Genomic DNA, 138,459 nt, shown 5'->3' with positions numbered 1-138,459 from the left:
CATATTTGTCAACTCAGATGTGTATTTACCTATAGAAACAAAGATTTGTCTGTCCTTTAAGTAGGATTCAAACCAATTTAGAACTGTTGATGAAAGTCCCACCCATTTTTCCAGTTAGTAATATGTTGTGGTCAACAGTGTCAAACGCAGCACTGAGATCTAATAATACTAACACTGAAGTTCTGCCACTGTCTGTGTTTAAGTGGATGTCATTGAAGACCTTTATAAAAGCAGTCTCAGTGCTGTGGTTTGGACGAAATCCTGAAAACAGTTCGAAACAGTTATTTAAATGCAAGAAATTACTCAACTGTTGAAAAACTACTTTTTCAATGATTTTACCTATGGTGACTAAACTTTGATTAACCATCTAATCATTTTACTATTTTAATGTCCTCCATTAAAGGTGGGGTAGGTAAGTTTCAGAAACCGGCTCGAGATACACTTTTTGTTATATTCCATGGAATGCTCTTAACATCCCGATAGCAATGAATATCTGAAGTGCTTTGACAAAAAATCCATAAAAAAATGTCATCTGTGGAAGCCGTAATACTGTAAAAAGCACAACCAATCCGTTATGCCGGGCCGGCTAAACGGATTGGATTGCCGCCCTGTCTGTCAGCCTTCCATCTCGTGCACGCACAAATGTATCTCGTGCCCTCATTGGGCGTGCCGTAATTGGGAGTGCATTGCGCGTTCATGTGTGTTGGAGGAGGTGCTCTGTAAGGAAGTCTGAAGGAAGGGGCGGATTCTTTTCGGCTGTGTACTTTCAAATTTTAGTGCACTCGAGCCGGTTTCTGAAACTTACCTACCCCACCTTTAAGTCGTTGGGTTAAAATATTTCCTCATTAGGAGTTTCTTCTTCTCACATTAGCATCAAACCTACATAGAAATTCCTGACTCATTCACAAAGTGCTTATGGTTTGATGCAAATGACCGCAATAAATAGATGACCCTGTGCCAACTTTATACCAGCGCGCAGACTTTTGAGATCCCTCGTGCTTTTAATAACCTCACTGGTACCGAGCTGATGCAGCTTCTCACGTTACCAACAGAAAGAGGAAACATGCAAATGGGGGGTTAAACTGCACCATTTAAATTCAAAATTGGTAAGCTGTATTTTTTTCAGCTGTATGCTAAGCTGCTGGATATCTCCATTCCATTTTGTGCATTAAATAGTTAAGTATTCATTTTAGAGAGAATGCAGTAAAATGTCATGCTGTTATGCAGCTTTATATAATGAATACCTGATTACAAGTTGCTGTTAAATGCTGATGTGTACATTAGACTGAATGAGAAACTGTTTGTCACACATTTATCCGTGTAAATGTTTTTTAATACCATAAGCTTAAGCTGAGTCACAGTACGCATTTGTGCAGCTACTGGGGTAATCATATTTCCCTTAATAACAACAAAGGGAGCACATTTACTGTATTTTAAAAGGATTTTCTAAAACAAGTCCAATAAAGTGATGTAATCCTGTTCATATCTGATACCATCTCTGTGGAGATATCCTCTCAAAAAGTTATTTGCTATTGTATCAACAAGTCACAATTTCAATCAAATAGGCAGGTGTTCAGTGGAGGGAGAAGATCCACAGTGCCCGGTTTACTTTGGGTTATAAAGACAATGATTTGCTTCTAGGCTTGCTTGAAAAGAAAAATCAATTTAATTTTTAAGGTAGCCGGAGGAGCCATAGCAGCCGTGAAGCTCTGTGGTGCGCTGGTGCTTCCCAGAGGGATCCAGCCCATAATGCCTCTATCTAACCTCCTGGGCTGAAAAACAATCATGTGTGAGGTGGAGGTCTCTCTGAGTGTCTGCCTCCAATAATAGAACGTGCCTGTTTCTGCTGTAGGCGTGTGAGGGGCGGCCATGTTGGAAGGGCTTTACAGGAGCACCTTTTGTCATCTTCAGTACAAAAATAAAATGCTCGAATGGAGCCCCGAGCTCAGGCGGAGTTACAGTCTGAGGCTATGAAAAATATATGTCAGCTGTTAAAAACAATATTAAATTAGAAGATGTATGTAGAACAAAGACAGAAAATTACAAGTTTTTAAGTGTTGATTCAAATACTCCCACAATGTTATTGCTTTCCAACTTTGCAGGCAAATGTTCTCAGTGGAGAAGCTCTAAAAATGAACCCACTTTACCTGTCTAGCTGTTGAAATAAGTTGAGCATTTAGCTAGAGCCCATTATTAGCCTCAGGAGGTGGAGGAGACCAAAACAGAGCTACAAGAAGATCTGCTTGGTATTTTAATGGGTGAGGTGTAACTTTGCCACTATACTTGAACTGTGGACGTGGATGTTTTGTATATCATATAATCTCTATCAAGGTATGGTCCAAACATATTTCCATAAGCCTTTATCACAGTTTCTCTTTTTCAATAAGGCAACATTTTCCCTACAGCCAAGCTAAACAACTGCATTGTTCAATACAAATAAAATGTGAATTAAGACAGGTCAAATGGAAATGTTTGTTCTTCAGTCTTCTGCACCAGCAAAGCGTGCTGTCTAGGTATACATGTAAACCTTTTTTCTTTGTTTTTGAGGCATGTATAAGAATGTAATGCAACATGTCTAACCAGGTTCCCAAAAAACAGTGCTGAGGGGCATCTTGTGTTCATTGAAGCTGAGAGCCAACATCTAAAGAATAAGAAATAAGGGCTTGGGCTATTGATTGAAATTCTCAAAACCGCAATGAGAACATTTCAGCTGCATCATTAATCAAATAAATTGGTTTGATAAAGGATTTCAGGTGAGGAGTGCAACGTTGATAGATGATAGCTTTTTAAAGGTCCAAGATGAGCATTCCCAAGTGTGATATTTAGCTATAAATGGAACCCAAGGGATTAACCGCAATTATGAATGCATCCTCATGAATATTCATGAGCAGAGGTTGCAAGTGTAGCACAATCTGGCTCTTTATCAGCTCTATGCAGATACTTACCTGAGGCTTTATGAAAGCTTCTTTTGATCCTCTTTGGTATCGCTTTAGTCAATTTTCTCAAACTTTTACTTTGATAAAGATTCCTTTGGCTGATTATTTCATATGGATCAAGTGAAGACGAAGTCAAGTAAACAAACTTGAACATCCTTTAGATCCTTGCATGCCTCACGAGCAATCCTTAGGGGACTTATTAAAGCATTCACTTCTTTCAAAGCATGTAGAAATGTAACAATTAACATATATTGGCAAGGAGATAATGATATTATCAAGAGATGCACCAATCACCTTTTTGTACTAATACCGATAGCCAATGGTTGGTGAGAAATATCGGCAAATTATTCTTTGTTGTTTGTTGTTTATTCAATTTCCTCTCTATAACCACATTTCTCAGGATTACATTTGAACACGTCATTAGAGTGTTGATGAAGTGTGAAATAAGCTTGATTGCATGATAATGTAAACTAATGTCATCTCTTTTTGCGTTAGCTGTTAGCAGTATTTGCTAACTAGAAAGCATTAATGCCATCTCCAGATTACATATTTTTACTTAATGTTGGCCAACAATGGTTGATGCCAGATCAATCATCGGCGTCCCTAAACTCTGCCACCATAACATTTTAAATACTGTGTATGTGACAGCTGACAACTCCTCAGTACATATTTCCAAAACTGTGCTGATGTTTTCCACCAGTGCTGGAGTCTTTTGGTCCAACAATGTGTCTCCTCCTTTACTGCTTCATATGGCACATCCAACTATTTTGTTTTTCAACATTTCTGAGTTACAGCTGCAAAACACAACACTGACCTTTAAAGCAGGAAACTCTGCGTGGATGTTTGGAGACATTCTGTACCCACTGCTAAATAAAAACCTGGCGACCTAAGAGGGCATCAGAGCTGACCAGAGAGTCGTTTCCACTGCAGTGTGGCCTTCATACTTTCCACATTAAAACAACTTTTTTTCAAATACACATCTTCTTAAAGTATAAATCGCACTGCCAGGCAAGAAAGTCTCTCACAGGTTTCTATGTGGTCCTGTACGCTTGAGATCATATTTCCATTAACACACCATAACGGGCCAATGCAGCACAGCTGCAAATGCTCATCGATCCCACACTCTGATGTTCTCCATCAAGGAATGAAAGCCATCAAACTGCGTGTAATTACTTATAGTTGCCTCACCAACAGCTTATACATTTCTAAAAAGAAAGCAACTTTCCTGAAAACCAATACCCTCTGTTTGAAGTGTCAAATCCAGGTGGTAAAAATAAAAGTTGCAGTCTTGTAAAGTACTTGCTGTTTTGTTCAAGGGTCCTCTCAATGCAGTTCTTTTATCAAAATGTAAAGGACTTTGAGCTGCATTTCCAGTGTGAAAGTTGCCGTTTAAATACATGTTAAATAGAACATTTGACATGCTGTAATACAATCTTGTGGTTATTTAACAGCTGCGAGTGATGTTATTTCAAGTAGCTTGTATTGTAATAATCACTGATCCTTGAAGAAGGCATTAGCCAACATTTCAGGAATGTCGGGAATAAAAATGATCCTATGACATATTGGGTACGAGTCACAAAGATAAGAGAAGAAAAAGTCTGCAGAAGTTTTCTTTCTCTCAACTAGTTTGACATTTAATAAGTGCTCTGTGTCGACAAACAAAGTAATAGTTATTTAATGCACAAATAACATGGAGTACCATTGCACGTCATGCTAATATTACAATTATAATTAAATATAGCAATTAAAAACCTTTACCTTTTTGTCAGTTTGCTTGCATTTTGCAACCCGTTAAGAATGTATGCTTGGACAGCTTAACTAATTAAATAATTATTTATTTTACATGTACCTTTCAAGGTGTCCCTGGATGCAGAATGGCACATGCTTGTACTATATCTCTCATCTAAACAAAATGTAGGATATTACTCCTGCAGACTGTGTGATGTGACTGCTTATCTTTTACAACTGCAGTTTTGGTTGCAGGTTAATTTACAGCGTCCCCTCTGTACTTGTAAACAAAAATGAATTACTCCCCAGCAGCAGCTACTGTATAAGCGTCAGGATAAAAATCTCAGACAGATAGACCGTTGAGCACACGGCGGAAATGAAATCGAAACCCATGTTAAGTTATAAACAGCAGAAAACAAAGAGGGTAGCGGCGCAGGACAAGTAACAGATATGGTTTTGGTTTATAGTGCAATTCATCAGATTTAATTCAAGTAATATCGGTAGAAGAATATTGACCCCGCTTCGAACCACCGAAGTGCTGACAAACAGCTTTAATGAAAACTGAGTCACTCTTGCATGGAAAATGTGAGGTAGTTGTGGGGAGTTTAGGCCAGCATTGTGGGACACAGAGCTGAGCCCACTTTGAACTTTATGCCCCAGTTTCTCACAGTCAGACACAGCAGGCATCATCCCACTGTTACCCCATGAAAGCTGCAATAAAGCCTTTGGCTACACTGTATGGTGGCCAAAACCCCGGGGGATGAGATAAGACGTGAGGGAGGATTTGGCTCTTAAAGCTGTACATCTTTTTTACATGCCCTCCTCCCAGCTCATGTTGGAGGCTGTTGCTGTCTGCGCTAATTGGTTGAAAGGACTCTCCCGGCTCAAAGCTATGAAAAAAAAATGAGCGGCAAAATCTGTTTGGCTTCGTCTACAAGAGTTTGGAAAATGACAAAAGGATGAAACAAAGACGGATAAATAAAAGGGGAAGATCAATAACCGGGATGTAACAATATATAAGTAACGTGTTACACTTTTGTACTTTTGTCGGTAACGGAGTGTAACGCGCCTTTTATAATTCAGTAATCACACTACAGTTACTAACATTGCCCCGACACGCGTTACTTTGTTACTTTTATAAAATCAGTCAAAATCACACTGACAGACAAGAGGGGTTTCCGCTGCAGGTTTATATGTATGTGATCTGCGCGATTTGCACGTCCACATCTCCACGTGCAGTGCTGTATAAACATGGCTGAGTCAGCGATAACTTTCGAGGGGTGGAGGTATGCCCATTATTTTGAGTTCGTCCGAAGAATAGACAGGAATGTGACGGTGAGGTGCAAACTGTGTCCAGGCCAGAAGCTGTTATCCACTGCTGGAAACACCACGTCAAACCTCAACAAGCACCTGCAAAGAACACATGCTAAGGTGAAGCTAATAGCTAAGGTTTATACAGTTAGTTTTATACAGGCTATTTATTTGTAAAGTATTTGTTTATTTTGCCAGTGTCACATCACATTGATATGGCCCACTTGTTCCGTTATTTATTACAATTACAAATATGCTCCTTACGTTTCACAGACTGTTAGCTTGTTGTGGTAGGCTGGTAGCCTATTTTATTAAAGAGCATATAAAAAGAAAGACTTCCTTATTGCAATAGTAATTGGGGGTGCAAGTGGAGTCTCGCAGTCAGAGGCAAAACTGTGGCGCGCTACTGTAGGTGCGCCGCAGTCTGCGTGTTCTGCCTGTAGGGAGGGGCGGGCCGGCCCTGCGAGTAAAGTAACGAATTACTTTATGTAGAGAGTAACGAAGTAGTGTAATATATTACTTTTTTTTTAATGTAACATGTAATACTTTTGTTTAGTAACGACCCCATCTCTGCTTAACAGTTAGCACAAATTCTGAGAAATGTAAAATGTTTTGACTGTTCACACTGCGTATCCATAAATACATGTATGTAAATGTTAATTATGTGTTGTACATTAAGAATCACTTGTGTGTGTAAGAGATATTTTTTGTCAATTGTGTAAATACCAAAAATAAGTATAGGGAAGTATATCATGGAAAAACCTTGAATCAGAGCAGGAAGTGTGCGAGACCCTGTGTTTTGGAAACAGCAGCTTGGGGAGGAGTAATGACCTTGGACATGTGCCCATGTCTGTTCCAGTCAGCAGACTGTGTGGTGCTGCAACACCTGAATGAGTGTGAAACAGCAAGCCATCATAATAATGCCCAGCAGAGATGAGGTGTGTGTGTGTGTGTGTTCAGTATGGCAACATTTATCTGAGGGTTGCAGCCAGTTCTATATTAATATACATCTTATCTCTGCAATACACGCTCTGATTTGAAATGAGCCAATACGTCAGAATCAAATGTGACAAGTCGTTTGTGATGATGAGAAGCCCAAGTAACCCCCTGCGGCGGTTTCTAATTCGAACTGGTTTTTAATTATCATCCCCTGACGTGATTTTGCATTTCAACCCAAACAAAGGGATCTAAATGGACATGATGTATTAGTGTGCAACGTATACTTGGCTATGTGTTTTTTCTGGTCCTGAAATGATGAGGACAATTAAGGTTTTAGCAAATAACAAGACAACCTTATTGATTAACCATTTAAAAGATTAACTGAGTAAAAAGTACTATAATGGATTTTTATCATGTAAGTATTTCCAAATATCCCTGAACTTTGATCAAATGTCATATTTTTTTAGATGTATTCTTAGGCTCTGGGCATTTGTGACATTCATTTTTCACTATTTCGTCCTAAATTATTAATCAAATGTTAGCAAAATTGCCTGGAACATTATTAACATCATTGGACCTACTCTTGTTAACTCATCGTCGGTAGACTCTTGCCTAACCAATTTTTTCCAGTTTACAGGTTCAAGTGAGCACAATACGTATTTTTGCCAATATTTTGTTATGAAAACTCTGTGTCCACTGCACATTTCTTTCCCCTTGTTTTTTTCTCAACACTTGCCCGGTCCCCCCCTCCCTCCTGCTTCATATATTCTCCCAGTTGTGAGTGAATAGGACTCAGTGTTATTGGAGGATGTGAAGTCACCCCCTTGGCAGAGGAACACAGGTTGGCACCTGGACGGGGCAGCTGTCTCTCGCTCTTTGACAGACAGATTACAGCTTGGGAACCCGGACAAGCAGCCACACAGTCGGGCAGACAGCTACCTGGATACCCGCCATTCAATTAATCTCAACCACCATCAGCCTCACAGCCATTTTGCCTCAGCCTCTGCTCCGGTGCACATTCACTCACCTGTGTTCCCACTGCAGACCAGTGGAGTGGAGCCCAGTAACACAATACCCAACTTTTCCATTTCGACAACCAAGGAGAAGCACAGACACTTCCAAATAGTTCCACAATTCAGCAGGAATTCTGAGTGAAACACAGAGCTGTGTGTCCTTCTAATTCAATAGATCAACATTTGACAGGCCTCATAACTTAAATCCAGCAAAAATGTATTTCTAATGTAATTTGATCACTTGATCTGTTGCACAGAGGTTGATTTTGGCCCTTGTATGATTATGAATGGCTGCATTTACTGTCTGTTTATAGTCTGAAGTTACAGTGCACGGCTCCATGAATGCATTACTGTCCGTCACCCTGCTGACCAAAGTCATTTCTCATTTGTCATGGCATATTTGATTCAAATACCAAATGTAAAGGTTATGTGTTCTTGGTTTCAGAGAGCTGCAATGATTAATCGATTAGTTGTCAACTGTCAAATACGTCGCCAACAATATTGATAATTAATGTATTTGTTTGAGCAATTTCTTGGGAAAAAGTCAAAATGATTCCAGCTTTTTAAAATGTAAATATTTTACTTTTATTACTACTTTTAGTTGGAAAAAACCTTTAAAATGTCCACTCAATTTATGACATAAACACTCAATAAACCCATTAAATAGTAATGAAACTGAACACTACTTAAAAGCTCAGTTTTTTTATCAGCTCATATATTGAAACTATCATTATATATATCCTTTATTTAACCAGGTAAAAGACTCATTGAGATTAAAATCTCTTTTCCAAGAGTGACCTGGCGAAGAAGGGCAGCATGTACAAAGTTACAACAGATAAAACACAGACATGACAGGCAGACAAATACAGCTGTAAAACACAAATAAAATGGCAGTCAATATGCGAAGTAAAACTATTAAAATCATTCAAAAACTGGCAAAATGTAAAACGATTTTAGGATATACGAGCACTCACATCATTGGATATATATTTTATTTTGTAGTTAATTAACTTCTTTACTTTATTACACTATTAACACCTTAGGCAATGTAATGCCTTCAGGACCGTTCAGTTGACTTATTATCTAGAGATGTAATGGCTCACTGTGCTCTAAGTCAACACAGACCTGTAGTGGAAGTCTCTTCATGATCAATCTGCCTATTGCATTTTCCCTGAAAATGTCGTGGGGCTTTATGACCTTATACTCTTTAAAAAATCTTAGCAGAACTAAATAGATTTGATGAAATGGTTGCTCTTTGCCACTCTGCTGGGGTATCTCTGTTCAGAGAGGCACCCCTCAGTATGTTAACCCAGAACAATGGCAATTGCTCCATGGTTAAATGTGGAGGCCGAGCAGTCATCATGCTGCTGTAAAACCCACAATGCTTTGTGCAAATCTTCTGCGTTAAACCAATTATCTACGTTTGATCTGTGACCAGAAGACTGAGGAGGTCTTGTGCCTGTGAAATCCGCTTTAATCACACTTATTTGCATGGAAATGGCTATTGATTGGCGGAAATAGCCACACAGTTAAGCCACTGCTTTGCCGCTGAAAACATTCCTCATTTACTCCTTATTCTGTTCTGTCAGGGAACACAACTATCGCAAGATGAAAACGCAACTTTGAAGCTAAAACTGTACCAGAAAAGTGTGCATGAATCCCACCAGCAGAAAAGGAGGATACAGTACAAAGGTGAGGATATCAAAACCGGATGCACCATCAATCGGTTTCATATGAAGCAGAGGAAATGTGAACCCCCGTGGAGCGCACCCTGAAACACAAAGCACAACATTTGAAGTAAGCTGAATGAAAAAATAACGTGCATCCACGCTCTGGCACACAGCAACGCAGTGCAGAATTCACAACTCGGCTTCACTTCAAAAGCATCGATGTGGTCTCCCTCACTTCAAATATAAACATCACCAAAAATATATTCCTCAAGCTGCATCTGTGGCGACTCGACCAACAGCACAGCCCGACAAACGAGCAAAGAAATACTTGCTGAAAATAATACAGAATTGACAGACAGGTTTTCATTACTCTGTAATAATTACTTTATTATAACCCTCTAAGAGTCCACAGTTTAGTTACATGACCGTGCCATATACAAATCTTATTTAATCACCACAGAACGCAAACCGGAGCAAATAATAGGCACTTCTGTTTACCTCCAGCTATCTTTCAGTTGGCGTTTGGGTCTCGTTGCAATTTGAATTCCTTTAGCGGCTCATTAAAACGTTCAGTCCCAAACCAATGAGGTTAGTTTCCTGGCGTTTGGCATGTTTAACATTTTCCTCAGGAAGACACTGGGATTTTCTTGTCCACTTAAATAGTGTTTTTCTCATTATATGGCTTATCTTAGCCTGGTTTAAAGGTTTAAGGAAATGTGAACATTTCCTGTGAAAACATGTTTCTTTAATATATTCTGGGAATAACCAAACATTGGCAATTACATTATCCTGCCAATGCCAACTATTGTAGGATATGACAATAACAGATATATATGAAAACATGTGACACTTACAGAAAATAAATGTATTTGTAACCAAGGTAACAGCCTCTTCAATAATATGTGTGAAGTAAGACATTATCATTAACAAGTTAAACATCCATTCAAACTCTCATACTGAGTACAGGCTGTACTATCTGTACATTGGAAACTCAAATGTTCCTTTTCCCGAAATGCTTTCAGCAAACACAATTCAAGTCTTTAAAGAGAGTGATCTTCAAGGCTTAAAACGCTGACAATTACTGTAGAGCGTGTCTATTCACTGAGGTTCTAATGCTAGTAAAATGCATTAGTCTGTGGGGGGCCTTGGGTTTCTGTGCAGTGCTTTAGCAACAAAGCCTCTTCACTTCTTCATTATAAAGCACAATAAAAGCTGAAGATGTAGTAGGGGTGAAGGTGTGTACGAGACATTGAAAAAGGATGTACTTACTTGCGATTAATATTGCAACTATGCAATTTTCATTTAGTGTAAAAAAAGTCATACAATCGTAATGTCCCTCACGATTTATTCTCGAATTCTTCAAATGTTTCAACCCCAAAGATATTTAATTTACAACTCACATTTGAGGTGCTAGAACCAACACATAGTTAGCATTTGTGTTTGATAAAGTTCATAGAATTCCAATTCCCTTGTTGACATTTAGCAAATGGTGAAAATTAGGTTTACATCTTGAATATAAACTAGTAATCAATTTGAACTGTTTGTTAATATTCTGTCATCTAGGGCTGTATCTAAGGATTATGTTTTACTTTCAATAAATCTATGAGGCAACGCCTTTAATATTGTTGTTTTGTGCAACGTTTGGAAAAGCAGAATCCAAAGAAAAAAGTTGAATTGCTAGAAAATGTTTTAAAAAATTACTGAAAATCTCCAATTTATTTGTAAAGAAGCTTTTAATCAACTAATACATGAATCCACCAGTTGTCTTTGAACCTGTGTTTTTCTTTCAGCCTGCATGCATGCATTATTTGTAAATGTCCTGTTGTTACATTATATTGTGTTGCACCCTTAAGGAGATATACTGTACATGTATGTGAAACTGTCATATGTGTACTGCTATGGGAAAATGGGGGGTGACCCTGCCAACAGTAGCACACTGATGCATAACATCCTGTCCAGGATCGTGCTCTATTGGCTTTCTCCAGAGACAGGACCTCTTCAAGAAAAAGCTTTTCCATAAGAAACAGCTACAAACACAAGCAGGCCCTCATAAATCAAAAGTGTAATTCAAGGGGGAAAAAAACTCTCCAGTTTCCCCTCCGATGACTCTTTGAGAGCTCAGCTTACTCGACGCGTGACGCAGTTTATTCATTCTATTGAGTATTGCAACAGAAACTTTCAATTTTTCCATTCATCCACTGATGTGAAAAAGAGCAGAGAGGAATGACAAAGACGATGAAGTGTGGCAGCTTCGATCGAAAGTCCCTGTTGGCTGAAATGCTGAGGCAGCACTGTTCTCTGTGGAGCCAGGTGCTGATGTCTCCCTCTGACTGTTGAGTAAAATATCTTCAAGAGATTACAGCAGATTAACACTTATAATAATGTTTCCCCTTCTGATCTGGGCTCAGGACGCAGATCAGCTTCCGTCATCTGAAGAAGGAGAAACCTCTTGTAGTCAAAGAAAAACCGTCACTGATGGAGGTACATTTAGCCTGCTCTATGTCAAGCCATAGGGGGATTTAGCATTATTTATTTACATGATGTTAGTCCATATCAAACCACACTTGAAAAAATGATGATTTGCTAACGCCATGTGTCTTCCACTCGAGCTGAAAATGTCATAAAGTGAAAACTTCCATACTCAAGATTTGTAGATTTTTGTATCAAATTAACCCAAAAGGGTTGTTAACATTTAAAAACTCTCACTTTAAAACGCTTAAAAAGCATCCTGTTAGTTATCGTATGTTGCATGGAAAAACAAAACCTACATAAAGAGAACCATTTCACAAGTATTGTCTCTTAATATGGTAATTCGTTCTGCAACATATATTTTGAATATTTTGTTTAACACATAAGCATATTCTAATAGAACCTGCTATATCTTTGTACTGTGTTAAAGTCATAGGGAGAGGGTGGGGGTGCATGTTGTGCATGACTGAGTCTCACATTTGTTTAGGTTGAGCCAACAAAATAACTTTTGGTTAAATGAGTGCTCCATTGAATTTGCATTGCTCCCATATCACATTGTTAGACTCACATTGGACAGCTTTATTAAAGCAATCGAAATTGATACAGAAAAAATAAGCAGAACTAGAGAGATTTTATTTTTTATGCCAGGCAGAAGTCTTCAAGGCTAAATTACAAACAATGCAACTTGAACGCCAACAGTTTGATTGGAGATGTGTGGGTGCTATGCCAGTACTGTATGTAACCTAGGTGAAAGATGAAAGGTAAAAAGTCCAAGCCTCCAGCAGCTTAATTTAGGGCTGGTTGAAGCCTGAGCCAGCCCTAACTATAAGCTTTGTCAAAAAGGGAAAGAATTAGGTCTGCTCAGAAATGTGGCGAGAGTGTCTGCCTCCCAAACGCAAACTGGGAGCAGTGAGTTTGGAGAAACAAACAGGAGTAACAGCACAGCAGCAAAATACGTATTAGCCACCTAAACAAAAGCCCAGCGCATTGGCACTACATTTTCTCAACGCTATCACTTCTGTATTCCTACACTTAGGCACTGTATTACACTGACGATCTTATGTTCAGAATCAGAATCAGATACAGGTTTATTATCAGGTAGGTTTACACTTACGAGGAATTTGACTAGGTGTTGTGGTGCATACATAAAAGTAGAACAACAATTAAAACACAGATAGAGAACTAGAAAAAATATTAAAAATAATAAGAAATATAGTAAAATATAAATATAACAGTATTTACATTGCAATGGAATAGAATACAATATGGAATACAAATACAAATCGGCAACGTTGGGTTATGGAAATTAATTTTGAAATCAGACTGAAATCGGATATAACACATATAATGTACACTTCATCGGATAACAACAATGGCTCTGGCTAAGGTGGGCTGGCTTTTAAGCTGGACCAGCTTTTCTCGTGTAGTAACAAGCCGCTCCTCTGAGTTCATATGTTAGCAGTTAATGAAGAATAAATAATTGTATCTATCTGAATTGCGTTGCACCATCTTATATTGGTGCCGAATAGCTTTTCCAAATATGATTAGGGTCAGGCTGTAATCAGCGCTCAGCCTTGAGATTCTCAACACGGAATGAAAGAGATGAGTAATACTCTGGCTGGAAAGAACCACATGGCAGCAGCTTCTCTTGGGAGTTAAACCAGACAGCAACAAACACACAGAGGACAAATAAAGACATCTCATCCCTTTTTCATGACCAAAACTACCGGAAACATACTGCATTCAATGGAATCTGTGAATCATCCAAACATGAGGTCAGCATTGACTCTTCCCTTAGAAATCCACACTGTGATTTTATCTGACATCTTTTCCACCCCCTTCACTAACAAGCATGTGTAAAATAAATGGTGTCTAATCTCATTTGACTGTCCTGCTGAGTTCTTTTCAACATTGTTAAAAAACACTTTTCCATTATGGAGACACAACACACTCGAAGAGACAAGCTCCAGTGGTGTGCAGTTCTTACTTCCAACTTAAGGAGCCATGGGGGGTCTCCACTCTGCTAAGACACTGTGGGCATAGAGTTTCTTTCTCGTAATTTAAAAATCAGGATGGATGCCTCATGCTTCCTTGTCTCAATTCAGGGTCAGATAGAAACTGAAAATAATCCCAAATCCCAGGCATAGCTGTTTCTCTCATGGGCACAAATGAGTTTATTACAGGGAATCAGACCGTCACTACAAAGTCTTGAATCAACTACAAAGTAAAAGCTTTTCAATTTGAATCATTTGTGGCCTCTTTTTCAAAAGACATATGAAACCTGACAAAACCAACTTCCTAGGTTATTCACATTTGGACGTTTCAAAAACCCAGTAGATCGGTGGAAAACTGCCACACTATGAATTGGATTTGCTGGTCACCAAACTGTGCACTAATGCTAGTTTACAATAATGCATAAGGGAATTAAAAACGTCATGCTTGCTGCCAAATGTTAGCACTTTGATCTGCCGATTTTGAGAAAGAAATATTAGAATGTGTGCACGGATTCAATCAACTGAATGTCACGTCCAAACTGAATTAGCTGCGGTTATGGTGCTAATATCGTGTAATTATTTGTTGTGGAATCGGCTTGTTGGTGAACAAAGGCCTCAGGAGCAAGCACACATTCACACTCACATATTTCCTCATGTCATCTTCCTAATGTTACAAAACAAACAAGAACAGGGACTTTTTCTTGCATTTGTTTCCTTTCCAGTAATTTCGACCAGGCTTTAATAAAGACTGAGGCTAGCCGTTGCTGAGAGGCATGTCTGACTGTAGACGTGGGGGACACTGCAGGAATTGTGACTCATAGAAGAGAAAATCATTGTGCTTCATCACCATCATCATCATCATCATAAGTGTGGTGTTTACCATCAGAAGCTTCAAAGATAAATACTTACAAACCAACTTAAGCTTGAGATCATCCTCCAGTGGGATATACAGCAGGCAGTCAAAAATAAAAACTCATTTTGAGAGGATATGAAATTCTTGAAAATCTATAACCTCCCCTTGGGGAATTTGTTTATTGCAATAAAGGGAAGGGCATATCCTGGCAATAATAAATGTTGGAGGCTTTGAATGATATCACCTGAAGGCTTAATGGTAGCCATGATGATGTTTGTGATGATTCTTATGATGATAATGATGATTGACTCAGCGCCAGCAGTAACCGACCCGTGGCGGTGGTCCTGAAACATGATAGGGGAACAAATATTTCCCCAGCTGAGCGTGCTTTTTAGGATCCACCTCACGCAGAGAGAGTTTGCGGCCACATGTGTCATCGCCGCGGTCAAACGGCTGAATCTATCCAGATGCGTCACGATGAATCATCACCCCCCACATCTCTGGTCCAAATGCACCAATGTCCCTGTTGGACTCCATCAGCCTGCCAGCTGCAGATAAACACACACACATTCTCATATGAATGTGAAATGATTGGATTTTGTTTTTCCAGGTAATTGCACTGCTTTCTGTTATATTTATTTGTCTCGGGGGCAGAAACCTTGTTATTTTTTTTAATTCGTTAAAATTGAGCTCTAGCAGTCATAGACCGCCCTCACCACAGAGCTTAAGTAGAGCAAAGGAAACCTAACAAACATAAAGACATAATGTGGCCTCCTATAAATCTTTCTTTGCCTTAATGGTCTGAATAACCAACCGGTGAGCAGCAGCTGTCTTGGTGGGCGCGGCCCCCTCCCCCAACACTATACACCCTATTAGGAGCCAGCACCACAACAATACATAGATGGTCCAAAAGAAACAATTAGGTTTATGCTGCTTTTGTATTTATTTAGTGGCTACACAGATCTGTAGTGTTGATTGCAGATCTGAATGAGCTTAAAGGGCCAGTTCCCAATCATTAAAAAAGCCATATTTACCCTTTTTCTGTACCATCCACGTCCATCCACCACCGTTTCTGCCTCAACAAAATGATATCAATGAAAAATGTCTAGCGCGATGGTCTTTGACGAATACCATTCAATGGTAAGATTGGCATACTGTAACTGTACCCTTATACAATATTTGTGTTTTCAACAAATCCTTCAAAGAGATCAAACACAATGTAAAACACACTATTATGTTTGCCTTTTCAGTGGATTTATTGACAATAAATTAACATATAGAACTTTCATCAAAATCGAATCGTAACCCTTCTCTCAAGAAACAATGGTAACTCTGAATAAGCCACCGTAAAAACTGGGTATTAAAATGACCTTTTAATACATGTATATCATGTCATGCCTTTCTCTATTTTTCTATGTTTTATTTGTGAGGTTATGTGAGTTGGTATCAATATAGTATATAATCTGGCTCCAAACATAAAGTGTGTATATGTAAAGGAAGTAGTAAAGTAAATTATGATTTGATCAAGTAGCCTATACTTTCAGCCAGGACTACATAATGATGGGACACTGTTTGTGGCTGTTAATGTTGATTTACTTATCTATTTTTAATTAGTAATATGACATGCAACAAAGCTCCATGGCAGGAATCCAACCGGGAATACTGCAGATACTACAACAAACCACCATAAGCCACTGGGAAGTTTTTCAAGGTTTTTTTCATGCAACCTTTAAATACTGAGAACCACAATGAGCACCGTTTTGAGCTCACGCATAGGAAATGCCAATTAAAATGAATAATATTGGGGTGAAAATCTGAATGGGGAAAGAAAACCAAAACTTAGAGTAAGTAAAACAAATGTGCTTTTGAAAATGCAGGTGAAGTGACCCTTTAATGTGTTATTTATTATGTTTATTACAATTAAATTCTAGTAGAGGTGCATTTCCTGCTTGTAAAGAAATTATAGTCTGATGTTGCTCTTTAGTAAGGGTCCCCTGCTCCCTCCCCCTTTTGCTGCCCCTCACCTCCCCACCATTAGAGAGACATAGACACAGAGAGAGAGACAGATAGAGAGACGAGCGAGAGGAGAGAGAGAGAGAGAAGAGAGAGAGAGAGAGAGAGAGAGAGAGAGGAGAGAGAGAAGAGAGAGAGAGAGAGAGAGAGAGAGAGAGAGAGAGAGAGAGAGAGAGAGAGAGAAGAGAGAGAGAGAGAGAGAGAGAGAGAGAGAGAGAGAGAGAGGAGAGAGAGAGAGAGGCTGACTCCCACCGTCCATATCGGGAGCTTGAGAGAGAAGCAGAAGAGAAAGAGAGGCTGTCACAGCGCGCAGAGTCTACAACTTGTTCACATGTAACCGCCAGCGGATTGGAAACAAAAAAATAATTACACGGATTTACAAAATGCCATTAATCCCGTGACCGGAATGGAAATATACTAGCCGGCAATGAGAAGTTGTTCGATCCGGGTGGTCGCGTAAAGAAGAAAACTAATGGTAGGGTTTTATTTATTTCACACAGTATCATTTCTCCACGATGTTTAGCCATGTGTGTTTTGCATCTCATCAATGCATCTGCAGTTCTTGTTATTGTCTCCATCAGTTCCGAGGAAGTTCGTGCCCTCGGTGCAGAAATGGAAAAGTTTTTTGAGGATTTGACTGTGGGTGCCCTGTAACGACTGAGACATCGCCAATATAACGGGCTCCTTTCAGCGGACAGGCGCCCGCTGGCCGTATAGAATGAATGGGTCACTATGTATTCTAATCTGACTCGGGAGTGGACTCGGTTTAAAGTGGAAGAAGGAGCTGCTGCTTGAGTTAACAGCATGTCCAGAAAGATAATTAGGCAGATGTATCAATTATAATCGGAAACATCAAATCACAGTCACGAACTGTTGCAAAGGGAGTTATTTTATTCTACAAAAAACACATTTTCTCACATGTTCTATCAGCAATAGTGAGGCTTCCATTCATGAGATGCGTTGTTACCGTAAGAGCCAAAACAAAAGGATCTCCCGCTGACCAATGGGAGGCAAGGGAAGCCTCAGGAGGGACGGGAGTGGTCCTCTCTTCCCTTTGTCCTGTACCTGAGACACCCAGCAGACCACAGACTGCCCGGAGGCAAATGTGGGATGGCTTGGGAACGCTGGCCAGATGGATCACCATGCGTTAAAGAGACACATTGTTTTTTAACCAGTTCCAGGTGCCTGAAGCAGATTCATCTTATAGTTCTCATTCAGATCATTACATGTGATGAAGTGTGTTCAGGATCTGAGGAGCCATCACCTGCTCATTAAGCTTCCCTCAGCTCACACCACAACAGCCTTAATTGACATTTATAAACAGTTAACAGATCTCTGCCAGACTCATTTAAATGCATCTCAGGACATGCTGGGAACATCTATACAGCACGTGGTTATAATGTGGATTCATGTGAGGGCTTAATGGGTTAATGGTTAAGACATGCCCTCGGGTTGCATCACATCACCTTAACCTCTTCCTTCTTCCCCTCATTACTTCCAAGTTGAAGGAGTTAATGTGCAGAGTAACACAGAGTGTGTTAATTACTGTACTTGAGCCTTGTGCACGTAAAGCTGCTTGCCAGGACATAACGGTTTTATACAGAAAGTGTTCAGACTAAACTAAACTAAATCAGAGGCTGAGGGGGTAAATAGATAATTCCAATGAGAGAAATTTGATCAACTATTAAAGAGGCTGGTCGTTTATTAAGGACATTTCTATTATTTGGGTCTGAAATTGTCACAATATGCTTATCTAAATCACTGTAAACTGAATATTTAGGATTTTTCAGACTTTAAATTAGACACACAATCAGATCATTTTGAGGTTTGACATTTAATGGGCATTTTCTTTTTTGTGTGTGACCTTTTACAGACTAAACTAATAATTTAATATGATATTACTTGCTAAATAGCACTTGGCTCTTTAAAGCACACATGTCATAATGATACATACTAAACCTACTATGTGAACATGTGATGCACAGTGTGTGTGTGTAACAGTTTGCTTACAAGTTGACAGAGTCTGAGTGGGAAGCTGCGATGTAGGCGTCGTAAATGTCGTGGGGGATTCTCTTTCTCGCTGCGATATATTATTACACCGTGAGTGGGATGGATGATTAGAATGATTTAAATGCCAGCACTGGGTGTATAGTGGAGTGTGCGTGGCCTCCAGCAGGCACTCTGTTTTGTTTGAGCTCATTGCATCTCTCCCGCCGCAGATTTCCGTGTGTTTAGTGACTGAATTACTCCAAGATAAGTTGAGCTGCGTTATCTCCAGCTGATCGTTCTTGATTTAGATGCAGCGTAAACTTCCGTGTCTGTATCGGGGCTGATGAAGTATTCATTCAAAAGGAACTTAAAGTAAATAAACAATGAATCACGCTGCCATCAATGACAAATCTGCATGTGAAGCAGGGCTTTGTGCAACATGATAAAGAGCATGCAAGAAGAGACAATGAATATTTATGTCATAACTCGTCTATTAAATATGAAAAAGCAAGATGTTACGGCCTTTCAAACAGACATGTCAAGGATGAATTTTGCCTCTTTGGTTTTCATTAGAAATACCAGTGATTCTTCTTTCAGAGACAGACCAGCTGTACACTCTTAATTATGGCAACACAGACAAAGAGGGAATGCCTTTGTTATTGAAATCCGTATTGGATATTTCCCAAAGGGAAGTCAATTCAATTGAAAGGGCTGAGGGAATCTCACAGAATTCAATCAGAAAGCACTTCATCATGTGAACTGAGAAGAATGTGGCGGAAAACATGCAGAGCTGTTGCCCTTTTCAGATGTACAGAGGTCATTAGACACTGACAGTGATAATGCATCCTGTTTGGACCAATCCAGAAGCGCAGACTGCATTAGTTTCAGTCCAGAAGATAAAACAACAAGTGATACTTCAAAGCTGTCATTTGTGTGTGTGTGTGTGTGGGGGGGGGGTGCTTCCGGGAATTGGCTGGCATTAGTTGACTGCCTCATGTTGTCACAGTATTGTGCCTTTGTGTCATTTGCTAAACATGCGCAGTGAATGTTTGTGCAGCGGAGCGGCTTTTATTAGCGGAGACATGTGGGTTCCAATTGAAGACTTTCATGTGAATTGTTCTGCCATCATGCATTTAACGTCGCACAGATTTAACACGCTGGTGCTCCTGTGTGTTTGCACAGATTTCATTTTCTAAAAAGTGGAGAGCTCTCTTTAACACTAGTACTAATACATCTGAGAAAAATATGCATATTTGGAAATATATGCATATTTTGTCAAAGCCCCGGCTTGTGTTATGATTCATAAAAAGACACTAGAACTCAGAACACTTTGCTGCCTGACATCCTGCCAACGTTCTCTTGCTCCACTTTGTCTTTTGTGAGGCTTTTGTGAGACATTTTGCACCAGACTGGGTAACCGACCGTCCTAAAGCCTCACTGTCTCACGTTTGAACAGCCCTTCAGATGCCCTGCGCTCACACGTTTTCCCAGTGACTCACGCATTCTGGCCCTGCTCAGACACCTTTTTTTCTCCCCTTCTGTGGGATACATGCAGCCTGAGAGCCTGAAACAGCACTCTGTGTTTCTCAAATGAAGCATTTGACCTCTCTTTTAGGGGTTATTTCAGTCACTGCTGCGGGAAGGTTAGTGTCAAGTGTTCATCGGTGTGCAACACTAACACACAACAGGGTCAGCTGACTGCCCTTCAGACAGTATGCAATGTTCTTATGGATTGAAGCTTTTGCTTGACCAGAGTTGGCCTTTTCTCATTAAAAAAGAACATAAATAATCCTAACACAATGGTGGATCAGAAAGTAATTGTAAAATGTTTCTGATAACCAATTAACTTTTTCAACCAAAATGGCAAACCATTTATTGGATCGATTGTGATAATTTGCTATTTTTTGTTATCATTATAAATTGAATAATTGGTGGTCACCTTGGGTTTTGGGAAATTGGACCATTTTTCATTATTTCTTGAAATTCAAAAGACTAAATGATTAAATAAAAAATTAAACAAAAACTTCTCTTCAGCAACGTTGGTTCGTCCCCCAATTATAAGAGCTATAGCATTAAATAGCGTATTAACACAGCACATCCTGAAATTATAATGGATGCATACATATTTCTCATCAGTATGCAGATTGAGTTTTTGCATCAACATAAACAAACCACCGACTGTCAGATGCTGTTTTGTTTTGTGTCTCTATTTAAAGTCCAGTCCTGCTGTTCAGCGGCTGATCAAAACATGTCAGCTTTTAAGATGCCGTCTCTGGCTCCACTCCTGTCACCAGTAACCCCTTTGTTGCATAAATGTTTCATAGACAGACTGCTGTGTTTGTGAGCTGGCAGCCAAATGACAGCGGGCTCCAGTTTTATTCTGAATGATCTGTACTGGGAGACAGTATCTGACTGAGCTCAAGTGCAGGAGTTGGACTTTGAAAATAATGGTGCATGCAGGAGCCCAGTGATGGATGGATCCTCCAATGAAGTTATGTTATGTATTCCTGATGAGAGTAGTGGATCAGCAGCAGGATTTATGCGGCTGTAGAGCAACGACCACTCCAGAAGATGTCGTCTGATTGAAGCAGCGGTCCGAGGCTATTTGTCACCGTGATGGATGAGCTTCCGGTGATTAAGCCAACATGCTGACGGACATTAATCTGTAAACGTCTTGCGTGGAAGTTTTTTTTTCTCGGGTGTTATTGGCTCTAGTAAACACGGATGAAGCCTGGCAGGATCTTGCATGCTTAAATCTTGTCATAGCCTGTAAGGGTTACACTTGTTAAGTGTACATTTCACTGGTCTTACTGTCATTAACTACAGTACAGAATATATCCCTTTAAAAAATGTCCCACATTAACATGTAACCGCACACGCTTTATGGACACGTTGGTTTTTCAGATGCAAACTTGCTATATTTTCGCCCCCATAGTGATATATGACCTGTAATTTGTCTCTATGCATGGATGTATTAAGATAATTGGATATAGTGTTGGAAGCAGACCTCCGTTCATTCCTATACAAATTGCTCAGTGGCCCATGAAGCCAACATGGCCTGAAAGAAAAACCTTTGCCGATCTTCTGCATCCATGGGCCCCATATGTAAAAGTGCTATGTTGCTTTTCGTTAAAACCCCGCATACCGTCACGTAGCACTCGACTGTCTCTTGGCTATTAGCGCTATTCACAACTCTTAGGGTCCTGATGATTTGAATGAGGGCTATTCAAGTGTTTGTACTGGCAAGATATCAGCTGAACATTTTTTTTAACTCTGATTTACGGACATATCTTTCCCAATGTAAATCAACAGTAAAAAACGATTTCTGTGCTAAAAAGCTTCACGTGAAGACACAGAACTTTTACATTTTCCAAAAAAACATTTACTTCAACGCCTACGCACTTCCTGGGGACTCACCTCTATGTAAGTCAGAGTTAAAAAGGAAGTGAGATCATTATCACTGTACAGTATATGAAGCTATACTAGCAACACATGAGGTGAGAACTCAACATGTTTTCAGAAAGCGTGAGGTTGTTCACATGCGTGTGACTTGTTATTGACATATCTGTATGACACCTTTCTGCAGTTAGGCTTGGAGGTGCTGAGAAGGTATGTCTGACGTCTCAGAGTTGCTGTGTGCCGCTGCCAGGTTCAGGGGTCATTGCTTGTATTAATGACGCATGCGAAAATAAACTGGCTTTTATTTCCCTCACCATCTGTACCCGGGCCAGTTGTGCTGTATGGATGGAGTCTGGCGCCTGACAACTGCCCCCTTTTGTTGCTACTTTGATTTATGAGACAGTGTGGGGTGAGTGGATACAATTACTTATGCAGAGAAAACACACATTTTCACAATTATGTAAATATTCCTTCATTTTAAATACAAATAAAGACGTACAATATTAGTTAAGGTTTATTCCTATGGACATTCAGTACATTTTCTCGAAAAATATCTGCATTTATTCTCTGGCTGGCTTTAAAGGTAAACACTGTGCTTGAGGTGAAGGGAAATGAAAGTACTTGGCACCCAAGCACTGCAATTTGTGTCAAAGCATATACTCCTCCTCAGAGTTATAACTCTAAATCTTAATGTGTCAGCCTTTGAAAACCCCTAGTTAAAGCAGATTTACACCTGGATTGGATGTCCCCATATGCCCAAAAGGCGTTTTCTGCTAGACGGTCGGCCGTAAAAAGTGAAATGTTCACATCACGTCTCCAACAGTGAACATCAGTTTCTTTCAACCATAATGTTTATTTGTCCTTAACCAAGTAGTTTTAGAAGTGGCAGCTCAGAAAAGGCTCTTATAATTAGGTTACTGTCCTCCTGAGTTACATGCATACATCCAGAAGAGAAATTCAATTGAAAAACAATAATTCTGGTGTAACACACATTACTTCTAAAATCTATATGCACACACTGCCACTACATCATGATGCGTTCAGGTACTGCCATGGAATCCCTTAGGTTAGCAAAAAGAGCCAGCATTAGTGTGTGTTCCTGTGTGTGTGTAGACAGTATCTGTCTTCCAGATGTCACTCTAATGGGCCTCCACACAGACCTGTGGGGATCTGAACAACAGTGCTGAGGAGAGATGTGCTAATTCTCCAATTACCTCCGGCTACTTCCTTTAAATGAGCAACCGTGAAACCTTACAATGCAACAGTCATTTCTCGCTAACACTTTCTGTGTTTTTTTAATGACCTATAAACCACTTAGATTGTTCCTCATGATTAAATCTCATCACTGAACTGCAGACAGGTTCAATTTCTACACAATCCTCCAAGTAATGTAAAATAACGTATATGGTGGTGACAGTTGCCTCCAGGGCTAATTCAACCACAGCAAGATGCAGCTCTTAACTATCTCAGACTGGTAAACAACAAAAAACGTGCATGCACTTGTCACCTACAGTAGCTGCATGTCAGTCTGAGTTCAAAGGTCAACATCGGGTTCCGTTTACCAGACAGCCTCAAAATGTCCAGCTGAGGCGTCAGACGCACCTGCGGGGCTGTTGGCATTTTGCAGGCTCTTTGGGAGCGAGGAGACACACTCCGACCTGGCCTCGGGTCACAAGGAATTTGTACAAATGTTATGTTCATCGCTGCAGCTATCACTTTGTGGGATTATCCCTGCCAAGTTAATTTGGAGCTGGAGTTTCATATCTGTGCAGGCAGCCACTGCCAGAATGAACCTTTGGCGACATTTTTACACTTTGCAAGATGGATGTGCTGTTGTAGTTACGTTTCTCCCCCTCACTCCATTTATCACAACGTGGCCAAGCAGGTAGATTCAAATGCTTCTTTGTTGCTGCAATTTACTTCCAGAGCATACTAAACAGCACAGATGTATTATTGTGATTTATGCTAAACCTCACAGTCAAATGACAGTGCAACTGATGCTTCCGCGAGAGAGAGGTGGAACATATTGGCAACCTTAAGAAATTAAATTAATCCTCCGTATTAAAAAGGAGCGCTCTTTATGCTCACCCTTAATTTGGAGAATTAACCTGCCTGCCCGTCTGTTAAGCCTGGAGAATGTGTCCAAGCCTTCATTATTGTAGAGTCACATGTATAATGTAGAAGATAAAGTTGAAAATCCGCAAGCCAAGTTAATATTATGGATCTACTGGGATGCCCTGGAGTAGCCTTCGTAAAACCGTTTCCATCAGGCCAACCCGAAGCCGCAGCAGAGCAGCAGTAAGCCAGCAGACTCCGTAATAGCCCACGCTTTGTTAATTCATACGTTTTTCTTGGCAGTCATAGGCTAACAGTCAATCCGTGCACACATCCCTATCTGGCAGGAGGCTCAGCGCAGTTAGAGATGAAACTGACTGTTAACTAGGTGTGAAACGCTACTGCACAGGATTACTATACGTCTCCTGCAGAATTAAAAAAAGAAACAGGAAGGTGCATGCCCTGAAAACATCACAGGCCTGTGGTGCTTTTCATCATCACATGTAGTCAAAGATAGAAATAGTCTTTAATAACTTGGCTGACTTTTTTTTAAATTACTGGGCGTCAACAGCTGATGCATCTGCAGAAAAAAGCATTAATTTTTCCACTTGTGCCGGGTAACTCTTGGAATCCTCACACATGCAGGATTTTACGAAGACTGTGGTTGGATTTTTGGGAGAAACTCAAGTTTTCCTCCAGCTTTACTTATACTGTAAGTAAACACGTTTGAAGGAGGTTGAGAAAAAGTAGACGAGCAGCTCATCAAAAGGAAAGTTCTAGCCATCTTTCATTTAATAAATGAGCTCCTTTTAGTTGTCTTTCGTGGCTTCTGTGAGTTCAGTTTATTTCAGTCCAGGGTACCATCACCATCATCATCTTCTAAAAGCTAGGCAACTACTTAAATGATATGCGCGTACTGAGAACAATGAATAGATAGATAAAACATCCCAAGTGTCCCTTTCATTACGATTTATGAGAGGTGCATTAGTCAAGGATAAATGAAAGTCTTTACACTTCTAGACATTACGAATTCATTGCACAACCAAAGTGTTGTACCCATGCGTTACAGTAGGTGTAGTGTAGTGACATGTACTTTCATAATTTCATATAATTGCAACGTTGGCAGCTAACAAGATGGAAACTGTTTGCTAATTAGGCTAAAGTGTGATAGATTTAAAACAATTAAGTCCTGATTTCATTGAATTATCCAAACAGAATAATAAGGTGCCATTGACAATAATGTCAGCAATGTCAAGTAAAAACCTCCCATCTCCACTCCGGATGGCTTACATCTTCCTCTTGGTGTTGCAAATATCCTACAAAACCTTTTGAAAAACTGAACACTTCAAGCTTTGTTTGTACTAAAACCGTTGTTTACAACCTGGGCTTTCAGAATAATCCAAATTGTTTCAAAAATGGAAACAGAATCGCAGGAACCTAAATATGCTCAACAAAATCATGTTTACTTTTTCCAGTATTCCTCAAACCTTTATGTTCACAACTTCTGTTAGGAACACACTTTCTCAACACTTAAACCCATGTCTCCAATTATTCAACTTTACTGGCTCTCATGATAGTCCCATTGAGTTTGAAAAATACACTCTGCTTTTATATGTTCGCACAGATGTGCAATGAAGGCACATTTCAGCAGTGGTTTACCAACTTAAAGTGCAGTCTGATTCCAGAGCAGAGAATAGTGTTTACAGATGTGTCCTCATGTCAATTGTGTCAATGTGCAACAACAAGTGGATGGAAAAGTACCCTGTAACTGCAATATTGTTTTAATTGTAAATATAGCTTTAAAGTCCTACCCGCAAAATGTTTTCTTCCTTTAATACAAGTTGTTATGTTAAATGTCCTTTAAGCCGATTTGGATTGGAGCCATTAATGCTGCACTGTGGGTTCTGAGGCATTCCACAAGAAACAGTAAACATTCCCATTGGATTAATTACCAACTGCTTTCCCCCCCGGCTCTGTCTGCTTCTTGTCAAAAAGGAACAGTAGATTGAACTTTAGTCCGCATGTAGAGAGACTGCCAGTCGGGTCTCAGACAGAGGAGGTGAGCGGGAGCAGGTGTTGGTGGAGTGATAAACAAGTGAGAAGGTGGTCGTCTAAAGGAACACGTCAGGTTAGGTAAAGGGTCAAATGTTACCATCTACCAGTAAAATGGTGTTCTTGCTTATATTCATAAGTAAAAAAACAGGTGTTAATGTGATCCCCAGATAATTCCACATTTAGCTGGACCGTCTGTGGGAAGCCAGGTTCTTTAAACACCATCTAGGAAAAAGGTTGTTGTGCTGAGTTGCTAGAATTAGTCAATTTAAATGTTTCATGCTGCATGCGCCACCCACATTTAAACAAGACTGAAGGGAATGAGGAACCCATTTCACAAATCTCCAAAACATTAAGGCCTCCTACGCAGTACTGAGCATCCATGAATCAAAGTGATTTCCTAACTTTTCGTTCACTTTGCTCACGTCTTACTTACAATGAGTTGTCTCTATCAGTAAGCATTCTGTGTCTCCTATGTCTATTATTTCAACACGCATCTCAAAATCTGCCATCAAGACAGCTTTATATTTGAAGAACAATGACACGGATCAAGAGGAAAAAACATCTGACCATTGACACAGAAAGATAAAAGCAGAAACAAAAGATAAAGTGGAGAAACTGATTTTAACTAAAAAAAATCACTGTTAGAAAGATCGTATCCAAAAATACATTAGCAGGAAGAATACTAAAATACACACAAGGCTGTCTTCCGAATTATTGGAATTCATCGGGGTATACATTTTCTAAAGTTATACAATAAGTTACAGACACATCCGAGTTCATCCTGATACATTATTCATCGGGAGCTGCTGTGCGAACGCATGTTTTGCATATGCCCCTCAAACTTGAAGCTCCTTCTCATTCAAAAGAGAAATCCTTGATTGTGTTAGAGATGCAGCTCTTCAAATAAAATGACCATTTTTATTCCAAATTTCATGTAAACTAAGCTCCCTTCCCAGATTAGACAAATGAACTCCCACCTTTCTTTTCATCTCTACATTATCATTTTCAGTCTGGATTTAGCCTCAGTGTAAGCGTTCTGCGTAGAGACAAGAGCACCCCATGCTCCTCATAACATATCCATTACCGCAATCAATAATTTAAATAGCAGCCATTGGTTTTTTTTATGCTTTTTAATGACACCATCATAAGCACTTATCCACCTCAGAAGGAGCCCAGGCTGACGGAGGCTGCCAGTGAAATTAAAATAATGAATAAAAGATAAGCTGGAAGAAAGTGCTGAACTGGGACTTTGAGTGAGATCCCAGCAGAGCAGCAGTTATGAATCCAGGGCAGCCACCCTCAAAGTGTTGATAATTTGACCCGGCGGCTCCTCGGTCAGGTCGCGGTCAGGTCCTCTGGTCTCCTGGGGGCGGGGGGGGGGAGGGCTGCTGCCTGACTTCCTGCAGATTAGATTCTGATCTTTGGTCAAGAGTATGTGTGATCTGGGGGAACGTGATGGCCGACTTCTCCCTGGGTGATATGATGAATGGAGCCACTCTGAGCCACGGTGAATACTGATATTTTCCTTCATTGTCTGTGTTACATGGTTGTGATTTATATGATTAGATTGGGCTACATACCCCGGGGGACGCTAAAGAAGGAAGTGTCGTATTAGACAGGTCATAGGGCTCCTGCTCGCTCCATCATCAATGGGCTTAATGGTTCTGTAGAGATGTAGCCCCATGCATGCAATCATATTTCCAGATGCTCTCTTGCACTCCCGAGCCTTTGTAAGGAGTCATTTCATGCTTCAGCGGCTCGCTTTGGTTCCCGCTTCATTTACTGTCTCCACTGATGCCTTTTCCAATTTATTTCATTTATCTAAATAAATGCTCGATAGTTAAGGCTCATCATTTTCATTTGTGTTATGTATTTATTGCGACACTTTTCTTTTTGAAGATTAAAATAGGATCCAAAACAATTAATAGTATGAAGATTTGGGTAAACAATGCAATACACTTGAGTTTAACCCTTTCTTTCCCTTCCTGGCTGCATGAGAAGCTCCCACTTTATGATTTCCCACAATTCTTATGCCTCAGAGGCATTAAAGACTGTCCTTTTTCTACCCTTCTATTTTTGTAAACTCGATATCTAAGGAACGGGAATTTATTCACTCGATCACAATAAGAATAGCATTTGGTGGTCAAATGTCACTGACATCACAAAGCGTGTTTTTGGCCATAGCTCGAGCATTCATATGACAATTTTACACAGATGTGTAGTAGGGAAACATGAAGGAGTCACAACATTTTGGACCGACACAGATGTAAACTGCAACTTCTCTGGTTGGCAGATAATACAATGAGAAAGTAATTCTGTCTCTTTATTTTTATAATATTTAGAGACGGCTTCGTCACAAGAAGACCACATTTACTGTAAACTGCAGTGAGCAATATATTTATGCAGCAGGAAACAACGTTTGTACTGTATGTGGGGTAAAATCTAGTAAGTGTTATTATCTTAGGAGTGGCAAAGTGACAAACTCCATTCAACATGTTACCCAACTTTACTTTGTACAGATTGTCTAATTGTACCATAAACAGATTGCTCACAGAGAATAGGCTAAAGATTTAAACGGGTTGTCGTCGTATCTAAAATCAGCAAGGATGTTAAGGATTTTTTGTCTTTATATTTGTTTAAAATCAATCTGCTCCACAAAAATAATCATGACTTGTTGCTGGAATTAAGTGAATACAACGTGACACCTATCCACAGTTTAAGGTGAGAGATCCTGTCCCTTTAAGATCCTCCTGGCAAATTAAAATAGCCTTGACACTGGAAGAGGCAGACCTCAGTGTCATCAGCAGCTATTTATCACCAGCCCACTTTAACCAATCACAAGGTTGCTTCAGTGTCACATGTCAGGCTCTGTCTCATAGCTGTATTACCCCTGCAGTGGCCTCACGCTGAACTTTAATTATTGTGAGTGGCCTGGTGGAAAAACATCTTTCCCCAGCTGACACAGCGATGACACCCTCTTTGTTCCTTCTTCCGACTGCTTCCATCGCGCTCTTGCCCGACAGTGCTTCCTGTGTTTTTCGTGGACGTTAACCAAAATCCACTTCCCTTCCCTGAGAATTGTTAAGAGGTCATGGCAGTGAGGGGATTTGAAGACTGTTTCTCACAAGAGCCCACGTGTTAAATGAATGTTTACAGCCCTGTGGCCAGTATTGGCTTTAACAGTCAGCTCATCATCTATTTGTGTAGAAAAAGCCATACCGGGAACCTGCCCGAGCCTGAAGCCATGTACTGTTATTCTGCTTACATTCTGAAGTCATTAGCAGTTTACTCCTCAGTTGTCTTGCTTATTTGCTTAGGAGGATCTGTTACTGGTCCTAGATGGGAAATGGCTTTGCAGAAGAGCTTGTTCCAGAATGACTAACAGCTTTTTCCAGTATGACAGTGAATGGTTGAAATCGGTATATTAGAGTAGGTCGAGAGTCCTCCTGGGCAGCTGCACACGAGGACTCTGTGGACAGAATGTGCTATTCTATCCTCAAGGTCTCCCAAATCTCTTCATCATGGGGTTTTTCATCGTCATTGTGTCCTCATTCCTCCACACCTTGAATGTAGCAAAACAAAGCGCTTGCTGGCTTTATCTATTTTCTGTGGCTCTGTGGTTGTGAAGGCAAGCTGGCAGCAGATTATTCTTGATGCTGTGCACATTCCTCTGGTAATAATCTGTTTTCTCCAGCCGTCACACAGTGTCTATAGGAAAATTCCACCTTTCTGTTTTTTGTCTTTAGGGAGAAAGAAACACTGCAACACACCTGCACAATGAATCGCGGATAATCACCCGTTTACATTGCCTTCTCTTGTTTATCAGTCAGTATTCTATGACATTATCTGCTTGGTACACTGTTTGTAGTGTCTGTAATGCATACTGACAATGACATCTTGATTGGCTTCATAATCCTATCTCTGATTTAACTTGCGATAGTAAATTAGGTATCCGGAGATTAATTAGTCTTTGGGGATTTAAGCATTTTTCCGTTGACTCCTTTTTGCAATACGGATCAGGTTCACTTTTACGTATGAAAACCTCATGTCGTTTTCTCACTGCGCCCCAGTCTCCAACACAACCTCTAATCTTCCTGTTGCTCTGGCAGATAAGTCAAGTTTAAGCTGTCATGCTCTGTAAACAACACTGAATAATAAAATGAACTCTTCCACACTAGAAGAACTTCCTCTTTGGGTGCTCTGAGGACTGACCCATAAAACTGAGGAAAATTGTCTTTCAGAGTATCTTTAAGAGTTCCCTGCACTAAAGAGAAAACAAGCCGGAAACATCTCATTTCCACTGTAAATGGGTTAGTGATATATACCCAATAGAAAAAACAACATCTTTTAATCTTCTCCAGGAGTTGAAAATAAAGACAATAACAAAGGGAAGTCTATGGGGATGTCTTGGATACTTGAACAATATTCTGTTATGTGGAGCAGTGAGTTCTGCCTAGCCATAGAATTAGCTGGCACTTCGAATTAGACTAAAAAGGGCATTTCAGGGGCATGTCAGCAGACCATGCAATTACATTCTTCTATTTGAGATTCAAGAAATTGAGGAAGTAAGACAGCGTGCTCTCGACTGAACAGGCAGACTCTAGGTCATTGCTAGGTAAAATCATTAGCCTTTGCTGTGGTTTCAGGGATGAATAAAGCGCTGAAAAGGGTTTTTGTCATTCTTTTTGTGTGAACAGTAAGACCACAACTCATGGTCAGCATAGGACAAATTCAAAGATATTCCTACCCTGCAAATGAAGCCTTGTCTGGTTTGTTTCCAGTCACCACTCTTCATAATCAATGAAAAAAAAGCACATTTTCACTTGAGAAAAAGCTGTAAAATAAGCAATTTGAAATGTGGTTTTCTACAACTTTTTAGTGGTTGACAACAAAAGATTCCCAGTGGTGCTTTTATAAAGTACAAAACAAGATAATGCATCCATTTACACGGCATCTTTTCACACAAATAATCAATCATAACACATTGACAGTGATAAACACAAAGAAAGGAATTGTTCAGCAAAGAATAAAGGTACACAAGGGAACAGCAATTAGCTGCCACTGTGTGAGATTGGTTGGTTTTTCTAGAGCAGAGATGGACAGCTATGAGCGGAGACGGCAGACTTTAAAACAAGTCTGCCTGATTGCCTGTTTCACCGATCCGCCTCTGAATGACAGGGTAGACAGCGTGGACAGGGCTTCCTCTGATGAGTTATTAGGGCCGTAGCGATTCCATTTGTTCCACACAGGGAGGGAACTATCAACACAGCATACAGGCCATTAACACTGTTGCCAATGTCTTTAAAGTTAATTACAATAATTATGATTTTCAGTTATCTGTATGGTTAATGGGTTTGATCTCTCCAGTCAGATGACTCTTACACTTGGAACTTTCTGACTCCCTAAGTGAGTGAAATGTTCCTTTCTTTGTAGCAGTTTGTAATAAAGCTTATCTTCTAAAAAGGTTGATATTTCTGCCCAACAGCTTTGTGCTGATAAAGATATTAATAGATGTTGCATAGTGTAGCTAAAATGCTTTTCACGCCAATGGCCCGATCTAAAAAGTATAAATGATTGTAAGTCGTAAGATTAGCAATTACATTTTTTGATGATTCAATATTAAAATATTAGTAACTGAATAACCACGTATATTGTTATTGACCAATTTTATTTTTGGTCAGCCTCAAGAACTAGTTATGATCGTTCAAAGGCACTTAATTTTGTTGGTGGTGCCAAGAAAAATGTGGTGAAATCCATATTTGTAACTATTTTTTGCAGACAAAGTAAATTATGCAACCTTGTGTCTTCTTTGTCCATTGCCCTCCAGCCATTTGTATGTTCTAGATAAGCTGTTTCATCATGTTTGATTGACAGGGGCAATGTATTTTCTTTATGAATAGAGGAGATCTGTCAAGCTGCCAGTCGCCCACTGCTACAGTTATCCGACTGATTTGATTTAGATGCCAGTTCCCTTGAGAGAGACATTCTCTCGTCAATGACAGTCTTTTTTCCTCTTTCACATCATCTCTTTTTGTCCCTACATGTCTCTAGTTTGAACCCTCAGGGCCTTTCTAACGTTCCTCTATTTTAAATAGCCTTGTGTTCGAGCTCCTCATTGTGTTCAGCCTTGATGAAGGACACAAACACTCAATAAGTGCTAATGGCACGAAGACTACAGATGAGCTCATCAATGGCAAACGGTGGGCTTGATACTAAAGTGAAATCCTGGAAATGTGCTCCTACATTTAGCGCTTTAATTTAACAGTGTTGTGTCAATCTCTGACCTGTTGCAATTACATTTCTGTTAAAAGCAAACCTCTTAGTGTCTAGAAAGGTTTCATCCCTTTGGAAAATGCCACAGATTGCTAAATGGGACCCAGACTACAGACTATATAAATAACAAGAAGCACATAACTATGTTATAGTGAACTTTATTCACTAATAAAAGCACTGATATACTATCCGTCAAAGCGCAAACAGTTAGTGAAGTAGATATTGTAACCCAAAACCCTTTGCTTTCTACAAATATACATGTTTTTTAGCTAGTGCTACATATAATCCTGCTCACACCAGATGAATATCTCAATGTAGTTTCATTTTCTTGCTTTGAACAATTTTGGTACAGCTCTCTTTTACACTGACAACTTCTTGAGGGCTGGAAATCAGTCTTTTCAGAGTGGGGCTAGTTATTTCTCCCCCCTGTCTCCCAGAGAGACAGTTGCTGTACGGTGACACTGAGGGCCCAGCTGGGGGTAAATGACATCGCTTGAGCAGGTATGCAGACAGGTGCTCTCCAGCCGTCTTCTTATCAGCCCTGCCGCAAGCTCAGTGAATACAGAGTCGTGCGAAGGGGGCTAGGCCATAGGCGGTGGTAGGGGGGCAGACAATATCAGCTGCCGTGAGGAGGAGCGATGACTCACTTCCATAGGGCCCTTATCTTATGATGTATGCAAGCAGGAAGCAGGTGTACCATATGTCAACCTGAAGTCTGTATCCATGCAGTTTCTAGGCTTCTGCCGTATTCTCAAGCATCACACACATCCTTTGAAAATTGTCCTAGACCCTGGGCTCTGTTGGCTTGTTGTCATTATGCTGTAGTGCGTGTGCCGCCATCATGTTGGCTCAGCTCCAGACACAAAGAAAGCCTCAAGGATAAAACTACACGTTGCTGCAGCAGGAGCATTATCATTAAAGATCCCCAATTCTTTTGCCCTTTAGACATTGGCCCTCCTTTTATCTGGGAGCGACTGTTGATCCATGTGACTTCACACGGAGGAATACCATTTTCTGATAATATAATAATCCCCTTCTCCGGTCCAGCCCGGGTATCTCTCATGTCGGTGTCTCTCCCCAGGAGAGTCTGACACGTAGCCTGGTAGTTTCTGGCCTGAATGCATCCCTCGTCCTTATCACTCCCTCCATATTGTGACTCTAATGCACAGGGAGGGGCTAGGATGGACTGTGAAGATGGGAAGGGTGTTGCTGTGCAGTCTGATTAAAACGGGAAGTGTAAGTCAGTGAAATTCGTTTATCCATGCAAAATGTGATTGTTTCCATTAGTCACAATCAAAGTGATGTTAGATTTTCAAAACCATATAGACATTTGACTTATTACTCACTTCCCAGTGGCATTTCATCTAGCCTAAGTCATCAATATTCAGAGCAGTTTTTCTCTGCTGTCAATTTATTTTATTTTGTTCAGCCCGAGGTTATATTGCTCAAACTGCAGAAGCACATGGTTTAAAGGAAATTGCCTTCAGCTATATAATCGTTTGTCTGCTTTCACAAAGCAGCATTATGTTGTAATTGGGATTTTCTGAGACAGAGGGATGTTATGACATGTACTTGAAGTATGAAATGTACAGTACATTGAAACAAAAATGGAAAAATTGCTAAATGTGCCTGGCCTTGGTTGCAAAAGAAATTGCAAAATTACCCAATGAAACAGATACACAAATGTGAGCATTTGAACAGGATGTGACTATGAGTCACAGTATAAATGAATGTGACGCTACTTTTAGTTGTAGGCGGAAACGGAGGGTTATCTCAAATCATTTTGTGGGTTCAAAAGTTGCTTCATAGTTAGTCAATGCAGTTGACTGTGTTTTTTCTTTCATAGGCAGGCGTCAGTGGATGAGGTGGGCTGTTCTCCACAACCCATCATGGATATCAACCGTCAGCCATTCCCCCAGCTCAAAACCTCCTGTCCTGCTGGCTCCTGCTCCATAACTCCCCCCGGTGTGTGAGCTGTGACACCTGGGACTCGCAGGCTGTTGACAGCACGACGCAGATGGACTACAAATACAGCCTGCTGGGCTCTGCAGTGGACGAGTACCGCAAGAGGCCGCTGCTCCTGCAGGTGGACGACACGCCCATGAACCTGTTTGCGGTCCTGGAGGTGAAACGGGAGCTGCCGAGGCGTTGGAGCACCTTGAGCTGCTTCCGTAAAATCCGGCTTTATAGTTTCCTGTTCGGCCTGGCCATTATGTTCCTCATCATGGCTTCGTACATCCTGACGGGGGACAAGAAGGGTCTCCTCCTCACCCCTTCCCCCTACCACTTCAGCAGCCTGGTCAGCCCGGGACCTTTTGACTTCAACCTGTCCTCAGTCAAGGACTACGCACATATCAAACAGGTGGTGAAGTCCATCACGTCCAAGGTGGAGTTTCGCAGTAGTCGGCAGCCCCCAGAGCTCAAGGCACTGGTTAACAGTGAGCCACATGTGAGTATAACATATATCTGTCCTAAAGTAATCAATGGGATAATAAGGACACAAATTGTATCAATATCGATTTTTTTTTATCAGATTCAAATGTCGTAATGAATACCTCAGTGTTTTATAGTGTAAATGTTATCTCTATAACTTAATCATATTACAAACACGGCCCAGAGTGATATTGATCTGTCTTTTAATTGACAATCACGGATGTGTCTTGCAGCGTAATTAATGCTAAGGGAAGAGGTGATTCAAATCAGTATTCCTACCTACCCCCCGTCTACACCGGGTTCAATACAGCTACACTGTTGCAATTCCCCACTGGTTGCAGTTTCTAATTGAATTTATAAAGAGATAACACTGTTCTGAAACACTTCATGTCACACCAGATAATTGCATATGTCTGTACCAATTTTTTTTATGAAGGGATTTAAAGCTTAAAGTCATCCAACAGCCTTCCGACACATTTGCCCCGTGGCTTTCTCGCCGTGTCCGTCTCACCTCAAAGCCTGGTTCAATTAATTGTTAATCCTAATGATAATGGCTAGGGCTATTTGCAACATAACTAATTTCTTATTGTACCAGCTAATGAATAGGAGAGTGTGGCCGTGGGGGAATCAATACAACGTCTGTGGATGGATCCGGCATTTATTGTCCTTAGGGTGTCTCACAGGCAGAGAACAAGTCATAGCAACATTTTCCTTTGTTGCGTTTGATCACTTAAAAACACTTGTATTGAAAGTGTGATCAAGAAGAGACAGTCGGTTGCATTGCCCTCGGCTTTACTTTTTATTTTGTAAAAATGTGCTTGAATTAAGCACATTGGATTTGAAATCAAACAATACAACTATTAAGTTGAAGTGTTCAGGGTGACCACATCCATACTTGGTAAAGAACTAAAAGCTCTTTTTAGCGCAGGACAATGATTCAAGTTTCTTATGGGCACACAGTGGAATGTTCCCGACTGGCCAAGTCAGTGGTTTGACCTCAATTCAACTGATCATGTTTCAACTGCTGAGGACCAGACAGAGAGCAAAACAAGGAAAAAGTGAAGTTGGCGGCAGTACATGCCAGACAGAGCATCATCAGTAAAGATAGCTGTCTATTAGCATATTGCGTTTAAACAGCCGTTTGACTTCAAGTTAACTTTCAATCCCATGTTGTCTCCTGGTGGAAGGTGTATAAACATGGCTACAACTTCCACATTGTTCTTAAGAGAACAATCTCAGATCAAATATGTGAACTTTCTCCAAAGTTCAGAGCCAACACAACAACAAAAAGGGACGGTTTCTAAATAATGTCTGACTATGATGTGCACCGTGTCAAATTGTCCATACATATAAAGCTAATTCACTGCCCCTATAGAGAGTGTATACTCCTGCATAAACTTGTCAAAAAAGACAATGTTTGCTTACACCTACCAAAACAGTTGCCTGTACCAGAAAGTTGTGTAAGTTGTTGAAACAAATCTCTTCCTTTAATGTGTCTGTCAAATGCCCAGAAGGTGTTTATCCTTCGTTACGCAGCCATAGCAATGTTTATTTCAGGGGTTTAAAGGCTTTGTTTGAACTTTGTTGGGAATCATTTGGAAAGTACAGTGAGTCAGAAAATTAACCAGGCTGCTTTATTTGACTTTACAGATGTTCTCTGTTATCCCCCGCAAATTCCTGCCTGGTGTCAAGAACCCCTGCTGGTATGAGGAATACAGTGGGAATATCACCTCGGACCCATACAGGACAAACTTATATGCACGCTATTCGAGGCGCTTTCGTACAGTTTTTCAGCACTTGAGGAACACTTTCCGAGAACACGTGTTTCACCACGATGGGAAACCCTACCGCATGCGGTGCCTTCCTTATTTCTATATCATCGGCCAACCAAAGTGTGGCACAACGGACCTGTACGACAGGCTGAGGCTGCACCCCGACGTCAAGTTCACCACATTCAAGGAGCCACACTGGTGGACCCGCAAGAGGTTTGGTGAGTAGCAACAACTGTATTTTTGCTGTGGCTGTGAGGAAAATTAAATAATTAAATTGGCAACCTACTATCATTGTATCGTTAAGATCCTGTGTTGTGATGAAATTCCTTAACTTTATTACACATTTCAATCGTTAATTTGGGGGGAAGGTTATTTGCAAATTGACTGACAACTTAACACTGTTTAGCCCAATAGTTCTACATAAAATTTGCCAGAAATTGCAACTGCAATTATCATAATAATGTCATAGTGTGAAACCTATCTGGATGCGATACCGGCATGATCTGACAATAATTAAGTATCTCTAATGTACTCCCCCAAGTATCTCGCAACATAATTAACCGAGCAATGAATATTCAAGATACATTTTGTGCTAGGCGTGAGCAAATGTTAAACTGTTTATTTTGTAACAGAGTTGTAAGCTCCACAGCTCTAATTGTGTATTTCATTTCTTTATTGCCTCCTACATTCAACATTTTGAATGCTAATCGTATTTCTGCTTACACCTACTGTGTGGTTTAGCACCATCATTTCACATCCTACAACTGCAACTTCCCCATCTTGATATGTGAGCTCATGCAGTGGCTGTGCTCATTAACCGCTCAACTAGGATGATACGCACACAAATCTAGACTAACTGCTTCCTCATCACTATCATCAGTGTGAGTGGATTTGCCTTCAAAAGAACAAGACGAAAACACAGCATGTGAAGCCTCCTCGCACACTTTGAACCCACACGTGTGGGTGCACCGTTTCCTGCACTTGTTCCTCACGACACAATTTTCCACCATGAACGTCTTTCAAGTTCTTGCTTTATGGCTGCTCCATTTCTACACTCTGTGGATTTTGTGCTTCTATTTAAAAGTTAAAAATGTATTTGATTCAACAGCAATCATTTGATTTTATAGAGGGAGCTGTGGCATGTTTTACTAGCTCCTAGAGGCATATTTAATTCTATGCCGTTTGAGGAAATATTTGCCAATTGAGCAGGAACAGATGCATTATCACATATTCAGTTTTTTCTAGACATATTCACAAACTACTGCCATAACCTTGTTTACGCAGTTTCTTCATGGAGTTTGAACAGGTGGTAATGTGTCATTTTCTCAAACAAAGAGATCAACCCTCAAACTGTGCGTCGTGAGGTAAAAGCTGCCTCGCTGTAGACATTTGGTAGTATGGCATCTTCTAAATGCGTTGATGCCATCGTGTGTTTGCTTCACCATGTGCGTCTGTGATGTTGAAAGAACCACCACACCACCACAGATGGGTTTAAAAGCCATGAGGGATCTGGAGTATATGCGGGTAAACTAAAAACCCTATTAAAACAAGTCCAACCCCCTTATTTAACTTGCAGATGCTTTGTTGAACTGCTCCTTTGGTTTGACAGGGTAACTGTTTTTGCTTCCAAATGAAGGCAAATCTTTATTCTTAATAAATACTATGCTTTTTGTTTTCTTTTATAACTGCCATTAAGACCCATGAATAATGGAGGATCTTCAACAGCTCAAGAAGCAGGCGTCAGGAGTGTGAGTCAGTGTGTGTGTACGTGTGTGTGACACCCATGTGTGTCTACATTTGTGAAGAGCAGCAGTTAAACTGTAGTTCACAAAACTGTTCAAAGTCAGCTCTGATTACGGAATCGGAAGCTGATTAGATAAGGACTTTAGAAGTTAAAGGAAGCGCACGTACAGGATTTAGATTATCTCACGATTCTCCTTTAAAAACCGCAGCCGCATTATCACATCAGTGCAGCATGAGAACTCCATTTTGTAATGCTACATTTTCACTGTGGAGGACTGCTCAGCAATGACTGATACATACATATTTGTTTTCCTGTAGTTATACGGCTAATAATTACTAAATGATTTTATTTCACCTAAGGGGTTTTGGCATATTACTTGTGAGGGAACTACGTACACAGTATTGGCCAAATTTCATCCAAATTCTTTCCGCAAATATCAGAAAGAGGCTTAAATGTTGCAGTCAAAATGGTGCTTTTGAAGTTTAGCCAGTTGCTGACTATGCCCTTAATCCCTCTGAGGCTCACACAACCTAAACGGGAGGATTGATCAGTGTGCATGCAAGACTTAATTTGATGTGTTGTGTTCAGTTTGAGTTGATAATTATTTGTAGCTTGTAAAGCGGCTGGATGTGGATGAGTTGTTTGCCTTAATTTGTCTGCTTGTGTTTTTGTGGATTTGGGGCAGCAAATGCAGCTGTATCCTAAGGACATAGGTCCCACTCAGCTACCCCATCCCCCACCTCCCCATCCCTTCATCTTGGCTGCCACTCTCCCTGTCCCTCCCTTGTAGTGTTTCACTTAAAGCTATGCACTGGTAATCAGCACTTTTCTCTTAAGGCATCCTTTGAGAACATTCTGAATTCAAATGGTCTTGTTTTGTATTTATTTATTTCGTTCCCCTCAAGGCTCTGCTCGTTCGAGGCAGTGAAAAGGTGATTTGATGCGATGCGCGTCACATAACTTTCCGAGAGGAGCAGTTTGAATCTTAAGCAGATGTGCCAGGACTGGAGTACACAGTGCCCATCAAGAAAAAACAATGATGACACGCACACAAGCACCGTCACACGTCCTACAAGTGTAAACCCTTCTGAAATTATAATGACGCATGCTGCGTGTTTGGAGAGTTTACTAGAGTTTTCCAATCATGTTTTCTTGGTAACTAAATAACTGTAAAACCAGCAAATCACACTTGAAAGACACAGAGGCCTGAGCATCCTTAATATTCTCATGTCTCATAGAGACTCCAAAGTCCCTGTATCCCAACAATCTCTTAGTAAGTAATGTATACTGAAATCCCACAATGGTTCCGATGGGAAACATATTTACTAAACCTGCATGTGAAGCATAAAGATGACATTGGTCCTTAACTGGAAACAGGGAAAAATAAGCAGGGTCAGCATTTCCTTCTAAATTTGGATTGGATTTAAACTTGGAATGTATAAGGCCACACGGATATATATTTTTCTTAAATCCTCTGGAGCAGAGAGAGGAGCTGTGGATTATTGTTATTGAATAATGCATCAGTGTTTCTTAGGGTCAAAAACACTAAACTCACAACTTAAAATTAAAGCGTTTAGTTTATTTAATAAAAGAGCACATGTTCAATGTGAAAAGTGATAGTAGATATAGATTAGTTGCAATTTGGTGCTATATATATATATATATATATATTATATATACATACAGTGGGGCAAAAAAGTATTTAGTCAGCCACCAATTGTGCAAGTTCTCCCACTTAAAAAGATGAGAGGCCTGTAATTTTCATCCTAGGTACACCTCAACTATGAGAGACAGAATGAGAAAAAAAATAATCCAGAAAATCACTGTCTGATTTTTAAAGAATTTATTTGCAAATTATGGTGGAAAATAAGTATTTGGTCAATAACAAAAGTTCATCTCAATACTTTGTTATATACCCTTTGTTGGCAATGACAGAGGTCAAATGTTTTCTGTAAGTCTTCACAAGGTTTTCACACACTGTTGCTGGTATTTTTGGCCCATTCCTCCATGCAGATCTCCTCTAGAGCAGTTATGTTTTGGGGCTGTCGCTGGGCAACACGGACTTTCAACTCCCTCCAAAGATTTTCTATGGGGTTGAGATCTGGAGACTGGCTAGGCCACTCCAGGACCTTGAAATGCTTCTTACGAAGCCACTCCTTCGTTGCCCGGGCGGTGTGTTTGGGATCATTGTCATGCTGAAAGACCCAGCCACGTTTCATCTTCAATGCCCTTGCTGATGGAAGGAGGTTGTCACTCCAAATCTCACGATACATGGCCCCATTCATTCTTTCCTTTACACGGATCAGTCGTCCTGGTCCCTTTGCAGAAAAACAGCCCCAAAGTATGATGTTTCCACCCCCATGTTTCACAGTAGGTATGGTGTTCTTTGGATGCAACTCAGCATTCTTTCTCCTCCAAACACGTCTAGTTGAGTTTTTACCAAAAAGTTCTATTTTGGTTTCATCTGACCATATGACATTCTCCCAATCCTCTTCTGGATCATCCAAATGCTCTCTAGCAAACTTCAGACGGGCCTGGACATGTACTGGCTTAAGCAGGGGGACACATCTGGCACTGCAGGATTTGAGTCCCTGGCGGCGTAGTGTGTTACTGATGGTAGCCTTGGTTACTTTGGTCCCAGCTCTCTGCAGGTCATTGACTAGGCCCCCCCGTGTGGTTCTGGGATTTTTGCTCACCGTTCTTGTGATCATTTTGACCCCACGGGGTGAGATCTTGCGTGGAGTCCCAGATCGAGGGAGATTATCAGTGGTCTTGTATGTCTTCCATTTTCTAATAATTGCTCCCACAGTTGATTTCTTCACACCAAGCTGCTAACCTATTGCAGATTCAGTCTTCCCAGCCTGGTGCAGGTCTACAATTTTGTTTCTGGTGTCCTTTGACAGCTCTTTGGTCTTGGCCATAGTGGAGTTTGGAGTGTGACTGTTTGAGGTTGTGGACAGGTGTCTTTTATACTGATAACGAGTTCAAACAAATGCCATTAATACAGTTAACAAGTGGAGGACAGAGGAGGCTCTTAAAGAAGAAGTTACAGGTCTGTGAGAGCCAGACATCTTGTTTGTATGTAGGTGACCAAATACTTTCCCCCCATTCTGTCTCTCATAGTTGAAGTGTACCTAGGATGAAAATTACAGGCCTCTCTCATCTTTTTAAGTGGGAGAACTTGCACAATTGGTGGCTGACTAAATACTTGTTTGCCCCACTGTATATATATATTAAAAAATATTATTTATTTTTATTTTTTTAAACACCTTCAATTTCAGGGGGGGCGTGGGGCTCCGTTGGCGGGATGCAGCGCCCCTCCAAGGCAATGGTAGGGGAAACACTGACATGTATACCCCACAAAGTGTATTTACCATGCCTGTCTTCTTCCTCCATCAGGTATCATCCGTCTGAGCGAGGGCTTTCATGACCGGTATCCAGTGGAGGACTATCTGGACTTGTTCGATCAGGCTGCAAACCAAATCCAGGGCAACCTCACAGCAAATGCCAGTGGAAGCCCCAGTCAACCTAACATCATCATAGGTAAGACACATGACTTTACATTGGTCGGTCAATACTAGGAGGTTCAATGTAGGAAAAGGTATTACAATAATTTGCAGTCAATTCCATTCAATCTGAATTGTTCCATACCAATGGATTTTTGTAACCAATTCACTTGTTTTCTTTGAGCATCAAATGGATGAACATTTCTTTCCATATGGTAATTAGTGGCAAGTGCAGAGTATAAACTTATAACATCACAATCATAAATGCAACTGAAAACAAGGCCCATGTGCAAAGCTCAAACCCACATGATGTGTAATCTGTAAAATATTTTGTTGATGTTTTATTTGGATTGAACATTAGTGGTAAAGTGCCAGAGTCACTGGTGACAAAAAGGGTTGAGTCACTATCCGTGGCGTCTTTATAGACTTAAAATACACAAGCTATCCACTTTATAAAGTACTGCCCTTGATATAAATGGGATGGAAAGTATCAACGTTTTAATCCAACTTTCAAACGCTAACACTCCAGAGATTTATTATAAAAGGTACTCCAATGTCCTGGGCATGTCCTGGGCATGTCCTGGTAAGGATCTGAATCAGGGCATATTTTGGATTGATGCACTAAAATAAAGCCAATCTAATTTGTGATATGTCTTTTCATTTACATAAACATTATCATAAACATTCACTCAAGTCATATACAAATAGTAACTTGAAAAGCATGGTGTGTCAGATTTAGTAGGTTACTTCGGCTAATATTGCGCCAAAAACATTGACGGTGCACCAGTTTTCAAGTGTTTATGTAGGACCCTGAATAAAGGCAAACCAAGACTGAACAAGCCCCTCGTAATATTTATTTTACAAACTAACCACTGACCTTTGTCCAACTCTTATCCAACCCCAAATCTGCTTCTTCTTTTTTTTCTAGAATTCAAAACATATTTGAAAAAAACAGCAACTGTGACCTAGACACTTATCAGCTTTGTACAATAAGCAAGAGAGACAATGCATCACTAGCAACCTTTGAGTGGCAAACTATTCTAGGAAGTTGCTCTAATGTCTCTTCCATTAAAGCACCTCTGCTCTATTTCAGAATGATTATCTAAAGAATAACACATTTAAGTAAAGGAACCAGTAACAAGTGAAAACAGTCTACCATCTCTCTAATCAGATCTCCAGGCAGTTTCAGTTCCACAAACATTTCCTGTTTAGTGTAATCTGTGCCTTCCTGTCAGTGTCACATCATGTCAGGACGGCCTAAGCTGCCTTCCCTGTTCTGCATCATATTAGCTATCAGGTCATGTATCAGTGCTTTGACCTGTGTGAGGAAGTTGGACTGACATAACTCTGTGCCCTGGTCCGGCTGCAGCCATAGCGTTTGGCTCGGGGAAAGCTGACACTTGCCTGGAACATCAAATGTAATATCCCCTGCAATATCACAAAGCTGCTGTTAAAGCAGCAGGTAGCGAGGCGGAGGCCCAGAGCTGCTCCGTAGCAGCCACTTTCACTCCGGCGAGTGATGGTGATTTTTTAAGAGAGCTGGTGACTCAGCCAGAGAGAGGCTCCAACAGCTTAATGATACTGGACTTCCTTCTGCTTCACTTAGCCACTTCATTGAAGTGCTGTATAAAAAAGGGAATCATTGTTTTTTGTGTGTCAGGGCAGCAATAATATCCGTGGAGGGGTGCAGAAGTCTTAAAATCTACCATCCTCTATCTGCATATCCTGCTCCCAGCGCCATCCATCTGCCTCTGTCTTTTCCCATCATGCAAACACAACCTGAAAGAACTGCTCAGCTGTAAAGAAAAACTGATTCAAGTTTGTAACAATAGCCTTTTCAGACCAGCCTGAGTTGCTGCATTGAGCGCAGCTTAGCATGCCGCCCTGCTTTGTTTCCCTCTTTAAATAAATAATCCATTTAAAAAGGGGGGGGGAGTGTGCCAGAGCCACGCTCAGTATTCAGATCATGCTCTGGGACAGCCCAGCAAGGTGCAGGCCTGTGGCCAGGTACTTCGGACTCTCTTCAACAGGAGGCCGACACCAGAGGCATGCTGGTCAGGATCCTCCATTTGTTTGTCCTATTACGGCCTCTCCCTATGGAGCCAAATAAGCCCCGTTAATGGACACCGAGACCTTTAAATATACTTGATCACAGCTTGCATAATTTCAAGCATAACAGCATTAGCAGCGATCCTGTTTCACTCTAACCGTCATCACAGAAAATAGGCCCTGGCTCTCATCCCTTCCTCTGAGGAAACGAGGCAGATAAGGCCAGTGTTGAGTTCCCTCCAAGTACATCACAGCTTCACTTCCCAGATAAGAGGATAATGAAGGAACAGACAGCCTAATGAATCCTGGATATCCTTTCTTAGCTCAGCCTGATAAAATTCCTGCTCTCAAAAATGTTTGAGAAACGACGTCCTCTGACTTGAGCACCAGGACTGATTGCAGTCCTTCCGCTACTTTACTCTCAGTTCCAGAAGTCATTGCTCTCCCTTCTTTTTGCACTTTCTTGTTATTAACTTGTTGCATGAGTGTTAGGATCATGCTGTGTCCTCCTCGAGTAATACCTTATGTACCTGCCCAATTTCCCTCACGTTTAAAAGGTATTCACCCTTCAATCGAGGGTGCAAAGAAAGGATGCTGTTGTGAATGTGAATGCCTGCAAGTTTCAATCATCAATGGCAAGAATCATCCAAAAATTGCCCTGTGAATTTTTTGGCAATGCGACAAAAAAGTGTGCAAACTAAATTGCAAGTGTCTTTTAAAAGCAGGAAACGTAACTTTGAAATGCATGAGGGCATAAAGAGTGCATAAATAGTGCATTTGTAAATTGGCTTTAACTTCATCTTCGTTGTCAAAATCCCATTGCCCATTATTTTCCTGATGGATCTATAAATCAGCTAATTTAGTCTAAAAAAGGTCATATAAATAAAAAAAATTGTCCATTACATTTTCCCAGAGCCTATGATTATGTAAGATGTTGTGCTTGGCTGGATATTAAGTCCATAACCCAAAGATATTCACATTCTTATAATAAAAGAAAAGAAAGCTTAACTTGAACTACAAATACTTTTTCATTTTTGGCTTCAGAAAGGACTTTTTTTCAAAGTAGTAGCTGAATAAATATTCTGAGTGAACTAATCAATTCATTAAAGAAAGTGCTGCTTTCGAAAGTCTGAAACAATGGGTCCTGCATATTTAACTACACATATCAAATGTAACTCCAAATGGAGATACAACTATAAACATGTATATCTGTGCATGTGTGTGTTCTTTGTCTCTGCACAAATAGATGTGTTCAATCCGTGCGCATCTTTTTATTTGAACCACTGTGGGTGTATTTTGCAGGAGAAGCCAGCGCGTCCACCATGTGGGATAACAACGCCTGGATGTATTTCTATGACAACACCACAAAGGGGGAGCCTCCCTTCCTTATCCAGGATTTCGTCCACGCCCTGCAGCCCGACGCCCGCTTCATCATCATGCTCAGGGACCCGGTGGAAAGGTAGAAGTAATCCTTGTTTTCACTGCCTCTCACTGCAGATCTGCTCTGCAATGCCAGCTACGATACCACTCTGACAAGCCTGCCTTTGTGCCTCCATCATACACTGCTACACAGACAGATACTTTCCCTGTGTAGGAAACAAAGGAGCTGCTGTCACAGAAGATTTGTTGCCTTTTAATCAGCCTGTCACATTCATTTCATTACGATGTCAGATCGTGTGGAGGTCTTTAATGCTGAATGCCTGCAAGACATTCTGTTTAAACTAGGATTACATTATGTTGTTAAAATGGATTTTTACTTCATAGAATGTCTGGACAAGTTCCTTTTCTTTGTTCTCCTTTTTTCAATTTATCCTATCAAAATGTCCTATTAAAATGCATTATTTATATTACTCCGTATTCTCATTAAACCACTCTTAAGTTTTGTATTCATAATGATTATGCATACTGCCATAAAAGTAATTCCCAGGATCAATAGCTTCTTCCATATCATGCAATTTGTATGCTCCAAAGTTCCCGGCTCTCAGATCCCCTATTCCCTTTTAGTTGCCCATCATTGATATCTTTGGCTGGAGATAAATGCACTCCATTCAAAACTGTCATGCTGGATTTGATGACCACCCTTTTTGAATATTGTTCATTGAATAAACTGACTCAAACCCATCCTGCATCAATGCAATGGCAATCAATTACAATGCAAAACACGTATATTTCTGTGATAGCTATCCTTTCCAGTCAAAGTCATCCAAGTCATGAAGTTCCAGTGACAGCCTTTGGCAATTGTTTACTTAACTTTGTACAACTGGAAACATTATCTTAATTGTAAACAGCTATAGCTGCAGGAACATTTCATTTAAGGTAAAACCTGCTTAATTTCAAATCTGTGTATCTTTAAATACTTCAAAGAATCAAATGTATGTGCATAATTGAAATTGTACTATTCAAATGTGTTCACGTACGTCTCTTTTGTCTCGCAGGCTCTACTCTGACTACCTTTACTTTGGTATTGCCAACAAGTCTGCAGAGGATTTCCACGAGAAGGTGTCGGAGTCGCTGCAGTTAATCGAGGGGTGCCTTCTGGAGTACACAATGCGCTCCTGTGTCTACAACACTACTGTCAACAACGCCATGCCAGTGAGTGTCCCCTCCCTCCAGCCTTTGTCCCGCAGAAAACCACACTTTAGCGACCGGCGTTTCTGCTGGTGGGAAGAAAGAAATAGAAAAAAGGAGTGGAAAGGACAGATGGAGTGAAATGCACACTTCATTACTAAAAGCTAAAGCTTGCAGGCCGGACTTTTTGAAAGGGATTGGCAACACAGAGCCGGGCAGAGCCGAGGGTCCCAGTGTTCGGCCCCTGGCCAACTTTTCCCAGAGTGCCTTGAGTCAGACTGGCTGAGAGAGGGAGGAGGAGACGGTCTTCTTTTGGTTCCCCGTTCAGGCTGCCTCATACTCGGAGGTCCTCCCCTCCTGACAAGCTTTACGACCCACAGGGAGCCCGCTATGTGCCGCTGGCCTAATTGTCCATCCGCTAATATCTCCTCAGAGTTATTAAACCATGAAAAGCTTTACAGCTGTCCATACATAGGTCTCATGCCTGTGGCTCCTCGATAAAAGTGGTTAAACTCAGATTAAAGTCCGGGCAGAAAAGAGGAATAAACGCCAGCATGAGAACACAATTGGCCGTCACTGTTGTACCAAATTGATTAAACAAAGGAAGAGTTGCTGGCCTGTAATCATTTGTTCTGAATGCCTTTTCAGTTTTGCAAAGGAGGCAAAAAGAAGACAAAACGATTCCTTTCCCAGTTACAAGGAATTGTGTTGATGCCTACTGTTTTGCAATGAACTGTCACAAGGGAATAACACAATCAATTTCATCAACAATTACCCTACCTGCAAACACTGCTGAAATCTCAGACAAATTATTTTTTGGAGTTGAAAATACATTTAAGATGTCAACAAAATGTACCCATCACAATAGTTTCATTCTTCAAATTGCTTTGTTCAACAACCAAAATATTCCTGTTACAGTGATATACAAAAGAGAAAAAGCAAAAAGGTATGATTCATAAGTCACAATAATGGGATGTGCAACAACATCATGCAGTGTTATAAAGTGAGTATCTGGTCTACTGGCAAGTGGTGATTTCTGAGGCCCCATTTATACGGGAACGCAAACGAAACGCAAACGAACCAAATTCGATATCAAAAAAGTATTTCGTTCACACGGATACGGCTCAATAAACGTGTCCCTTCACACGAGACCGCTCGACCCGCTGGAGACGCTGTAGTACATATGCCGGGCCTGTAAGTGGCGCTGTACTCCCGCCACAAAATACACCAAAAGCAGTGAAGAAGACCCCCGAGCATGGTTGCCATGGTTGCCCTTCTGTTTATTCTCCGCAGTGGATTTAGCAACATGTAGTTCATGTAGTTCTCCATATCCACTTGTTGCTGATGGTTGTGGTCGAGGAGCTGTAGATTTCACACTAACATCTGTAGCATGATCAGTAGCAGTAGCTACGGACAGTATTTGACCATGCTACAGCAGTGAGCAGCCGAGGTGGGGAGAGGCGGGGCTATGGCTTCATCGTTATCAGGAAAATGATCGTATAGGACGTACACACGGAGCCGTTTGGCCCCCCAGAGCGTTCCGTCTGCAGATCTATCCACCTTGGGACCCGTTATCGTTTTAGGGGTCCGTTTCCGCGGTTCCGTTACGGCCTTGTGTGAACGAACGGGCTATACGAAAGAGAAAAGTAGCGGATAACCCGTTTCGTTCCTGTGTAAACAGCACCTGATTCTCTTCATCTATCTCCAATCCCTCAACCACTCACACCACATGATAGCAGCACATGTCCTCATGCCCACATGGTGCCATTAGCAGCCGTACGCGAGGGGGAGATGAAAGAGAATGATGGTGGAATTCCCTCCCTCCTCCTGTTCATCTCCTCAAAGCAGTTTAACCATGCATAATACCCCTGTGTGTTTCCGCTGAGGAGGAAGTTTCTTGGACAGAGCTTAGTTATCTCACATTGATTGTTTCTGTGTTGTGTCCTTAGGTCAGATTGCAGGTTGGCCTGTACATTGTGTACCTGATGGACTGGCTGACTGTCTTCAACAGGGAACAGATTCTGGTCCTGAGGTTGGAAGACCACGCCTCCAACAGGAAATACACAATGCACAAAGTCTTTGACTTCCTAAGCTGGGTGAGTAAGAACCGCACCTGAACATGTGATCGTGGTCTACTATCCTCCCTCTGGGGACTCTGATCACTACAATGTAAAACAGATCACGAAAGACAAGTATGGATAACGTTAAATGCAATTGTTCCAGCCATGAATGTTTGTATGTAGAGTTAAAAGTACTCAAGGGAAGTAATTAGGGTTCTCTGCAAATGTACTATATGTTAACATTGATCATGTACTGCATTATAACATTATGTTGATTCAAAGCAGTTAAGTCTTGTCTAGCCTGTAGCTTAGAAAATAAATTACATTCCCCTCAGATACAGCTCTGGATTTTCTTAAACCTTTTTTCAGTATCAAAGACTCCAACCTTTCCTTGGGGTATACAGTAGATTGCAGTTAGTAAACTACAAGTGCGACAGTCAAATACAGTGTTGCCCTGTAGTTAACAAGCCCCCTCGTCTCACTGCATCCCACAGTAATTGCCCCAAAGCTCAGACTTTAAAGAGCTGCCAACATCAGCCCAGATGTGATTACCTCCCAGAGCTTCAAATCTCTTGCTCAGGAACACCGATGGTACACAGTGACATACAAGAGTCCTTTATCCACGTTTTGTTGCATTTCTTCAGAGCCGCGGTAAAATCAGAAGTGGTCCAAAGGGAAGGGATGTTGAACAAAGTGTTTGTGTGTTTTACAGGGCCGCTGACAAAAGAAATAGAGTCCGAGATCACAAGAAGTCCGGCGTCAAACACCAGGAGGCCGGCTGACAAAAACCTGGGACCCATGCTGCCCATCACTAAAGAGATCCTGCGGGCTTTCTACACGCCGTTCAACGAGAAATTGGCCAAAGTGCTGCGCAATGACTCCTTCCTTTGGGAGAACAACTCTAAACTCTGACGACCCCATCCCCAATTTTACTTCAGTAGAAGAAACCACTGATGTGTCAGCCAGCCCCTTCGTTTGAGCTTCATCTCTCTCAAGTGCCCATGAAAATCAATGTTTTTTTATTTAAATTATTTTCTAAGTTATCAAAGCAGAGATGAATCAAAGATATAAAAAAAAGCACAAGAGAGTGTGTGGATTTTGTGTGTGTGAGAGTGAGAAAGAGTGAGTGAATAAAAGAGAGTAAGAGATGGCAGATCTTGATGGTGTTTCCTTCAGATGTACAAATTAAATAGTGAATTCAAAACTATGCTCTCCTAGTCCTGTGTTGTCTTTCAAAAGTTTGGTTTTATTAATTAAAGAATAGCTCGTTAACAGAACTTAAAGGATGAGACATTCTTTTCATCGTCTTTGTACGACATAGCCGGAATATATCCGATAAAATAAAAGACTTCAGTATGCCATGATCATAATTCATCATCTTTTAAGTATATTTATAGTACAGGAACGAGCTGGATGAAGGTGTCTTTACTCAGAGCACAAGTTTAGTGAAACAACACCACCCTCTAGTGGAATTCACGCGTCAATGCAACTTTAAATGTGTCATCAATTTCTACCACTGTTAATACCAATTGTAGAAGAGCAAAGGATAAAACTAAAACATTACATTTAATAAATGACACATTCAAATGCAAACTGTGGACACTGGTGCTGTGTTTGCACATTAATTAAGTTTAAAGCTACTCTAACTGATGAAGAGTATTTTCATTAAGTTTAGTGAGTCAGGTAGTTGAAAGGCAGCATTGTAATAACTGGTATGAAAAACACTGAATCATTAGCAAGCCAAACTGAAATGTTTGTGATTGGATTGAGGCCATTAAGTTTTCAAATTAACTTGGCAATTTAGGACTTTTGAGCTAAATAGACAGAAACACAGAAACCAATGGGTGAAAAATAAAAGGATTATGTAAAAATAAATGTCATGTGTTTAAAAACAATGTCAAGCACCGCTGATTATTTAAATTAAAGAGATACTATTGAAATAATAAAATGGAAATATTAAAATTGGAACATGCAATGTCTATCCACCAGAGGGAAGACTTTGCTAAATAATATATAGTTGGACTTTGCATTGCAACATTATAAAAAATAACCTTTTCCTAAATTCAACAACATCTGGATGATTACGTTTGATGTAAACACAAAAAAAATGGCTCAATTTTAAAACGAGCAAAAGCATAGAGAACGCTTTCTCTAAAATGATTTAACAACATGACCTCTTGTACTTTTTGTTGCTTTTCTCAAAAATAGGGAATGGAGCTCTCTCATACAATTATATAATGTAGCGCTGACTACTTCATCCCTAGTGAATTCAAAACAATGTGACTAGGAAAAGTGACTACAAATTATTTGCATATTGTCTGCAGTTGCATCTGGCTGGCTGAAGAGGTTCTGCTTCAATGAAAGCCTCCAACCAACTTCAATTTCCTTGGAATTCACAAACATTATCCAAGCGTCTTTCATCCCTGTCAGTGCTGTATCAGAATAAAGTGACTGACAGGAAACTGGACAACTACTGTTGCTGAGAAAACTCCAGGGAATTGTCGATGTACAATTTAGCCTAAGATCCCACTCTCTGTCTTAGCAATGTCTCTGTGTTGAATATTGACTTCAGTACTCCAAAAGTACAAATGACAGAGAGATCTGTTAGATACCATAATCACTCAGTCAACCAACTCAAGTGGAACAGATTTATAATGAGATTCAGAGGTGATGACTTTTGTCATTTTGGTTTAGAATCTCATCACAACCCACAAGAACATCATAGATGATACTATAAGAGTAGTGATAATACACTGAACCAAGGGAACATCACACCAGAGCCTTCAGGTGGATGCTGTGTAGAAGGGAAGCTTATCAAATGAAATATGAAGAGCAAAAGCTGAAGCAGGTGAAACAGCATTGTTTGAAAAAGCTTTAGCAAATGGTACCCCAGACTATGAGAGAAATATGCTACACCTTCAGCCCCAAGAGGCTAAACACCTCCAACTAGTGTTAACTATCGAGTGATTTGAGATGGATGAATATAAACCCATCCGACATGTTGCAACATGAAGTAAGATGTGACATCTGTAGAAGGTAGGCTATCAACCTCTTCTTGTATGATTTCAAAATCAGATGTAGCCTACCTCATGGAAATGTGCTTTGATGAGTGTTGAATGCATAGTGTAGCAGCCGGGTAAACCATAAGACAGCAGCTCAGCAGATTGAATTAGGTTGTCATCAACAGTGAGGCAAATTTTCAGTAGTTGGTGGTAATTATGATCATCTGTGTGATGAAAAGCCACGTTGAGTTTCCCAGTCAATAATAATCATCATCACATAAATAGATTTTGTGCAAGACAGCAGCAATGTTTACATCTCTATTGAACAGCATGGAAAATTCACAATGCACGTTTCACAAAACTGCAACAACAAAAAAACAGCAAGCATTGAGATGCGTGGGGCAACAGTGTTTAAATAGCAGCCTTGCTCACTCTTATGTCTAACCAAGCACATCAACACCAACTGCACACAACCAAGACTCACTTAACTAAAAAAATGCATAGCAGCAACTTACCCTGCCGAAGTGAAGAAGTCATACCCGGTGTTATGTCGAAGCAGCAATAGGAGTAGAAGGAGATAATACATTCAGGCACGAGTTTATGTAGGGTTTGATGAATAGCTAGCTTAATCTCTGATAGCACCAACACCTGACAAGGTAAATTACTCATTGCCTGAATGAAGGCAGAAAACCATTATTCCTTCATCAAATGAAATATTATTGTTGGCAAAACTGTTAGCTGTGTATAAAAGGTTATGTGAGCATAGCAGCTAGCTTTTATTGTAAGCATATGAGCTGTTGCCATTAGTATGATAACTATTGCGGCTTTCACACCAGCGCTTTTCCCTTTCTAGCTCCAAGCTAGAGCTTTTCTGGTTCAGCTCCGGTTTCCATTTTCTGCTCCCGCTCTGTTCACACCGCCCAGCACCCGACTGGTGCTGCCGCTGCTGCGTCATGACGTCATCGTTTACATCGCTGATTTGCTCCCCAACGGCATTACGGCGCTCACAACAACAACTGCGTCGGGTCGATGATCGTGTTGCTTTTAATCACACGAAGCCAGATTAAATTGAATAACGACTTCTCCAACCTTATACTTTGCTCCAGAGTGCCGTGGTTCATTGTTTATTAATGTGTTTCTGCAGCATTTACCGACCGCTGCAGTGCTGGCTGCTCTTCCACGGGAGTTTATTCTCCTGTTAGCTCCCGGTTAGCTCACACTGCTGCGGCCGCTCTAAAGTATTCACTGTCCGACTCACACAAGCAGCTGATACATATCCCCAGTTCCCCTTAGCCTAAGTGAATGTGTGTCAGTCTGAATTGACGCTGTTTGGTATCACAACGCTGTTATGAAAGTTTCTCTGGTATAAAATGGGTGATGTTAGCATAGCAACCGAAGCTAAACTGACTACTTGCTATTGCTATCCTATTGTGGCATAAACCGTTTTCTACAGGCACATTTTACCGGCGTATTTTTATTATGATTCTACTTGTGATAATCAGACACGACAACCTGTGCAGCCCATGTATTGATTCCATCTGATAGCTGCTATAATACAAAACAACACGTCTGCCTCTCTCCACAATGATCAATAACAGTGAACGGATGGTCAAAGTAAGGTACAAATAAACAGAATCACACGAAGCCTGGTTAGTGTTGCCTGACTTTATAAAGTGTGTTTATAAGCACTACTGCTTGTAGGCAGGCATGACAGTCGACCCATGTTCAGGGGAGGAGGGTTTAGTTTCCTGCACGCCTCGACGTAAGTGAGACGTAAGCGACGCCACCTCTTAGCTCCGAAGCTCTTGCCTCTAGACCGACAATTTTTTGGAGCTGGAAGTGAACCCGATTCCGGAGCTAAGAGCCGGCGCCGCTGCGGTGTGAACAGGAAAAACCGGCACTTTTCCGGCTCCAGCTCCGACCCGGAGCTGAAAAAGCGCTGGTGTGAAAGGGGCATATATGAAAGCTTTAGCTCAAGTTCAATAAGGAAGACCTAACATGAGTCACTTACACGTCACTCTATTGCTCCCTTCCCCCCTCATTAAATACGAGGGCGTCACCCCTCAGCAGCCAATTGCTGCACAGGCTAAATTCCTTAAATACCTGCTCTTCCTCCCTGTCAGTTGTCATTTCAGGTGACTACACGCCGTGGTAGCACTACAATACTCCTTCTCGTGAGAAAAAACCGTAAGAAACAATTAGCTCAAGATGTCCAACTCGGACAATTCGGAACACGAACCTTCTCTGGAAGTCTCCGATCCCGGTTCGGCTCCCGACAGCGGCTTATCAACAGAGGCAGACTTCCTCATCGCCCGGCTCCTGCAGCAGGGCATTCCCACAGCCCCAGGCCTCACTCTCTCTCAACTCCGAGAGCTCTCGGACCAGGTCTCCAGCGTAGCCCCCCAGTCCGGGGCAGCAGCTCCAGTCAGCTCCCCAGCCACGGAGGTAAAAAAAAAAAGAAAAAGGGCAGGAAGTCGAGCCCTCCAGGATCCCGCCCGCCTCCAAAATCCACCCCTTCCCAGGCTCGCCAGTCCGGGAGCGTCACACCCCTTATGGAGAGTAGCGTGGCCGGCTCCCTGCAAACCCTGGCTAGCTCCATGATAGCTATCGATGCTCGCCTCCAGACCCTGGAAGACTCCGTCACAGGAGCTTCAACTTCCGTTGCACTCAGGTACTAGTTTTAACGAAAATGTTTGCACTCACCCTTACACAGGGTTGGGTCGTAACGGAATACATGTAACGGCGTTACGTAATCAGAATACAACAAATCAAGTATATTCAGCTGGCGTTAAATTTGAAAAACGAGTAATCTGAGTACAGTTACTTTCGTAAACCTGAAGTGAATACTTATTGGAATTATTGGTGGAAAAGTTTCCTCACAATATGTAATATTCATTACCGGCAGAACCGTGTGCACACTAAACAGCGCTGCAGTGTGTCTGTGAGCGAGAGATGCAGCGTGTCTGTGAGGCCCCGCCCCCGCACGCAGATGAGAGAGAGTTCTCTTTCAAAATATATTAAAACGGAGATGGTTAGATAAAACGTGGAAGATAACGTTTATGTAGCATTTATTTATTGTCGAAATGATGACATTTATAACGGGATCAAATCAAACTGAATGGCCTGCTGCTGCTGAATGCATGGGGCAAGTGACTGGGAAAAGTTTTAAAAGTTATTACATCGTTTCAGATAATAATGATAATTCATTCCATTTAGGGGCGCCTTTCAAAGCACCCAAGGACACCTTACAATGCATAACATATTCCAAGGAAAGGTTTTAAGACAGTACAAAGAATGCAGTCTGGGTGAGTTTTGTTATGTGTGGTGCAGATGAGAGAGCTGTCCAGAATGACACTAAGATGTTGTGTTTGTGCTCTTCATAAGCCATTAAAACAGTAAAATACGTGTCTCCCGTTCACCAAAACATACCCATCCATTATGGAAAGAAGTATTCCAAAGAAAAAGAAAAGAAAAAGAAAGAAAAGATAGAAAGAAAGAGAAAAAGAAAGAAGAGGAAGTATTCTAAAAGTAATCTGCCACCGGTACCGGCGGGGACTGTTGTTAGCTTCTGATGCGCAGAAGAAAAATCTGGCCCACCCTATATTTTTACAGGCCCACCCTAAAGTACATTTCTGCCTACGCTACTGGTCCGCACAGCAGCGTGCGTTGACGTTGGCGGTCGGCGTGTCTGAAGCAACAACCAATCACACGAATCTCTTGCCCCCGACATACAAAGCGATAGCAATGTTAAAACGAAGTAAACTGGAAAAAAATCCCCAACAGGCGAAAACTTACCAGTTTCACCCACTGTCTCTGCCACCTCCCTCCATGCCTCACTCCTCTGGTTTGTATCCCGGTAGATGAACAGAGACTGATCATACAGCACCGGGTGATTCACTAACGCTATAATGAATTTTCCCTCAAATGTTTGGAATATGTGGAAATGACCTGCGTAGTCTCTCCCAGCATACACGCGGTCTGATTGGCTAGCGCTTGTACTGGCAGATTTGCATAAACGGGATTTCATTGGCCGACGCTTCTGCCGAGGCGCCAAAAGTTGAACATTGCTCAACTTTTGAAGCGAGCAACGCCAGCAACGCTCCACGTCGCTTCCCAAAATACAGTTCTGCTAAAAGTGACGTCACCCCATTCAAAGTGAATGGGCAGAAGCGTTTGGAAACTTTAACGCACGCCACCGTGTGGACGGGCCGTCACAGTAGCTCTGCGCCAGAAACATCGTGAAAAAAATAAATAAAAATAAAACATTTTGGAATATCACCCCTCCACTCCCATTAACATCCCTCAGCTAGCAGCTGCGCTATCTACTCACCCAGATTCCGTGTTTGTTGACTATCTCCTGTCAGGGCTCTCCCAAGGCTTCAGGGTAGGGGTCCTCCCATCTCCCACAGTGACTTTCGTAGCAAGAAACTTACAGTCAGCCGCTAAAGAACCCAACATAGTTTCCCAGCTCATCGACAAAGAACTTCTCAAAGGATATATAATCGGTCCTTTTAGCTCCTCCCCCCTCTCAGTGTTCCGTTCAAATCCCATCGGAATAGCCACACGTAAAAAAAAAGGCTGATTTTCGATCTGTCCGCTCCCCGCTCCGGCCCATCCTGCAGCGTCAATAGCATCATCCCTCCAAATCACTTCTCCCTTCACCATGCTCAGTGGATAATGCAATAAAGATGATCAAGTTCACAGGGCACGGAGCTCGGCTCTCCAAAGCGGACATTACCGATGCCTTCAAAATCATCCCCATTCATCCGTCTCAGTGGAACTTGTTCGGTATTAAGTGGGAGTCCAAACTCTATTTTCGCCGTTCGTCTGACCTTCGGGTGCAGAAGCAGCCCCTGCATCTTCAATTCCTTCTCGGAAGCGCTCTGCTGGATCCTGCTGAACATCGTCAGAATCCCCTCCGTCCTTCACCTACCGGACGACTTCCTCCCCATAGACCCGCCACAGGACAGCTCAGGGATCTCACTGGCCAAGCTTAAACACTGCTTCAGGAGATAGGTGTCCCTCTCTCCAAAGAGAAAACGTTGGGTCCCGACACACGCTTAGAGTTCTTAGGCATCATCCTCGACTCCATAGACATGAAGGCGTCTCTCCCCTCTGTCAAATTGCAGCGCATCCGGGACATCACCAAGTCATACTGCGAGCAACAAGTTATCACAAAACAACAGTTGCTCTCCCTTCTCGGACACCTCAACTTCGCCATGCACGTCATCCCCCAGGGGTGCTCGTTCATCTCCCGCCTCCTGGACGCAGCATCAGCGGTCGACAACCTCCATGACTGCGTTTTCTTAGACGAAGGCTGCTGCTCAGACCTACGTTTCTGGTCCCTCCTGCTCGCCCACTGGAACGGAGTTACTTTCTTTTACGATGACCTCGTGCGTTCCTCTGACTCAATGAGGTTCTTCACGGATGCCGCCCCATCCGTGGGTTTTGGGGGTTTCTTCCAGGGAGAGTGGTTCGCAGGGTCATGGCCCCCGTCAATTTCTACCTCAAGCAAGTTCTCATTAAATCCGGCCTATCACCTATATCATACTCGGGACATTCCTTCAGGATAGGTGCAGCCACCTCTGCTGCTAATCAAGGTCTCTCTACCTCATCCCTACAACAACTAGGACAGTGGTCCTCCTCCGCCTTCACAACCTACCTTCGCCCGGACATCAGCGCCGTACTGGCTTCCCAAAGATCTCTCAGACCCTAACTATGGTATCTATGCATATAACTGGTGGTGGTTCATAACAAGTCTACACGTATACATGTCTCATTATGGTACCGGATTTCAAACTGCATTCCCGTCCGAGTCCGCGGGCCCCGCCCACAGGGAATAATGTCTCGTCTCACGCTGCACCTACATGTAACGGGCTTCATCTCATGCACGCAGGTATCCAAATCCCAGGCCCTTGCTCAAATGTGTCCATGTAAAATGTATATCCTGCGAAGTCAGGTGTGGACCGGGGGTCCCCGTAGACTTGGGCCACCGTACACTTCGGTGTTGTGGCTTCGGGCCACCGTACACTTCGGTGTCAGTTACAAAACAAGATCCCTGCTCCGGCAGGACGTTCGACCTTCGGGCGGCGTAGTCAAGCCCTGCTAGCCAGGCAGGCGACCCTCAGGTCGTTTTCAGATGAGACCGGCACTGATTTAGGCAGTCAGAAGCCGCTTTCACACCGCAGGACTTGCCGTACTTTAGTGCCGGCACTAAAGTACCACGGCACTGAAGCCGCCAGGGGGCAGTGTTGGGACTAACGGCCCGTCTACACTACAGGCGTCGAAAAAGCTTGAAGCTGGGCGTGTCTGAGGCTTGGCGCTTTCTCGCGCCCAAGGCGACCAACAACCAATCAGGAATCTCCCGCCCGCCCCCAGCATACAAAGCAAAAAAAAGCCCGGTTCTTCTACACTATTGCCAAAATGGATGCCGGTTTTGTAGCAACGGTAGCGTTGGTTTATGCAATGTCTCGCAGGAGGCCACGTATAGTGCGTCGCTGTTGGGTACATACAATACTCAGAAAACGTCTGCAACGGGAGGAATACCACGTTCTTGTCCAAGAGCTCCGCCTGGATGGTGTACTGTTTCAGCAGTACTTCAGGATGAGCAAAGACGCGTTCGACGAGTTGCTCGGAAAAGTCGGTCCACTGATTGCAAAGGCAGACACCCGTATGCGTTTGTCAATCGGACCTGCCGAGCGACTCGCCATCTGCCTACGGTACGTTTTGTGTATTTCTACTTCTTTAATATGACTCTGTATATAAAGAGAGAGAATGCATGCAATGGATGAATGAAGTCTGTGATGTAGTTCAGATGAATGACATTAATTAAGATAGCTAGGTAACCGCAGTATTGCTCCCCTGTGTGTGTGTGTGTGTGTGTGTCTGCCTGTGGTGTATGTGTGTGTCTGTGGTGTGTGTGTCTGTGGTGTGTTGGTGTGTGTGTGTCTGTGGTATGTTGGTGTGTGTGTGTCTGTGGTATGTTGGTGTGTCTGTGGTATGTTGGTGTGTCTGTGGTGTGTGTGTCTGTGGTGTGTGTGTCTGTGATGTGTGTGTCTGGTGTGTGTGTGTGTGTCTGTGATGTGTGTGTCTGGTGTGTGTGTGTCTGTGATGTGTGTGTCTGGTGTGTGTGTGTGTCTGGTGTGTGTGTGTCTGTGATATGTGTGTCTGGTGTGTGTGTGTCTGTGATGTGTGTGTCTGTGCTGTATGTGTGTGTATGTGATGTGTGTGTGTGTGTCTGTGATGTGTGTGCCTGTGGTGTGTGTCTGTGGTATGTTGGTGTGTCTGTGGTGTGTGTGTCTGTGGTATGTTGGTGTGTTTGTGGTGTGTGTCTGTGTGATGTGTGTGTCTGTAGTGTATGTGTGTGTCTGTGATGTGTGTGTGTGTCTGTGATGTGTGTGTCTGTGGTGTGTGTGTCTGCGTGGCGTATAACTTTTTTTTTTTAAATCTTGTATATTACTTTTTTCTCAGGTACCTGGCAACCGGTGACTCGTACAGGACCATAGCATTCAGCTATCGGGTCGGGCATGCAACAGTGGCTGTCATCGTCAAGGAGGTTGCGGGTGCCATCTGGACCGCGCTGGTCGAGGAGACCATGCCGGTACCACAGACGGAGGACTGGAGAGCCATCGCTGCTGGGTTCCAGGAGCGCTGGAACTTTCCAAATTGCGTTGGTGCCATTGATGGGAAGCACGTGGTGATCCAGGCTCCGGCAAATTCTGGGTCCCTCTACTTCAACTACAAGTCCAGCCACTCCTTGGTACTGCTGGCTGTCGTGGATGCTGGGTACCTCTTCAGGGTAGTGGATGTCGGAGGTTTTGGAAGGAGCAGCGACGGTGGGAGCCTGCGGAATTCCGCTTTTGGAGAGAGCCTCAGAGATGGCAGTCTGCAGCTACCACCTGATACCGTCATCCCAGGAGCAGAGCGGCTGGGCCTTCTTCCCCATGTGTTTGTTGGAGATGAGGCTTTTCCGCTGCTGGACAACCTGCTGCGTCCGTTCCCTGGACGTCAGCTCACGCGTGAAAGGAGGCTGTTCAACTACCGCCTCAGCCGGGCCAGGTTGGTGGTTGAATGTGCGTTTGGCATCCTCTCATCTCAGTGGAGAATGTTCCGGCGTGTCATCACCACCAGCCCGGAGGTAACAGAGTTGTGTGTGAAGGCCACCTGTGTGTTGCACAACTTCCTCCGCAGGAAGACAATAGGAAGGTCATCACGCACACCTGTCGTCGCAGAGTCGAGTGATGAAGCTCCAACCCTGCGCGATGCACCTATGATGGGCTCAAACAACGCCACACGCCGATCCATCCAACTGCGGGAGACCTTCTGCTCCTATTTGAATGAGGAGGGTGTAGTGTCATGGCAGCATAAAGTGGTGTAGGGTCACCATGGCTCCTCCAAACCAAAAGCTCTTTTAAGAGCTACCCATTTTCTTTAAAGAGCAAATATTCCAAATGAGCCATTTTAAAATCAAACATTCCTAATAAACATGTTTCTTGAATTGATATTATTATATCATGATATGACTAACAACCTTTTTCTTTCAGCCCTGTTTTTACTGATAAACCACTCATAATTTCAATAGGTTTTCACATGACCAATTACAGAAGAAAGCACATTATATATACTGACATACATGAAGCTTCTGGTATGTTGCAACTGACAAACCACATGAACAAGTGAAGATACAGTATAGCCATAACATACTTGAAATAATGTTTTATTTGGTGAATTTGAGTGAAGTGTGTGTTATGAGTGATGAGTGTAAACAAATGTAATGTGGATCAGTATGTGTGAAAAAATTATAAAATTATAAATTGTTCTGCTGGTCCACGTCAAAAATTATTTGGTGTACCCCGAGGCGGACTCTTGCCCTCTGTGCCCTTGTCATCTGCCTCATGGTGGGCAAGAGGCTCTTAAAAAATTGCAAGTCCTCGTCCTCCTCCACCACTGGTGGGGTTGGCTGGGCAATTGCTGGGTAATTGCTGACAGCAGACAGCAGACTTCTTTCAAACTGGGACATCTCCCTCCCCCTCCCCCGTGTTTTGCCCCGGACCTCAGCATTCTCCTCCTGGCTGACTGCTGCTGGCTGACTGGCGGACTGGCTGGCGGACTGGCTGGTGGACTGGCTGGTGGACTGGCTGGCTGACTCACTGTCTACCTGGCTCTCTTCCTCTGCCACCAGGGTGGATGGAGGCAGGGTCTGCCGGGGGACATTGCTGGACGTCTCACGGTCTATGATGAATGGGGTTAAAAACCCCATCACTGCCATGAAACGCCAGGGCTTGTACCCCCCTGCAGACCCTGCCCCGCTTCTTTTGGCCTCCTTCTCCATATTCTTTTCCTTGCAGAACCTGTCCCTCAGACTCTTCCATCTCTTCTTGCAGACATTATCTAATAAAATGAAATGAAATAATAAAGTTAATAAATAATAAAGTGAATTTCTTGAATTTACTAAATTATTCCTCCATTAATGAATGCTATTTTTATGCTACATTCCATGCTGGCTAAATATACTGTCTATGCTTGATAGCTCTGAATCAAATCAAGTTTGATTTATATAGCACATTTATAAACGATTTTTGGTCGAGCCAAAGTGCTGTACATATAATAAAATTAGCCTACAGTAGAGACACTTTACAGCAAATACAACAGCACAGATTGTTCAGAATATCAGTATGAGAAAAACGACACCCTCTGCATGTATTATATGTTATATATTATGCTTATACTTATTATATTATATATAATATTTTTGTATTAATATACATTATATGTTATGCTACATTACTAGCTGGCTAAATATACTGTCTATGCTTGATAGCTGTGCATGTATTATATGTTATGTTATATATTATGCTTATTATAATGTTTTTTATTATTATATTAATATATATTATGTTATTATGCTACATTACTAGCTGTCCATTCAATGCTAAAACGAAGTAAACTGGATATAAACTCCCCAAACAGTTGAAAACCTACCAGTTTCACCAACTGTCTCTGCCACCTCCCGCCATGCCTGGTTCCTCCGGTTTAGGTCCCGGTAGGTGAACAGAGTACAGTCATACAGGACTGGGACATTTGCCACAGCAATGATTAATTTGTCCTCCATTTTATGACATATGGAAAATAGTCAAGACCTGCGGGATCAGCATACACGCGGTTTGATTGGCTAGCGCTTGTACTGGCTGGAATTGCAAAAACGGGATTTGATTGGCTGACGCCAGCTTCGAGAAAGCATCGAGCCTCAAAAGTTGAACAATGTTCAACTTTTGAGGCTCGCGACGCTTGCAACGCCTTGCCAAGCTACCCACAATGCAGTTCGGTGAAGTTTGAAAATATCCTACGTCACCCCATTCAAATGAATGGGCGAAGCGTTGAAAGCTTTTTTTGACGCCTGTAGTGTAGACGGGCCGTAACTGGCAGTAACTAGTACTCTAATGCATTACTTTTTAAATTCAGTTACCGTTACTACATGGTGCGTTACTGCGTTAGTTTTTTTATATAGTCAACAGCCAGGCGAACAGAGATGAGAACTGTACTTAAGTACAGTACTTGAGTAAATGTACTTTGATACTTCCTGTGTCACATGCGGAGATGGGCTGTGTGTTTGTGTTGTTTACTAACAAGACTATCATGGTGGCGGCGGCGGAGCTCAAGTCTAGTTTCTCCACCTGGAGATATTCTCACTATTTCACTTTTGTCGAGCACAAAGAAAATAACGTTTTAGTTAAATGTAAGTTGTGTCTTGGCGGGTCAAAGATCCTATCTACTGCCCAAACCAGTCGTTCAAATCTCTTAAAACATCTTCAAAAACAACATGCTGGGACGAAGCTAGTAGCTAAGACCACAGAGACTCAGCCGACGCCACTCCACCTCCACCTAAGCAACAGCGGCTGGATTTTAACCAAGGGACTACTAGCCAGGGAAAAATCGATAAAGCCATTGCACGGTATGTTGTAGAACACATACAGGCTATTGCTAGAGTGGAGTCACCCGCTTTCAGGGAGCTAGTTAGCATGATAGCATGTCCGGGCGGCATATGGGACGGAAAACTTTTTCCAACTACCTGGAGAAAGAATACACAAAAATGGAAAGCCAGCTCATATCGATGCAATCCAGATTGCATATAATGCATGTCAAGTTGATCAACAGATTGTATTATTCTCCAATGCAATAACAGTACTGAAATGAAGGCTATAAGGGCATTAATGGGAGCCCTTTTTTCAAGTAACGAAAACGTTACTTTTCACAGTATTACTTTTGGGTGTAGGTAACTAGTAAAGTAACTGAGTTACTTTTGACATGAAGTAACTAGTAATGGTAACTAGTTACTGGTTTTCAGTAACTAGCACAACACTGCCAGGGGGCTAGTGCCAATCGCATTCACACCGCAGCACATGATGGAGTTCATAAGGGTAATTTACAAATAAAATACCCCATTATAACAATGGACTTTATCTTTATGTATTTATTATATATTACCCCCTCAGGCTGATTTTGGAAAAGAACATTAACCCTTGTTTGGTGTTTTTCCCTTATTTATCTAAAACAAATGACATGATAAATTACTTGTGTTTATGTGTGTAAGACTTGTGTTTCTGCCCCTGCCATTGCTGCACAAGGTTGCAACATTGTAGATACATTCAACCACCGACACCTGTCTGCTCTCACATTATTCTATTCTGCAAATTTGGGGTGGGACACAATAAATAAAGCTTCGCCAGTTTGTTTGTTTTATTGCACAGTCAAGACATAACAATAACGGCATCACGCTGTTCCAGGTGTGTCGTATGCATGTAAATTTAAGTTAAATAAAAGTGTGAAATGTAAAAAAGTGTAAGTAGTTTCAAAACAATGTAACGGTGGCAATATATATAGCAGCAGACACACCTTAGTGCAAGTTAGGTGTCAGTATTAAAAAAAACAGTGGCAATATATATATATATATATATATATATATATATAATAACAATAGAAAATCGTTACCACTCTTATTATTGTGGTCTTTAATTTTTTTTATAGTCCTGCCTGAGTTTCTTTATTTTTACCCGGCATCCGTGTGCACTGTGCACGATTCCCAGCTCAAGTAGCTTTTGCGAACATCGCTCAAAACATTTGGAGTTGGGAACTGCTTTCTGTAGAAGCTGCTGCATCCCGTCCTCGGAGTAAATTGCCAGAAGCACCGACACTTCCTCATCATTCCACCGCTCCGGTGTTGTAGTACGTGTGGTCATAACTGCTTTAAAGTACAACAAAACTACTCGCTCAGGTGTGGATGTGGTTTTGTAGCGAGGAAAAAAATGGCTGCCTAACAAAAAAAAATCAGAGTTTAACGGGGCGTTTTGATTGATTGATTGAAAAGTGTATTAACAGCTTGTATATTGGGTACAGTACAGCTCAAAACATACAATTGTTAAGGGGATGCAGACCAGAGAAAGACTTTCGTCTTGTTTACATCAGGGTCCCCCATTTCCAATTCATCATGTCATTTAAGACATATAAGACATATTTGACATACAGATGGCTTATTTACAATTTACATACAGGTGTTTTTTTTACATACAGATTGCTTGTTTACAATTTTCATTTTAGATTTCGTTCTAATACATCCTAACCGGACATTTAAGACATACCAAGTCTACAGATATACAGTTAGTAACAGAGTCTAAAATGCGAGTATATACATAGATGGGGGGGGGGGGAAGCTGTCCATTGAACGACAGGTTGAGATTTGTACCATTACCGGGGCCAGTTTTGCAATGCTCTCCCCCGAAGGTGCTCTTTAAGAGAGGTTTTGAAGGTACGTATAGTTTTACTTTCCTTTACAGTTGTGGGAAGAGCGTTCCACCTTGATGTGGCATAATTGCGAAACGTGTATTCCCCCTTTTTTGTGCCAAATCTGGGTTTCACATGATTTGTGGAGCTCCCTCTGGTGTTATGATCATGGTATTCCTTGACCTTTGGGAAGAATTTTGACATGTACATGGGTACCATAGAGGTGTAGTGGATCTTGTAGACCAGGCCCATTGCAAGTAGCTGTACTCTGTCGTCTACTCTAAGCCATCCTAGGTTGTCAAAGTGGGCAGAGGTGAGGTGGGTTCTAGATGAAAGGTCAAGCAGTAGTCTGACTAGTTTATTTTGCGATGTTTGAAGTTTTATTTTTAGCGCCTTGGAGGTGCTATGGTACCATGACGTGCAAGCATAGTCATAGTACCCTTGAATGAGTGCTCCTGCCAGAGTTTTCAGGGTGTTTTTGTTTACCAGAGAGGAGATCCGGTATAGGAATCTAGTTCTTTGATTGACTTTTTTTATTACATTGGATGCCATTTTGTCACAGGAGAGGTTTGCCTCAAGAATAGATCCTAGGTATGTAATTTCCTTCTTACTTGTGACAATAATGTCGCCCACTGCAACTGAGAAGTCGTCGGATTTGCTGAGATTATGTTTCGAACCGAAGAGAATGGACTCTGTTTTACCCAGGTGTAATGATAATTTATTATCGGCGAGCCAGGTGCAGATTCTGCCGAGCTCGGAGCTGAGGGTTTTTTCAACCTGCAACCTGTTCCTGCCAGAGACCAGCAGGGCTGAGTCGTCCGCGAACAGGAACAAGTTGCAGTCACATGCTGATGACATGTCATTTACATAAATTAGGAACAGTAACGGACCTAATATGCTTCCTTGTGGAACACCACAGCTCACTGGGAGGGGGGGGGGACAGAGTACCGTTTACCTCCACCATCTGTTCTCTCCCCTCCAGGTAGGATTGCATCCAGCTCACCAGCGTGGTTTGCAATTCGCCCAGCCAATAGAAATAGAATAGAAATTGGCACTCTTTTATCACCAGGTTCGTACCACCTCTCTCGCAGGGACTGAAAATGGCCAAAAGAGTTCCCGGCACTGAGTAGTCCCGGTGGTGTGAACGCAACATTATTGGTACTAACGGAACTAAAGAACCAAAGTACCAGGGAAAGTCCTGCGGTGTGAATGCGGCTAGAGTCTCAGCATGACCCGTAAGCTCCGGCAGTGATTCCGGCCCACTGCCGCATACATATGTTAATCTATTATTTCATCCCCAGATCACCACAGTCACCCCACAAGGTAAGAAACTCAGTTCATCTCAGTATTTCATACTTCACTGCAGTAGCGTAGGCAGAAATGTACTTTAGGGTGGGCCAGATTTTTCTTCTGCGCATCAGAAGCTAACAACAATCCCAGCCGTTACCGGTGACAGATTACTTTTAGAATACTTTTGGAATACTTTATTTTTCCATAACAGATGGGTATGTTTTGGTGAACAGGAGACACGTATTTTACTGTTTTAATGGCTTATCAAGAACTCAAACACAACATCTTGGTGTCATTCTGGACAGCTCTCTCATCTGCACCACACATAAAAAACATCACCCGGACTGCATTCTTTGTACTGTCTTAAAACCTTTCCTTGGAATATGTTATGAATTGTAAGGTGTCCTTGGGTGCTTTGAAAGGCGCCCCTAAATATAATGAATTATTATTATTATAATATAATAATAATAATAATATATTATAATAATAATCGGCAGTAAGTCGGACCCATTTCCGGTGAGGGTTGGCCTCCGCCAGGGCTGCGCTTTGTCACCAATCCTGTTTGTAATATACATGGATCGGATTTCGAGGCGTAGTCATGGGGGAGGGGGTCTGCAGTTCGGTGGACTAAGGATTGCACCACTGCTTTTTGCAGATGATGTGGTTCTAATGGCTTCATCGGTCTGCGACCTTCAGCACTCACTGGATCGGTTCGCAACCGAGTGTGAAGCGGCTGGGATGAGGATCAGCACCTCCAAATCTGAGGCCATGGTTCTCAGCAGGAAACCGATGGACTGTCCACTTCAAGTAGGGAATGAGTCCTTACCCCAAGTGAAGGAGTTCAAGTATCTCGGGGTCTTGTTCTCGAGTGAGGGAACAATGGAGCGTGAGATGGGCCGGAGAATCGGAGCAGCGGGAGCGGTACTGCAGTCGCTTTACCGCACCGTTGTGACGAAAAGGGAGCTGAGCCAGAAGGCAAAGCTCTCTGTCTACCGGGCCATTTTCGTTCCTACCCTCACCTATGGTCATGAAGGATGGGTCATGACCGAAAGAACGAGATCGCGGATACAAGCGGCCGAGATGGGTTTTCTCCGCAGGGTGGCTGGTGTCTCCCTTAGGGATAAGGTGAGAAGTTCGGTCATCAGGGAGGGACTCGGAGTTGAGCCGCTCCTCCTTCGCGTCGAAAGGAGCCAGTTGAGGTGGTTCGGGCACCTAGTTAGGATGCCACCTGGGCGCCTCCCTAGGGAGGTGTTCCAGGCACGTCCAGCTGGGAAGAGACCAAGGGGTAGACCTAGGACCAGGTGGAGGGATTATATCTCTTCGCTGGCCTGGGAGCGCCTTGGGATCCCCCAGTCAGAGCTGGTTGATGTCGCCAGGGAAAAGAAAGTTTGGGGCTCTCTGCTGGAACTGCTACCCCCGCGACCCGACCACGGATAAGCGGGAGAAGATGGATGGATGGATTATTATCTGAAACGATGTAATAACTTTTAAAACTTTTTCCAGTCACTTGCCCCATGCATTCAGCAGCAGCAGGCCATTCACTTTGATTTGATCCCGTTATAAATGTCATCATTTCGACAATAAAGAAATGCTACATAAACGTTATCTTGCACATTTTATCTAACCATCTCCGTTTCTAACTTTCAATATATTTTAAAAGAGATCTCTCTCTCTCATCTGCGTGCGGGGGCGGGGCCTCACAGACACGCTGCATCTCTCTCGCTCACAGACATGCTGCAGCGCTGTGCAGTGTGCACACAGTTCTGCCGGTAATGAATATTACATTTTGTGAGGAAACGTTTCCACCAATAATTCCAATAAGTATTCCAAAATGTATTCACTTCAGGTTTACGAAAGTAACTGTAATCAGATTACTCGTTTTTCAAATGTAACGCCAGCTGAATACACTTGATTTTTTAATTCTGATAACGTAACGCCGTTACATGTATTCCGTTACAACCCAACCCTGTGTATATCTCTCCGGACTGTCCATCAGCAGATGAAAAACACCCACCTCTCCGCCTCTTCCAAGGGACGAGGGAACCGTGCGGCAGAGTTTCCGTTAACATTATTTTCTTCTGACAGCCCAGCAGCAGGAGAGGTGGGGAGAGGGAGACGTGGGGAGAGGGAGGCGGGGCTATTTAATCGTTATCAGAGCATGATCGTATAGATCGCTGCTAGATGAGGGCAGTGGGGGCTCTTCTTGAAGTCTGGCTTTTACATTTAAAAAAAAAAAAAAGTTCATTAGTGAACTTTGAGCCATTTATTTTGCAGGCAGCGCTCTGCCTCTCTCACGTTATTATGGCGCGCGCCGGAACCAACAATCAGTTTTTACCGTAAATGAGTTTGGTTCAGAGGACAAAGCACATACAACATTAATTAAACTCGATATTTGTACACTTGAATTTCACTTTGAGTTCTTGGATATTCTCAATGGGTGAATACATTTTTTTATAATAATAATAAAATAATTTAAAACATTTTTTAAATTAAATGACACTGAAGCTTTCTCAGGGTGGGCCAATGAGTAAACTGGGTGGACCTGGGCCCACCCTGGCCCTATGGTGGCTACGCCACTGCTTCACTGGTTTTGGGGATTTCATCGGAGCGGTTCTTTCCCTCCTGAATGATTATCCTGCAAACCGGGGCCTAATCGCCAAACACCATTACATTCTCCTTTTGTATTATCATTTCATTCATATGACGTGTAAACAATAAATATGTATTCCTTACATCACGTCTCTCCGGTTTGAAATGAAAGCTTTAGCGCAAGTTCAATAAGGAAGACCTAACATGAGTCACTTACACGTCACTCTATTGCTCCCTTCCCCCCTCATTAAATACGAGGGCGTCACCCCTCAGCAGCCAATTGCTGCACAGGCTAAATTCCTTAAATACCTGCTCTTCCACCCTGTCAGTTGTCATTTCAGGTGACTACACGCAACTCGCCTCCCGTCTCCTCCAGGACAAAGCTAAACTTCCTTCTTCAGACCGGTCCCACCTACTTATCACCACCACCAGTGTCTAGACCCCGGGGATTTAATCGGAGCGGTTCTTTCCCTCCTGAATGATTATCCTGCAAACCGCGGCCTAATCCCCAAACACCATTCCATTCTCCTTTTGTATTATCATAGCAATCGTTTCATTCATATGACGTGTAAACAATAAATATGTATTCCTTACATCCCGTCTCTCCGGTTTGAACTACAGTTGTCCCCGGTATTTAAAAAAATTGAGCTCCTCGCGGTTCTTTAAAATGTGCGCTTGATTTCTGCTGCAACAAGTGGCGTTTGTCATGTTTACGTGCAGCTGCAAGTATCCTCCTAACTTCTGTTCTTTAATGTATGAATTGTTGTTAGACTGTATAAAGGGCAGAAGTGTTATCCTCTAACTAATTCTGTATTCATACACTCGTTTTTGTTTAGGTAGGCTATGGGTTATTGGGCCCAGGGCATAGACTTTATGGTCTATGGTCCAGACGTATTGGCTGGTGGCTATCATAACATGTAAACGTTTTTACTGTAAAGCCTATATTTAAAAAAAATAATATGAATCCCATGAAAACAATTATAACCAAACATAATAAATTCATCCTACACACAAATAAGCAAAATGCATGTTTGTTTTAAGAAAAGATTAAGCCTTTGTGTTACATTAAACAGTATATTCGTGACCTGTTTTTACAGATTTACTCAAGGTGTCCTCGGCTCTGCCATCCTTGTTGTTGCTGTAAGGATCCTCATTGCTTTCAAAGAAGACGTCTAGATGCCTACAGCATGACAATGAGGTTTGTGGGATTCACAACAGGATGTTGGATGTGGCGAGGAAAAACTTTGTCCCCAGGTCTATTTCTCTTTTGTCAGTTCGGATAAGCTCTGAAGCAGGGCTTTAGCAGAGAGGCCCCTCTCTGTAATGTCTTTCCCACCACTTTCCTTTCAGTCCTCATCATCTCTTGACTTCACTGCTCTTCCTTCCTATCGTACTTCAGGGGCTTATTAATGTGTGGGATGTTTGTCACAAGTCTCTGAGTTAAGTCCAAAGTGTATGCCCTTTGACCATGACAGCCAGGGTAGAACATGTCACGATCACCACATCTCCTGCTCGTAACTCTCCGATGATCCTTCAAGCTGAGTTCAAATGAAAAATATTTTTGAAACACAGCTCTGTGTCTCACTGTTGTCAATGATTAAGGTCTTGAGATAACACAAAAGAAAGATTTGGGTAAACAAGTTTAGGCAACAAACATTTGCTATCCATCATGTCGACCAATTGCGCTGATAGCCTGCCAGTGTTTGAAGAGGCTGTGTGAGGCCCAGTCGTGGCATCGATGATGGAGTTAGCAAAGAATGCAAAACCCAACGGATCTTTATAAAATAATTGGTGAGATTTGTTCGAGAAAATCAATAATATAGCACTTATTTTTTACAAAAGTAAACGGAGGCTGTACACTGAAGAGTCCTGTTCACATATATTGCATAACATTTGTGGGGTATTAAAGGTTCAGCCCAAAACATCTGTTTGTGATATACAGTGCTATGCGGTTTTATCTCTTTTGGATGCATATTTTGGATATGAAATGGTCCCTGGCCTAGCTCACTGATAGCCATGCTCCTTTCTTCACACAGTCTACAAAGCTAAGCTATTCTGATGGCATCTGCAAACAGCTAGTTACCTCCAAATATTGTCCAGTGTCTTAAAGCACAATTACTTTTTTATTTCTGCATGTTTGCATCCTGTTTGTTTGTACTAATTGTTCTGTTTAGTGTTAGCAAGTCTGTTTATGGCTGAATATATCAATGCAGCAATGTTCTTTATCAGAACTATTAACAATGGAAGGTCGGCTAAACCAGATGTTTGTTTGTTTTTTCAGTCCTACAAGGCCCTCTTGTGTCCTTGCAGTTTCGTCATAGTTCAACAAGGTTTGTTGCTTGGCATTAACTCAAACCCCTGAGTCAGGCCAAGTATTTCAGAACCAGAACAAAACAGGCATCAGTGTGTCAACAATGTCCTGGGTAATTAATTCTACAATAATGCTTTGAGACACAACATTTTACAGCAAACTTCAATAAAGGACACACAACAGCTAAATCACATTTGAATACATTTGATGGCACTCATGCAGATTCCTAATTCTATCATGATGCTGTTGTAATTTAGAACTGTCACTCTTAGTAGATGTGAACATCTGGCCTGTTTCGGTCACAGCCAGCTGGAAACTGTCCTAGTCTCGGTGAATGTGGACAAAGGATTAGAAACACAGGTGTTCGGGAAGTGAGCGTTTTCACGGAGGAAACTGAGGGCGGCCGTGCTGAAACGCACAGGAAGCCAGGCCACCGAACAGTAAAACTGACATCTTTACACAGAGCAGCTTGAGGACAAAGTGTATAATGATTAGATAAAGAGCATTTTCATCGCCGAAGAGTCCTGAAAGGAGGGACATTCCTACAACCTCCCCAAACAGCAATACATTGTCCAAAATGATAGGACTATGACAAATGTAATAGTTTCTGCAGGGATCTTAATACATTGCATACATTGACAGAGTCCTTGCATAAAGTAGAAAACCAGAAAAGTACGATATAACCAGTGAAAATCGCAGATGTCAAAATCATTTTTCGTCTCAATTCGCCTAAATATTGTAAACTCTGTACGTTCACAAGTTATTCTTCACATACCAGTGAAAACATTTGCTTCTGAAATCAAGTAGAGCTACTTCACAGGAATGTGGCTTCACGTCAGTTCTTTACTTGGCCCATAAGGGGCAGCGGAAACAATCTGTAAACACAACACTGACATACTGTTTTATCACCTTTAAATTCACATGCATGGCAAACTTGTTAGCAACATGTAGCTTATATACTCTTCCAACAGCTATTGAAAATTAACATACATTTGGAGTTGTGCTTCTGACCATCGGGAGAATGCAAACCCAAAATTATCTCTGCTTTAATATATAGATTTTTGGAGAATAACTAATGATCCAGTCCTGTAAGGGTAACTGGCTTCCATATTCATCTGTGCTCATGCTATTTGCCAGAGCCATAGTGTGTAAATGTAGTCACATGCTGGTGGGCTGTCTGAATATCAATGCAATCATAAGTTCCACTTCACGTAATTCAACATCTTCTCTGTTAATATCATACACTCATTCACTTGCAGTACACATTATTCTCTATGTCTCTTTAGTAGAAATGGTTCCATAACTGTATTTTTACAAAATATCAAGTTTGATTTGCTTTGATTCTGGTGCAGTCATTACAAAACCTCACTGTGCTATACTAATCAGGATCAGGTATACTGTACAATGTCTATACATAGAACTGTTAACGTAACCTGATCAAATGAACTGATTCACAACATCTGACATTTTTGGAGTATTACACACCATGAAAGCAATATCACTACCTGAAAGTTTACACTTTTGATAATTAGACCAATAAAAAATGGCTTGTGTATTTGGCTTGAGCGTTAAAGCAGGTCTTTTTTTTTTTTTTGAGTTTCCAGAAGACAACCAGGAGAGCATAAGCTAACACAGACTTCAACACTCAAAGCATACTGCTCTGCGTGTGTGTGCTGGTCCAGCAGATTGACCATCGCCCCGTTTCACACAGTTTCCATGGACACAGGGGAAGTATTTCTGAGAACAACAACAGCCTATTATCTTCCTCTGTGTTCAGAAATGGCCAAAGATACACTTGAACCAAGTTTGGACGTACATACAGCAAATTCTTCCCTAATGTGTTTCAAAATCCATAGCATTGCACATATGTGAAGAACACTGCAACCAGCCTTAATTTACTTGTTTCTTGTACCTTTTATATCAAATGAAATAGCACGAACATGAATCCAAGAATTGACTGTACCAACAACAGATAATAAAACAACAACAATTTCCCCAATTGAGTGTTCAAAATAAACAATGGGCAATGAACCAATATGCCTATAGTCAATATTTGTGTCAAATCACCCAACCCTACTGCCTGTTTGCATATCAATAATGATAAGTGATGAGATTCATCCATCATGAAATGCACATGATTTAAAGTAGTATATCCAAGGATGGTATATGACAGTTTTCAGATCCATAAATGTGTTGAATTACATTATGGTGGACATGTAAGTAAATAACTTTAAAAGACAATGCGTGTTTGTCCCTGTCAAGATGTGTACTTGTTTGCCTAAGTCACTCTCAGAATGTATTCGAAATATTGGCCACGAGCCAGTTTGACACACAAGGTTGTGTTTGATGGATGATCGCAAAAAAAGGTTTGCATGCATGCAGTTGTGTCTGTGTGAGTACAGGATGTTTAAAATGTGTTCAACACACACAATCAGATGATTTCCTTATACAAGCATGTAGATCCCTTAAATTGTAAGCCTTCATTAGCTTTGTATTTCTCACGTTGAGACCATAGGTTGAGACCCAATTGTCACCAAGTACACATTGATTGTCAGGGAACACTTGGCCTTGACATGTCCTGCTCCACATTACAGTACCATTGTTCATTATTCTCTACTCCCTTAGATTCTCCATCTCAAACCAGTCACCCTTTTCCATCAATTACAAGGTGTCAAAGCAGCAGCAGCAGCAGCAGGGAGGAGGGCTATTTGCCACTGAGCCTCTAACCTGTCACTCTGGGCGCTGACGTCCTATAAATGAGAATTAAGCCAGGGATTTTCTCCCTATAGGAGATTATGGAGAACGGCAGGAGCCATCACTCTACTACCTTGGGTGTTCTTCTCTCAGAAAGACAGCTATTGTCACAACATCCCTGCCTCAAGCTGCTCTGCTCCACAGCCTGATAAGCGGCTGTTTGATGTGCTTACTTCAGACTATAGCAGGTGTTTTAATTCAGACATTTTGGCTGTTTCAGACGGCAGTTTAAGTAAAACATTTCATGCTTTAATAAATGTTGACTGTGTCTAATTAATTTTAAAACTACAGTTCATACTGTATATCCTGTAAACGCCATGTGTGTAGTGGTAGAGATCATGCAACCATTGGATGATAAATTAAGTCCATATTTAGGGGTTTTCTTTAAGCAATTTCAATTGAATTTTGAAATGATTCACTCAAAATGTCTTAAGATAGATACACTAATACATACTACAAAACAAATTGGTACATAAAGGGCAAACTACTTCATGTGTTGCCATAGAAAACCATCCAAAATAGAACTGAATTAAGTGGTTTTTGTTTCCTTATCTCTTTTTGATAAAAGTTGTAAACCAATTAAAACAACAAAGGTTCTACCAGAAGTCCCCTCTAAAATGTATTAATAACAAGTGTAAATTTGCTAGTTGGATTCTGGTTGCTGCAGTATTTCTTATTGAACGCAGGAAAGAAAGACAGGGCTAAGGGCAGAATAAACCGAATAACAGTCCAAACACGAGGTAATTAAAGCTTGGCTGTATATGTGCTATAGTTTGTAAGTGCTGAGGCATAATTGGACAACAGAATGTACAGTATGTGAAAATGAGAGTTTAAAGCCCTGAGGCTGTATTCATGAAGCTTCCTTCTACAAAGAGTTGTTCCTAGTGATGAAGATTCTCAGAATCCTGACGTTTGCTTAAAAATAATTCCCCTTGAGTAGATCTTGTGTTGATTGTTATTAACAAAGCATCTTGGCCCTTATGAGAGGTGCTAAGGTGAAATGATTAGGAGTGCTGCATCCCCTGCAACCCTTGTGGTCTGCCCCACTAAACCACTGACACACAGTGAGGTTACCGTCTTGAAATGGTGGCAAACACTGAACAGACTGACAGACTGGTTTAGACATCCTTAACCATGCCATAATGTAATTGCTCGCGAAATGTAGACCTGCCTCCAGAGGCATCACGGCTACAGTGTGGTCATGCATTAGGGGAAACCTGACACATGAGTTGCAGTTGTTTTTACGATGTGCAGGGAGGAAAGGATATTTCAGCCAGACACTTTAGGACGGGTTCAGTCTAGATGAGGAGTGGGCGAACATCGAATGCCTGCCGCGCTGGCAAAAGACTCTGCCAGCCGCGCTGCCTCGAGCTGTCCACCCACTCCACAGATCCTGATCCTCAGTGATGTGCCTGCAGCCTCTGCCTCCTTTAGCCATTCAGAAGCTCTCAGTCTCAGGTGTAAAGTCTGATTTCCATACAACATATTCAAACCTTTCTGCGTGCACTGTCAATCCCTATCAGTTATTATGTAACGAGCCAGTGCATTTAAATTGGGTAGGCGGGGCAACCAGAGTGTTACGGGATTATAATCTTTGCCTTAATTAGCCTTGCCTTAGGTTGACAACATGTCCAAAGCTGCACTTATTAGTTGTGCAAATGTTCAGTTGAATCCCACTACTCCTTAAGACTTAATTTAGGCTTTCAAAGTCTCTGCTTAGAATTAACTCCAAGTGTTTGATATAACAAGTTGGATCCATATGATCAAACCTATTTCTTACTCAAGATTAGAAATCTATCAGACAAATATGGTTTTAATCAAGACTACTGGCTTTGTTATTGTCTTCTTGTGAGGCTAAATTAGCTGCTGCAGTCATGTTTGTGTGTGTGTGTGTGTGTGTGTGTGTGTGTGTGTGTGTGTGTGTGTGTGTGTGTGTGTGTGTGTGTGTGTGTGTGTGTGTGTGTGTGTGTGTGTGTGTGTGTGTGTGTGTGTGTGTGTGTGTGTGTGTGTGTGTGTGTGGGAGAGAAAAGGAGAGAAAGAGCATCATGATGGAAAGACAACGTTGATGTGATGAGGTGTGACATGCGGGGCATTACTCCATCCCTTTGTTGGAACGTGCCCGGACGCTCCACAGAGAGTTTGTTCGACTCATTTTCAGCAGCCTGTTAATGTGTAAATTACTGCAGACCGAGTCCAAACAGGCCCTGGCAAAAACTAGAAAACCCTCTGCAAATGAGGACTCTTGAATAAGAGCAACAAGTTATTTACTCTCCCCAGAAAAGGGATATCATTTAGTGTTAGAGGACATTCAAAACCCAAAGGGCACTTTGTACTAAACCTTAACATCTGTGTGATTTTCTTTTCAGGGCAGATGACTGCTACTGTTTTCTTGGTAACTCATATTTCTTTGCCAGTTTGGACTTCAAACACACTTCTGTGTGGATCATGGACCTCGCCTCTGCTTCTCCTTTGGACAAATAACGTTGCAAAACTGGTTAAGAGCAGTTTACGTCGATTCCCCCGCAGGAAAGAAGAAACGTACCTCATCGTAAAGCCTGCCCCAGACAGAGTGGGAGGAGATGGAGATGAAAGCAGATCCCAAATGTGTCAATGTATGATCCCCAGAGTGATTTCCATCCCTTTTTCACTCCTGCCCACACTAATAAAATAACTCAGCAATGTGTCAGCAGCCTGGACTGGTTTTAATCTATAATAGAAATAGTTTTTTTCTTTTTTGAGTCACCTGCCAGCATCTAAAGGAGAGAACTTCACTGTCTGTCTCCCTGCCTCTTCCCTCTCCTCTCCCTCATCTCCTGCTCTCTGTGTTTCTCCCTCCCTCACTGCATTTTTCCCAGACTGCGGCGTCAATGGACCCTCTGGCTCCGCTCCTTTCGTCAGTGACTTGAAGCGCTTTGAGAACTTTGTGAACTCTCTGCGTTGGAGTGGAAAGGGGAGAAGTTGATGGGACGCAGCCCTGCAGCAGCAGCAGGCTCCTCGGAGACGACATCAAGACTCACAGCTGGAGATAATCCCCCCGGGTCATGACAAGACAGCGCATCACCCTCCTCACCCCCCTGGCTCTGCTGGGACTCCTCGCAGGGCTGGTAGACCTTAGCCATGGCTCTGCTCATGAGGATGAGGATTACTACATGCAGGAGCTGCTGACAAGAGAGCATATCAACCAGTTCCAGGAGAAGCCTGTGGCCTCAATACCTGATAGGTATGAGCCGCCCAGCCCAAAACCTGCAAAGAAAGGGACCAAAGGAAAGGCAGACAGCAGCAGGCAGACTAAAACCACAGCTAATTCAAAAGCAGGTAAAAGCATTGCCATCTCTTGAGACAATATTTTTCTTCTCTAAAAGTTCTTCACAATATCACCTTTACAAAGTTCTGCTAAAACTTTTCAATAACCAGATGAGTATGTGTTGCCACTAGATGACAGTGTATGGCTGATTATTTGAGCTTTTCCCATCAAGATTTAAGACATTTCCCCACAAAATAAACATGACAGAACCCGTACTGTCTACAATCTTACATCCTGATCATCAGGCGCTGAAAATAATGGATTGTGCATTGGCATCACTGTCACATACTTTACTTTGAGAGATTAACTCATATGTTGCTGTCCCAAAAAGTATTGACTGTCTAGCCTTGGAGCCTCTTTCCTGATTGAGCCAAAGAGCTGAAACGAATGTAATGGAAATCAAATTCATTTCAGATATGTGATCTTTGACAACAAAAGCTATGTGCTGGCTAAAGAGCTTACCCCATTTTGTTAACTATTTGTACTTTAATTAGCAAATGCGTATTGGTGTGGGTGCATGGGTATTATGTGAAGTGTAATTATTGGTATTTCCATATTGCAGTGGTTTTCTGACACTAAAAGCTGTATAATTGAAGTATACTGTACAGTTAAACGCCCAACGAGGGAGTTGAATAGCTATAAACATCAGTTTAATGCTCTGTTTTGGAACTATGTTAAATGGTGTTGTCACTATCAAATTAAACACACTTACATTTCTAATTGTATGCATATAGTAATAAGGATATATTTTGATCTAAACCTTTAAACAACATTTCACCAACATATTACCTTATTTTTGTATCCGCTTATGCTTTCAAATTAAATGTCAGTGTTGGAAGTCGTAGGTTAGTATTTCGAAAGATACTTTTCCTCCAAGAAAACTAATGCGACCCAGACCTCAGAGGAGCAGCTAAATTCAAATCACCTGGTGATGGATGTGCAGAGAGAAAAAAATAAATAACAGTGACCTCCTCTGGTAGTCTTCTTCTCCCTGTACGCATAGATCAGAGCCATGTTTCTGTGTGGGATTAGCAGCCTCACCCACGGCAGAGGTCAGGACTGTGTTACGTGAAGGGGCCAGAACACATGTGAAATCCACGTTTTTCAAGAGCAGCGAGACACAGCAGAGCTCTGCTCTTATCGTCCACATATACGTGCAACTCAGAGCTCTCTGCAAGTTTGTAGGTATGTTTGAGATCCTGCCAGCTGATTGGAGGACAGTAAAAGGCATGAGGGCTTTCGGTTGGTTGATGGCAGATAATTCAGAGCAGCTGTGTCGACCGTGACCTCATAATCCAGGAATCTGGATTCACGTGTCTCAGCAGAGATACCTGCTGCAGGTGGGGCTAAAGGATTTTGATTAGAGTCAAATATGTATAACCACTGCTTCCATTTGATAAGATGTGTTTGTTTTATCTCTACACTGCACATGGAGGTAAATACAGACATGAAAGCATAAAAGTGTGTGTTTAATGGTCCTATAGGCCAAAATACAGTGTGGCATTGTCTAATTTGAGAGTTTTTTCTCACTTCACTACAAAACCTTAATTTCAGTGTTAAGCTCAAACTAATTTTCAATATTCATTAAATCCGAAAGTGAGATTGAATTCACTGCAGTGGTTTTGTTTTGTTTAAACAATGGTTTTCAACCATAATTCAAAGCTCTGACACTTTTGATATTTGAGTGATTTTTACTGCTTAAAGTGGTTTGAATTAAGAAGAAGAGGATATCTGCTTGTTATTTTTATTGTGTTATTATTATTATCTGTTTTTCACGTCTAAATCATATTTCCCTCTACAGTATATCCCTTACGCTAAACTACATAGCCTGGAGCATTGTTGCAGACTCAACCTGTCCCTAGAATGAGACGAGGTAAAGACTTTTAGATGTGAGAAGGATTGTTATTACGTGCCGTCCATCCTGACCTAACTGTCAGTCAAATAAAAAAGCACAGGCCTGACTTCAATGCACCCTGCCCCCATCCTGCCTCCTGTACAGGGGGCTTCCATGACTGATTTGAACCTTAAGCGAGTCATCTTATACAAGGTATCAATCTATACAAATCATAAATGAGCATTGTCTTAGCCAAGGTGAGTTGGAGACATACTGTAGTTGAAGGAAAGGAGCACAGCAGTTAAACGTTTTCAAACTCTGCGCCCGGAGATTGTCTTTTGGTTCAGACCCCAGATCCTGAATCTCTCCACATGTGTGGGACTGAATCCAACACTTCTCTCTTTGTGAACAACAATGAATCAGCACTTTTAAAGGTGATTTGGCCTGTCAAATGTGCTTCTTTAAAATGGAAAATAGTTTTATTTATGTTCCTGCATTATTGTTATTTCCTTTCTTAGTTAAAACAGCCAACAAGAAGGCTGAGAAGACCAAGAATGGTGCCTTGAAAACCCCAAACAGCATATCTGAAGGAGAAGGACAATATAACTCAATAAAAGCGGGTGAGTGAACAACCGGTGACACTCACACTTGTTATGGGAAATTCATGATCTCATACAAATTAATCCTCCCTCAGACGCGCTTGGATCATTTCTCAGATTTCACGGGAGCCGTTAGGATGGGAAAAAAGAAACAAACTCTCTCTGAGATGACAACTATTTTGGAAAGGGCCGTGAGCATGCACTCTTTTTTCAGAGAGCATATTTTCCCTGAGAGGAAAGGTCTGGCAATATAAGCTGATGCTCTCTAAAGTGGAGTTAAGCTACAGAGGCGCTGATGTCTTCTTTGCCTATGAAGCATTGTGTTTGGTTTTCATGGATCACAATGTGTTTTCTAAACTGAAACCCTGTAGCCTTCATGTCAGATGACAGATTAAACCTGCTTCACTGAGAGTATGATTTAGAGCAGCGTACATGTGCTTTGACCTCAGACTTTCCACTTTCAACGTGGTGATATTGCCCTTGTTAAAATGTATTTACCCACTGTCAGACATTTATAACATAACGGTAAGCTACATTTAATCATTCTGGGAGGTTAGGAGATGTTGTGAACTGTGAATTGATGTGTTTATGTTGAAGCTCTTGTAGGGAACCTACTGAGACAGACAGAGAGGTTGCCACTTTTTAATTTGGCACTTGAGAATGGTAACAGAAAGTTGGATATTCCTGCATGTTGGAAAATGGGAGCTTCTTACCGACACGCCTGGCACGAAGGAGCCCAAACAGTCAAGGTCTGGAAGGCTCAGGGTCCCGAAATCATGTTTTCATGGATGAAACTCTGACTCAACATCAATCTGTTTTCCAAGTTTGTTTCAGCATCTACTGCTAGTAGCTGACTTATGTAAAATGTAAAAAAACATACTCTTTTCATCCACCCATAACTGCATTACTCAGCTTTAGAATGAGTTTAGCTGCCAAATGCTTGAGAATGCGAGCATTGTTGGAGATGTAGCAGACCTTCAGTGCCTGCCACATCAACACATACCAAAACAATAGGGAAATCATTAAACGAGGATCTAAGACTGGGGAGGATTCAAAGGGTTTGCTTAAGCAGATGTTTGAAATGTGTTGAAACAAGATGTGTCCGCTCTGATATCACAGTTTGACACGCGCACAGTCAAGCTGCAGAGAGAGTTTGAGCTAAAAAGAAAAAACAAGTACAATTGAAATGCAGAACTCGTCATCAATACAACACGCTGTACGAAGAAACTTAATACTATAGTTTAACTTGGGCTGTTATGACCGGCTTATGCTTAGCTAATTTTAGCTAACGTAATGTTTACACCCACATTTGTAATACTCTACCACCTTATGTAAAGTAAGATTATTTTATATCATGCAAAGCCTCAGCAGTAGCATGGCAAGTGGCCTAGATAGGAACACAGCCCTGACTGACTGCTATTACTTTTCTATTACACATTATTGTTAAGACCAGCTGCTCTGATCATGTGTGAGTCCTATTGCAAAGGATTGCATTCAGATGGTTGAAAAAGATGTACGGCTTTGCAACATGGCAGGCACCAGCATTTTTAAATGTTGTCCTGTAATCCTTGCCTCTGAGGGCCGGGTGTTCCTATTTTGTGCAAAAAGGATTATAAATATAGGAAAACAGGGATACAAGAAGATTGTGTGTGTGCTTTATAGATACTATACAGGGCACACTGTAATGTATATTCTTTATTGCTATATAGCGCTACTGTGAATACTGCCCTAACTGGCTTGTTAATCAACTTAATGCTTCACTTTTAGTGCAGGATTTAATGTCCTCTCAAGTTGTGTTTTTTGCTTTATGCACATAAATTGTCTCATGCATGTGTGGATTTTGGATGCTGATCTTTTTTCTGGCTGTTCTACAAATCCCGGTGCATGTGATTGACGGTCTTCAGAGTCTCAGACATATCAGGCTGCTGGATCATATACCATCCAAGCCATCTTCCGCTATGGTTAAAATATATACTTTGTCCAAGATCATATGCAGAAATCCTGTAAATGCAAAGTACAGATTGACAGTACTTTAAACAAACATGTCTTTGTCTTCGTTGTGTGTGTTAGACTTTTGGGTGTTAATTCTCGGAAAGGCAGTCCTGGCTGTATGACAGCAGCATGTGCATGAACAAACACAGACCAGTGCCCAATCGGAAATTCTTGCTCTGAAAGTCAAATGCGATCCAGAAAGTCTGCAAACAGAATTATCTGACCCAAAGAGCCGTGGAGCTGCTAGGATTTCACATATGAACCTTGATTTGACTGTATGGCTCTTACTTGTCGACATTTACTGTTGTGGAAAGGATGAGCCAATCTCACACAAAGAGCTCTATTTAGTGAACACCAACTCTGCTTCTGCATTCACTTAAAGACAGGCATCTGTTCAAATGAACTGCAAACTCCCTCCAGCAGCAAATGAAAACATTCTTAAGTGATTTGCAGTTCTCTCTTTTTCTTAAGACTGTTTTTTATCTAAAATAAAGGCAGAGGGCTTTGAAGGCGTCTTCATGCCTGCCAAACCTTTTCTGTGGCATTAGTGGGTGTTACTGGATAATTGCCATACTCAAGGAATAATTAAAAGATGATAAGTCAAATCGATGACAGCTAATTGGGGTCTTCTGCACTGCTAGTAAAGAATTTAATTCTGGGACTCCTGTATTGAATATGTCCTTTTGTTTGGGCTTGGAGGATGCCTGCACTGTAAAGTATCTTAATCTACAGACGTCTAAATGGAAACATGGAAAGTGGGAGCAAAGTATGAGAAAGAAACCCAAATAACCCTAATGAGGTCTTAGTGATGGCATCAGTGTAATTTTAGCTTGGGCTTGGAGACTTCAAAAAACAGAATAGAGCAAAGAGTTTGAACATAATGTTAATCAGACAGTGGGGCATTATCATTTTCAGATATCCGAAAATGTAGGAACCAAAGATTTTGAATCTTTACTCGCACTATGAACTAAAAGTAATATCCAAGCCTCTGCTGCTTTAATCTTTTTTTTAATTGTATTTATCCGGTTCATAACTTTACAAAGAGCAGTTTTAAAATTGCTTATGTGCTCTAAGGGAATTATGCGGTGCAAACGCTTTCGAGCAATCATACAACCATTATGTTTTTAGCTGTCTGTCAGTTTAAAGAAAACTCTGAGTCTAGCATGCATACCAGTTTTGCAAAGTACAGTCTGCATGCATTGAGTAAATGTATAAGAGACGTTTCAGTAATCTTAGAAACCTTCTATTGAAATATCTCCCTTTGATCAAATTATATATCTTTTTCCGATGGCTTTAAACAAGCTTGACAGGTTTGCAACTGTAGCTTTTGTAATTTACCATGTTCTCCATTCAATAATATTGCTTTAGTTATACAATGTAATCATGCATTCAGGGTGCAGTTAGATGGCTGTGATAGGCGTACATAGCAAAACTACAAAAAGGAAGCGTTCATAGTGTACAGTCATTAATCATCCATGAAAAGTGGCACATTTTAAAATTCATAGCAGTTTAGACTTCAAAGCCTCCATCACGCTGGTTAGGTTCCCCTTTTACTGTTTGATTTCCAAAGTCTTGAGATAATAACTTGTTTACGGACAGAAGTATAACATGTTTGAACTTCTGTTTGATTGTTTTATTCAAAGCTTGAAGTTTGGATACTGTCTGTCTAGGATCAAATAAGCTGCAAAGTTTGAGAACAATTAATTAAAATGCATAGAGTTTCAATCTTGAGCTGTTGTGTTTGGTTCGGAGGCAGAATGAAGAAACATCAGCATTAATAACAGTCATAACAATCACATCCTGCTTTAATTTTGGCATTTCCCCTCATCAATACAATATTATTAATACAACTGTTCATTGTTTATGTGTTGACTTTGTTGCATTTTGTCTACAGAGTACCTATATGTTATATCTGTTTGCTTCATACATTTGAGCATAATTAAAAAACTCTACATTTCTCATTATTTAGTAAACAGAAGTTCAGGAGCAACCATTCTGTAGCAATCCCACACATACCATCACAGGCTAATTTGTCTTTCTCGTTACCCAGAATGCCCTCCCATGGGACTGGAGACATCGAAGATTGATGATTTCCAGCTTCATGCTTCAACCACGAAACGCTACGGCCTCGGTGCACACAGAGGTCGTCTCAACATTCAGGTGGGACAGGAATGTAAAGTGTTGTTAGCTTGGGCAAGCTTGCCAACAATGTTTCCGTTGCATTACACCCTGGGCAAACTCACCTTTTCCTTGGCAGTTTCAATGGAAGCATAATTTCCCCCACACAAAGCAGCAATACAAAGTAAATATGATCTAGAGATACCATCTTTTAATCTTCGGTAATATTAAAGCTCCATGGTAAGATGTCAGCTGCCATCACTGGCTTTTCAGCTCACAGGTAATTTAGTATTCGACTCAAAAGGGAAATGAAAAGTGTTGCCGTCAAAATAGGGGCACATCCCCAAACCTTTGGGGCATTGGGGGGGGGGAAGAGGTATTTCCTGTGAGTGAAAGCTGTGCTTTGAGGGTTTTAGCATGTGTACGGTATCATTCTGCAGGCTGCACTCTCAATCTTACAATTAATGAAACACACACACATGAGCTTAATCCCCAAAGAAAGGCAGTATGTTTCATGAAACCAACAATACAAAGGATTTGTTATTTGGTCTGTGTTGGTGTGTGTAAGGGATCTTCCTCTCAGGGGATCAGAGAGGGGCAGAGATAGTGTCCAGAACAAATATCTGTAAATCAGGAGGAACAACATAGAAAGCAGATGTTTCCTGGGGCCAGTGAGCTTGGTTTGTTTCCACTTCAGATTCAAGACACCAACGCTTCTGTGATTCATTTAACTTTCTTATAGAGGATTCATACTGGATCACTGGACCACCTCTAAACATGTCATTTTAGTAGAAAGGTTTATTTCAAGTAAATGGCTCATGAAATGTGTTTATAACAGATTCCACAACTAATCCAACAGTAAACCTAGACATGCATATTTGCCTAAGGAATTGAATGCAAGTCAGCTATACTTACCTTTTACAATCTAAACATGCTTAGACTCACTTTAAGATTCGGGAGATGAATGTGTGTATGTTTGCCAAACCATAATTACCTTCTTCCAGAAATCTTTTAAGGAAACTCGAAACTTTAATAAAGAACTTTAATGAAATGTAAAGAATGTATACATGATTGAAGTTGAGCATCATTCACAAAACCTATACATATACAGAAATGTGTCAGATTATAATAAAGTATTATAATTCAATTCCAAATGAGTCCTCATGTTGCATAATTACACTAAAACAGTTGAATGCTGAGAAATGAATAAAAGAGAAGCTCAGACAGTCATCCCTGTCTCACAGATGTTTCAATCCTGAAACGTAAACTCACTGGTTTTGTTTCTGCCTTCGTTCAGTCCATATAGTTTTGTACATTCTAGTTTGATTGATGGATCCTGTACGTGTTTTATAACATGTACAGTCCATGTTAGAAGACAACTGTATTTACTGTAGATTAGCTATCTCATATGGACAGAATGTTAAAATTTGGAGGATCTAATTTCCCCATGCATGATTCATCCCTGATACAGTTACCTTTAATAAAAATGTAACAAAAAAAGCAGAGAGTTGGCTAGCATTTCCAGTCAGTGTGTGTAGCACATGTAGCACATGGACTGTGTGTTTGTGTTTCCACATGGACATATGGACTAAAATTCTGCTCCACATGGCTGTTTCTGAGTGCAGGCTGGCATCTACGAAGATGACCTATATGACGGGGCCTGGTGCGCCGGGAGAGATGACCCGCTGCAGTGGTTCGAGGTGGACGCCCGGAGACTGACCAAGTTCACGGGGGTCATCACTCAAGGCAGAAGCTCCCTCTGGTCGTGAGTAGGAATCCCACAGATATCCATGGAGAGTTGTAGATGGATAAGGATGGAGATTTTCTTATGCAAGCTAATTTTGAAGGATAATTGTGATCATTGATTGATTTTGTGCCATTTCCATAAGTTGCCTTAAATCCCTGTGATATCTGTTTGAAGGTTGTTTAATGTGAAGAAGCTCACAGTGACAATGCAAACATTATTTAGCATTAGTGTTTACCATGTCATCATTTTATGTTGGGAGGGTAACGGTTAGTGATTATCACCAAATACATAGTACAGTGTAGACCAGTGACCACCAACTGGCGGTCCGCGGGCCACATCCGGCCCGCCAGACATTCTCATCCGGCCCGCACGACGGGGGTGACTGTGGCGTTGGCGGAGCAGTAACCACTGTGTGCAGTATCGGAGTCCAACAGAGAGGCAGCAGCTGCGGGACAGTAGACTGCGTACTGCGAAACCTTCCCTGCCTTGAAGAAGAAGTGATCCTTCGTTGTGAAGAGTTGTGTTTTGTGCGCTCCGCACCACAGCAGTAGCCCCGCTGCGACAGAGTCCAACAGAGAGGCAGGAGCTGCGGGACACTGCTGGTGATGACATTGTTGTCATCTGCTGATACTGCTGCTGCTGCAGCTTGTGGCGCCTGCTTCGATGAAAATAACTTTCTAATATCCATAACTTTATAGGCTATTAGCTTAAAACTCTTCAGGCACTAGGAAGGATCACTTCTTCTTCAGGGCAGGGAAGGCTACGCAGTACGCAGGCTAATGTCCCGCAGTGGCTGCCTCTCTGGTGGACTCCGGTACTGCACATTAATCCCGAGACATTTTCAACAAACAAAAAATCTTTTGGAATTTTTTTTTTTAAGTGAAACATCCGGGGCTTTTCAGAAAACATCCGGGGCTTGAGCCCAAGTAGCCACCCCCTAGCGCCGCCACTGGTGTGCACACTGCACAGCGCTGCAGCATGTCTGTGAGCGAGAGAGAGATGCAGCGTGTCTGTGAGGCTCCGCCCCCGCACGCAGATGAGAGAGAGATCTCTTTTTAAATATATTGAAAGTTAGAAACGGAGATGGTTCGATAAAATGTGCAAGATAACGTTTATGTAGCATTTATTTATTGTCGAAATGATGACATTTATAACGGGATCAAATCAAAGTGAATGGCCTGCTGCTGCTGAATGCATGGCAAGTGACTGGAAAAAGTTATTACATCGTTTCAGATAATAAATAATAATGATAATTCATTCTATTTAGGGGCGCCTTTCAAAGCACCAAGGACACCTTACAATTCATAACATATTCCAAGGAAAGGTTTTAAGACAGTACAAAGAATGCAGTCCGGGTGATGCTTTTTATGTGTGGTGCAGATGAGAGGGAGCTGTCCAGAATGACACCAAGATGTTGTGTTTGAGTTCTTGATAAGCCATTAAAACAGTAAAACAAGTGTCTCCTGTTCACCAAAACATACCCATCTGTTATGGAAAAAGACAGTATTCTAAAAGTAATCTGAATACGTTTTTTAAGACACATAACTGTAACTGTATTCTGATTACTTTCAGAGCATGTATTCTGTATTCAGTAACTGATTACATTTACAAAGTAACCCTGCCTAGAAGTCTGCTAAGCTTTATGCGGGGTGTGTGTGTGTCCCCCGGTCAACAACTTCAAAATGTTGGGCTATATAAAAATCGCTGGCCCGCGATAGTGTCTATTGGATACATTTTGGCCCTTGGACAAATGTAGTTGGTGATCCCTGGTGTAGACTATTGGGACATATATTTTGGTCTGAAATTGCATGACAAACCCTCATATAGTTCTAAAAACGTTTCACTCAAAACCACAAATGTCAACCTTACTTTGGTGCTAGAAACACGTGGCCATCACCCAAGTCATCATGGTTCATTTTCTGGTCACCACTAGTGTCTGTACAACATTCCATACCAACCCATACAATAGTTTTTAACCTGTTAAGCCCAGAGCCTGTTTTTCAGGTATCAGGCTCGAAAAGGACATTCCCAGAACAAATGACCATATCTTCTCTTCTAAAAGGGTTAAATTAATAATCCTTTTTCTCAAAGCAAGGTTACACCTGTGAGTTGGATGTAGACGTGTCAGAATCAATATAGATGTTTTTATTTTAAAGTAAATTCAGATTGAACACAGTAAAAAAATGTAAATGATTGTGTCTGTCCAAAAACAAAATATTACTTATAGTGAAAACCACCCTTGAATGATGGGATGGTAGACTAAAAGCTTTAGGAATCCAAACTACAACATATAATAAGTACCCTGTATCAAGATTGATGCAAAACAAGTTAAATGTGACCTTTTTAGAGAGATTTAGCAAAAAAAACACTTCTGGGGGTCATTTGGGTGGATTTGACCTATCTCTGGCTCCCCTTGCTCGATTTTGCTGATTGACATCTCTTTCTAACCGTCAGAGCCAATGGAATCGAGGGGAACTCCCACATACTCCTTATTTGGTAATGTGTGTGTGTGAGACTGACACATAGCCACAACCGGAAGCTGCGATAACTCTGGTGACGACCATTAGCAGCTAACTTTTACTCTCCGATTTTTACATAAAAATGGAATTATAAATTATAAATTAAAACGAATTATTACACAGAAACATTATCAACCTATGGATTAACCGATTCAGCCGCGTTTTTTCTCGTTTAAATGCCATTGAACACGTCTTTTGATCAGATTGACAGCTACGGTGAAAGGATCTCCCGTAAAAGCTCCGTAAAGGTACGTGTTGTGATGTCTGTTTGCTTCCCCTGTCAAGAGTTCGGATCACTCAGTGATGATATATATACCTAAATAATCTGTGGAACCTCAGCTTTAATCGGATATATTGTATGTGCAGCTACGATAAGTAATAAGTGTATCTTTTATCTTGAGTTCTGTGCCAAAGTCTTTAGCATTTTCACTCAGGGGTCATTTAGATGCTTCTTATGAAACTTGTGTTTTGTTTTGGTAAAAATGGTTTATATCGTCAGTTAGCTGATATTCTTCCCGTTAATCTGGTATAACACATTAATAGGTTCTTAAATATTAAGATGGGGGGGGGTTTGGGGCTTAACAGGTTGCTGTTTGGACAACTCACTCCATAATCGTCCAGGAGCGACGTTTGGTCAGTGTCCGTGGCGTGCAGTTGTGTGACGCTCCTTCAGCTTCATAACGGGACGCAAATAGCTTTCAACTGATTGCAATGTATTCCCATCTGCGGCGGGATTTGACGCTCATTGAAGCATGGCATTAGTTTGTGTCGGCTGCCCTTAAAGGCAATGTGAGCATCCATTCTTATTGGATAACGGAGAATTGTACACCCGGAAGTAAGTATTCCCCTTACTGTCGATTGATTTTACAGTGATATCTGCACTACTCATCGACTAAAAAACACCAGATTATCCTTGTTAATTACACAACATTGATTGGTTTAAATTGTGTGCAATGCTTTTGTATTTTTCCCCTTCGATTCGGAGAAACAAATATTTTTTCGGAGTAAAGGATGGCAGAAGACACTACACTACCCAGAGTCCCCAGCTATGGTTTAGGACTACACCATGTGCTCTGTTTGACAAACCCCGTTTTTTGTCATCATTCATTCCATTCTATGTCACGTGATCTTCAAATTTCTCCCTGCAGAAAAAAAAAACATGGCCGAACTTCGTTTTATTCTCGGTGGAAAATGCCTATTTTAAAGTTAGTTTGGCCATTAAAATGCGTTTTGATGTCATTTGATGCGAGAAATATGAGTTGTTATTTCAGATTATGTATGCAGTGGATGTACATGATCTTTAGTTTGCTAGTTATTACGAAGATTACTTCAGGAAATTGCGTCCATAGAACGTTTTCATTGTGACCAAGGTGGTTGCTAGGGACGCTGCTATCGATATTATTTCTGTTATGTTGTGTAACTGTTTAATGGTGTTATCTTTATTGCTACCCCTTTCCCCGTCAATGTATAGTGTTGGTCCACAGCGCAAACGTATTAGTTTAACAAAATCCGATGGAATTCCAGTCTCACATCTCACAGCACATCGTCATTAACAAATACCGGAAACAGACCGAAAACATTTAAAAAAAATAAAATAATACTTTATTCCGAGTGTGCTTGCTTTTCTCTTTGAAAGTCATCACATAACGGCATTGTAATACACGGTTCTGCTGCATTAAATATTACATATCTGCCGTAGTTCTGTATTTATAGAGCCCTGATGAGAAGACTTCTAGACAAACATGAGGAACTGAAAACGTGACGTGGATCATAAATATATCAGTAATTAAACAACAGCTTACATTTCTTTTCACACAATATGTCTCCTTGCAGTATCAACACTAATTCGGCTGACTTTTATATTTGATCCAATTGGTAGATAGGCTGTATTTACACCATAAAGGTGCACAGGTGATATAAAGGGACACCTAGTGGTTAAAGCATGTTATTGAATTTCATTATTTGTATTATTAGATATTAATAGGATCCCTATAAAGTATATTCATTACTCGTTATTCTCTACTAATAGTTAATTAAAGACTGTATATAATGACTATTTTGCACATCCCTTTCAAGATTTCAAGATTTTCTAAGGTTTATTGACATATCATATACACAACAATGGTGTAGTTCTGCATTGAATGAAAAACTTGGGTCGCAGGTTCCTCAATAGTGCATTACAAGACATCTATCAATATTTGTGCATACCTCCAGCAATGTTAACTATGTTGAAGCACTTATTTTAACTGATATTATACATAATACTCTTATAAGATGTATGTAGATATTTCATCTCCGGCCTTGTCCGGTATTGAACAATCAATAAATAAAGAACACAGAATTGTTAAATATAAAAGACAGAATTTGTGTGATTATACTAAATGATTTATAAATAAACACCACTGCATATTTACAATAGTTACACATGCTGATGTAACGCAAATGTTCCAACTTGGGATCAATAAAGTATATATTATCTTAAGCTGATCGATGGCTACTGCCATATTTGCACGCGGTGGACCAGTTCAAATCCAGTTTTGGACAGTCTGCCGTGGTTCCATCCCATTTCAAGTGCTGTTCGACGCGCTCGGCGTAACCCTCGGAGCACACTCTCCAATCACAGAGCTTGAGGACTCTCACAGGGTTTGTCAAACAGAGCACATGGTGTAGTCCTAAACGATAGCTGGGGATTCTGGGTAGTGTAGTGTCTTCTGCCATCCTTTACTCCGAAAAAATATTTGTTTCTCCGAATCGAAGGGGAAAAATACAAAAGCATTGCACACAATTTAAACCAATCAATGTTGTGTGATTAACAAGGATAATCTGGTGTTTTTTTAGTCGATGAGTAGTGCAGATATCACTGTAAAATCAATCGACAGTAAGGTGAATACTTACTTCCGGATGTACAATTCTCCGTTATCCAATGAGAATGGACGCTCACATTGCCTTTAAGGGCAGCCGACACAAACGAATGCCGTGCTTCCATGAGCGTCAAATCCCGCCGCAGATGGGAATACATTGCAATCAGTTGAAAGCTATTTGCGTCCCTTTATGAAGCTGAAGGAGCCTAGGAGCGTCACAACTGCACGCCACGGACACTGACCAAACGTCGCTCCTGGACGATTATGGAGTGAGAGTGTGTTGGTTTGGAAGCAAAGTAATACACAAACAACAAACAACATTGCTAAACTGAAAGAACACACGTTATTAGGTTAGTTGAAAGCAAAAATATCAAGTTCATATTATTGCTTTCAACTAACCTAATACGGTTATGTGAAATGTATTGACATAACACATTTAATTAAAGTCAACATTTTGGTTTTTCAGTGCATAGAGCCATGTTGCTAACATTGACATTCAATTCAAAAACAGCCAAGTATCTAATTGCATATGGCATGATTTTCTAAATAACTATGGGAAATGAAAATTGAATGTAAGCAGACGGCAACATTGCTCCAGAACTTTAAATGAGTTGGATTTTCCTGTAAATCCGACTGGAACATTTGACTCCACTAATATAAACAAAACAAGCTTTCCAATCCACATGGCTCTGAACCGTCACTGCTGTTTGCCCTTTTCACAAGTCTTTTCTGATCCCCTCACTGTGGGATTAAGGATTTATGAGTATGATTGATTGGAGTACAGACCCTTAAAAGGTCACTTCACTATCAAAATAACACAGAAAAGATTTGTCTGCACAGTAAGCTTGTTCATCACACTCAGATGACAGAAATAATAAAGCGATGTAACAAGAAGGGATTATACTATACACATTTCCACTTTAATTATATTTACAGTAGGTCTTTACTTACTGTAAGATTGGATAAGTCTGCTGTGCACGGCTATTGTCTGTGAAGCTAGTTAAGCTATAAATGATATTACTGGTTTCCATGGCAATTTATGTACCTATCATCTAAATACAAAGGGAAGGGTAAAGTCTCACCTCCCACTGCCTTAGTGGAGGAGTCTGCGAGATCTTTTTTAAGCATGCGTTTAGTATCTGACATCACTATTGCTTTTATAATTGTGCCAGTGCAGTGTCTATTATTTTAGTACAGTTTTTTAAGGTAAAGTTAAAAATCACGCGTTGAAATGTTACTCGTTACTTTTAGTAAATCAAGCACAGAGGTAATATTTGTTTAATTTATGCCGGAATTAATCTGAATTTACCAGGGTCATTTTTTCACTAGGAAAAAACATAAATGCTCCTGTTCACATTTTCCTCTACCCTCTACTCTGACTTTGCTCGGTAATAATGCGAATCTGACAACTTTTGGCCTTTGCACTTCCTAATTGGAAAGGGTGGGTTACAGATTTCTGGAAACTGCTGTGTAGTTAGAGAGCATGGGGAGTTACTTTATCAGTGTTTGTAATTTTCCTTCAAGGCAAGCACGATCTGAGGGTGCAGAAGACACCGATGGCTGAGACAGAATTTCTCCCGCAATTAGCTCTGTAGGGCATGTTACTGTCGACAGTGCCAACTCAGGGGTTTCTGTCTATAACAGAGCTTTAATTAGCAGAACTGGGAATTCTTACCAGGCCTGACCAGCTCAGCACTGATGTCTTTATCCAGAAGCATGGGAGTCCCTGTCATCCCACATCCTGCTCACAGAGCTCTGATGGGACAGTAAATCACCAGTGAAGTGTGTTTGCAATACAAAACATTGTATTATTTTGATGTTCCACCTCTCTGTGCTCTACCTAAGATACTTTCAAACAACGAAACCGCTGAAGTCTTAGCTTCACAACTCCTGTACACATTTCAAGTTATTTTTATGTTCCAGACAGCTATACATTTATCTCTTATTATGGATATATTTCAGTAGGAGTTTGAAACTTGATGGATCTTTTGAATCCACCAGCTAAGTCTTTGTATATTATGGCGTAGCTATTTTATCGTTGCCAGGTTCATAACCAGGACATTTTGAAATGTAAGACTTTTTTTTAACGAAAGGTTTGTTATATTTGGTTTGTTAGGATGCCGATTTAATGCATTATCTGTAAATGACTGCAACATTCACAATGGTGTTTTTTTAGGTTTAGGTTCTGAGAACCCTCACATAACCATGAAAACACTCGTGAAATGTGCTTTATTCAATATCTTACCCGAAAATGTTGCTTATTTAAGCCAGGTTTTCCCAATTGGCACTGTTTTCCCTTATACAATCATGTAACATTTGCAAAATGCAATGAAAATGTTATTTTCACTGTTTGAATTGCATAAATGAAGTTCAAATTTGAGTATGCCAATAGGTTTTGTATTGTACATGCCTGAGAAGTATGTAAAACACACCAACATGGTTTTCTATAACATTTACTGCACTGTTTAAATGTCAGAACACATGCTATGCTAGTTAGCATTCACAATAACATCACCCACATATAGGATTCTGTGTATTGTTAGCCTGGTTGTCGACACCTACATTCCCACCAGCATTTACATTTCTTTGGCGGTTTAAATGAATATTTGAATGAATGAAGTGAATCAAAACTCAGTCTGATTATGGTGGCAAAGTTTCCTTGTATTCAGAACCCAAACTCACCCTAGGTCAAATGAAAATCAGATGCGTGGCAAACGTAACTTTTGCTCCTCTTCCAAAACTTAAAGCAGCGACAGGCTCAAGTGACACTACTAATACGAATGATCTGACCTCCTCTCCCATTGTCCTGTTTCGAAACAGACTGTGAGCATTCAACGTGTCTGGCCGAGTACTGAGAGACTTTCTCACAGTCACCTCATTTGCATTAAATTCACACTGAGAGGATTTGTATTTTTTCTTCCACACGCTAACAGGAGCGATTGGGTGACCTCATACAAGGTCATGGTGAGCAATGACAGTCACACCTGGATAACACTGAAGAACGGCTCAGAGGACATGGTGAGTAACAATCATGGCAATTAGAAACTAGTATCCATATATCTAAGAAATAGGCATTTAATATCAGGCTTTTGAACTCATTATTACCCCTTCATAGGGAGTCGTGTTTAGTATTTCCCATGTTGGCTGGAACATCATAAAAAAAGTTATTCTTGCCCAAGAGCAATTTCAGAGAAACATTTAGATCTCTGCTTGTCTCTGGGCTTAATGAGCTGGAAGGCAGTAGTAAATACTGATGATCCTCAAGCAGATGGGAACTTCATCCTGGCTCATCATCAGAGATACATCTATGCACTTGATGTAATTGAATAGAAACCAAATCTAAAGCAGCAGCTGAGGCATTTGACCAGTAAAATAATAACCATATGATCCATAAACATGCATATCAGATGATGTTTTTGAAGAAAATCATATCCTTGCCTCTCTCTACTGCTTTTTACATCCCAGCTAATGAAATGTTGCTGTAACTGTACACTGGTGCGGCAGCTGATGTCACAGATGTGGGAGGTTATGCCCCACAGTAATTTACTCTACAAGTAACAAGCTCCCACTCACTCTCACCTTTAAATCCAAATGCCAAACCGCACTGTTTGTCTTGCAAAATACCAAAAGGTGCAGAGAAGAACCATAATGTTTTAAATGTATAATAAGCTCCCAGTTGTATCACATCCTACAGGTGCATCTGTCTGTGTTTGATTAAGGGTTATGTGGACCCACACAGCATTATAGTGTGCATGTTCTAACTGAATTAGTTATATTTATATGTTACATCTGCTGTATGTAGTCCTGTCGTTTACACATTGTGACTAATGTTATTAATCTGTTAGGCTGCACTTTTAATCTCATATCAATGGATTACACTTTAAGCAACATTTGCGTAATTGACAGGTGTTGATTAAAAGGCAATACACTAATAAACTACAAAGACACTTATATAATGCAGAGCTACACCAAGGCTGTGTCCATAAGTGTAAAAAAGTGTTCGCCCCTTTAATTGGATACTTTCCTAAATGTAATGGATTCTTCCTTGGCACATGAAACACCTTTCCACCAAGTTTTTCTGTATTCCTGCTGGCAAAAAGATAAACGAACAAACCAAAAACAATACCTTCTTGGTAAAGTTCAAATAATAAAATAGCTAAAATAAAGTAATGTTCACTTCACGCAAAAACACTTCTTTAATTACTATCTTGATGAATGTGTTTGCCTCAGTAGATCTTCACTGGCAACAGGGAAAAGGAAATCCCAGTCCGGAACATCTTCCTAGTCCCAGTGCTCGCCAGATACATCCGAGTTAACCCTCGCTCCTGGTTTCGCAACGGACACATCTGTATGAGAGTGGAGATCCTTGGCTGTCCTATGCCAGGTGACGGGTTTGTATTGACGAATTATTCCTGACATACAAGGGTTAAAACATCAGAAGAATATATGATATGGGACTGGTCATGAAGGGAAGCAATCATGCTCGGAGAAAGACATACATAATGTCAACATAGATGGACGGCATCACTGTTTGAAAAAAAAGAAAATCTGACCAACACTGCTTTGGTTGTGGTTTTGTTTGGAAAAAGCATATACTGCGCTTGGATTGGGTTAGAGAAAGATTGTTTGGTTAAAATATATACTTTTAAATATCTAAGGTAGAGGACCTTGATCATCAAGTGCACAATGGGGCACCTGGTTACAGTTAGCCAAACACAGCAGTCATGGGTTATGGCAGGATGTTGCCTGTTGATAGGAAATGGAAAAAGGTCCAATTTTAAAGTGTCTTAAAGTCTGTATGCGTCATGTTACCAATTTAAAAACTCAATTTTTTTTAATCCGAGCCTCACTAGGGAAAGCAAGGATGTGAGTGTTTGGCAGTTCAACCTCAGCTCCTTTAATAAATCTCTCATCAATGTGTAGCCAAAATACAGACACACAGACCTTTAAGGACAAAGATGTCCCCATGGAAACAACTTAAAACCACATATTTGGATTCCATGGTCCGGAGAGCATAAAAAAAAACATGCATTCTAATCTAAAAGGCTTTATAGAGATCTGGCTTCAAAGTTTTAAGCTATTTTTCAACAGAAGCCCTTTTCTCATGTTTGCCCTTTGTTACACACCCATGCTTTTTATCTAGTTTCCAGCACACATATCGGAGTCTTCGAATACCAAATATAAAATGAACATAAGTAGAGGATAGAGAGCAGGTGCTCAGCGTTTATAGTCTCTACGTACCTTACATGACTGATCCTTCCTTTCCTCTGTACATAAAAATAACTTATCCGCCCGCTTTTATATGTTTTCTTCTTCCCCACAGATCCAAATAATTATTACCACAGACGCAATGAAGTCATAACAACGGACGACTTGGACTTCAGACACCACAGCTACAAAGAAATGAGGCAGGTGAGTCACAGAAAACAAAAGATATCAACCGCCTGCTTATTCAAAGACACACCAGAGCATGAAGCAATAAAACATCTTGTGTGAGTGCGAGCCAACACCAGACAACTTGTGTCCTTTGCAAGAACAAAGCGAAGTGAGCGCTGCCAGCCACATGAAAATGCATTAAGCACGTCCTGGGTTGTGTCATTACTTATTCATATAGTTGTCATGAACAGTAGCCTGTGTGTACCGAGAAGGAGGACAGCTATATTTGTCACTTGCTACAGCGTGACTGAGTGGATGTGAAGGTACAAGTGCTGTGAATTACAATCATATATAATGTAGCAGCTCCCCTGTGGACTACATGTGTCCTAAACTGCTGTTATTATTCACAATAAGACTCCAAATAATGCTCAGAAGGTCTGACTCATTGTTAAGCTTTTGTTCCCATGTGTGACAGAATGGATTTAATGTACCGTTTGTTTATCTCTCTGTCCCTTTGAGGTTAATATACACGTCAGACAGGGTGCCGGCCTCAATAGACCTTCAAAAAGAAAAAAATGACTATTTTTAAACTAAAGCCTTTTCACTCTTGACATTTATTTTCTTCATGCAGGTACCTGTACCCTATATTCCCCTGCCCCACAGCAGTTTAAATAGCTCTGCTCGAACCTCAAGGTTGAAATAGCCCAGTGTGGCTCCTCAAATAAAGTGCATGCCCCATGAGAGGAGTGAAAAGACATCTTTTATATTGCTCAAGGACTGCCTTTTTCTTAGAACACCTCTGCTGGTAATGTTGTAGCCACTGGATGACTGATACTATCAGAGCGTGGACAGTTTAAAGACATTATAAAATAGGTGGGAAAAATGTACTTTTCCACATTCTTTGAATACGAAGATGATATATATAGTTTGCGATTACCCTGGTACAATAAACTTTTCTTTAATAATATAATAATAATAATATATTTTATTTCTATAGCACTTTTCTTGAACCCAAAGACGCTTGGTTTATGTAAAAAGTCACTGCAAGCTAATTAGAACACATTCTATATTGTTCAGTTAGTATGTTTCTGTTAGAAAAAAAATAATTCTACTATGTGAAAATACTGAAGGTAGTGATTATATCAAGAAGCAGGATGTTATACATTGATCCTGGTAAACACAATCCAGGTATATTTACCAGGGGAGTCCTCTGCTTTATTAAATTGGCAGCAAGAATGTAATTGCCAACTTGTAATCCTCTGTTAACAAAACCAGATGTTTGTTTAATGATTTATTTGGTTAGAAAAGTCAAGATTCAGCCCCGATTTAATTAAAACCCCATCACTCTTGACTGTGTAATGACTTCTGCCGCAGCTGGAAGCACGACTAAACACAGATTTCAGCACAGCTTGTTAGTCTCCTTCCAGCTGCACTTCCTCTTTGTGTCTCTCATGCCCACATGGGTAAATGATAGTGGGTGCTATTTTAATCAGCTCCTCCACAAGCCTGTCTTCGTAATTACCTTGACTGCTTTTCCACACAGGCCACCCCCTCTTCATCGGTTAGTGTTATTAAAGAAGATCTGTGACAGAGCACAGTGATATTGGTTTGGAAATTTCATAAGATTAACATGAGATTAATTTTTACAATGTTGTGTTTCCCGAGCATTTTAAATAGAACTACTACAAAATAAAAATACTTGAAAATAAGGTTTTAAGTTTACATTTTTGCACTTTAAAGCGTAATATTCATCACTAAATAAGCAGCAGCCCGAAAAAAATAAATCTGAAATATTATTACTCAGTTTGATTGACAGGAACAGAAAGGCCGACCAGGTGCAATTAAGCCCGCCCATTCTCACTTAATTGACTTGCTTGAACCTGCCTCCTTGTCTCTTACGGATGCTAGCAAACAACAAAAAGGCTTTTGTGTCAGAATTGTTTGGGTAATATTAATTTACTCATGATTGTCCATAAGTAAGGTGCCTGTTTGAAAGGATTAGCAGCAAAATGTTCTTCAAGCCCATGAAAACGAATGAAATATTCCTTGCTTGATGTCCATTAGTTAATGCAAACACTTGATTGCTGATGCTTCATTATTTTCCTCCCACAGCTTATGAAGGTAGTCAATGAAATGTGCCCTAATATCACCCGGATCTATAACATAGGAAAGAGCCACAGTGGCCTCAAGCTGTACGCCATAGAGATTTCTGACAACCCAGGAGAGCATGAAGTTGGTGAGTATAGTGTGCTTTAATTAGGCAGGACTTGATTTAATATAAAATACTAACAACATCAGAAACATCTAAATGCGTTCCTCGGAGTGTTTTCCTCAATGTCGTGTACGTGCCATTGCAGTGATGACATATTTAATCTCCTTCTTTCTCAATCCCCTCCCCCAAATTGCTCCTCTCGTTTTAACCTGTTGACCAGGTGAACCAGAGTTTCGTTACACTGCAGGTTCCCATGGCAACGAGGTGCTAGGACGTGAGCTGCTCCTCCTTCTGATGCAGTTCATGTGTCTGGAGTATCTGTCCGGCAACCAGCGCATACGTCATCTGGTGGAGGAGACCAGAATCCATCTGCTGCCATCCGTCAACCCCGATGGGTACGAGAAAGCCTTTGAAGTGGTAGGTCTGCAGGGCGGCCATTAGTGACCTCATATTAGGGAACAGCCCCATATCTGTTGGCAAGTCTTCTCCCGATTAGAGCACATGTGGTGCGTGCTGGAAAACTGGTTTAAATGATCTGGTGGAAGATATGAACTGCCCTGATGACAAATATGTTGAGTGCCTGTGATGCATTAATATAACAATAAAATACATGTTGTTAGTCTGGTTTTAAATGATCTGCAGGACTACTAGATAAAAGGGCCAATATTTATGAACAGGTAAAGATCAAAAGCAAGCCAGACACTGTTTGGTTGCTTTATAGTCAATGGCTTCATGTCATTCAGTGATTTGTAGATGCACTCTACGAACCGTAACACATTGTCCTTCAAAAGTAAAGACATTTGTTGTACATCAACTTATAAAACCTCACCAGAAAGAAAACATTTTTGCGTTAAGTCCTACTTAGGACATGAGGTTGTGGTGCACTTTAGCCTATTGTGACCGAAATGAGAATTACAGTACAATAAAAAAAGCAAAAAAAGAAGGGTTAACTTGTTAAGTTCTTTGAACGCTTACTCTGGCAAACCATTATTTCCTCTTGTTTTTAAGTTGTACAAACAGGAGTGACAACATTATAATAACCAGATGTTTGGCTTGGTTCAGTTCTTCTTAAATTTACATTTTCCTCACATTTTTCTTTTGCCCAGGGTTCAGAGCTCAGCGGGTGGTCTCTGGGTCGATGGAACAGTAATGGAATAGACATTCACCATAACTTCCCAGATCTCAACTCCATACTGTGGGAAGCCGAGGTTAAGAAGTGGATCCCTCGCAAAATGTTCAACCACCGTGTGCCCATCCCAGAGTGGTACCTGTTCAAAAACGCATCAGTGAGTCTGATAGTTATATTCCATTTTAAACGTATTCAATGTGTATATTTCAGCAACATTATGGGAAAGTCATACAAATATAAGAGTATGGCTTATGGAAATGCCACATCTTTGCCCAAATCTGCAGGCTTCATCATCTGAGAGATGTCTAGCATGACCTTGTTTTGTGTCATATGTGTTATAAAAATATAACTCTTAAAAGTGCTTAATCTTTAATAATGTAATTGCCATTTAGTTTCTAGTGCTTTTTACTTACTTATGTCCTTATCCTTCTAAAAAAGGTTATAAAGCATCCTCACGAGAATACCACCGCTGTCTATTTAGGGAGGAGCGGATGCATTTGTGACGAAGAGGCGGTGAGCTGAAATAGACCCGACGATCTATTAAAAGCTCATCCTCACTTGTGTTTTGACGTTAGCGAGAGCCGCGAGTGAGTCACACAAAGCCTCCAGAATAGCTGCTGCAGCTGCAGAGCTGGGATCCCCATCTGTGCTCAGGAAGCTGTGAAAACTCACCGCGCTCGCTTCACCAGCGCTTTGAGATGGAAGGGCCGCTTTAATTATGAGTCCAAAGAGCAGTGGCATTCCCTTAGATCAATACAAGCCATTGGATGCAGGCTGGTTTGCTGCCTCTTAAAAAAATATGGTTGACTTTTCAGAATAAATCTTAGTGAAATTAGTCTCCAGCGTGTGAACAGCAATTTATTTCAGTGTGAGGGAGTTAATTTAGCAATCACAATACTGACATGATTGCTGGAATTACATTATCCTCCCCTCTCTTGTGTCCCTAATGTAGGTTGCCGTGGAGACAAGGGCTCTGATCGCATGGATGGAGAAGTTGCCCTTTGTGCTTGGAGGAAACATCCAGGGAGGGGAGCTGGTGGTGACCTTCCCTTACGACAAAACTCGCTCCCTGGGGGTGGGCAGGGAGCAGACCCCCACCCCAGATGACCACAGCTTCCGCTGGCTGGCCTTCTCCTACGCCTCCACCCACCGCCTCATGACGGCAGCCAACCAAAGGGTTTGCCACACAGAGGATTTTGCCAAGGAGGACGGCACCATCAACGGAGCGTTGTGGCACACCGCGGCTGGCAGTTAGTGTCCCTAGTTGTCGGGGTCTTTTTCTCTGATCCTTACTTTGTGTTATTCAGGTTTTCTGTGCTCAGCTCTGATCCTTTGAGCTGTAGCTTTGTTTAGCACACATCTGCATATTCAGAACAGAGCTGTTTTTAACTGGAAGCATCATGTAATAATTCAAAGGCATACAAACAAAGGAAACATTTAAAATCCATTTCACTCTTAATTAAAACAACTTTTATCCAATAACCACACACATGTTGGCCTTAGTTCTGTCTGCATGGCCTACAGATGTTTCTCTTTCTTGGCAGGTATGAATGACTTCAGCTATTTGCACACAAACTGCTTTGAGTTGTCGATGTATGTGGGTTGTGACAAATTCCCTCATGAGAGCGAGCTGCCTGAGGAGTGGGAGAACAATCGAGAGTCTCTTCTTGTCTTCATGGAGCAGGTACAGAGGCAAAGCAGCCCCCACAACTCACACAAACACAAGAAAAGCAACAAAAACATACGCTTTTTCATAATTTTGAGTTATTCTAGGAGTATGATAGCGCTTTCAGTTTGTTCCTTTTATTCTTCTCAGTACAATTTTTCGAAAAAAGTTCTGTATAAATACTCTACAAGCTAATTTCGTACTTTCAGCCACTTTGAGAAGACATGCAGGCCTGTTATGTTTTATTCTCTCAGAGGATCGGGCCCATGTTGGGACTTTAATTTAAATATTGAAACAAGATCTGGAATAAATGTTTTTTTAAACATGCCATCTGTTCTGCAAATTGAACATCATCCATTATACACCATACACATCACCACTGCATGTTACATACATCATTTAAAAATATGAAGTAGACTGTGATGGGGTAAACTTGGGGGCAGAATTTACACATGGTTGCATGAGTCGTGCTTTTCATGTGCAGGTGCATCGTGGGATCAAAGGCGTGGTGAGGGATCTGCAAGGTCGCGGAATAGCAAATGCCACCATCTCTGTGGAGGGCATCAGCCACGATATTCGCACAGGTATCATATTTCACCTAATTCAGTAGGATTTAAGCATATGACGATTCATTTTTCGTTATATGCTTGAATCCTAACCAAAAACAATATCTGTTTTGTGGATATTTCTTTTCCTTCATCTCCAAAATGTGTAAGCTTAGTGTTTGCAGCAGAGGCTCGTCACTTTATTCCTCAGGAGTGAGTCACTCTGACATTGCGTTCATATTCCAGGTAAACATAGTATAAACAGCACAAACAAAAGCAGGTGGAGCCGGTTAAAGCCTGACTCACGTCTCAGTCATAGCTCGTGTTGTCGTGGCCTCCTGCTCTGAATTTTACTATTGATTATGAGTCCTCAAGGCAATCTCTGCTGATGCCTAAAAAATGCAGCATCCAGAGCCAAAGTAGTTCTGTACTTAGAGCGTGAAATCGAATGGCCACAATGACATTAGCCTTTATTATTCCTGGAACTCAAAACAAGCCACTGTTTCCTCTTAAAAAAAATATTTTAGGCTATTTTTTTTCAAACAAAAAGTTACCTCTTCAGCTGCTTTGAATGTTCTTTGGGATCCTTAAAAAGAGACATTTGCAAAGCAGTTGTTATTGGAGAACAACTGCTTTGCAAATGTCTCTTTTTAAGGATCCCAAAGAACATTCAAAGCAGCTGTTCTCCCATCTGGATGAATCGATTGTATTGAACAGACTGCCTGGATGCTAATATCTGAAAGATGTTTTGCCAGGCTGAGATATTCATTAGCCCATTAGCATTTCATATGAAGCATTCTGGGAAACAATTAGATTCCCTTTTGCCATGTCAATGTAAGCAATGTGAGCGCAGATGTTCTCATTCATAACACTCCGTTCGATGTCTCACTATGGGATGCGCCTCATCGCGGAGCAAACAGAAGCATCAATCTCATTACGCCAATCCTGATTGGCTGGTGATCTTGACGTCAGCGTCAGGGAATTCACCCCCTATAAGTAGCTTGCGCCACGACGCATGCGTAATTCAAACACCTCTTCTCGCTTCAGAGCACATCTCTATAGTAGCCGGACAAGCTTAACGGTCCACAGACTGAACCCAAATATAACCATTTCGGTCGACGGGCGCTCGCCGGCTACTCCTTCTGCTTTGCAGGAAGACGGTAATACTAACGCCAGTTAGTATTAAATCGGCCTCGCCGTTCTCTTTCCCCCGGAAAGTACGGTAGGTCTGATTTTTTCAAGCTAGCAACACACCTGTTGCTAGCTCACTCCCTCACTATCGACACCACGGTAGCGAGGAAGTTTTTTATTTTCTCTTCCCCACGGAGGAGGAAAGGATTAAAGGAGCATACTGTCACACCAGTCAGTATTCTCCGGGAATAAAAGACCGACACCGTCTTTTTCTCCGGATTAAGGACAGGGTGGTAACACCTTTTTTCTCCCAACTTACCTGTTGAGAGCGGGTCCTCTCCACGCCACGAGGCGAACAAGATGGACGCCTCTCTCCCTCACACCAGAGGAGTCAGGGACTCGGTGGCTCGACTCTGCGGCTGCGGGTTGAAGATCTCGGGCACAGACACACACCAGGTCTGCTCGTCCTGCCTCGGGCTGGAACACGCCCGAGGCGCTATCGACAACCCCGGCTCGTGCGGACATTGTGTCCGCTTCACCGTGAAGAGCCTCCGCCGACGGCTAGCACGCCAAGCTAGCCTGTAGGAGCAGGACCCCCCCATGTCCACTGACCTGCCGGCCGGCAGTCAAGACGCGGGGGCGTCCGCCGCAGAGAGTGAATCCCTCTCCGTGTCGGTCTGGGGCTCATTATCTGCGATGGCTGCAGAACCGGAATCCCGCGCCCTGGCAGGCCGGGACCCGGTGACGGCAAGACACGCGGGAACGGGACCCCACGCTTTACCGAGCTGGGGCTCCCGGTTAGACCTCACCATGGTCTCACCCACGGAGGATGTCCTCGAGCTGGACTACGATGAGGACGAAGAGGACGCCTCGGTGTTCCTCCTGTCCGAGTCGGATGAACATGAAGAGGACATCTTCATGTCATCGGCTCAGGCTGCAAAGCCTGGAGTGAGGGCTGCTCTCCCGGGCGATAGCACACCAGCTTCGCCCTGTCTGAGCATGGACCTGCAGGCCGTGTGTAAACGCGCCGCGGCCAGACTCGACATCCCGTGGCCTGAAATGGCCAAGGAGACCTCCAGGTCCCGCTACGAAGGGAAACATTTTCCCCAAGCAGCGCGGACGAAGAGGCAACTCCTTCCGGTCTTCCCGGAGATGTTGGATGAGGTGTCGGTCTCGTGGAGAGACCGGCCCTTCAGCAACAAGGTCCCAATCCAGGGTACCTCCTCCCTAGACTGTGACGGAATGGAGAAGCTCGGCCTGCTCCGCATACCGCCCACGGAACCGCTGGTAGCGGCCCACCTCCTACCGAGGATGGGCCCGTCACCAAGTAGGAACCCCACGCTGCCAGCAAAGTCGGACCGATTTCAGTCGACAATGACTGAACGGTCCTACAAAGCCACAGCCTTGTCCGCCAGGGCCCTGAATGTGTCCTCGCTGCTAACCGCTTACCAAGCGGAGCTCTGCGAGGACCTGTCGGGTAACCCGGGGGCAGCCACTCTGGACGAGATGGCAGTGGTCACGGACATTTGTCTCTGTGTCCAACGCTGCGCCGTCCAGGCCACGGGCAAGGCAATGGGGATCTTGGTGGTGCAGGAAAGAGCGAGATGGCTCAACCTCACAACCTCCCAGACCGGGAAAAGGAGGATGTGCTGGATATGCCCATCGTTCCCGAGGGAATTTTCGGCTCCGCTCTCGCCTCCATGCAAAGGAGGTTTGAGTCGAAAAAGAAGGAGGACGAGGCACTCCACCTCTGCCTCCCTCGAAGGGTCCAGCCGCTGCCTTCGCAGCAGCAGTCCTTCGCCCAAGCTGCCTCGAACCCTGCTCGATTTAAAGCACCGAAGACGCAGAAGTCGCAGCCCGCCCCGAGTCCCCAGCCCAGGCTGGAGACGAGGGCTAGCTGGCCTAGAAAATCTCCGGTTCCGGCTGCAGCTCAGGCGCAGCCAACCCAGAATTTCGGCCAGCAGTCGAGGAAGAAGAAGCGAGCGGCGTGACAGCCCCTCCTTCTCCCCTCTGTGACAGAGCTGGAAGTCCACGGTTCCCCAGCTCTAAATGTGTTCCCGCCGCCTCGAGAGATGCCTCAAAACCATCCTCAAGTCCGCACAAACACATGTCACACATTTGTTGATTTTTCTGTCATAAAACATTTGCCGCTGACGCATCCAGGCATCAGGCCGAGGGCGCAGCTCAATAAAATGAAAAGAAAAACAATAAAACCAATAAACAGCCCGTCAACTGTTCTCCTTCTGAGAGCAGCTACGGCATCTCTCAAAAGGCGGATTACAGGCGGGTCTGTGAAGGCACCACCGCCACGCACATGCGCAGTGCCGGCTGGGGCTTTAAAGGCACCACCGTCACGCGCATGCGCAGTGCCGGCTGGGGTTGTGAAGGCACCACCGTCATGCGCATGCGCAGTGTCGGTGGGGATTGTCGAAAAGGGGCACCACTGTGTTCAGACACTAGAGGGCCCCATAACACAACAAATAGAGACTCAGAGGGGAAGAGGCGTGACATCTCCACTGCTCCACATGCTCCACTGGAGCATGCAGTGGAAGATGCTCACATCATCTGCTTGGGTTTTCAAGACAGTAACACAGGGCTACAGACTCCAATTCGCTGTCACCCCCCCCTCGCTTCTCGGGCATTCTGCATTCGCAGGCCCGAGGAGAGTCAGCCCATATTCTGGAGAGAGAGATTCTCTCACTCCTAGAAAAGAGGGCTATATCTATTGTACCCGCCGAGCAGAGTCAGGGCGGCTTCTATTCCAAGTACTTCCTCGTTCCCAAACGGGGAGGGAACGGAATTCGGCCAATACTTGATTTGAGGGCTCTGAACAAATATCTAAAAAGATATAAGTTCAGAATGCTCACTCACACATCTCTGCTGCGGCTCGTGCGACAAGACGACTGGTTTACATCAGTCGACCTGAAAGATGCGTATTTTCACATCCCAGTATATTACCCACACAGGAAATATCTGAGATTCGCATTTCAGGGGATCTGTTATGAATACAGAGTACTCCCCTTCGGTCTGTCTCTCAGTCCAAGGGTGTTTGTACGATGTACGGAAGCCGCGATAGCCCCGTTAAGACAACAGGGTATTCGCCTGGCGACCTACCTGGACGACTGGCTGCTTCTCGCACAGTCGGAGCAGGAGGCTGTTACGCAGACAAATGTCCTCGTAAAGCACCTGCTCAACCTGGGTTTCATAATAAACACAGAGAAGAGCATGTTGTGCCCCGCGCAGACTATACTCTTCCTGGGTTTACGCCTGAACTCGGTGCCCTTTTCAGCTCGCTTGTCAGCGGAAAGAGTGAAAGCTTTCAGAGCTTGTCTCGCTCTTTTCCAGCTGCGCAAACATGTTCTCTTCAGATCATGCCTGCGATTGCTGGGGCTCATGGCGTCAGCCATCCTGGTCGTACGACTGGGACGCTTACACATGAGGGAGTTTCAGCGCTGATTGGCCGCCCTAAAACTGAGTGATGGTTACTGTGAAATGCGTAATGGCACTGCGCCACTGGCTGCACCTGACAATTCTAGTACGAGGTGTGCCTATGGGTGCTGTCCTTTCACGGAAAGTGGTCACCACGGACGCATGTCTGACAGGTTGGGGAGGTATTTATGAAGGTCGCCCGGTGAGGGGTCTCTGGAGCAGAGACCTCCAGCGGGCGCACATAAATTACCTGGAGCTTTTAGCGGTGTTTCTCACCCTAAAACGCTTTCTGCCTTTCCTCAGGGGACATCACGTCCTCGTGAGGACAGACAATACGACCACAATATTGTATATTAACCGCCAAGGGGGTTTGCGTTCTCTCCAGTTACACACACTGGCGCGCAAACTGATCCTATGGAGCGGTAGACGTCTCCTCTCTCTGAGAGCGACGCACGTACCGGGAGTGATGAACCTCGGGGCAGATCTACTGTCCAGAGGTATACCACTTTATGCAGACTGGACTCTACATCCAAGGATTGTGAGCCAGCTGTGGGTGCGTTACGGCAGAGCCGCGGTGGATCTGTTCGCATCGAAAGACAACGCTCAGTGTCAGCTGTTCTTTTCGATGCGCGATCTAAATGCACCGTTAGGCGTGGATGCACTCGCGCACGATTGGCCCCCGGGCCTTCTGTACGCGTTCCCACCCCTGGCTCTGATACCCCCAACTCTGGCCAGAATGAGAGAGCAACGCCACACACTTATCCTGATAGCTCCGCACTGGCCAGCTATGTACTGGCTAGCGGAGATATATCAGCTGCTGTGCGGGCAGCCATGGCAGCTCCCACTATGCAAGGACATACTGTCCCAAGCGGGAAGGGGGACGATCTTTCACCCACACCCAGAGCGCTTGGCTCTATGGGCCTGGCCCGTGAGTGGTACAATCTGAATACAGTGTGACATGAAGCTGACCCTGGCAGCTGCCAAGCAGCCAGTGGCACTCATGCACTATCTGTACAGTCTTCATGCACTCAGTTCGCCCCAGGGCAAACAGAGTGTGGTTGAAGCCCAACCCTGCCTTTATCTTAAGGCGGTTGATTCAGGTACCACATTTGACATTGAGGCATCCTCCCCGCCACTGTATTCCTCCGGGGAACAGCGGCCGGATTTGCCGTGTCTAGCCCGTGCTGTACGCACGTACAGGGACAGATCAAGGGTGCTTCGTCATAATGACCAACCCCTTGTGTCCTGGGCTAACCCTTATAAGGGCAAGCCTGTTACTAAGCAATGGCTCTCCCACTGGTTTGTGGAAGCAATTGCTTTGGGGCCCATACGAGTCAGAGTTCGCAGGCACCCTCGGGTCCGCGAGCTCTTTCGACTCAGGGTCTGGCTGCATCCTGGGCTCTGTCCAGGATGTCTCCCATCCAAGACATTGGTCCAGCGGCGAGCTGGTCCTCGCCGCTGACTTTTGTCCGCCTCTTAACAGGCTGGACGTTCTGCTCCCAGTGTGACTCAAGCAGTGCTGGGCACCTGGTTGAGTCAGAGCTCTACCTGTTAAGTTCTGGTTGGTTTGGTGATTTTCGAGATAAGCTCGTCTGACAATACGGGAGCTACAATTTCCCATAGTGAGACATCGAACGGAGTGTTATGAATGAGAACTATAGGTTACTTACGTAACCCCAGTTCTCAGAGTAACATGAAGTGAGATGTCTCACCAGACGGCCCTCCTTGCTATGGTGAAGCGAGAAGAGGTGCTTATTTTGAATGACGCGTGCGTCGTGGCGCAAGCTACTTATAGGGGGTGAATTCCCTGACGCTGACGTCAAGATCACCAGCCAATCAGGATTGGCGTAATGAGATTGATGCTTCTGTTTGTTCCGCGATGAGGCGCATCCCATAGTGAGACATCTCACTTCATGTTACTCTGAGAACTGGGGTTACGTAAGTAACCTATAGTTTTCTTGTAACTATTTGAATGGGCAGCAGAGACAGACCTGCCGTCATATTTCATCCTTCTCAATGTCTGTTCATATGTGTTAGCGTGTTCGTATGACCTGAAGGAAGTGACACTGTCGTTGTTGAGTGTGTAAAAGGCTGAAAAGACAAGCGAGCCCATGTTCCCATGTCACATATACACAGTGTTCAGCAGAGAGAGAAAACCAGAATATCCAACATTACAAAGCAGAGCTATTTTTAATACAGAACAACGGCTTCTCACAAGCAGAACCAGAGAACTCTCTCATTTTTATTTTTGGCTTCATATGAATGCTTGCTTTTTCAGCTGCTTAGCAGGCTCTTTATATTCTGCTTTCTAGGACAAGATTTGCATTTTGCTGCTATTGCACAAATAATGTGTTAAACTAATATCCTTTTTGTGATTCAACTCTTATTCAATGATTACATGGTCCCTCAGGTAAACGCTTAATGAAACTACAATAATATAATTGTTGTTCACCTGAGAGAAAAGTGATTATTGCTCATGTTGGGCCGACACATTACTGCCCATGCGATAATCTTTATTATGAAGCATTATCAAGCATTTACATTTTAAAGGGTAACATTACACCCGTCATCACAGCGCTAACTCTCTCGGTGTAAATTGCATGGGAAATACCGCGAGACTGCTACACACTGAGCTGTGCGGAAAACGTGGAGTGGATCACAGTTTACTGCGGACCCTACAGAAATCCAGCGTTTCATCTACAGTCAAAATAGAACTATTTAATGCACAATCCCTTTCAAACAAATCGGCATTCATACAAGACCACATCATGGACAAGGGAATAGACTTTATGTGCCTCACAGAAACGTGGCAACAGCCAGAGGTTTACTGTGCCCTAAATGAAGCCTGTCCCCCTGGCTACAGCTACCTGGAAAAATCTTGCAGCACTGGTCGTAGTGGCGGATTAGCAATAATACACAGAAAATAACTGGAACTGTCCACCCTGCCTCTGCCTGTACTATCCTCATTTGAATGCCTTGGATTTAAATGTAAACCCCCCCTCTCACTGACAATACTTCTCATCTACCGGCCACCCAAACCCAACTCTGCCTTCATCCCAGAGATCCACGATCTTCTCAGTACACTCTGCGCTACCTCTGCCAACATTATAATACTAGGAGACATCAATATTCACGTTGACACCCCCTCCTGTCACTATGCAGCCGAGTTCCTACACCTTCTGGACTGCCTAAACCTAACACAATATGTTGATGTCCCCACACACACTAGGGGACACACACTGTACCTTGTAATCACAAACTCTGCCCCCATTAGTAAACTATCAGTTTACGATCTAGGTGTGTCGGATCACAAGGCCATCTCAATGGAGCTGCCACTGCTGCTACCCCACACCAAACCCAAGCGTCAAATCCGTTTCAGAAATCTGAAAAACATCAACCCGGACACCATGACCTTGGATCTCCAGCATCTCTCCACAATAACTCCTACATCAGTAAATGAATCTGTGGATTTTTAATCAACAATAGCCCTGGCAACTCCAAGCTACTTTTTTCCACCATAAACCATCTCCTCAAACCTCAGACTCCGCTACACAAAGACACCACAGAGGAGCAGTGTGATAATTTCATCACATTTTTCAGGAAAAAGGTAGAGACCATCCGCTCTCTCCTCTCAAATTCCGCTGCTCTGCTAGTCCTGACCATCAACCCCCAGCCTGGACCGACCCAGCCTCTTTGCTGCTTCACTAACATCTCGCAGCATGAAGTTGAGGCCATCATCAAAAAGATGAAACCATCCACCTGTGCCCTGGACCCCTTTCCCACAGCTTTGGTTAAATCGAACATTGGTGCCATAAGTCCGCTGATCACTTCAGTGATAAACCAGTCCATCCAGTGTGGTCATGTTCCACCACCATTAAAAGCTGCTGTCATCAAACCACTCCTCAAAAAACTTGAGACCCTGAAGTCCTAGCCAATTACAGACCCATCTCCAACCTGCCATTCCTATCCAAGGTACTGGAGAAAGTAGTTGCCATTCAGATCCAGGAACATCTAACACTGTTCCACACAAATTCCAGTCTGGTTTTCGCCAGGGCCACAGTACAGAAACTGCCTTAGTCAGGGTGACCAATGACCTGCTGATGACAGCTGACACCGGATCTCCATCTCTCCTCATCCTCCTGGATCTAACTGCAGCATTTTATACCGTCGACCATGACATCCTACTCCACCGTCTTCACACTACAATTGGACTCTCTGACTCTGCCTTAAACTGGTTCACCTCCTATCTCACCGGGAGGACTGAGCACGTCACCTTGAGAGCGGCTAAATCAAGAACTCACTCTGTGACTTGCGGTGTCCCCCAAGGATCAGTCCTCGGCCCCACCCTTTTCACCATATACATATCCCCCCTTGGTCGTGTCATCAGCCGGCATGGAATATCTTTCCATTGCTATGCTGATGACACACAGCTCTACATCAGAGCAAACCTAACCCCCTCTGCACCTCTGCTATCATCCACAATAACCACATGCCTGGAGGAGATAAAGGTGTGGATGGACTTTCTCCAGCTAAACAGCTCCAAGACTGAAGCCATTCTTATTGGCACTCCACATCAGGTCCGTTCATCCGCCATCACCAGCATCACCTTCTCCGGTCAGAACATTCCACTCTCACCTACGGTTACCAATCTGGGAGTTAAAATGGATCCTCACCTGACCTTTGAGGCCCACATCAAGCAAATATGCAAGACCTCTTTCTACCACCTGAGAAATATTGCGAAACTCCGCCCCACACTCAGTCTGCCAGATGCTGAAAAGCTTGTCCACGCCTTTGTTTCCTCCAGGCTGGACTACTGTAACGCACTTCTCATTGGGATTCCTAGCAAGAACATCCAGAAGGTGCAATACATCCAAAACACCGCTGCTAGGATCCTGATGAGAGTGCGGAAGTACGAACACATCACACCGATCCTCAAATCACTGCACTGGCTCCCTGTCTCACTCAGGATTGACTACAAAATCACCCTCTTCACTCATCAGTGCATATATGGAAATGCTCCCTCCTACATCAAGGAATTGCTCACCCCACAAACCTCCACGAGGAACCTACGTTCAGTAAAGGCAAACCTCCTCATCCCACCAAGGACAAAACTGAAGACCATGGGAGACCGAGCCTTCTGCTCCGCTGCTCCGAGACTGTGGAATGCCCTCCCAAACCAGCTGAGGACACCACAGACTGTGGAGGCTTTCAAAAAAGGCCTAAAAACGCATCTTAAATAAATAAAAAAAATATATATTATTATTACATGTTAGACGCTTTTATCCAAAGCGACTTACATACTCAATACTGTCCCCACAGGAGCAATTTAGGGTAAAGTGTCTTGTCCAGGAACACAACGACATGCTAACTGCAGTGGGGTTTGAACCTGTGCTTCCCTGATCCGAACACCAACGCACTATTCCACTGCGCCACAGATTCCCGTCACCTTAAAGGTCCCCTATTATACTGTTTTTCAACAATATATTATAGGTCTCAGATATATACAAAACATGTATCTGAAGTGTTTGGCTCCAAATACCAAACAAATCATTGTAGCATCCCATAATCCCCTCTGTTTCAGCCCTGTTTCAAAAGTGCTGATTCTTTGTCTTTTACTTTAAATTAAAATAAGGTGTTTCAGGTGATAAGGTGGGGGGGGGGGTTACCTTGGTTGCTTATTGGCTAATGGTTACACAAGCCAAAACATCGTTATGACATCGTAAAGTAGCCAAAATCTGATCAGCTCATTTTCAGACAGGTTTTTATAGAAATGGATCAGGACAAAAAGTGAGAGAATCTTTTTCCTGCAACTTTCAGAATCTCTTTACACAGAGGGGACACATGTTTAAAAGACATGAAAAAGTGGATTTTGCATAATAGGTGACCTTTAAATTCAGTGTGGCAAACTAGATGTTAGTTTGAGCATGCAATACCCCGACACAGCAGTGCAAGAGTGCAGAAATAATTATTTGTCTGTGTGTTCACAGCTTCTGATGGCGATTACTGGCGTTTGCTGAACCCCGGGGAGTACAGGGTCACAGCCAGGGCCGAGGGCTACAGCCTCAGCAGCAAGAAGTGTGAGGTGGGCTACGAGATGGGCGCCACCACCTGCAACTTCTTCATTGGCCGCACAAATCTGTCACGGATCAAAGAAATAATGGAGAGATTCAACAAGCAGCCAATCAGAGTGCCCGCCAGGCAGCTCCAAACTCGCAGGTCCAGAGAGAGCCGCATGGAAACACAATGACTGTTTGAGGAAGAATTAAAAACAACATCTGCTCCGATCAGACTGGGGTCAACTTCAAGGGTTGGACCTCTTTCATATACCTCTGAAATGTTGTCAGTGGAGTTAGAGTTGAAGAATAACAATGTGGATTAATTTAAACAGGATGCTTCATTTTCCCTTTTTTGGGGGGCTTTCAATTTATTATAATACTATAAATATCACCTTGACCATCATGAAATCAACCATAAATGACAGTATATTAGCACACCTCTTAAGCCCCAGTGACCCTTCGGTGGGTCCGAAACCACAACATCTGCAAGCAATAGTGTCTGAGGGCTTCTTAAGATTTAATAAACTATGAATGTTTCATATCCATGTAACGGGAAGAAACTCAACTAACTGATGGTTTGTTTGTTTTTTAGCAAAAAAAAACACAAGGCTCACTTTGAGCCTCTGAATTAGCCCTGAGTGAAAAAATGCTAACGCCGTTAGCACAGAACTCACGGTATAACACCCTTATTACTTATCGTAACTGCACATCCAACATATCGATTAGCATCGTGAGAATACACAGAATCGATAGGTATCTATATCATCACTCCATGATCAGAACTCGCGACATTAGAAACAAAAACAGATATCACAACACGTGGCATTAGGTAGCAAACACGGCAATATTGTCTTACCTTTGTTGTTGTCTGATCAAAAGTTGTCTTCAATGGCATTAAAACGATAAAAACGCTGCTGAAGGTTAATCCATAGGTTAATCCAATGTGTCTGTGTCACTTTGAAATGATTTCTGATAATCCATCAGCAATAAACCTACTTTTAAGTTTTCAGAGTGTAAGATAGGTTTCGCTTTTGGCAAACTGCATGCGCATAGCCCCCACTTCTTCATGGTAACGTTGGTGTGTATGTGGAAACCCCCCTTCGATTATATTGGCTCTAACGGTTCCAAAGAGATGTCAATCATCAAAATCGACCAATGGGTTCCAGAGAAACGGCAAAAACGCCCATTTCGACCCAAATGACCAGAGGTGGAGTTTTTTTTGCTAAACCTCTCTAAAAAGGTCAAATGTCACTTTTTTTGCATCAACCTTGATACAGGGTACTTATTATATGTTTTACTTTGGATTACTAAATCTTTTAGTCCACTAACCCATCATCCAAGGGTAGTTTTCACTATAAGTACAAAATAAGTTTTGGACGGACACTATGATTTACAGTTTTTTACTATGTTCAATCTGAATTTTCTTTCAAATAAAAAACATCTATATTGCTCTGACTCTTCTACATCCAACTCACATGTTTATCATTACTTTGAGAAAAAAGATTATTAATTTTCCCCTTTTAGAAGTGTACTTATAGTCATTTGTTCTGGAAATGTCATTTTCGAGCCTGAGACCTGAAAAACAGGCTTGGGGCTTAACAGGTTAGAAGGTATTTTTCTAAATAACGATGAGGAATTTGCTTCTAATTTTAACCACTGTAAGGAATGGCCGTGACTGTCATTATGTACATACTTATTAACTTATGTAACTCAGTTATGTAAACTATTACGAAAAGCTTTAATTACCTGCACTTTTTTGTCCTCTAAAAGGAACTTTGTGGACTCAGTGACCTGTTGTGTGTCATTGATTCGTTTTTTTTATACACTTTGCTTTTGGCAAGTTATTAAATAAAGACCATGTTGGCACAAATGGAAATTGCTCATCTGCAAGTGTGTGGATTTCATTCATGTTAGGCACTCATCAAATGATCAGCTTAATGCAGTTCAGAAGGGTTGGTTACGCTTTATTTAATGGTTCCATCATTAGAAAGAAATACATTTAAAATGTAGGGGAAAAGTTTAATGAAAAAAACTGTAATTTGCAAAGAATTACAGTCAAAACAGTGTTAAATGTGTGTGTTGTGCCTTTATTGTTTAGAAATATGTAAAATAAGAGGTATAAAAAGTTAAGAGTAATGTTTCCGAACACAATAAAAGAGAAAATGTACTACTAGTGATAAATAAATAAATCTCTGATTAAGAAAATTAGTAGTACAGTGGTTTAGTACAGAAGTACATTTTAAAAGGTAACAATGTTAAACATATGAACATTATAATTTCCAAAAATATTGTATAACATTTAAATTGAACAAAGAGGGTAGAAATATAATTTAAAAAATGAAATATAATATATTCAAGCCAACACTTGTACATGAACAGTAATAGGTCTGGAGCCTTTGTGCAAAATAACCATGTTATTAAAAAGTTATAGCATTTGCAGCAGAGAGTAATTATCAAAATGAAATCTGATTCAACAGCCACTTCTGCTTGATTGAACAGCCCTAATGGAAAATAAACGTAATTTCATCCCAAGGTATAATCACTGTTAAGTTCAAGCATCCCCTCATTCGATTTCTGCAGTAGTGAGACTGTATCTTGGGAGTTTTTGAGGTGGAAAGGCTCTAATTATCAGAGCTCTGTCGGGGCTTTTACGGATCACTGGTCTATTCCGACAACAACACCAGCCTTCCTTTTCTCTGGACAGTATGCAATTATAGGAAGACATCAACCTATTATGTTCTCCTAGAAAGGTTATTGAACACACACCTGTCACCACGTCACATCCCCGGAGAGTGTAGGACATATCCCAGAGTGTAAATGTTACTTTTGACAGCTCTCTACCAAAATCAGTGACTTTTAATATACAAATGTATATGTAAGTTAAACAGATGATGGGGTGTCACATAAAAAATGGTTTAATGCATATTAAACATTTAAAAGTTCATATTTTGTCAGGCTAAACTTCACTGACTCATTAGCTGCCCAATAACTAATATTAATCATTATATGTATCTTAATCCCATCAATTTGTATCTGTTATATAATGTCAATGTATGGATTTTATTTTTGATATTCTATCTCTCATTAGTAAAATAAAACTACCATTACAATTATAGACAGTTAATTTATTTGTTAGTGGGTAAACTTACAAAATCAGCAAGTGATCAAATACTTATTTCCTTACCTTTACAGTATATACAATGGAAGATAATCACATAAATGGTCAAGTTAACTCGCTGTAATAAAGTAAAAGGAGTGGGAGTTCCCAGGAAATCAATGGGGATCAGCATCTCTGTTTGGCCTGAAGTCTCCACTCTTTACATGCTGCATAAATGTTGACTTGAATTCCAGGTGGGCGAGGAGAACCGCAGATTCAAATCAAAAACAGAGCCAGGTCAACCGTCTCTAGAAAGCTGTAGAGCTAAAAGGAGAAGCACAATAGATACAAAAATCTAGGAGACTGCTGTTTATTTCCTGTGACAAATAGAGTTTCTCTGTGGTGCAGAGAAGAGATCTGTTCAACAATGGCTAAATTATCATATGTGAGAGGTTTTCCAATTCAAAAAGTGTCCGAAACAGAAAGTTAGAAAACACAAATACACCAGATTATACTTTAAGGACTCATTTTTGATGACCTAATAACTATTAATTTACCAAAAAAACAGGAATGACCATTACAAAAAGAGTGATGGTCATTTATAATCTTCTTGTAAGACCAATTGAGTTCCCATATGGACAGCAGATAATCCCAGGGGAGTGAAGGTGGGTGTGGATGGTGGTGAGGGGGAAGGGTTGTACAGTGTGCAGGGTGTGCAGTGTAGCCCCTGTGGCCTGCAGCTGTGATAACGTGCAGATGTGTGGGAAGACCCAGGCACCAGCTGACCTCGCCAGAAGTTGAAAGGCCAATGCTTCTTCAGAAGTCAGTCCAGCCTTTGAAGTGTTAAGAGTGCCGGCCTGGATATCACAGGAGCGAGTGGCCATGCAGCGTTGGTAAACCGGCTCTTAACCTCTCTCCCCCCCCCCCACCCTGCTCGGGAGCCTCTCACACAGATTAGACTGCTGGCTTCATGGACATCAAAGACGACAACCAGACCAGCAAAAAAGAGGGATGGTGATTGAACATTTTGTTAATTATTGATTCATTTTCCAAGTCTGGACACGTACTTTGTTAAGTTTGCACAATTGGAATAGTATGCTTATTCTCTTCAATATCTGCCTGCTATGTGAATCTCAAAGTCAAAGTCAACTTTATTGTCAATCTTTCAGTTTGTGTGTACAGACAGAGAGATCGAAATATCGTTTCCCACAATCCCAAATACAAAAACATATATATATATAAAAATATGTATGCAAATATGTATATCCCTACACAATCAAAGACAAATGTATACCTGCACACATTAAGACCTAAATACAAGCACAACAATCAATATATACAAAAATAACAGTCACTTCAATATCTGTTTGTTTGATAAAACAGATACTCATTTAGTTGGAATGCTGATACAGCATTCCAACTATCTGTTATGCTGCGCACGAAATTCTTTATTATTCCGCCGGGTTATTTTGCACCTCTTCTTCTCCCACATTCCACATCGCAGAAACTCCGTTCAAACATCAAAACGTTCAGCTCGGTCGGGAATCGATGGCTATTACTTATATCATTCATAACTTTCATAATTCCAGTGATACATCCCATAATTCATCACATTTTTAACATGAAAGTCAATGGAGAAACTCTTCAGGTTTTCTTCGGAAGTTTTTCCTTGTACGATGTGAGGGTCTAAGGACAGAGGGTGTCGTATTGTCATACTGATATTTTGTACAAACTGTGAAGTCCACTGAGACAAATGTAACATTTGTGATATTGGGTTATATAAATAAACATTGATTGATTGATTGATTCAGACTTGAAAAATCTTCATGCGACTTCAACTGCTAACTGTTCCTTCATACTTTCACTCAGAAACCTCATTCCAACTTTAAAATGTTACACATCTTTCTGACATTATTCGTGTAACACAACTTTTAAATCTGATTCGTACTTTTAGAGATATTAAACATTGTTCAGACCTTGGTAAAGAAGCCTTCTTCAGATTTTAGAGTGCGTGATGTCACAGCTAGAGTGGAGGACAGATATAATTTTGCTTTCATATTTTCTTTTAAACCTGCCATAATTCCCAAACCCTACATTCCTGAGACATAATTTTTCATGAGAAACGTAGGAAAACATCTCGTAGCTTGAAAAAAAATAATAATAAGCAAAATAATTAAACAAAATGCCTCTTGAGGGCATGAAGTGACAAAGACTTTCAACATGTCTCCATTAAACCCATTGTAAGTTCAGCCTCATCTTTCCCTACCACAGCAGCCGCACACCTTTAGTTAATCTGCCAAAAAGGCCACATTATGAACCAGAAAGTACACAAAAAGTCCACTTCAGATGCTCAAGTTCCTTGACATGCTTAGCTTTGAAATGTGGATCACCATGGAAACCTTTGATCTCTGGACATGTCGTTAGCTCAAATATAAACACCTGTGTCATGGAACACGATGATGTCATAACTCCAACTGACAATTTCAGATAATAATAATAATGTAATGGTCCTGCCCTCAACAGCTCTACGTCCAACACATCCTCACTCCCAGGTCGGCCTATGTTGACGTTATGTCAAGTCCTGTGTCGGCTTTTTCCAACGCAAGGGGGGGGGGGCCTTAGCGTCCATTTTCAACGCAAGGGGGGGGGGGCCTTAGCGTCCATTTTCAGCTTTCTGGGATGTCCATATGCTTCTATGGACGCTCATGGAAGCACGGCATTCGTTTGTGTCGGCTGCCCTTAAAGGCAATGTGAGCGTCCATTCTCATTGGATAACGGAGAATTGTACACCCGGAAGTAAGTATTCCCCTTACTGTCGATTGATTTTACAGTGTTATCTGCACTACTCATCGACTAAAAAACACCAGATTATCCTTGTTAATCACACAACATTGATTGGTTTAAATTGTGTGCAATGCTTTTGTATTTTTCCCCTTCGATTCGGAGAAACAAATATTTTTTCGGAGTAAAGGATGGCAGAAGACACTACACTACCCAGAATCCCCAGCTATCGTTTGGACTACACCATGTGCTCTGTTTGACAAACCCCGTGATAGTCCTCAAGCTCTGTGATTGGAGAGTGTGCTCCGAGGGTTACGCCGAGCCTCGAACGGCAGAATGTCCAAAACTGGATTTGAACGGGACCACCGCGCCCCCCCCCTCCCCCACCCCGTCCCCAGAACTACACATGCTGGCTATTCTGTTTCGCAACATGTTCTCTATCTATGGCACGTCTCTACTGGGAGTTGTAGTTTTAAAAGACGTTTTCGTATTTCCCATAATAAGAAGTTGCCAGTATTAAACTGTGTACATCCCTGGAGGTTTAGGGGATAGGAAACACTCACATTTAAAACATATAATTAATAAATGGGTGAAAATTGCTTGTGCCCATAATGGGCAGCATTAATATATATACACACATGCCAGCTAAGGTCAGAAGAGCTTTATTTAACAGCTGGTCTTATGTTTGTGACCCCTGTTGTTAATTGACAACATTACATTACATTAATTGATAAGCCTGAAACATGCACTTGTTAAGGTTCAGAGGCACATTTTGAAAATATGGCAGTAGCCATCGATCAGCTTAAGATAAGATATACTTTATTGATCCCAAGTTGGAACATTTGCGTTACATCAGCATGTGTAACAGTTAAATATGCAGTGGTGTTCATTTGTAAATCATTTAGTATAATCACACAAATTCTGTGTTTTATATTCAACAATTCTGTGTTCTTTATGTATTGATTGTTCAATACCTGACAAGGCCGGAGATGAAATATCTACATACATCTTATAAGAGTATAATACATTATGTATAATATCAGTTAAAATAAGTGCTTCAACATAGTTAACATTGCTGGAGGTATGCACAAATATTGATAGATGTCTTGTAATGCACTATTGAGGAACCTGCGACCCAAGTTTTTCATTCAATGCAGAACTACACCATAGTTGTGTAGGCCTATATGATATGTCAATAAACCTTAGAAAATCTTGAAATCTTGAAAGGGATGTGCAAAATAGTCATTATATACAGTCTTTAATTAACTATTAGTAGAGAATAACGAGTAATGAATATACTTTATAGGGATCCTATTAATATCTAATAATACAAATAATGAAATTCAATAACATGCTTTAACCACTAGGTGTCCCTTTATATCAGCTGTGCACCTTTATGGTGTAAATACAGCCTATCTACCAATTGGATCAAATATAAAAGTCAGCCGAATTAGTGTTGATACTGCAACGAGACGTATTGTGTGAAAAGAAATGTAAGATGTTGTTTAACTGCTGATATATTTATGATCCACGTCACGTTTTCAGTTCCTCATGTTTGTCTAGAAGTCTTCTCATCAGGGCTCTATAAATACAGAACTACGGCAGATATGTAATATTTAATGCAGCCGAACCGTGTATTACAATGCCGTTATGTGATGACTTCCAAAGAGAAAAGCAAGCACACTCGGAATAAAGTATTATTTTATTTTTTTTAAATGTTTTCGGTCTGTTTTCGGTATTTGTTAATGACGATGTGCTGTGAGATGTGAGACTGGAATTGCACAGGGGACAATAACGTATCTTTAGATGCGGAGTTTGTTAAACTAATACGTTTGCGCTGTGGACCAACACTATACATTGACGGGGAAGGGGGTAGCAATAAAGATAACACCATTAAACAGTTACACAACATAACAGAAATAATATCGATAGCAGCGTCCCTAGCAACCACCTTGGTAACAATGAAAACTTCCTGAAGTAATCTTCGTAATAACTAGCAAACTAAAGATCATGTACATCCACTGCACACATAATCTGAAATAACAACTCATATTTCTCGCATCAAATGACATCAAAACGCATTTGAATGGCCAAACTAACTTTAAAATAGGCATTTTCCACCGAGAATAAAACGAAGTTCGGCCATGTTTTTTTTTCTGCAGGGAGAAATTTGAAGATCACGTGACGTCAAACAGAGCACATGGTGTAGTCCAAACGATAGCTGGGGATTCTGGGTAGTGTAGTGTCTTCTGCCATCCTTTACTCCAAAAAAATATTTGTTTCTCCGAATCGAAGGGGAAAAATACAAAAGCATTGCACACAATTTAAACCAATCAATGTTGTGTAATTAACAAGGATAATCTGGTGTTTTTTAGTCGATGAGTAGTGCAGATATCACTGTAAACTCAATCGACAGTAAGGGGAATACTTACTTCCGGGTGTACAATTCTCCGTTATCCAATGAGAATGGACGCTCACATTGCCTTTAAGGGCAGCCGACACAAACGAATGCCGTGCTTCCATGAGCGTCCATAGAAGCATATGGACATCCCGGAAAGCTGAAATTGGACGCTAAGGGCCCCCCTCTTGCGTTGAAAATGGACGCTAAGCCCCCCCCCCCTTGCGTTGGAAAAAGCCGACACAGGACTTGACATAACGTCAACATAGGCCGACCTGGGAGTGAGGATGTGTTGCTACGTCAATTATGGGGTGTCATCATATGCCGTTTCCATGGAAACGCATCCCTCGCCATAAAACACGATGTCGCTGTAACTCCAATGGACACAGTCCGATCGTCCTCCAAACTTCGCTTGTATATCACCGGTCCATGGCTCAACAGCTTTACGCAAAATCTGAGATCTCACCATAGGCTGTTGCCATGGAAACGCATTCCCTCACCATAAAACACGATGTCGCTGTAGCTCCAATGGACACGGTCCGGTCGTCCCACAATATTCACCTGTATATGACCTCTCCATGCCTCAATAGCTCTACGTCAAATCTGACATCTCACCATATGCCGTTTCGCCATAAAACACGATGTTGTCGTAACGCCTATGAAAAGGGTCAAAACAGCACCAGACTTCAGATAATGGTTAACGGTCCAGCCCTCAACAGCTCTACGTCAATTATGGGGTGTCATCATATGCCGTTTCCATGGAAACACATCCCTCGCCATAAAAGACGATGTCGCTATAACTCCTATGAACATTTTCAAAAAGTGCTCAAACTTCACATGTGTGCTAACAGTCCAGCCGTGAGGACATCTACGGGACAGTTTTGAGATTTCTTCAAATGCCGTTGCCATGGCAACACAATGCTCACCATGAAACACAGTTTTCTCATAACTTCAGTGAAAATGCTCCAAACGGCCCAAAACTTCACAGGCTTGGTAACGATGCAGCCATCAACGCATCTAAGCGTATTATGGGATGTCATCAAATGCCGTTGGCATGGCAACAGATCATTCGCCATCAAGTTAGTTCAAAAGTTTGCAGTTCAAATATTCTGCTGCTTTTCCAAGCCTTTTTACTTTATTTTCTTCTCTCATCACACATTCAAGCCCCCAGTGTTCATGTATCATTTCAATCTAAATTATTCACTTTCTTCTTACACATTACATTTCAGCATAGCAGTTTAGCGTCAGCTTTTCAGCATAAAGCATTCCCACTAGCAATTTCTTCAGGAATTGCATTCTCTAGTTAATGATAAAACTCTACAATAGAGCCTCTGTAATGATGAGCCACAGCTTGTGCTAGTATGAGTGTATAAACCAGTCATTTTTAAACTGTAGCAGCCCCAGGACAGCTGTTACAGGTTTAGCGTTTAACAAGCAAACCAACTCCACCCTCAGCAGGCTGATCAAACAAGAGCTCTGGATTTCTATTGAATTGTGATATATTTATCTAAGAATAAATTACAAATCCTAACTTCAAATTGAAGTATCACTCATAGCCAATATGTGGCAAACAAGAAAACAGACATGGATATCACTTACATACATCGGCTTCATGCTTATCCAGGTATATTAAAGGCCTTACACACTGGCCTTGTTTTATTTTGACGCTATCAAACTCCCATTGAACCTTCCTTTTTAATGGCATGTCATTTGAACAAATAAACAAGACAACCACGATGTCAAAAACAAGTGACACTAATAACATGAGTGATTCATTGATCATTTAATTAAAAAATATTGCCTATCTAGTTATTACAGTAGGCCACATTCCTGAGCCAGTGCTACACAAGGATGCTCTCTCGGAAAGATTCAAGATTCAAGGCTTTTATTGTCATGTGTAATGCAGCCTTTATTGAAGGAACAGTTCAACCAACATCCAAAAATACATATCCTGCACCAACCTCCTCTTATGTTTTATTAGCATATGTTGTTTATTTCGATGTCACAGCTAATACAAATCAAAAGTGACAGATACTCCTCCTCAATGGAAGGCTACAGTAATGACACTCAGGAGGAGAAGCCACACATAACTCATTACTGCACAGTGTAGTCAAACTGAAAGCATATGGTGACACATGGGAGAATACCAGTGGGATAATGGGCACCACATGTTCTTTGTTTATTGATATGCAAATCACATAGTTATGCGGGATCCTACAATTTTCACAAATATACCTACAGTACATGTCATTCAGATGTGGTGGAAAAAGCCAAGGTGAGGTTGGATGGGCTTTTTGGTATTTGGATGAAAAGCAGTATTCATAGTCTTTTTTGTATTTGTTATATGTTATATTTATATATATATATTTAAGTATTGATATAGATATCTTTATAAAGAATACATCTATGATAATGCAATTAATGTAAAATACTAAGTTACTGTGCTGTGACCTGGGCCAAAGCTAACTGGGATTTTATCAATAATGTAATTTAAGTTACTGAAACACATATTGTGATTAAAACAAATACTAAGAAATTAGATAAAAAACAGAGTTTGGCTGCATAATTAATGTATTTATTACCCCAAACTTATTTTAATGTTCAGTATCTTGGGCCAAAGTAACTAAAAAAGTAACCCAAATAAAATTAGTCTAGAACCGCCACTGCTTTATACAGATTTTAGACAAGAACAGAGACTTTCAGAGATTTGCAGTGAACATCTTTTAACATTTCCTGAACCCAATTGAAAGTGTTTTGTAGATAAAAACCACAAACATACCTGTGTTGTTCAAATCGAGGTGTCCACTTTTCACTCTGAGTTCTGCTTTATTACTCACTCGGATGGGGAGGGGGTGCAGTGAGCTGACTGAGTGGGTTGATGCCGATGATCAAGTCGTGTTTTACGGTCAGCGCCACCCACCTGAAGATAATCACTGGATCCTGAGGTGTGAATCAGTGTTCAGAATCACAGACGAGGCTATCTCTGCCTGCCGCTGATGTTGTTTCATTACCACTCGCGCTCTGGTGTGAACAGAAAACTCGCTTCCCTCTGCCTCAGACTGATTGCAGGTGGAAACAGTCTGAATGGCTGCAGATACAAAAGCTCAAAATCACGTCATGTCAAACCCTCCTGTTGTGTCTCAAAGACGTGATTGTGGCACTGATCTATCCCTGGGTCATTTTTGTGAAGTGGGTAAAACTTTTTCTCTTAACACCAAATATCAAGTGTTGTGTGTGTGAAGCCACAGCTTGATAAAGGTTATACTTTAAAAAGCCACACTGTTGTATTTTGGCAACATATTATTTCATTACAGCAAACATAACAGTTATTTTTCTTTTTGAAAAACACTGATTTGTTTGAGGAAAGGAATAAAGGCAAACTGTTAAATAAGTGAAACCATTTTATATTTCCAATGCTTTTAAGCCAATGGCACATTTAGAGGCTCATCAGGCTTGGTTATAAGTCTATATTATGTCATCTAAATCTTAAAATTGTGCATCCAGAAAACAGAAAAACAAGTTTTTTTTGTCAAGGTTTTGTTTAAATATGTCGGTGAAGAAAAAGGATAATGAAAGGTTGGAGCGGTGTTTCTGTGAGTTTCTGTGTGTCCTATTTGTATACAAAAAAAACAGCTTTCAATAGAATAGAGTATATAGAGAAATAGAGAAGTTGCACAACAGCACAAAACCACTTTGGTAGAGTTCACTTTAATAATCATGGTCAACATCTGAAACAGTCATCCTCTTGATTTTATCCAAAATTACAATTACAATCTCCATCAAAACCAAATATCTTCATCCTATCAGTAAAACATCATCATCAACAATTGTTCTAGCCATCTGCAGCAGCATCGTGCCAGTGGTTGAATAAATGAGTAAGTAAATAACAAAACACTTGAGGCCACCCTAACAAAATGAGGTATACAGTCAATGCATTGTCACCTATCAATAACGGTTTTAACTTAATTTGCAGGTGAAGCAGCACATTCTTAAACACTCAACAAATAAAGTGTCGTCATAAATTACATGTACGTATATCAAAAAGACACAAAAATACTCTTCAAGTTGTCATTTATCTAAATCTATCAACATATATAATACCTTGATTTTTCACCAATAACCATCATGTATGAGGAAAATAACTACTCTACATCAGTGCAAAACATGATCAGAAACCATGGAAAGCAGAAGGTAAAGAAATACAGATTTTTCATGAGCTGAAGTGAATAAGGCAATGATTTACTCTATCTATATTGTTCAAAATACCCATATGCCGTTGTGAATGGAAAGAACATATCATATATAACAGAGATTAAGGCATTGATTGTCTTGGAGTGTCAAACATAACTTTGCAATGCATCATATATCCAAGACAACTATTTCTCCTCTGTATTATCAAAAGTTTACGGAAGCCCTGAGAACCATGTCCAAAAATAACTTTTAATGCGTTTCAGTCCGATCCTAATAGTTTTCTCTCCATATATATATCTACAGTATATTAGTTCCTTCATTTTTCTACTCTTGTGCTGAAGTCATAAACACAGGAGGATATTTAGATCTGCCTTATTTTTCCTCACTTAACTTTTAGAGCTTCCGTAACAACCATGAACACAAAATAAAAGCAAACATGTATCAATAAGTAATTTCATAAATATATTTTTTTAATCTATCTTCTTTTATGTTTTCATAAAAATGAACTGCAGCTACTTATATTTGGCTCACTGGGTGTCATTGATCGTTTTGGCACTGTGTGTGATACATACAGACAGTAACTTACTGTTGTACCGACTGAACACCAAATCCATCAAAAACGTCTTCTTTATCCCTTTTTTTTATTAAACTAAGGCGTCGAGGACTTCCATCTACATATGTCTACTCTACAAAAAGTTAAGCCCAGGGAAAAGACCTCTGATACAGAGCTGCCTTTCTTCTGTTACAGAACAAAAATATAATAGGTACAACATTTATTGAGTCAGATAACACTTTGTCAGTCAAGAAGGCTCTTGGACTTAGGTCTTCAACAAAGACCTGAAACTACAATACTTCACAAGCAATGGGCCTAAATAAATAAACATCATGTGCGCCCAATTCATGTGAGAGTAAAAAGAGGGACACTGCAATCCTTAAAGTTGTTCCATCTCAATAAATAACATACATGTTGACTGCCAAGCAGAAAACAGATACTATTTTTTGCTTTTCATGAAAGACCGTCATTAAACATCACAAGTTGTCATTAGTTATAGTCACTCTCCCAAGTGATGAAAATAAGGACATCAGATGCATTTTTCCTTCCTTTCCATCCAGCCCAAATGTGTGAGAAATCAAAAAGCATGTCACTCCCTGTCACTCTTTTCTGTGAGTACAAATCCGCCCGACTGTCAATCACGCTTGGCTAAGTTAATCAACCTGAGGGGCACATGTCAGTCATGACAGCAAAGGCAGTCGGTTTGAAGGCTTATTTTTACCTTTAAAACTCTGCTTGGCTGGGTCAATAAGTCTTGCTAAATGGTGCGCAAATACCACACATGAAACACAGACAAACACAAAGTCTCACATAGTCACATAGCTTTATCTTTCATTGGCCATTATGCTTCAAGGCAATGTAAACCTGAGCCGAGCTGTGCAGTCTGCTGTACGTTTTCATCTGTAATACAATTTGGTTAGTTTTGGTTAGGCTAGTTTATAGTGCTACATACAGTGTGAACGCATCAACCTGTCACTAAATCGGCAAACAGCCATTTTCTATTCTTTCCTTTCTTTCATTTAAAAAATATAATGTAAACATTACAGAAGCCCTGACTGGCAAGTTAGAAAAAAAAGATTCTGCTCCAGGGTGTTCTTTTCATCCGTGAAACAGGTGGGAAAAGGTGTAATTTTTTACATATGATGAAAAATTATCTAGGTGAAACAAACATCACCTCTTCTTAAGACATAAACACAGGAGAGAAAACCCTTTAGATATAGACATTAGAAAATGGATCATTGTATTTTTTCTCACTTGCCTCTCAGGGCTTCCGTAGAATGTATGTTAGACGTAATGTAAAACTAAATCCTTATGTCTTATATCAGACTTAAAGCTACCATGTCAGAATAATGAGGCTATGAACTGGCCGTTCATCTTGGGTGAGCACATCTGTCTCTTCCGGTGGATGTGAAATCTCCCTTTTCTCATTGTCCTCACAAGTTCACTGCACTGATCTGCTGTTCTGGAGTTTCAGTATGCAAGCACTGTGGTATTCCAGGGTGCTGGGGATTTGCCCTCTGTCTGTAGTCGCTTTCTTTTGGCTTGTCAGACCAAATTCAAGCAGACATGGACAGGGACAAGCACTATTTCTTCTGTTCTTAATCGGCGATAAATCAGCCTCATATTTCCCTGACAGTTGCCGGGTCACTCTGCAGTTGCTATGCTGTTGACTTGGTTCTCGTGTCCGCGCCCCGATGCGTTCAAAGAGCTCCGCTTCAGCAGCCTGTTGATGATGTCAGTGCACGTCTTCCTGTATTGGTGTCGGAGCAGTGAGTACACAAAGGGGTCGCAGGCTGCCTTGCTGTAAGCTAAGCACTTGGAAACAATTCCCCAGTGAGGGTTGATAGGCACCGTTGGAAATAACTCCACGATCCTGCAGGCAAGCATAAAGAGAGGGTGGTGAGAGAAGGGGAGCAAAGGTTGAAAATGCATGCATGCCCTGAGCTCATCATGAAGACATAAAAATATATTTGCAAGCCATTGTTGCACATAAGCAGGGTGTTTCTACTTGTCTCATGCGTTTGGATTTACAGCGTGAAGCTTCTTATCATCTCACCACTCACATGCAGCCAGCAGCATATCTGTCAGGGCCACCGGAAGAATAAAACAGACCTGTCTAAGCAGTAATGAGTGTCTGGAAACAAGCCAATTAACTCTGATTGTTATTTTATACACTTTCAGACTGAGGGCTAAGCAGAAAACCATAAAGGACAGAGGACAGTGAGTTCTTTCAGCAGGGGTAAAAAAATACTCTTCAGTAATTAAAATACCGTATATTAGATTTAAAGTGGCACATAATGACGTTTTCTGAAGTCTGCATCCTAACGTGATCTCAGTCATACCCATAAAGACAGAAAATTGGTGCTTTCACACTCATTGTTGTCAAATATGAATACACCTTCCTGTACATGTTGTCATAAAAGGTGGTTAAGATATTGCTGATCCTTTTCCGCTTGCAATCTGTATGATTACTGTGTCTACAATCAAGCTCTGTCAGCAGTGTAACACTGGCCTAGCATGGGCCAGTAGCCATCACTGGCATTTGCCCACACACTCCGCAGCAGCAGAGCAAACAGCAGGTTAAGTCAGCTGTGAGGCGCACAGCGGTGATTTTACTATACACATAATGACCCAGACAACAAATGAGTATGCAGTGGAGGGGCTTTTAGCATAATATGTTCAGATAGTAATTAGTAAACAGTTATACACAGAATGAAAGTAGCACAGTGCTGCTATGGTCGTTCATTACTGACAGCCTACTGATACCAAAACCATTAGAGTAGAAGAACAACTTGCAAACACTTGCAACGGACCAATTTAAAAATGTGTTTAAGGCTTATAGAGAGGATAGAGAGAGTAATATCTTCTGTATCATTTCATATCCAAACATACAGACATCCTCTCTAGCTCCGTCACCCCAACGCCCTATGAGTGAATGGTTTTAAATAACATACAGTAGTACTAACTAATGGAATATTTTCTCTTTTGGTTGAGTAAGCCCATCTACATGACAAAACAAATGATCCATATGACATACTCTACTCTTCTCTACACTAAGTAATGTTTTAGTATGGAAAAGTGAGTAGATGCTCATACTAAAACCAGACAGTATGAGGATGAAATACAGTCTATTTTTGAGTGATGTACTCCCAGAAATGCATTGCCCAACAATTCGTCTGCATGTTGGATCTTAGACTTGCAGTTTTCTTCAGAAGTTGTAGTTTTTTGGATGTATAAAGCTTCACGTATTGGTTACCTGTTAGTACAAAGTTGCGTTTTCTGCTAAAATGATATGCTATAATGATGAGTATTAGGTACAAGCTGTTTATAATTAGTTTGCACACATCTCCTGTTTCTGCAAAATATCAACTTATTGGCATTATAGTTACAGGAAATGAAACAATGCTTGTGACATTAGCTGTTAATCAATGTGTGAGTTCAGAAGGCCACTGCCAATTAAATACAAAAAGTAGCCAGGACTTCAAAATAGTTAACTTTACCATGATATTCTAAAGAAAGTAGTTTGTGTGTTTGTTGTAACTCAGGAGAATTGACACTTGAGAGTTACCAGAACATGTAAACTCCGGAATTTGTATAAATCCATATTATATTATACATATATTTTACTGTGATCCATGTGTCTTGGATATTTTGCCATTCTAAGGTTTATATCACCCCCCTTTACTCTATGTGTTGTTTTTATATTTTATGGCACTTTGTATGATTTAATTTACAAAGTATAAATAGTTATATGTTGGTATTTCTTCTCACACGTCCACTAGCGCATCACTTATGTGCTTTACACTGAAGCTTCATGTGACAGCCTCTCTTTGTCGAGTGATTGATGGAAGTGGATTCCTCCTAACTAAGTGATGCACCCGAGCAATTTGAGGAGAAAAGTGCTAATGCAGCAACAACAGCAGAGCAGAGGCATATTACTTATCACAAGGTCAGCCAATCTCATCTTCCAACTCTGGCCGTTGTGGAGAGTAAGCAGAGAGGAGGCAGTGAGGAGGAGGAGGAGGAGGGGAGGGGAGAGGGTTTGACAGCAGAGGAGGGAGCTTTGGGGGATATACCAGCAGAACAAAAGAGGCTGCGTACGCCGCAGTGTGCCGGCATGGTTTCCCTCTCCCGCCTACACAGTTTATTTCTCACCTTGTGATCACATAGGGAGCGAAGCAGATCATGAAGGTGCCGATGAAGGTGCTGATCTTCTTCGTCGCTCTCTGTCGTCTTCTCTTCTGCTCCTCCAGGCAACGCTGGCGAACACTTTAAACACACAGAGAGTTCAGTGGATTAATATCAGGGAGACACACTGAGGGAAGACCACATACTGTCTCCAGAGATGTCATAAAAGACAGCAAGGAGTTGGTGCGCTTGTGTTTTATTTCTGTTGGACAGGGGTTAAATATATAGGAAGCTGAGCTGAGGGACAATAACATATTTATCCCAAACAACACTGATGTCAATCAATGTAAAACAAGAATGACAATTTATAAAAGTGGGAATTTCACCAGAGAACACCAGCTAGCTTATAGACAGTATATAACCAAACACACACACGCACACACACACACACACACACACACACACACACACACACACACACACACACACACACACACACACACACACACACACACACACACACACACACACACACACACACACACACACACACACACACACACACACACACACACACATGCTCACACTATATGTACACATTATGTTATAGAGGCAGAGTAACGCAATCACCCTGGATTAAGTGGATACAGATGTTGTATTGCCTCTGAATACTGAGGACACACTTCAGTGCAAGGATGGTATATTACCTATACATTTAGGCTTTTAAATTAATTAAATAAATAATCATGTATCTTAATACACTCATTAATCCCAGGGACATCAGCCCCCCTCCCCCTTTCGATAAAATGGTGGATATGCTTCTTTTTTTCTTAACTATAAGCTCTCTTCTAACTGAATCAAGAAAATAAAGCCGCATGTACAGGAAGAACACAAACAGGAATAATAAGTTAAAGGAGCTCACCTGGGGTGTATATCCACCAGCAGCACTAACGTTTGCATTGTAATAACGTCGATCCTCTTACAGTGAAACCTTGCCACTTTGAGCACTTTGAGGTAAGTGACACACAGCACTATAAAAGACAGGAGGAAGGAAAAGGAGTGGAAAAAGACGGTGAAGATAACAAACGGTGTCCGGCTGCTCGCCCTCGGGTTGGACAACGTGCAGGACGCGTAAAGCCGGTGGTATCCCACCCAGGAGAGGCAGGTGGCCACCGTGGAGAAGGACACGGAGTGCACCCACGTGTACCCGAGGACCAAAGCTGCGTCTTTGTGGCGCATTTTGGAGTGGTACCTCAGGGGGAACACCACCGCAATCCACCTGTCGATGCTCAGAGCTGCCATGCTCAGCATCGAGTTGGTGGACAGGAATGTCTCCAGGAAGCCCACGATCTGGCAGAAGCCGTCCCCTCCCGGCTGAGTCTTACTGACGAGTCCCACCAAAGTGAGAGGCATGTTGGACACGGTCAGCAACAAGTTGCAGAAGGTGAGATTGAGGTTGAACAGACCGGGGACCTGCTTACGGATCTCCGGGTTGTACAGAAAGCAGATCAGCACCAGGACGTTGGACAGCAACGACACTATGATAATCACAACCACCAACACAGACAGAATCACCTCCGCAGTGTCCATCCTGTGGGCCCCGAAACTCACTTATCCTCACTTTTTCTGAGCATATCCAGTGTTGTTCTCCAGCTGAAAATGCAATTAATCACCCATAACCATGTCCATTCATCCCCAGATCTCTCCACCGGTGCAGTTCCCCTTTCTCTCTCAACTACATTGTCTCTGTATACTGGCCAGCAAAGACGACCAGGAGGATTCCGGCATCATGAGAAGTATGTTAGGGGAAACGAAGACGATTTCTACTCTTTTTGTTCCCCTCTACAACCTATAGGAAAATAGCTCTCGTGCCAAAGCTGCTCTATTCTGGCTCTGCGTCTTGCAGTGGGGTTTTGTCGTCCTGTGATGCGCTCTCGAAGCATCACCCCTCCGCACACACTGCACAGTGTGTGGGCTCCTTGATCTCCCCCCGTCTCCTGTGAGGAACAGTAACATTAACAAGAGTGAAGTGGGGATCTTTTCTGGAAAAATGGAAATTGCAGCCAGAGAGTTTACCTTATTCAAACTGAAATGAGTGATTAGTAAAACACAGACCTGATGTGTGTTAATTTTTTTTTTTTCATGACATTTACATTAAATTATGCATCCATTGTCCGTGTCACTTGCATATCCAGGTAAAGAAAACTGTCACACAGCATCCTTTTTAGATGCTCATTTAAATATTGAAATCACCCCCCCCCCAACAAAAAAAAACAGGTTGAGGCAAAACAAATTTATTTGTTCCACTCCTGCTCATTAATTCAAACCCTAATTTGAAATCAAATTGGTTTTATATAGACATATCTGTTCATGTTAAGGTGGTTTCACTGATTTAAACCATTGCATTCCAGCAGCATCTCTTCACCTCATGCTTTACTCAAATATGTGTTCTAATTACATCTGCTTCATCATATTGATGAGGAGCACCATCTTCGTTGAGGCTGGATGACGCCCCCGCACTCTGCTGCCCCTCTGGACTTGAGCATGGAGAATCTTTCCTCAGAAGCGTGGGACTCAGTGTGCAGCAGCACGTGCAGCAAGGCGCTGGAGCAGGGTGAGGTGGTGGTTGGGGCTACAATAAGGGGAGGGGAGGTGTCAGAGTGAGAGAGTGTGGGCGGAAAGAGTTTCTGTTACTGCAACACACATGCACACAGTATTTGACTGGGGATGTCATACTATGCAGGCAGCCGCGTGCACTCCTTTTACTCCAGGGTGGCAAAAGGTGAACTGGAGTAGGAGAGAAAAATGGGGGGAATTCTTTAAAAGGGAGGCTCATTAAAATGCCATCCAGTTATGGTATCTGTGGGGCTGATGGTTGCTCCTGATGCAAAGAGAAGACACCTGCAGGAGAAAGACAAACAGCAAGCCAATTAAACAAAAATGAAGCTCCATCTTGTCCCAGAGTAAGGCTTTGGCTGTGATGGATGCATTTCCATTATTATACCTTCACATGTGAGGGGGGCACCCTTTGAGCGCTGTCATGCAACTGCTTGTGCAGCTCTCTCCTGTCAGTGGAGAGGCCTTATCAGCACAGAGACACCAGTTGATCTCAGGCACAAGAGCAGCTTTTCGTACTCATCCCTTTAATTATTCTTTTCATAATTAAATGCCAGCTCCACAGACAAAATGCATGTCCCTGCAAAAAAAAGCCATTCTAAAAATATAGCTTAGAGGGGATTTAGTGAAATGGATGAAGGTTTAATGTGTTCAAGTAGGAGGATTTTTCATGTGATGGATTTTACTCTTCCACCTGGAAAATGTTTTCTTTAACAAACGCGTATTTTCAACAGCTGTGACCACGTTCAGGCATGCCTCCACATGTTCTTGCATTCAGACACGCACAACCTGACAATTATTTGACCTCTTTGTTGAATTTCTGTTTTCAAAGGGTCGGAAAATCTTATGTCCAACAAAGCAGCTGCTGGTGGCAGCTAAAAAGTAATATTGAGTTTTTGGATCAGTGAAATCACAAGCCAACAAACATATCATGCCGCATTAAACCGACTAGCGTGGAAAAAGCAACTCCTTTGTCTGTTGTTTGTTTTCACAGATTAATCATAGCCAACATAAACACAAAAAAAGTACTAATGAGAGTACAAATGAATCAAGTCAATCCAGGTAAAACTCATAATTCTTTACTGACTTCATCAATCACTCATTGCAAACATTGATGAGTTTGTGCTCCTTTTTGTGTTTCTTTTGTTTACTTTGGGGCCGTAACAGACAGCTGTTTTTCTTGTCTATTTCAATATGTTTATCGATGTAATGCTCATAAAATGTATGTACATTTGGAGAAATTACCATCGCAATATCTCATTATCTAACAAGGTGTTAGATAATGTTTGCTTTGTTCAACCAATAGTCATAAACCCAAGCATATTACATTTAGAAACACATTCAAACTGAAAAAAAGAACAATTCACATTTTTTCTTCATAAAGGACAATTTGTTGATTATCAAAATTGTTGTAAAGTAAATCCTGGCCTTATCAGTTAGATGTTTGGCCACTTGGCTCTGCCTACATGTTAAAGTGAAAGACCTTCAGCATTTTCCATCCTTATAATATGTAAAGATGGATTTTTTAGAATTTTTGGGGGAATCCTTTTCTGTTTACTGTGTTCGAGACAAGTCAAGACATCTCAGCTCAGCAGATCTGCCCTTTGAAGATAATACCTTCTGTCAGGAGACTTAACAAGTGCAGGACTTGACTGTGAGACACGGTAGTATGAGAGAAAGCCTGCAGCACTCCTCCCTTTAGCTGGGACTGTGTGGATTTGAATTTGCTGCCAGTTCCAATTTCCACACTTGACTTCCCTCGGATTGGCTGGTCGGAGTACATTTTCAACCTAGATGTATGCTTTAGCTTCTACATCTTCCTGTCTGACCTTTTGGATAAAGACGTGTCACTTGTATTTTGAACAACCTGCATTTATATTGAGTGGAGCTTCAGAAAAAGGTTTGAGGAACTTGTTGTAAATAAATTACAAAACTAGAGAAACTCAGACTTTTAATAAGAATGCAGTATGAGCTCATTGCTTGCACAGCAGTCTCATGTCTCGTAAAGGTCTTAATCAAAGACAGGAGGAAGACTCACTGAGAAGAAGCTTTAGACAAACAGTGAAATGCCAACCTAGTGAAGCGAAAAGGAGGTGTTGACACTGCTGATAATGCCAGCTTCCTGTTACAACAGTCATCACTACTTAAATCTATTTGATACTGAACAGAATCTGGTATGACAGCTTTCAGATTTGTAAAAAGAATACATAAAGAGAAGTTCAAAGCTGTTGGATCATTTTGTAAAGCTAGCGCAAGCAGCCGGCTGACTAAGCTATGGCACAAAAGAAGGATATCACTTTTGATGCTAAACGTACAATTTGTTCACTTGTGGAAAAGAACATTTATTCAGCTATACAATTTGAAAGTATTATTTACAATTCATGACACTTGAAATTGAAATGTTACTACACTACATTTTTGTAACAGCCATAGTGACATTGTAGATAAAGACATACTACGCATATTATTTTTAATTTTATAATGCAATGTTAATGATCCAAAGGTATTTCAGCTCTTCCTCGACTCGCTAAATTACATTTATTCAGTAATGATAATCCAGTAATTTGCTGAAAAGAGGGCAAACCTCCATCAAAGCTGTTTTCATTACTGAAAAAGAATGTGTGTATTCCCCCCCATGATTTGGATCTGCTCATTAATGTAAAGGGGGTTGCTCCTTGGCCCATACCCTCCACAAGGTTTAAAAAATAATCTGGCCATTTAAAACAGGATGACAAAACCAAAAACATAGCCTCCATGGTGGAGTAATGAAAGACTGAGTGCTGTATATGATTGTTATAAAAGCCTATCTGATACGAGGCTGTTGCCCATGTCCTCCATCAGTATGCCTGGCTGCGCAGTGCACCACCAGAAACTCTTCTGAACACTCTGAGGTGCCTTTACTTTCACATTAGCTGTGGTGATGTGGAGCAAAGCCAGCAGCAGCGCCTGAGCTCAGCGTCAGGTATTTATAATCAGAAGAACACTCTTCAAAACAGGCACTGGGCTATGAAGTACAAGCTTATTTTCATGATGGATCCAGGAGGGGTTTGGCAGTGTGTCAGCTGGCTCCAGGCTGCAAATAGGCAACTATCTCAAGAACAAAACAAAAGGCTTGAATATGACATGATGTTAGTGTTTCACAGCCGGGCCTGACAAATTGGTTTGAGTCTTTTCGGTAGTATACGGACCATACCACATGTCAGATTTATCATATATAACTGTTGAAGTTTAGAGGAAAGAGCTGTATTTCTGACTAATGTAGAAAAAAAAGGGCCTCAGCAGAAGGTTTTTTGCCAGATTACAATATAACGGATGGGTGTTTTTGTACATTCGGCCTTGAAGGTATCAATCAAAGCCATATAGCAACTAAAAATGAGTCTCTCTGTCTTTCATCTGTTTACTTCACAGATGAGTTCACAGTGTCATTTACAGCTGTTCTCTGAGCCGCTGCTGCATCCTGCTGAAAGCAAACACACTCGGCAATGAATCGATCCTCTTGGTCAGATAATATACATATTTCATGTTTTTTAATGCAATTGACTTGATTAGATTTCCCTCAGTCTTTGAACTTTGTCTTAAATTGGACCCTAATAATAAACCTGCTCTGTTCTGGAGTGGTGTCATCTCTTCTAACTCTGGAATAAAGCAAATCAGTGTGTTTAATATTAAGCTATAAAAAAGTTCATCTTTGTCATCATAATTCTGAAGCAGTGACAGTTTTATGTTAAAAGCAAAGCACAGTTTACTGGCACACTTTGGTGCACTTAAAAACATTAGATTGTTTGTGGATGTGTAAGTTTGTGAACGTTGCAAACCCTATACATATTTTCTCTATGATTTTTTGGGAATGCCTGGATATTATAGCAGTGAGAGGCAACAGCATAGTATGTCACTGAGAAGTAAATCAATGTGCAGGTGAATGTGAGAATAAAAGCCAGGTGCATTAAAGAGCAAAAGTCACTTGTCTGACCTCTCTGAGATAATAAATATGATAATAAAATGCTTTGTTGTTACGTGTGGCCCATACAAACGTCTTAAATAAAATAAAACATTTACATAAAAGAGTTATCGCAATCCATCCTTTATATTCATCTGAGCTCATCTACCTGCTGTCTGTCAGTGTCTTAAACCAGTCCTGCCTCATTATCCAATGCTTTGTGTTGAAAAGTCAATATTCAATGATCTTATCCACTGCAATGATTCATTTGCTTTCCTAATTTCATTTCACAGTCATTTAATAAACCCTCAGAAAAATTCCATTAGTGTTCCCTTCACCTTCGAGAGAAACCTTGATTAGAAATGCTGATGTTTAATTATCCTTTTATTTCCACTTATCATAGCCAGCAGGAATAGAACGCAACAAGGGGATGACCGCAGATTTGGTAATCAGTGATTACATTTGATATCATCATAATTACATGAATATGAGAGTGTACTTATTTCCATGGAGCCGCTCTATTTTGTTTGTAGGAGACTACAATTAACCTCTGGTGCCTCCCTCCAACAACTCTCACAGTAATGTAAACATGAATGCATCCTTAAGGGAACTGTTTACTTTAGTGGTGCAGATGAGGCTGTGAAAACAGAAAGTTGATCAGATTGGGATAAACTCTACTATGACTATGAAAGAATGTGTTTGAGCCTTTTTATGGATACACAAACTAATTTGAGATTTACATCCAAATCTTGTTACAGGTCATATTGTATATAGAAACCTGCTAAACAGCTTAGCCATCACTGTGGTACAGAGTTAAAAACAAAAGCAGCAGCTCTCCTGTGTTCCCATGACTGGTTAATTTCACACTGTGCATTCAAATAGCTAATACTACAAGGCTAATGAGTATGCCAGAGAAAGGTTTATTGTCACGATGACACCAGCTCAGTCATTAAATCATGTACCCCTGCCATCTAGTGAAACACTGACGTATTGCATGAAGGACAACTCAAGCACACCTGTAGCAAAATTAGACCAGTGGTTCCTCCTTGTGGCAAAGCATGGTCAATGCTTTTTTTAATCTACTTTCAAATGTTTCTGCTACAGTATTTATAGTCAATGTTTTGATGAGTGGCATTTGTAAATTGCATGCCGTGCTTGTCATGGATATAATAACTATTTAAACTAGGGCCGGGACTTTAACGCGTTAATTAAGATGAATTAATTACACAAAAATTAACGCATTTTAATCGCACTTATTTTTGCACCGCGGAACGTTTCTCACTGGATGAGTTTCAGGCGTACCGATTATACTGGAGCACCAACTAACGTTCATGACTTCAGACAACAACAAACCACAGTGAACAACAGTGGGAAATGTTGTTTTAAAAAACGGACGGATGGAAGCGTCGATAAGAGCACGGTTGTGTGCAAATTATGCAAAAAGGAATTCGCATATCACCGCAGCACATCAAGCCTCAAGTATCACCTCAATGCAAAACATATAGCAGCTAGCGTGGAAGCTAGCGTGGACGTTAGCCTCTTTTATCGCGTTCACACCATACAGTCTATGGTTCACACCAAAAAGAGCCGGTGCTAAAATTAGTTCATGAGAACCTTTTTACCCCCACGAAAGTCCCTGCAAGAGAGCAGGGACTTTCGTACGGCTCTCTTGTGGCGAAAAGAGCTATATTTCTGATTGGCTGGGCGGATTGCAAACCACGCCCCGTAAAACTCCCAAAAAGTTTGGTGAAGCCGCCATTTTATTATCCTCGCATTAGCATTAGCATTAGCCCAGCGCAGAAACGCAGAGAGACTAACTTATGGCAACACAAAATAAAACATGGGAGCGGTGGAGATGAGGAGGTGTCGGCGTTCTGGCGATTTACTCGGAAGGCTTCAGTAGAAGCTGCTGGGACTCCCAGCAGCTTCTACTGAAGCCAGTCCCCAACTCCGGGGACTTCCGGCCGGTGACTTTGGGCGGCAGTATACGCCGTGAAGTGGTTTGCGGCCTGCCAGTAAACCCAAAGCAGAAGAAGAAGAAGTGACGTCAGCGGCTTCATTTGTTCTCATGAACTAAGTTCTCATGAACCTTTGTGGGAAAAGTACTGCGGTGTGAATGCGCCTAATGGTATACTAAAATCCATGTGAAAAAAATTGCTTCTCACTGTTCTCAGGTCAAATATTTATATGCGATTAAAAATGCGATTAATTTCGATTAATTCATTACAAAGCCTCTAATTAATTAGATTAATTTTTTTAATCGAGTCCCGGCCCTAATTTAAACCCTTTGATTGTATGCAATACATAACCTGTATAACCTGACAAGCTGGGCAATGTATGAATATAATATTAATATGGTTATATGAGGTTAGATATTGTCTTAGATTTTTGATATAGGGTATTGTAATGTGTGTTTTCTTTTCCTGGTTTTAAGAGCTGCATTTTGGTGAAGTGACGTCATTTTCTAATTTTCATTATTTGTCTTTACCCACTCATTATATTTGAATGATGATTATATATCCTAAATGCTATTGTTCAAATATTCCATTTAAGCAGTCAAACCTAAAATATTGTGACAAATGTATCTTGATATTCTCCATATTAACCAGCCCTATTCATTTTTTTTTAAAAATAGTATTCCACAAGACATAACACTTTGTAAGTTTTCTCAATATATGTGCACAAAGA

At 41.6% G+C, this 138,459-nt stretch overlaps 4 protein-coding genes across 6 annotated transcripts; 3 read left to right on the top strand and 1 right to left on the bottom strand.

The window, feature by feature from the left end:
• The first annotated feature begins 17,177 nt into the window (after nucleotides 1-17,177).
• LOC117544719 (carbohydrate sulfotransferase 15-like) lies at nucleotides 17,178-50,036 on the top strand. 3 transcript variants are annotated; one of them, XM_034214069.1, is made up of 8 exons: nucleotides 17,178-17,401; nucleotides 34,544-35,146; nucleotides 36,781-37,120; nucleotides 42,046-42,189; nucleotides 45,504-45,660; nucleotides 46,637-46,793; nucleotides 48,719-48,865; nucleotides 49,542-50,036. In XM_034214069.1, exons 2-8 carry the CDS (start codon nucleotides 34,715-34,717, stop codon nucleotides 49,548-49,550), a joined length of 1,386 nt encoding a protein of 461 aa, XP_034069960.1. In that variant the 5' UTR covers nucleotides 17,178-17,401; nucleotides 34,544-34,714; the 3' UTR covers nucleotides 49,551-50,036. The 3 variants fall into 3 exon arrangements, with proteins under 3 accessions (XP_034069960.1, XP_034069969.1, XP_034069978.1); XM_034214078.1 differs by lacking the exon at nucleotides 17,178-17,401 and adding an exon at nucleotides 22,646-22,723; XM_034214087.1 differs by lacking the exon at nucleotides 17,178-17,401 and adding an exon at nucleotide 49,042 and having other exon boundaries at nucleotides 34,578-35,146.
• Nucleotides 50,037-58,179: 8,143 nt separating this feature from the next.
• On the top strand, nucleotides 58,180-60,247 carry LOC117544891 (protein ANTAGONIST OF LIKE HETEROCHROMATIN PROTEIN 1-like). The gene is made up of 2 exons (XM_034214399.1): nucleotides 58,180-58,550; nucleotides 59,302-60,247. The coding sequence occupies exons 1-2, from the start codon at nucleotides 58,255-58,257 to the stop codon at nucleotides 60,206-60,208; spliced, it is 1,203 nt and encodes a 400-aa protein (XP_034070290.1). The 5' UTR covers nucleotides 58,180-58,254; the 3' UTR covers nucleotides 60,209-60,247.
• A 16,343-nt stretch (nucleotides 60,248-76,590) lies between these two features.
• On the top strand, nucleotides 76,591-112,590 carry cpxm2 (carboxypeptidase X (M14 family), member 2). The gene is made up of 14 exons (XM_034214294.1): nucleotides 76,591-76,867; nucleotides 79,209-79,310; nucleotides 83,332-83,441; nucleotides 85,025-85,164; nucleotides 93,460-93,544; nucleotides 94,760-94,910; nucleotides 95,850-95,938; nucleotides 98,015-98,138; nucleotides 98,335-98,531; nucleotides 99,221-99,400; nucleotides 100,196-100,493; nucleotides 100,788-100,927; nucleotides 101,394-101,493; nucleotides 112,002-112,590. Exons 1-14 carry the CDS (start codon nucleotides 76,594-76,596, stop codon nucleotides 112,259-112,261), a joined length of 2,250 nt encoding a protein of 749 aa, XP_034070185.1. The 5' UTR covers nucleotides 76,591-76,593; the 3' UTR covers nucleotides 112,262-112,590.
• An 11,448-nt stretch (nucleotides 112,591-124,038) lies between these two features.
• On the bottom strand, nucleotides 124,039-131,138 carry LOC117544882 (G-protein coupled receptor 26-like). Its single transcript, XM_034214387.1, has 3 exons — nucleotides 130,141-131,138; nucleotides 129,246-129,359; nucleotides 124,039-126,963 (listed from the first exon to the last, which is right to left on the bottom strand). Exons 1-3 carry the CDS (start codon nucleotides 130,806-130,808, stop codon nucleotides 126,735-126,737), a joined length of 1,011 nt encoding a protein of 336 aa, XP_034070278.1. The 5' UTR covers nucleotides 130,809-131,138; the 3' UTR covers nucleotides 124,039-126,734.
• Between the last annotated feature and the right edge of the window lie 7,321 nt (nucleotides 131,139-138,459).

The sequence above is a fragment of the Gymnodraco acuticeps genome, unplaced genomic scaffold (assembly GCF_902827175.1).
Source record: "Gymnodraco acuticeps unplaced genomic scaffold, fGymAcu1.1, whole genome shotgun sequence".
In the NCBI taxonomy this organism is placed as follows: Eukaryota; Metazoa; Chordata; class Actinopteri; order Perciformes; family Bathydraconidae; genus Gymnodraco; species Gymnodraco acuticeps.
This window is presented reverse-complemented; position numbering and strand designations above follow the sequence as displayed.

Bases quoted from the DNA above. Each gene is read 5' to 3' on its own strand.
- LOC117544719 (XM_034214087.1), top strand. From the start codon at position 34,715: ATGGACTACAAATACAGCCTGCTGGGCTCTGCAGTGGACGAGTACCGC. The intron at 35,147-36,780 runs GTGAGTATAACA...TTGACTTTACAG, and splicing joins TGGTTAACAGTGAGCCACAT to ATGTTCTCTGTTATCCCCCG. The intron at 37,121-42,045 runs GTGAGTAGCAAC...TTCCTCCATCAG, and splicing joins GTGGACCCGCAAGAGGTTTG to GTATCATCCGTCTGAGCGAG.
- LOC117544891 (XM_034214399.1), top strand. From the start codon at position 58,255: ATGGATGCCGGTTTTGTAGCAACGGTAGCGTTGGTTTATGCAATGTCT. The intron at 58,551-59,301 runs GTACGTTTTGTG...CTTTTTTCTCAG, and splicing joins CGACTCGCCATCTGCCTACG to GTACCTGGCAACCGGTGACT.
- cpxm2 (XM_034214294.1), top strand. From the start codon at position 76,594: ATGACAAGACAGCGCATCACCCTCCTCACCCCCCTGGCTCTGCTGGGA. The intron at 76,868-79,208 runs GTAAAAGCATTG...TTCCTTTCTTAG, and splicing joins CACAGCTAATTCAAAAGCAG to TTAAAACAGCCAACAAGAAG. The intron at 98,139-98,334 runs GTGAGTATAGTG...CCTGTTGACCAG, and splicing joins CCCAGGAGAGCATGAAGTTG to GTGAACCAGAGTTTCGTTAC.
- LOC117544882 (XM_034214387.1), bottom strand. From the start codon at position 130,808: ATGGACACTGCGGAGGTGATTCTGTCTGTGTTGGTGGTTGTGATTATC. The intron at 129,360-130,140 runs GTGAGCTCCTTT...GTGTGTTTAAAG, and splicing joins CTGGTGGATATACACCCCAG to TGTTCGCCAGCGTTGCCTGG. The intron at 126,964-129,245 runs GTGAGAAATAAA...GCTTGCCTGCAG, and splicing joins GCTCCCTATGTGATCACAAG to GATCGTGGAGTTATTTCCAA.